At 43.9% G+C, this 144179-nt stretch overlaps 6 protein-coding genes across 10 annotated transcripts; 1 reads left to right on the top strand and 5 right to left on the bottom strand.

Annotated features, from left to right (window-relative positions):
- Nucleotides 1-44317: 44317 nt before the first annotated feature.
- LOC120065202 (selenocysteine-specific elongation factor-like) lies at nt 44318-65239 on the bottom strand. Its single transcript, XM_039015996.1, has 7 exons — nt 64520-65239; nt 63068-63275; nt 61302-61398; nt 60788-60952; nt 58199-58870; nt 55556-55712; nt 44318-44723 (listed from the first exon to the last, which is right to left on the bottom strand). The coding sequence occupies exons 1-7, from the start codon at nt 64821-64823 to the stop codon at nt 44542-44544; spliced, it is 1785 nt and encodes a 594-aa protein (XP_038871924.1). The 5' UTR covers nt 64824-65239; the 3' UTR covers nt 44318-44541.
- Nucleotides 65240-65655: 416 nt separating this feature from the next.
- Nucleotides 65656-78067, top strand: ruvbl1 (RuvB-like AAA ATPase 1). Its single transcript, XM_039015147.1, has 11 exons — nt 65656-65796; nt 66095-66181; nt 66344-66476; nt 70471-70622; nt 70706-70795; nt 71604-71753; nt 71914-71977; nt 72189-72387; nt 72590-72692; nt 72908-72999; nt 77598-78067. The coding sequence occupies exons 1-11, from the start codon at nt 65656-65658 to the stop codon at nt 77755-77757; spliced, it is 1371 nt and encodes a 456-aa protein (XP_038871075.1). The 3' UTR covers nt 77758-78067.
- A 574-nt stretch (nt 78068-78641) lies between these two features.
- mustn1a (musculoskeletal, embryonic nuclear protein 1a) lies at nt 78642-80716 on the bottom strand. The gene is made up of 3 exons (XM_039015146.1): nt 80462-80716; nt 80162-80291; nt 78642-78860 (listed from the first exon to the last, which is right to left on the bottom strand). The coding sequence occupies exons 1-3, from the start codon at nt 80468-80470 to the stop codon at nt 78763-78765; spliced, it is 237 nt and encodes a 78-aa protein (XP_038871074.1). The 5' UTR covers nt 80471-80716; the 3' UTR covers nt 78642-78762.
- Nucleotides 80717-86360: 5644 nt separating this feature from the next.
- LOC120065199 (scm-like with four MBT domains protein 1) lies at nt 86361-106427 on the bottom strand. Of its 5 annotated transcripts, none has more exons than XM_039015990.1 (21): nt 106301-106427; nt 105113-105208; nt 104938-105029; nt 104567-104810; nt 104311-104399; nt 103906-104149; nt 103596-103690; nt 103414-103515; nt 103099-103258; nt 102925-103007; nt 102480-102606; nt 97248-97361; nt 97091-97133; nt 96881-96945; nt 96651-96793; nt 96365-96474; nt 89330-89505; nt 87710-87885; nt 87235-87468; nt 86967-87095; nt 86361-86882 (listed from the first exon to the last, which is right to left on the bottom strand). In XM_039015990.1, exons 2-21 carry the CDS (start codon nt 105135-105137, stop codon nt 86742-86744), a joined length of 2592 nt encoding a protein of 863 aa, XP_038871918.1. In that variant the 5' UTR covers nt 105138-105208; nt 106301-106427; the 3' UTR covers nt 86361-86741. The 5 variants fall into 5 exon arrangements, with proteins under 5 accessions (XP_038871918.1, XP_038871921.1, XP_038871920.1 ...); XM_039015993.1 differs by having other exon boundaries at nt 96651-96790; XM_039015992.1 differs by having other exon boundaries at nt 106338-106411.
- Nucleotides 106428-107788: 1361 nt separating this feature from the next.
- Nucleotides 107789-116575, bottom strand: rft1 (RFT1 homolog). Its single transcript, XM_039015989.1, has 10 exons — nt 116293-116575; nt 112472-112557; nt 111902-112018; nt 111488-111779; nt 110991-111125; nt 110536-110796; nt 110252-110396; nt 109972-110077; nt 109538-109787; nt 107789-108551 (listed from the first exon to the last, which is right to left on the bottom strand). Exons 1-10 carry the CDS (start codon nt 116353-116355, stop codon nt 108387-108389), a joined length of 1620 nt encoding a protein of 539 aa, XP_038871917.1. The 5' UTR covers nt 116356-116575; the 3' UTR covers nt 107789-108386.
- Nucleotides 116576-116930: 355 nt separating this feature from the next.
- Nucleotides 116931-140540, bottom strand: LOC120065197 (protein kinase C delta type-like). Its single transcript, XM_039015988.1, has 18 exons — nt 140413-140540; nt 132161-132296; nt 131682-131881; nt 131509-131578; nt 128259-128418; nt 127708-127739; nt 127421-127506; nt 126587-126716; nt 126404-126504; nt 125553-125652; nt 125234-125364; nt 124843-125016; nt 123490-123581; nt 121077-121139; nt 120654-120792; nt 119573-119761; nt 119325-119453; nt 116931-119060 (listed from the first exon to the last, which is right to left on the bottom strand). Exons 2-18 carry the CDS (start codon nt 132273-132275, stop codon nt 118902-118904), a joined length of 2070 nt encoding a protein of 689 aa, XP_038871916.1. The 5' UTR covers nt 132276-132296; nt 140413-140540; the 3' UTR covers nt 116931-118901.
- Nucleotides 140541-144179: the final 3639 nt, after the last annotated feature.

The following is a 144179-nucleotide window of genomic DNA, read 5'->3' as shown; positions in this document are numbered from 1 at the left end:
GTGTGGTTTTATTCCCCCCCCCCCCCCCGCAAGTTTTCTGACCCCCCCCCTCCCAAAAAATATATAAATACATATATAAAAGATTATAGTAATAATTACATTACATTTCATTGTTGAACATGACAGACTATAAAATCACCAGGAAATCAGCTCCAATTGATTGTAATTTTTTTTATTTGTTCCCAAATATTCCCATGCATAGTAGAGAGACGTGATTGTATACAACTGTAAGCAAGGTTGGAAATTATTATGTTCTAGTCAAATATTATATCTGTTTGGGATTCTTGCGATCAATTTGCGGTCCACAATTGATCTGTAATTATGTTCTGGCCCCCCGACCAGCCGCTCAAGAAAAAAATGGTCCTTTTGCTGAAACTAGTTGATGATCGAGCTACAATGTCTGGTGATTTTCATCCTTGTCTTCTAATCACACTGATAACACCTGGCTAAGCAGGTATGTGGACTCTCCAGCGCCAATACATGACATCAGTTGATCAATTAGGTGCAAGTGGGGAGGAAAACCAGCAGAATTGTGCATCTCGAGAACAGGGCTTCATGACCTGATATTCAGTATACTGTAGGCCTATATCAGAATGTCATAGCTAGACTCATTCAGAACCAGAGAGTGTTACTTCAGCAAAGCACAGCAGCAGCTGTCTCCCAGTGTCTCCCAGTGTCCTCCATCCATAGGGGTTGACTGTAATTACTTTGTGACCACTCAGTTCAACCTGTCACAGCTACGGTCACATGACTAGGACTCCATACTTGTCGCTCATCGAGACGCTAAGCTGGAAGATCTGAGAGGCTGAATCAATCTTCCATTCCGGCTCTATTGATCTTCTCTCCTCTGTCTACCCGTTACACTTTCTCTTCTCTCAGTTTTCTGGCCTGCTTTCTGCAGTAATGGATACTGAAGACATCAGGCACGTTTAACATTAATGCTGTGGGCTTATTTGTTAAAATACCCTCCCCTCCCCTTATACAGACAGAAATACACACACACACACACACACACAGACACACACACACACACACACACACACACACACACACACACACACACACACACACACACACACACACACACACACACACACACACACACACACACACACACACACACACACATTGAACAAAGGTCTCTCTAAATTGAAAGGGGTTTGGCTAAACGTCAAAGAGGAGCTGCCTCTCTTGTTGTTGCAGTAGCCATGAAATGATTAGCCTCAGCTAATGGCTCTTATCTCCGCAGCAAGACTTATCATGGATGTTCAAAGCCCTGCTCCTCCAGGTGGGTCTTATTTTAGGGGTTATTACAGCTCACTCTGCCCAGAGTAATGAGCTCGATCTGGGCTGAACGAGAACGACAAGGGGGCCAAGAGGAATGGAAGTACAAACCAACATATTAGAGAGCAATTCCACTGGGCACAGACATCATTTCAATGTCTAGTTTTGATTTACATTTGGTAAAATTAACAAAAACATTTCCCCATGTCATTGGTTGAAAGTTAGGTTAAAAAATATATGAAATTCTCTTATGTTGATGATTTTTTGCAAATCCAATAATTTCTACATTGATTCAAGGTCCTCACATAGTTTTAAAAAAATGAAATGATGTGGAAACATCGTCGATTCAACCAGTTTTATGTCTTTGTACATGCCGATGTGGCCAGTGTGTGTGTATGTGTGTGTATGCACATATGTATGTGTGTGTGTCGGTATGTGTGTGGTGTGTGTACACGCAACATGCATGTATATATAATGTACTAATCTCTCTTGCCTGCAGTGTTTTTATAAACTCAGTAAGATTGACCAAACAGAAAGAAGATTAATTTACTCAACATGTTCTAATGAATGAAATTGCACTCTGCTGTACTGTGGTGATTCATTCATATGTATACAAAGGGAACAGGAAAGAACACCCTATGGGAGAGAACCAGTCACGCTACAGCAACGGAACACGACAACGGAACTTGGAACAAAGGCTCCGGCCAGAGCATTCCAAACGGTCTAAACCACAACTCACAAAGAAAAAGAGAACGAGAAAATACATTAGAAAGAGAGGTGAACGTCAGAGAAAAACAGAGCAAGAGAATAAAACAGAAAAATACTGGGAGAGAGAGAGAAACTGAAATACACAAAGGAAAGAGAGAAATGGGATGAGATGGAGACAGAAAGAGAGAAATGGGATGAGATGGAGATAGAAAGAGAGAAATGGGATGAGATGGAGACAGAAAGAGAGAAATGGGATGAGATGGAGACAGAAAGAGAGAAATGGGATGAGATGGAAACAGAAAGAGAGGGAGACAAAGAGCACAAAGACACAAAAAGAGGGCGAGAGATCTGTTTCCTATTCCGAGGCCTCTTGCTCAGAGCTAACGGCACGCGCCCCTCCTTCATCCCTTCATCCTGATTGGAACAGGAAGACATGAGCCGAATCCAGGGGCCAGCAGGCGCCACCCGCCGCAACTCTCAACCAATCACGGGCCAGGACAGCCTGGGGGGCCACAGGGGCCAGAGAACACAGAGGGCCCATCTGAGTAATCTAACTTCACTCTGCATTAGAATACTGAAATACTCTAACGTGGGTTAAACTGTTCATGCACAGGGCAAGCATTGATGCAGCAGGGCTTTAATCAACCAACACACATCCAGGGTTGGATAGATTACTTTCTAAATGTAATCCTTTACAGTTACAAGTTACCTGTCAGAAACATAACTTTTGCATAACTTAATCTCAGTAACGTAATCAGATCGCTTTCTGATACTTTTGGATTACTTTCCCCTTAAAACTTCTTGACGCACGGATCCCTTTAGCGGGATCATTTTCATAAACAACCACTGAATTGCAGAGCGCCAAATTCAAAAAATATTTATATTCATGAAATCACAAGTTTAATATAGCAAAACACAACTTAGCTTGTTGTTAATCCACCTGTCGTGTCAGATTTTGAAAATATGCTTTACAGTGAAAGCAATCCAAGCGTTTGTGTGAGTTTATCGATCACTAGACAAAACATTAAGAACACCTAGCAGCAATGTAGATTGGTCACGAAAGCCAGAAAAGCAATAAAATTAATCGCTTACCTTTGATGATCTTCGGATGTTTGCACTCACGAGACTCCCAGTTACACAATAAATGTTCCTTTTGGTCGATAAAGATCATTTTTATATAAAAAAAACTCAATTTGTTTGGCGCGTTATGTTCAGTATTCCACAGCCTTAGGCAGGTCATCAAGGCTTGACGAAATTTCCAAATAGTATCCGTAAAGTTCGTAGAAACATGTCAAACGATTTAAATAATCAATCCTCAGGTTGTTTTTAACATCAATAATCGATAAAATTTCAACCGGACTGTAAACTATTCAATACAGAAGAGAAATAAAATGTCGAGCAACCAGTGTCGCGCGCATGAACTAATGGAAGGACATCTGTCTATCCACTGACGCGTTTTGATAAATCTCGCTCATTTTTCAGAATAAAAGCTTGAAACTATGTCTAAAGACTGTTCACACCCTGAGGGAGCCATTGGAAAAGGAATCTGGTTGATATCCCTTTAAATGGACGAAAGGCAGGCAATGGAACAGTGATTTTTCAAAATAAGAGTCACGTCCGGGTTGGATTTCCTCAGGTTTTCGCCTGCAAAATCAGTTCTGTTATACTCACAGACAATATTTTGACAGTTTTGGAAACTTTAGAGTGTCTTCTATCCTACTCTGTCAATTATATGCATATTCTAGCATCTGGACCTGAGAAATAGGCAGCTTACATTGGAAACGTTATTTTTCCAAACATAAAAATTCTGCCCCCTAGCTTCAAGAGGCATTCGAAGAAGACAAAAAAGATCCATCAAATGCATTTGATGTGTCATCATAGCGGTCTGTGGCTAGACTCGCTCAGGTAGAACAAACTTAAACATGTGCATTTTTTTCAATGCTGAATGGAATGTCATTGAGAAACAGAGAGGTGTCATACAGTGGAGGCTCCTCAGAGGAAGGGGAGCATTTCATAAAAATAAAAATTGTGAAACATTAAAAAAGTTATCCTTTTTAGATAAAACTATACTAAAACTATACTAAATATATTCACGTCACCAAATAATTGATTAAAACACACTGTTTAGCAATGAAGGTCTACAGTAGCCTCAGCAGCACTCTGTAGGGTAGCACCATGGTGTAGCTGGAGGACAGCTAGTTTCCGTCCTCCTCTGGGTACACTGACTTCAATACAAAACCTAAGTGGCTCATGGTTTTCACCCCCTTCCATAGACTTACACAGTAATTATGACAACTCCCGGAGGACGTCCTCCAACCTATCAAAGCTCTTGCAGCATGAACTGACATGCTGTCCACCCAATCAAAGGGTGAGAGAATGAATGTTTAAATATCGAACAAAAATATAAACGCAACTTGCAACAATTTCAACGATTTTACTGAGTTACAGTTTATATAAGAAAATCAGTCAATTAAAATAAATAAATTAGGCCCTAATCTATGGTTTTCACATTACTGGGCAGGGGCGCAGCCATGGGTGGGCCTGGGAGGGAATAGGCCCACCCACTTGGGAGCCAGGCCCACCCACTGAGGAGCCAGGCCCAGCCAATCAGAATGAGTTTTCCCCCACAAAAGGGCATTATTACAGACAGAAATACTCCTCAGTTTCATCAGCTGTCTGGGTAGATGGTCTCAGACGATTCCGCAGGTGAAGAAGCCGGATGTGGAGGTCCTGGGCTGGTGTGGTTACACGTGGTCTGCGGTTGTGAGGCTGGTTGGACAAACTGCCAAATTCTCTAAAACGACGTTGGACACGGCTTATGGTAGAGAAATTAACATTAAATTATCTGACAACAGCTTTGGTGGACATTCCTGCAGTCAGCATGCCAATTGCATGCTCCCTCAAAACTTGAGACATCTGTGACATTGTGCTGTGTGACAAAACTGCTCATTTTAGAGTGTCATTTTATTGTCCCCAGCAGAAGGTGCACCTGTGTAATGATCATGCTGTTTAATCAGCTTCTTGATATGCCACACCTGACAGGTGGATGGATTATCTTGGCAAACGAGAAATCCTCACTAACTGGGATGTAAACAAATTTGTGCACAATGTTTGAGAGAAATAAGCTTTTCGGGGATCTTTTATTTCAGCTCATGAAACATGGGACCAACTCTTTACATGTTGAGCTTATATTTTTGTTCAGTACAGTACTGAAAGCGTGAGCTACAGCTAGCTAGCACTGCAATGCATAAGTCGTTTACTCAACGAGAGAGAAAGACAATAGTAGAACAGTTTTGAACAAATTAATTTCTTCAAAAATGAAGAAGTGAGACAGAGATTGATATTTCATTGTATTTTTTTTTCAATTTAATTTTCACTTACTTAGCTAGTGAATGCTAGTAAATCTAGATAGTTTAGCCTACTCAAACAGAAAGGGATGCTATGTTAGCTAGCTGAATATGGCTATCCAACACTGGAACTCTTCCAAGTCAAAGGCTGGAGGAAAATTTAGATCAGAAAGACCAGAGAGTATTAACATAAAGAATAAAAACAAGGTGGGATAGGAGGAGGAGGAGGAGGAGGAGGAGAGGAGGAGGAGGAAGAGGAGAAGTGGGAGCAAGTAAAGACAGAGGGGGTGGGGGGGTGGTCTGGTCTGGTCTGGCACCAGAATCCTATTGGCAGTGGGACAGACCCAGAGATGAGAGGAACAGGAAAGAGAAGCCGTGTTCGTGTTTGCAAACAGTTTCGCTTTATTAGGATGAATAGGAAAGAAAGGATTAGCAGGGGAAGAAAATGAACGAATGAACCAAAATGTGTATTCCATAAGTCAAAACTACATCCAGATGAGAGCGGGCCGGCTAACCTCTTCCAGATGAAGCAGTCTGAATGTCTATTCCTCCTCCCAGTTCACTTAGGCCTTAAATCAACTGCACCTTCCATTCAATAAACACAGATTATGGATATTAATACACATTGAGAAGGAGATGGATAGTCTGACACTGGAGTCTGTCAATGGATGTCCTCCTCACATGAAAATGCTGAAATGTTAAGCGAATTAATAAGGAGACATATATTATAGTGAAAATGGATGAGTGGGTTGGGGATGAACTGGGCACCATAAGCTTGGCTGCTGGCACAGTAATCACAGTGCTATTCAGGTTTATCAATTTAACATTAGTCATACTCAAGTACACCAACCAAAAGTCACTGGCTACAATATCGAACATGCACATTAGACATTATACTGAGCTGAGTGTCTTCACTGAGCTGAGGACCTGCAGTACTCTGCTCTGGTCTTGTCTAATGTCCTCACAGCCCAGCAGTAGCACAGTGTTGTGTTGGTGGATGTTTGTTGTCAGGAGGATAGTTGATGTTTTGGTGTGGGGGAGCTCATCTGTATCTGCGTGTGTCCTGGCTCTTCATCACCACTCATTTCCATGGCAATCCTTCACATCGCCGTCTCCACGACGTCTGGCTCATCTGTTACTTCAAAGGCCCTGGCAGACGCCTCAGACCTGTTCCCAGCGATAAGGCAACACCTCAACCGTAACTTCAAACACCTCCTTTAGCTCTCACCACTATCCTTTCGCCCCATCTCCTCAACACTGGAGCGGGTGGTGCAGGGGAGAGGGTGTGGAACGCCTGTCCTCAGTCCCACTAGACAAAGCTGTCAAAAGCCACAATCAAGAGCAAGGAGGTGGAAAAGAACATTAATATTGGGCTGGGATATGGCTGGGCTAATGCTGGAACATGGGTAAGAAGTTACACCCACATCTTGTTTTTGGTGGCGAGTTGCGGGAGGGGGCACTCACTGTCTGGGCCTGTTTTAAACACATACTGTCTGGGCCTGTTTTAAACACATACTTTCTGGGCCTGTTTTACCCACATACTGTCTGGGCCTGCTTTACTGTCTGGGCCTGCTTTACCCACATACTGTCTGGGCCTGCTTTACTGTCTGGGCCTGCTTTACCCACATACTGTCTGGGCCTGCTTTACTGTCTGGGCCTGCTTTACCCACATACTGTCTGGGCCTGCTTTACTGTCTGGGCCTGCTTTACCCACATACTGTCTGGGCCTGCTTTACTGTCTGGTCCTGCTTTACCCACATACTGTCTGGGCCTGCTTTACCCACATACTGTCTGGGCCTGTTTTAAACACATACTGTCTGGGCCTGTTTTACCCACATACTGTCTGGGCCTGCTTTACTGTCTGGGCCTGCTTTACCCACATACTGTCTGGGCCTGATTTACCCACTTATTGTCTGGGCCTGCTATACTGTCTGGGCCTGTTTTACCCACATACTGTCTGGGCCTGCTTTACTGTCTGGGCCTGCTTTACCCACATACTGTCTGGGCCTGCTTTACTGTCTGGGCCTGCTTTACCCACATACTGTCTGGGCCTGCTTTACCCACTTATTGTCTGGGCCTGCTATACCGTCTGGGCCTGCTTTACCCACTTACTGTCTGGGCCGGCTTTACTGCCTGGGCCTGCTTTACCCACATACTGTCTGGGCCTGCTTTACCCACTTATTGTCTGGGCCTGCTATACTGTCTGGGCCTGCTTTACCCACTTATTGTCTGGGCCTGCTATACTGTCTGGGCCTGCTTTACCCACTTACTGTTTGGGCCTGCTTTACTGCCTGGGCCTGCTTTACCCACATACTGTCTGGGCCTGCTTTACCCACTTATTGTCTGGGCCTGCTATACTGTCTGGGCCTGCTTTACCCACTTATTGTCTGGGCCTGCTATACCGTCTGGGCCTGCTTTACCCACTTACTGTCTGGGCCGGCTTTACTGCCTGGGCCTGCTTTACCCACATACTGTCTGGGCCTGCTTTACCCACTTATTGTCTGGGCCTGCTATACTGTCTGGGCCTGCTTTACCCACTTATTGTCTGGGCCTGCTATACTGTCTGGGCCTGCTTTACCCACTTACTGTTTGGGCCTGCTTTACTGCCTGGGCCTGCTTTACCCACATACTGTCTGGGCCTGCTTTACCCACTTATTGTCTGGGCCTGCTATACTGTCTGGGACTGCTTTACCCACTTACTGTCTGGGCCTGCTTTACTGCCTGGGCCTGCTTTACCCACATACTGTCTGGGCCTGCTTTACCCACTTATTGTCTGGGCCTGCTATACTGTCTGGGCCTGCTTTACCCACTTATTGTCTGGGCCTGCTATACTGTCTGGGCCTGCTTTACCCACTTATTGTCTGGGCCTGCTATACTGTCTGGGCCTGCTTTACCCACATACTGTCTGGGCCTGCTTTACTGCCTGGGCCTGCTTTACCCACATACTCTGGGCCTGCTTTACTGTCTGGGCCTGCTTTACCCACATACTGTCTGGGCCTGCTTTACTGTCTGGGCCTGTTTTACCCACATACTGTCTGGGCCTGCTTTACCCACTTACTGTCTGGGCATGCTTTACTGCCTGGGCCTGCTTTACCCACTTACTGCCTGGGCCTGCTTTACCCACTTACTGCCTGGGCCTGCTTTACCCACTTACTGTCTGGGCCTGCTTTGCCCACTTACTGTCTGGGCCTGCTTTACTGTCTGGGCCTGCTTTACCCACATACTGTCTGGGCCTGCTTTACTGTCTGTGTCTGCTATACCCACTTACTGTCTGGGCCTGCTTTACTGTCTGGGCCTGCTTTACCCGCTTACTGTCTGGGCCTGCTTTACTGTCTGGGCCTGCTTTACAGTCTGGGTCTGCTTTATCCTGAATCCCCTGCATGTAATGTTTCTAAGAAGGAGAGTGGATGGAGACCAATGGTTCTGTGTCTCCTCTATAAAGAGATTGAACATGTCCAAGACAGGCTGCCGTGGGGGCTGTCCTGTCCATCCACCAAATCATTCAAAACTTCAGTCAGCCACCCCCCCCCCCCTTCCTCCATCACCACCACAGAAAAGGAAAAAGGAAAGAAAGAAATCTTCAATTCTAATGGTTCATTTCCATGGGACACTACCCTGAAGCTCTGAGCCTGACTGTAGTGGAGTACCCCTCTACCCTACTCCCCTGTTCCCTCTCCCTCAAGCTCCCCGTTCGTCCATCTTCCCCCACTCTCCCCCCTTCGGTACAGAATGGGAATCTGAGTTGCGAGTGTGACTAATCTGATTTCCTCATTGAATTTCCCTTCCCGAAGAACGAACACACAGTTGGATCTGGCGGTATAGTATATGTAAAGGTGAGGCTGGATGGGATGGGATCAATTTCACAATATTGATATTAGTCCGTATCAATATATACCATAAAAAAAAACACCACCCCCTATGTGGTCAAACACACAAAAGGAGGAGGAACAGGAGGAAGATGGGATGTGTTTCTCCTACATCATCACTCACTGTCTTTTGCTCAATGTCTCCCTCTTTAAACCTCTTCCCTCCTCCTCGCAGTTGTCTCCACCATCCCTCGCTCCCTCTGTGTGCCTACATGCGATAAAGCTGTGCACACACACCTGATTAAGATGCAGAGATGAAGTGAGGGAAGGAAAAAAGAAAAGAGGGATAGAGAAAGGAAAAACAGAGAGCGAGAAAAAGGACTTCTCAGCAAAGTAAACACTAAGTGAATGAACCTATCAGAATATTGACACAAGCAGGCACGTTTATAAAACAGATTAGGAGAGAGGAGAGAGTCAGGGGAAAGAGGAGAGAGTCAAGGGGAGAGGAGAGAGTCAGGGGAAAGAGGAGAGAGTCAAGGGGAGAGGAGAGAGTCAGGGGGAGAGGAGAGGGTCAGGGGGAGAGGAGAGGGTCAGGGGGAGAGGAGAGAGTCAGGGGGAGAGGAGAGAGACAGGGGGAGAGGAGAGGGTCAAGGGGAGAGGAGAGAGTCAGGGGAAAGAGGAGAGAGTCAAGGGGAGAGGAGAGAGTCAGGGAAGAGGGAGAGGTCGGGGAGAGGAGAGAGTCAGGGGAGAGGAGAGAGTCAAGGAGAGGAGAAGTCAGGGAAAGAGGAGAGAGTCAAGGGGAAGGAAGAGTCAGGGAGAAAGGGAGAGAGTCAGGGGAGAGGAGAGAGTCAGGAAAGAGGAGAGAGTCAAGGGAGAGGAGAGAGTCAGGGAAGGAGAGGGTCAGGGGAGAGGAGAGAGTCAGGGGGAGAGGAGAGAGACAGGGGGAGAGGAGAGAGTCAGGGGGAGAGAGAGTCAAGGGGAGAGAGAGAGTCAGGGGAGAGGAGAGAGTCAGGGGGAGAGAGAGAGACAGGGAAAGAGAGAGAGTCAGGGGGAGAGGAGAGGGTCAAGGGGAGAGGAGAGAGTCAGGAAAGAGAGAGAGTCGGGGGAAGGAGAGGGTCAGGGGGGAGAGGAAGAAGTCAGGGGGAGAGGAGAGAGTCAGGGGGAGAGAGAGAGTCAGGGGAAAAGGAGAGGTCAGGGGAGGGAGAGAGTCGGGAAAGAGGAGAGAGTCAGGGGGAGAGGAGAGGGTCAGGGGGAGAGGAGAGAGTCAGGGGGAGAGGAGAGAGACAGGGGGAGAGGAGAGAGTCAGGGGAAAGAGGAGAGAGTCAAGGGGAGAGGAGAGAGTCAGGGGGAGAGGAGAGGGTCAGGGGGAGAGGAGAGAGTCAGGGGGAGAGGAGAGAGACAGGGGGAGAGGAGAGAGTCAGGGGGAAAGAAAGTGGAAGGAGAGAGTCTGGGGATAGAGGAGAGTGTTAGGGGAGAGGAGAGTGTTTGGGGAGAGGAAGTGTTAGGGGAGAGAGGAGAGAGTCAGGGGGAGAGAGAGTGTCAGGGGGGAGAGGAGATTGTTAGGGGAGAGGAGAGTGTTAGGGGAGAGGAGAGAGTCAGGGGGAGAGGAGAGTGTCAGGGGGGAGGAGAGAGTCAGGGGAGAGGAGAGAGTCAGGGGGGAAGAGAGAGTCAGGGGGAGAGGAGAGTGTTAGGGGGGAGGAGAGAGTCAGGGGGAGAGGAGAGAGTCAGGGGGAGAGGAGAGAGTCAGGGGGAGAGGAGAGAGTTAGGGGGAGAGGAGACAGTCAGGGGGGAGAGGAGAGTGTTAGGGGGAGAGGAGACAGTCAGGGGGAGAGAGAGTGTCAGGGGAAGAGAGAGTCAGGGGGAGAGGAGAGAGTCAGGGGGGAGAGGAGAGTGTTAGGGGGAGAGGAGAGTGTTAGGGGGAGAGGAGAGTGTTAGGGGGAGAGGAGAGAGTCAGGGGGAGAGGAGAGTGTTAGGGGGAGAGGAGAGAGTCAGGGGGAAGGAGAGTGTCAGGGGGAGGAGAGAGGTCCCGGGGAGAGGAGAGAGAGTCAGGGAAGAGGAGAGTGTCAGGGGGGAGAGGAGAGAGTCAGGGGAGAGAAGAGAGTCGGGGGACGAGGAGAGAGTCAGGGGGAGAGGAGAGAGTCAGGGGAAAGAAAGTGGAAGAGAGAGTCGGGGAGAGAGGAGAGTGTTAGGGGGGAGGTGAGTGTTTGGGGGAGAGAGAGTGTTAGGGGGAAGGAGAGAGTCAGGGGGAGAGGAGAGTGTCAGGGGGGAGGAGGAGTCAGGGGAGAGAGAGAGTCAGGGGGGAGGAGAGAGTCAGGGGAGGAGAGTGTTAGGGGGAGGAGAGAGTCAGGGGAGAGGAGAGAGTCAGGGAGAGAGAGAGTCAGGGGAAGAAGAGGTAGGGGAGAGGAGACAGTCAGGGGGGAGAGGAGATTGTTAGGGGGAGAGGAGACAGTCGGGGGAGAGAGAACAGTCAGGGGAGAGGAGAGAGTCAGGGGGAGAGAGAAGAGTCAGGGGGGAGAGGAGAGTTTAGGGGGAAGGAGAGTGTTAGGGGGAGAGGAGAGTGTTAGGGGAGAGGAGAGAGTCAGGGGAGGGAGAGTGTTAGGGGAGAGGAGAGAGTCAGGGGGAGAGGAGAGTGTCAGGGGGAGAGGAGAGAGTCCCGGGGAGAGGAGAGAGAGTCAGGGAAGAGGAGAGTGTCAGGGGGGAGAGGAGAGAGTCAGGGGAGAAAGAGAGTCAGGGGACGGGAGAGAGTCAGGGGAGAGGAAGAGTCAGGGGAAAGAAAGTGGAAGGAGAGAGTCTGGGGAGAGAGGAAGTGTTAGGGAGAGAGGAGAGTGTTTGGGGAGAGGAGAGTGTTAGGGGAGAGGAGAAGTCAGGGGGGAGGAAGAGTGTCAGGGGGGAGAGGAGATTGTTAGGGGGAGAGGAGAGTGTTGGGGAGAGGAGAGTGTTAGGGGGAGAGGAGAGAGTCAGGGGGAGAGGAGAGTGTCAGGGGAGGAGAGAGTCAGGGGAGGAGAGAGTCAGGGGGGGAGGAGAGAGCAGGGGGAGAGGAGGTGTTAGGGGGAGAAGATTCAGGGGGAGGAGAGAGTCAGGGGGAGAGGAGAGAGTCAGGGGAGAGGAGAGAGTTAGGGGGAGAGAGACAGTCAGGGGGGAGAGGAGATTGTTAGGGGAGGGAGACAGTCGGGGGAGAGGAGACAGTCAGGGGAGGGAGAGAGAGGGGGAGGAGAGAAGTCAGGGGAGAGGAGAGTGTCAGGGGGGAGAGGAGATTGTTAGGGGGAGAGGAGAGTGTTAGGGGGAGAGGAGAGTGTTAGGGGGAGAGGAGAGAGTCAGGGGGAGAGGAGAGTGTCAGGGGGGAGAGAGAGGGGGGAAGGGAGAGAGTCGGGGGGAGAAGAGTCAGGGGGAGAGGAGAGTTTAGGGGGAGGAGAGAGTCAGGGGGAGAGAGAGAGTCAGGGGGAGAGAGAGGTCAGGGGGAGAGGAGAGAGTTAGGGGGAGAGAGACAGTCAGGGGGAGAGGAGATTGTTAGGGGGAAGGAGACAGTCAGGGGGAGAGAGAATTCAGGGGAGAGGAGAGAGTCGGGGGAGAGGAGAGAGTCAGGGGGGAGAGGAGAGTGTTAGGGGAGAGGAGAGTGTTAGGGGAGAGGAGTGGTAGGGGGAGAGGAGAGAGTCAGGGGGAGAGGAGAGTGTTAGGGGGAGAGGAGAGAGTCAGGGGAGAGGAGAGTGTCAGGGGGAGAGGAGAGAGTCCCGGGGAGAGGAGAGAGAGTCAGGGGAAGAGGAGAGTGTCAGGGGGGAGAGGAGAGAGTCAGGGGGAGAGAAGAGAGTCAGGGGGACGAGGAGAGAGTCAGGGGGAGAGGAGAGAGTCAGGGGGAAAGAAAGTGGAAGGAGAGAGTCTGGGGAGAGAGGAGAGTGTTAGGGGGAGAGGAGAGTGTTTGGGGGAGAGGAGAGTGTTAGGGGGAGAGGAGAGTCAGGGGGAGAGGGTGTCAGGGGAGAGGAGATTGTTAGGGGGAGAGAGAGTGTTGGGGGGAGAGAAGTGTTAGGGGGAGAGGAGAGAGTCAGGGGGGAGAGGAGAGTGTCAGGGGAGAGGAGAGTCAGGGGGAGAGGAGAGAGTCAGGGGGGGAGGAGAGAGTCAGGGGAGAGGAGAGTGTTAGGGGGGAGGAGAGATTCAGGGGGAGAGAGAAGCAGGGGAAGGAGAGAGTCAGGGGGAGGAGAGAGTTAGGGGAGAGGAGACAGTCAGGGGGGAGGAGATTGTTAGGGGAGAGGAGACAGTCAGGGGGGAGAGAGACAGTCAGGGGAGAGTTGAGAATCAGGGGAGAGGAGAGAGTCAGGGGGGAGAGGAGAGTGTTAGGGGAGAGGAGAGTGTTAGGGGGAGAGGAGTGTTAGGGGGAGAGGAGAGAGTCAGGGGGAGAGGAGAGTGTTAGGGGAGAGGAGAGGTCGGGGGGAGAGGAGAGTGTCAGGGGAGAGGAGAGATCCCGGGGAGAGAGAGAGAGTCAGGGAAGAGGAGAGTGTCAGGGGGAGAGGAGAGAGTCAGGGGAGAGAAGAGAGTCAGGGGGATGAGGAGAGAGTCAGGGAGAGGAGAGAGTCAGGGGGAAAGAAAGTGGAAGGAGAGAGTCTGGGGAGAGAGGAGAGTGTTAGGGGGAGAGGAGAGTGTTTGGGGGAGAGAGTGTTAGGGAGAGGAGAGAGTCAGGGGGAGAGGAGAGTGTCAGGGGGGAGAGGAGATTGTTAGGGGGAGGAGAGTGTTAGGGGGAGAGGAGAGTGTTAGGGGGAGAGGAGAGAGTCAGGGGGAGAGGAGAGTGTCAGGGGGGAGGAGAGAGTCAGGGGGAGAGGAGAGAGTCAGGGGGGGAGGAGAGAGTCAGGGAGAGGAAGTGTTAGGGGGGAGGAGAGAGTCAGGGAAAGAGGAGAGAGTCAGGGGGAGAGGAGAGAGTCAGGGGAGAGGAGAGAGTTAGGGGAGAGGGAGACAGTCAGGGGAGAGAGAGTGTCAGGGGAGAGGGAGAGTCAGGGGGAGAGGAGAGTGTTAGGGAGAGAGGAGAGTGTTAGGGGGAGAGGAGAGAGTCAGGGGGAGAGGAGAGTGTTAGGGGGAGAGGAGAGAGTCAGGGGGAGAGGAGAGTGTCAGGGGGAGAGGAGAGTCCCGGGGAGAGGAGAGAGAGTCAGGGGAAGAGGAGAGTGTCAGGGGGGAGAGGAGAGAGTCAGGGGGAGAGGAGAGAGCTAGGGGGAGAGGAGACAGTCAGGGGGGAGAGGAGATTGTTAGAGGGAGAGGAGACAGTCAGGGGGGAGAGGAGAGTGTCAGGGGAGAGGAGAGAGTCAGGGGGAGAGGAGAGAGTCAGGGGGAGAGGAGAGAGTCAGGGGGAGAGGAAAGAGGGAAAGAGAGGAGAAACAGAGAGAAGCAAGGAGAAGAAGAGTTTACACTAAGTGAAAGAGCAGTGCCAGTAGACCCTCATATTACAGGAAGAGCAATGAGCTGAGGTGTGTGTGTGTGTGTGTGTGTGTGTGTGTGTGTGTGTGTGTGTGTGGTGTGTGTTGTGTGTGTGTGTGTGTTGTGTGTGTGTGTGTGTGTGTGTGTGTGGTGTGTGTGTGTGTGTGTGTGTGTGTGTGTGTGTGTGTGTGTGTGTGTGTGTTCTGTGCACTCCCTGTGTGTCTATGGAGAGAACAGTCAGCGACCCCAACGTCAATCAAACAGCATTCTAATTAAAAGTTGCTGTGAAAGGTAGATGACTGTTGCTCGGGAGGAAAATCATTATCAGTCCCCCATTTTCATATGAATGAGCTTTTTAATTAAACTGAACAGCTAATGAGAGGCTGTATCAAAGCGATGGAGTGTTTTACCAGACAAAGGGCTGTGTATAGGAAATAAAAAACATTAGAGAAGATGATGACACATAGCGTGGACAGAGAGAAAGGTAAAGGGAGAGAGAGTTAACTGCAAAGAGTGAAAAGTAAGAAGAGGTGTCGTCTTTCAACGTGTTATATTGTTTCTGTTCTCACAGAAGTTCAAAGAATCAGTGAAAGGACGAAACAAAGACTAGATAGAATTAGAGACTGCTGTACGTAAAGAGAGAGAAGTAGGGAGAGATAGAGGGAGAGAGGGGGAGAAAGAGGGAGAGAGATAGAGGGAGAGAGGGGGAGAGAGAGAGGTAGAGAGAGGTAGAGGGAGAGAGAGATGTTTGTAATAGAGTTTGCAGACAGAACATTTCAATAGCAGGCAGGGATATGTCAGAGAACAAAAACAGAGAACTTTCATCAGTTCTGCATCTGTGTGTACTGGAAGGTGGGCTCGTAACAGTCTGCCTCTCTGCCTCTCTGCTCATTTCTCCAATTGGAGGTTAATTAACACTAGAATTAAAAAGCCAAATGATTCCAAATCAAAGGAAGTAAACAGTCTTTCAGCCACAAAGCAGCTTCAGGGGATTCTGCATACTACAGACATAAATAAAAGCAACACAATACAATTATAGACATTTGAAACACGCTGTTGAACTATGTATTTCAGTCATTTCAACGCTGTTGAACTATGTATTTCAGTCATTTCAACGCTGTTGAACTATGTATTTCAGTCATTTCAACGCTGTCGAACTATGTATTTCAGTCATTTCAACGCTGTTGAACTATGTATTTCAGTCATTTCAACGCTGTTGAACTATGTATTTCAGTCATTTCAACGCTGTTGAACTATGTATTTCAGTCATTTCAACACTGTCGAACTATGTATTTCAGTCATTTCAACGCTGTTGAACTATGTATTTCAGTCATTTCAACGCTGTTGAACAATGTATTTCAGTCATTTCAATGCTGTTGAACTATGTATTTCAGTCATTTCAATGCTGTTGAACTATGTATTTCAGTCATTTCAATGCTGTCGAACTATGTATTTCAGTCATTTCAACGCTGTTGAACTATGTATTTCAGTCATTTCAACTGTGAACATGTATTTCAGTCATTTCAATGCTGTTGAACTATGTATTTGAGTCATTTCAATGCTGTCGAACTATGTATTTCAGTCATTTCAACACTGTTGAACTATGTATTTCAGTCATTTCAATGCTGTTGAACTATGTATTTCAGTCATTTCAATGCTGTTGAACTATGTATTTCAGTCATTTCAATGCTGTCGAACTATGTATTTCAGTCATTTCAACACTGTTGAACTATGTATTTCAGTCATTTCAACGCTGTCGAACTATGTATTTCAGTCATTTCAACGCTGTCGAACTATGTATTTCAGTCATTTCAACGCTGTTGAACTATGTATTTCAGTCATTTCAACGCTGTTGAACTACTGTATTTCAGTCATTTCAATGCTGTTGAACTATGCATTTCAGTCATTTCAACGCTGTTGAACAATGTATTTCAGTCATTTCAATGCTTTGAACTATGTATTTCAGTCATTTCAACGCTGTTGAACTATGTATTTCAGTCATTTCAATGCTGTTGAACTATGTATTTCAGTCATTTCAACGCTGTTGAACTATGTATTTCAGTCATTTCAATGCTGTTGAACTATGCATTTCAGTCTTTCAACTTTAGAACTATGTATTGCAGTCAATTTTCATGCTGTTGAACTATGTATTTCAGTCTTTCAATGCTGTTGAACTATGTATTATATCAGTCATTTCAATGCTGTTGAACTATGTAGTTCAGTCTTTCAACGCTGTGAACTATGTATTTCAGCATATTCAACGCTGTTGAACTATGTATTTCAGTCATTTCAACGCTGTTGAACAATGTATTTCAGTCATTTCAACGCTGTTGAACTATGTATTTCAGTCATTTCAATGCTGTTGAACTATGTATTTCAGTCATTTCAACGCTGTTGTACAATGTATTTCAGTCATTTCAACGCTGTTGAACTACTGTATTTCAGTCATTTCAATGCTGTTGAACTATGCATTTCAGTCATTTCAACGCTGTTGAACAATGTATTTCAGTCATTTCAATGCTGTTGAACTATGTATTTCAGTCATTTCAAACGCTGTTGAACTATGTATTTCAGTAATTTCAATGCTGTTGAACTATGTATTTCAGTCATTTCAACGCTGTTGAACTATGTATTTCAGTCATTTCAATGCTGTTGAACTATTGAACTATGTATTTCAGTCATTTCAATGCTGTTGAACTATGTATTTCAGTCATTTCAACGCTGTTGAACTATGTATTTCAGTCATTTCAACGCTGTTGAACTATGTATTTCAGTCATTTCAATGCTGTTGAACTATGCATTTCAGTCATTTCAACGCTGTTGAACAATGTATTTCAGTCATTTCAATGCTGTTGAACTATGTATTTCAGTCATTTCAACGCTGTTGAACTATGTATTTCAGTCATTTCAACGCTGTTGAACAATGTATTTCAGTCATTTCAATGCTGTCGAACTATGTATTTCAGTCATTTCAATGCTGTTGAACTATGTATTTCAGTCATTTCAACGCTGTTGAACAATGTATTTCAGTCATTTCAATGCTGTCGAACTATGTATTTCAGTCATTTCAACACTGTTGAACTATGTATTTCAGTCATTTCAATGCTGTTGAACTATGTATTTCAGTCATTTCAATGCTGTGGAACTATGTATTTCAGTCATTTCAACACTGTTGAACTATGTATTTCAGTCATTTCAACGCTGTTGAACTATGTATTTCAGTCATTTCAACGCTGTTGAACTATGTATTTCAGTCATTTCAACGCTGTTGAACTATGTATTTCAGTCATTTCAACGCTGTCGAACTATGTATTTCAGTCATTTCAACGCTGTTGAACTATGTATTTCAGTCATTTCAACGCTGTTGAACTATGTATTTCAGTCATTTCAATGCTGTTGAACTATGTATTTCAGTCATTTCAATGCTGTTGAACTATGTATTTCAGTCATTTCAACGCTGTTGAACTATGTATTTCAGTCATTTCAATGCTGTTGAACTATGTATTTCAGTCATTTCAACGCTGTTGAACTATGTATTTCAGTCATTTCAATGCTGTTGAACTATGTATTTCAGTCATTTCAATGCTGTCGAACTATGTATTTCAGTCATTTCAACACTGTTGAACTATGTATTTCAGTCATTTCAATGCTGTTGAACTATGTATTTCAGTCATTTCAATGCTGTCGAACTATGTATTTCAGTCATTTCAATGCTGTCGAACTATGTATTTCAGTCATTTCAACGCTGTCGAACTATGTATTTCAGTCATTTCAACGCTGTCGAACTATGTATTTCAGTCATTTCAACGCTGTTGAACTATGTATTTCAGTCATTTCAACGCTGTTGAACTACTGTATTTCAGTCATTTCAATGCTTTGAACTATGTATTCCAGTCATTTCAACGCTGTTGAACTATGTATTTCAGTCATTTCAATGCTGTTGAACTATGTATTTCAGTCATTTCAACGCTGTTGAACTATGTATTTCAGTCTTTTCAACGCTGTTGAACAATGTATTTCAGTCATTTCAATGCTGTCGAACTATGTATTTCAGTCATTTCAACACTGTTGAACTATGTATTTCAGTCATTTCAATGCTGTTGAACTATGTATTTCAGTCATTTCAATGCTGTGGAACTATGTATTTCAGTCATTTCAATGCTGTGGAACTATGTATTTCAGTCATTTCAATGCTGTCGAACTATGTATTTCAGTCATTTCAACACTGTTGAACTATGTATTTCAGTCATTTCAACGCTGTCGAACTATGTATTTCAGTCATTTCAACGCTGTCAAACTATGTATTTCAGTCATTTCAACGCTGTCGAACTATGTATTTCAGTCATTTCAACGCTGTTGAACTATGTATTTCAGTCATTTCAACGCTGTTGAACTACTGTATTTCAGTCATTTCAATGCTGTTGAACTATGCATTTCAGTCATTTCAACGCTGTTGAACAATGTATTTCAGTCATTTCAATGCTTTGAACTATGTATTTCAGTCATTTCAACGCTGTTGAACTATGTATTTCAGTCATTTCAATGCTGTTGAACTATGCATTTCAGTCATTTCAACGCTGTTGAACTATGTATTTCAGTCATTTCAATGCTGTTGAACTATGTATTTCAGTCATTTCAATGCTGTTGAACTATGTATTTCAGTCATTTCAACGCTGTTGAACTATGTATTTCAGTCATTTCAATGCTGTTGAACTATGCATTTCAGTCATTTCAATGCTGTTGAACAATGTATTTCAGTCATTTCAATGCTGTTGAACTATGTATTTCAGTCATTTCAACGCTGTTGAACAATGTATTTCAGTCATTTCAACGCTGTTGAACAATGTATTTCAGTCATTTCAATGCTGTCGAACTATGTATTTCAGTCATTTCAATGCTGTTGAACTATGTATTTCAGTCATTTCAACGCTGTTGAACAATGTATTTCAGTCATTTCAATGCTGTTGAACTATGTATTTCAGTCATTTCAATGCTGTCGAACTATGTATTTCAGTCATTTCAACACTGTTGAACTATGTATTTCAGTCATTTCAATGCTGTTGAACTATGTATTTCAGTCATTTCAATGCTGTGGAACTATGTATTTCAGTCATTTCAATGCTGTCGAACTATGTATTTCAGTCATTTCAACACTGTTGAACTATGTATTTCAGTCATTTCAACGCTGTCGAACTATGTATTTCCGTCATTTCAACGCTGTCGAACTATGTATTTCAGTCATTTCAACGCTGTTGAACTATGTATTTCAGTCATTTCAACGCTGTTGAACTACTGTATTTCAGTCATTTCAATGCTGTTGAACTATGCATTTCAGTCATTTCAACGCTGTTGAACAATGTATTTCAGTCATTTCAATGCTTTGAACTATGTATTTCAGTCATTTCAACGCTGTTCAACTATGTATTTCAGTCATTTCAATGCTGTTGAACTATGTATTTCAGTCATTTCAATGCTGTTGAACTATGTATTTCAGTCATTTCAATGCTGTTGAACTATGCATTTCAGTCATTTCAACGCTGTTGAACAATGTATTTCAGTCATTTCAATGCTGTTGAACTATGTATTTCAGTCATTTCAATGCTGTTGAACTATGTATTTCAGTCATTTCAACACTGTTGAACTATGTATTTCAGTCATATCAACGCTGTTGAACTATGTATTTCAGTCATTTCAACGCTGTTGAACTATGTATTTCAGTCATTTCAACGCTGTTGAACTATGTATTTCAGTCATTTCAACGCTGTTGAACTACTGTATTTCAGTCATTTCAATGCTGTTGAACTATGCATTTCAGTCATTTCAACGCTGTTGAACAATGTATTTCAGTCATTTCAATGCTGTTGAACTATGTATTTCAGTCATTTCAACGCTGTTGAACTATGTATTTCAGTCATTTCAATGCTGTTGAACTATGTATTTCAGTCATTTCAACGCTGTTGAACTATGTATTTCAGTCATTTCAACGCTGTTGAACTATGTATTTCAGTCATTTCAATGCTGTTGAACTATGTATTTCAGTCATTTCAACGCTGTTGAACTATGTATTTCAGTCATTTCAACGCTGTTGAACTATGTATTTCAGTCATTTCAATGCTGTTGAACTATGTATTTCAGTCATTTCAACGCTGTTGAACAATGTATTTCAGTCATTTCAATGCTGTTGAACAATGTATTTCAGTCATTTCAATGCTTTGAACTATGTATTTCAGTCATTTCAACGCTGTTGAACTATGTATTTCAGTCATTTCAATGCTGTTGAACTATGTATTTCAGTCATTTCAACGCTGTTGAACTATGTATTTCAGTCATTTCAACGCTGTTGAACAATGTATTTCAGTCATTTCAATGCTGTTGAACTATGTATTTCAGTCATTTCAACGCTGTTGAACAATGTATTTCAGTCATTTCAATGCTGTTGAACTATGTATTTCAGTCATTTCAACGCTGTTGAACTATGTATTTCAGTCATTTCAACGCTGTTGAACTATGTATTTCAGTCATTTCAACGCTGTTGAACTATGTATTTCAGTCATTTCAATGCTGTTGAACTATGTATTTCAGTCATTTCAACGCTGTTGAACAATGTATTTCAGTCATTTCAATGCTGTTGAACTATGTATTTCAGTCATTTCAACGCTGTTGAACTATGTATTTCAGTCATTTCAACGCTGTTGAACTATGTATTTCAGTCATTTCAACGCTGTTGAACAATGTATTTCAGTCATTTCAACGCTGTTGAACAATGTATTTCAGTCAAGATGTGATCCTACAAAGACAAACACACAGACATGACGCAGACACTCAAAACGACACACAAAGGAAATATCATCAACACAAGATGTGTCTGATGAACCCAGTATGTAACAACTAAACACAGATGCATGATTATATTATATATAACAACATTTAGGTCAATATACAATACAGCACATTGACAAAATGCTTTATGTAGTAAAGTATTTAGAAAGAATAAGCACATTCACACACACCAAATAACTATCTGGACAATCTGCATTGCATTGCACTAACTCTTTTGACTCATCACATACGCTGCTGCTACTGTTTATTATCCATCTGTTGCCTTGTCACTTTATACCTACCTATATTTACATATCTACCTCAGTTACCTCATACCCCTGCACATCCACTCGGTACTGATACACTGTGTAAATAGCCAAGTTATCATTACGCATTGTCTATTTATTCCTTGTGTTATTATCTTTCTATTATTTGTATATTTTCTTTCTCTCTGCATTGTTGGGAAGGGCCCGTAAGTAAGCATTTCACTGTTAGTCTGCACCTGTTGTTTACGAAGCATGTGACAAATACAATTCGATTTTGATTCGACACCCACACACAAATAAACTTTCAGAAATAAACATCACATGCACACAGGAACGGTCATGGGCTGTGAACGCGACTCCTTTGACAGCGATCTGCAGACTGACTGTGCTGCCTGCCGGCTATAGTAGCGGGCACAGTGCAGGGCATAACAGCCACAGAATCTCCATTCTGCATGTGCCACTTCAAAGGCAAGGGAACTCAGTCTACTGCAGCCAGTGGGCAAGCAATGTAGGGGTTTGGGGGGGGGGGGTGGAACAACAACGCTATTTTGGCTCCCGGAGTGCCAGGGAAGCAGGACGGAAGGGGAGGTAGAAAGAGGGGGGTGGAGAGGGATAAGTATTGGGAGGAGATTGATATAGTTGATTTGGGGCAGTGCCGTCTGCGAGTCAACTCTCCCAATCTATGAAACCAGAGGGAGACGAGAGGATCTAATTACAGGGAAAATACAACTGTCTGTCGGGGTAAAACAGCGGAGAGACAAATCAAATTAGAGAGGATTAGTAAGAGACAAACTTAAGTTACTTCTGTGAGAGAGTTGAGCTTGGCTGACACGGGGAGGCGGAGGAGGAGGAGGGGGAGGAGAGGAAACTTGGGAGAGGGGATAGAGAGATGGATACAGACAGAGAGCGAGATGGGTGAGAAAAGGTTTGGCTAGCGCTGCATAGTGGATCTGGGTATAAATAATGGGGCCAATGTGTGACATTGGCATCAAAATGTCAAAATGGTTTAAAACAAAAATACAAAGGGTTTTCATTCAGTTCCACATGTGTACTTAGAGGAATAAAAGTGAATATATGCAAATTTACCCATAACTCCACCTATAGTACAACAACATAGATCTAGGACTATACATCCGTTAAGCGGGGTTCATACAGACATTAGCACGTCAAATTCAAGGACTTTCAATTACTTTTTAAAGGACTTAATTCTAATTTTCAAGGACCTCAATGTTTACAATTTAATAATTTATATAATTGTATATATAGAGCCCCCGCCCACCAAAAAAGCATGCAAAAAGTGTCAAAAGTAGGCCATTGCCACTTGAAGAATAATGCATTTGTTTTTGGCCTTGCCAATGGATGGATATTTAATTATTATTACATTCTAAAATATGTGAGAATGACAAAATGGGTTGGATGCATGCATGGCGATTTTTCTGTAGCCTATGTGGCTGATGCAGGCACACAATAAATCCATGTGAATAGCCAGCCCAGCCTCACATTCAATTCGCGCATATATGTACAAAATGTATTTCAGCAGATTTCGTGCGTTTTTGTGCATTTTTGGGGTGGTTCAATTCGTTTGAAAATACACGAATTTCTGTGCTACTTAATTCGTGCGAAAATACACGAATTTCTGTGCTACTTAATTCGTGCGAAAAGACACGAATTTAACCAGTAGGCGACACACAAGCCGTTGCAACAACCATAGACGCGATCGCCTGTATTTATTTATTTTACGTTATGAATATATAGATATTTTGTCTTTTTTTAACCATTTAACCATAAGAGGTTATATATATTGTCTTTATTTAATCCCTATTAAAACATTGTGGTTTTATGCCTATATGTACTGTTTTCGATTTTTTCTGAACAGACTTTTCAGGATAGAATGAATGTAAGCAATGCATGATGGTTAATGGTGTTTTATTCGGTTGTAGTTCCATGTATTTCTTAAAAAATAAACGTGTAAACCATTTTTATTGAACAGAATGTAACTGAAAATACAATGGCAGCCTTGCCATTGTCCATCAATAACAAAACATTTTTTTTTCGTATAACATTTGGGGAAACGTATGCAGTCATTGTAGTCTTACATTTTGTTGGCCAACCAAAATTACCAAAACGTTAACCCGTAATAAGGCTAGGGTGGCTGAGTGTAAATACATGGCTCTGAGTGTAAGCACCTTTTCACTAGAAACGTTCTTGTGTTCAAATTACCGTCAGTGCGAAATAGCTAGAAAGCTTTCGTATTTCCACTTGGCTGCACCTACGGTTACGATAACGATAAATCAAGTGCAATACCTGCGTCGACCTGTGTCGAGCAGCAAAACACCGGAAAGCTTCTAGCCTACCGGAAAGTTACAAGAAGAACAAGAATAGTTACCTCATCCGGTCATGTGACACTCTGGATGCCCCCTAAAAGCAATTTCAACCGTTTTGAAAAATGACGCCTGGTAACCCCAAAAAAATACCAGGTGCATGAAAAGTTTGGACTTAGAATATTTTTTGAAAACCTCCATAAATCACTCAGGCCATTGACTCGAGAAGAAAAAACATAAAATATTTTCCAGAAGAAAAAACAGAATATTTTTTGAAAACCTCCATAAATCACTCAGGCCAGCACCCATTGATTTGGGGCGGTAGTATAGCGCTCCCAGAGCGGGTATGGAAGTCTGGATCCCCCCTAAAAGCATTTAAGGCTCTGTGTGTCTTTAAGCACCATACTTTTTCACTCCATCCTTGCTGTGTGTGTGTGTGTGTGTGTGTGTGTGTGTGTGTGTGTGTGTGTGTGTGTGTGTGTGTGTGTGTGTGTGTGTGTGTGTGTGTGTGTGTGTGTGTGTGTGTGTGTGTGTGTGTGTGTGTGTGTGTGTCTGTGTGTGTGTGTGAGAGAGCTTTTCTTTGACATCTGTTTAGCGAAATTACTGATTTACAGTTCATGAGGGTTGACCGATTCACACATTTAAAGTTTTGGAAAGATCTGACTTTTTTAAACCTTCGAAACAGCACCTATGACCCCATTTTAAGGCACTTCCGGTTGGCACAGGAAGCTATAAGTAAATACATATCCTGATCGGGGTATGCTTTTACAGAATCCTGAGTTTTAAGTCTATACGTTAAGAACTGACTGATTTACACAGGGTTGAATGCACTATATATCACAAACTGCTGGTTGGGTATGGCAAAACACTTTTAGGGTGATTTTATCACTTCCGGTTGCTCCAGGAAGCTTAGAATCAACACAGGTAGACCTCATAGTGGCTTGATGGATTGTCATTGAAGACAGGTTCATAAGACATTCATAACCCACATAGGCTTCAGGTTGAATTTAGGGGTGCAGGCAATGTGTTCCTATGGGGTGAGATGTCATTGTAAACTGTTTGATGTAAACACCTTCTTTTAACTGTTAAGGGTTAATGCCACACGGTCAATGTTAGGCTTGCACAGAGACCTTAGGAACGTTCCTGAGGTCAAATTGTGCTTCTAAACCTTAACAGTTCTCTCTCTGTCTCCCAAAAGCAAAAGACTTGAAATGTAGGTCAAGGGTCATCTTCTTATCACTGTCGCTGCGCTCAGACCGAGCAAGCTACGGTCAAGCGGGGCATCTCGTTGAACTCGGCACGGCTATGGTGATGTCATTTTTAGTGGTGATTTCAGAATGCTATTTTGGTGGTTTTTCACTGTTGAAACATATTGCAAATGCACAAAAGTCAACTAGCAAGTCAGTGTCCATCAGCTAATTAGATATTTTCAGACACCAAACTGATACCATCTGACTCCAAACTCACTTTTTCCAACTCGTTTAGAAGCCAACTATCACATATTTCAGAGCAGGCCCAAAATTCACAGCGCCTTCCATTTAAACCATAATAAAACAAATAATACGTAGTTATGTTCTAGCTGCGGGTCCAGTTTTCACATTATGTTTAGCCCTATGTGAGGCGACCTCGAATCCCAAGTTTCGGCTCGATAGGTCATTCGGTGCCCGAGCAAAACCTTAATTGGTGCTGAAATTCCACTTTTTTCCATGCCTTGCTACGGGGTCCTTGAATGAGCTATCGGACAGAAATGTCGGGGTCCGTCTCTATGGGCCGAGCCGGTTTCAATGCACCTAGTCTTGCAACTCTGGGACTTTTCTAAATGTCACCATTTTGTAATGCTCAAAATGAATTGAAGTCAATGCAAATGCACCAAGGCTTTTTATCGGTCCGAGAACCTTCTAGAGCCACATAACTCACCGTGCTTAATCGACCTGAGCTCTAGAACAGGTTTGTAAAGTTTCAGAACTCTAGGTCTGACGGTTCTTTAAAAGTTCAAACAAAAGTAACTATTGCAGGCACTGTCTGCCTCTAAGCCCCTCAGTGTGTCACTCCATCCTTTCTGTGTGGGTGTGTAAATTTTTCCTTGAAATCTGATGGGATGAATGACTGATTTACAGTTCATGAGGGTTGCCTATTCACATATATTAAGTTTTGGAAAGATTTGACTTTTTTAACCCTTCGAAACAGCCCTTTTGACACCAATTATGGCACTTCCGGTTGGCACAGGAAGCTGAAAGTAAACACATATCCTCATTGGAGTGGGCTTTTACAGAATCCTGAGTTTTAAGTCTATACGTTAAGAACTCACTGATTTACATAGGGTTGAATGCACTATTTCTCTCAAACTGCAGGTTGGGTATGGCAAACACTTTTAGGGTGATTTAACCACTTCCGGTTGCTCCAGGAAGCTTCGACACAGGTAGACCTCATAGTGGCCTGATGGATTGTCATCGAAGACAGGTTCATAAGGCATTATTAACCCACATAGGCTTCAGGTTGAATTTAGGGGAGCAGGCAATGTATTCCTATGGGGAGACATGTCATTGTAAACTGTTTGATGTAAACACCTTCTTTTAACTATTAAGGGTTAATGCCACACGGTCAATGTTAGGCTTGCACAGATCGGGAGGACCTTAGGAACGTTCCTGAGGTCAAATTGTGCTTCTAACCTTAACGGTTCTCTCTCTGTCTCCCAAAAGCAAAAAACTATGAAATTGAGGTCAAAGGGTCATTTGGGTCCTTCTTCTTGTCCCTGTCGCTGCACTCAGACCGAGCTAGCTACGGTCAAGCGGGGCATCTCGTTGAACTCGGCACGGCCTGGAGATAATGGCAATGCCATTGCAGGCTTTGTGTGTCTTTAAGCACCGTACTTTTTCACTCCATCCTTTTATCCCCTTTTCTTCGTGGTATCCAATCGCTAGTAATTACTATCTTGTCTCATCGCTACAACTCCTGTATGGGCTCAGGAGAGACGAAGGTCGAAAGCCACGCGTCCTCCGAAGCACAACCCAACCAAGCCGCACTGCTTCTTAACACAGCGCGCCTCCAACCCGGAAGCCAGCCGCACCAATGTGTCGGAGGAAACACCGTGCACATGGCCCCCTTGGCTAGCGCGCACTGCCCCCGGCCCGCCACAGGAGTCGCTGGAGCGCGATGAGACAAGGATATCCCTACCGGCCAAACCCTCCCTAACCCGGACGACGCTAGGCCAACGGACCTCCAGGTCGCGGCCGGCTGCGGCAGAGCCTGGGTGCGAACCCAGAGACTCTGGTGGCGCAGCTAGCACTGCGATGCAGTGGCAGAGCTTCGAGACCCACTTAAAAATGTTCGTCTGAACACACTGCAACTGGATCTGTAACTTTTTTTTTTTTTTTACTCCTTTTTGTGAACATGACCAATTTGTCAATGTACGATTTCTCTTAAATTACGATAGATAAATGGCTGGTTCTTTTTTTCCTGACACCGTATGCTTATGTACTTTGACGTGAAGCGGTCAAATTAGCACCCTACTTTACGTTTTTGACCTTTAATCCCAGAAAAATGGCCATAACTCAAAAAGCGTTGAGGCCTCGACGCCATCTTGTTCGGGGCCAACTGTCCATTACGTCTTCGAAATATTTTCCGTTTAGGAGAAAAGGCCACATGCATTTGCAATGTGCTTGTGCATTTGCAATATTATTTATTTTCCCTCTGGTGGGAATTTCCTAGACTGCGGAAAAATGACCAAAATGTGTTATTTTTATAAAACGGAAACCGAACGTCCGAGAGATTTAGTTTGATGACTTCCTGAAAGATCTCTCCCCCGCGCACGGCCCGACGCCGTCCACGAATTTTAGAAACGTTGCAGGACGTCTAGTAAGGGACCTTACATTTGCAATGTGGCGTTTCTCACTAACCATATGGCGAGTGCTAAAATGTTCCCTTAAGGTATGGAAAGGCCTTGGAAAGGCCATAAGTGTAAGCCAACATAATTCATTATTTTACATTAACATGTAATACATGCATTATGAAGAAAATGGTGTAATTTAGGCTCCACGAAATATGAAATGGGTTATGAAGAAAATCGTGTATGGTTGCCTACATGACAAAAAGGCGTTCTGATTACAAGTGCACCAGTATCCAAAGTATTAAGCGAAATCAAGCACAGAAAACAGCATTGGCATTAATAAAACAATATTTCCCACGAATTAAGTCGCAGGTAAATGTGCGTCTTTTCTCAAAAATTCTGTTCAGCAAGTCTAAAACAGTACATATAGGCATATAACGACACATTTTAAAACATGGTTAAACAAAGACAACATTTCTGTATATTCATGACGTTGAATTAGCCATTAAGAAGAACAAAAATGAAATACAAATTATCGCGTCTACATGGTTGTTGCAACGGCTTGTGTGTCACCTACTGGTTAAATTTGTGTCTTTTCGCACGAATTAAGTAGCACAGAAATTCGTGTATTTTCAAACGAATTGAACCACCCCAAAACACCCCAAAAATGCACAAAAACGCACGAAATCTGCTGAAATACATTTTGTACATATATGCGCGAATTGAATGTGAGACTGTGTTGCAATAGCCAACTCAATCTCAACATTAGAATCTCACCATCGCTGTTTTTAAAATGAGCAAGTGAACAAAAACTAGGTTCCTTTCATAATGGAAGGATTTGTATGGAAAGCCAAGTTGAAGCCAACATTAGATGTTTTCCTCCTCTTAATAACCCCACGTGGTTTTACCGCAACAGAGTAGTGCAACACCCTTCAATTGAAGCGCGGGAAACAAACGAAAGTGGCAACATCTCTCACAAAAACGGATCAAAAATGTAATCACAGATCATTTTAAGGGAGCAGAAGAACCTACAATAATTACAAGGACTTTTCAAGCACCAAATTGAGTTAACGTCTGATTTTCAAGGTAGGCCTATTCCAGTAGCCTATTTGAATTTCTGCGCTCCAAATTCAGTTGGCTACTTCAAGCAACTTGTATTGTTTATAGTTGCAGGTGTATCATGTAAAAAATATATTTGTCATGCTATTTCATTACCCGATCATATTGTGAATAAGCCCACTAGGCTGTCAATTGTTGTCATTATATAAATAATAATTCATAGGAATAGAGTTGTGTGTTGCGCAATAGTCTATCCTACACAATTGCGCACAATATACTTGGTGTCCAATCCCAGGTACAAAAACATGAAAACATGAACGCATTACCTTGATGCTTTCTCTGTTAAATATAACGACACCCTGCTGTAAATCAAGCAGACAACAACAGATGATCAACATCAATTCGCTAGGGACATTAGATCCAACTTGGATCCAGGCACAACTGTCTTCACCAGAACAACGAATGAGACACCAAAATATTCTGGACATTCCTCACGAACACCTTTCAGCACTTGGGCTGCTGTTGCCTCACATGTACATAGCTGTTCGTCACTTGACTGTATTGCTTAATATACAGTATGATATGACAACTTACACTGCCATAAATGCAAGGATAGAAAAGTAATGTTTTATGTCACACGATTTTGGACAAATCCGTCAAGACACCAACCATGATAAAGGATTAAACATTTAATGTTATTGAATATAGCTACGCTCACCCCTTATATCTTAATGTAATGACAGATTATTATCATTGACTCATCCACGGCCATCATTGTAAATAAGAATGTGTTCTTAACTGACTTGCCTAGTTAAATAAAGGTTCAACAAATAAAAAAGTTAGTTTTTTTGTTTGTTTTTAAACAAGTTGTTTCTCATTTCTATTATCCTTTGCTTTTCCCATCTTTCTTCAATCCTTTACTACCCCACCCCCCCTCTCTCTGTTTCTCTCATTCCCATCCCCTCACCAGTCAGAGCACAATCTGATTGGCAGCGAGCCGCTGTTTTCATAAACACAGGTTTGGAGGGCCAGCATACATAAACAGCTCTCCAGTCTGCCATGTCAAGTCCCCTCTAAACTTCCGTCACTCACTCTGCCTGCCGCTCTAAAAGCCCCATCAGGCCCTTTCCCCCCATCCCCCATTCCTTCCAAGCCCCCCTGAACCTCTGCGTCTGTATGGATCTGCCTGACAGAACTAGACGGGTCGCAGATGGTCGGACCTGCCGAGACACCCTCCACCCCCCCTAGGGCCACCAGAACCCTGGCTGGTCTGAGCCTGTCAGGCCAGGATTAACTCTGTATACAGTCTGCTGCTATTACAGTCCATACAGCACAACCTCTAGGCCACAATAAATATCATCTACAGTCCTGATCTGATAACCTTACTGTACAGTATCAACAAAGACTCTTGCACTATGATACAGTACTGTATCTGGAACACTGTTTATACAACATGTACATACACATAACACGCTATCATAGAAATAGCATCTCAGTTGATGGTTTAGAGATGCATGCAACAAAATACAAAACACTGTTGACTGTTCAGATACTATATATGGTGCTACTCTTTTCAGTACAGCATTTTCACTGCAGGAAAATATCAACAATATCTCTCTTTCCACAGACAGACAGTCAGACAGGTCAACTTTGACATGTGACAAAGGAAAGATTAAAACAATCAAAATGAAAGGACTAAGTAAACCTAAAACACCCTCCAGGGTGGCGGCAGGTCAAGAGTACAGATAAACAGCGACTCTCCACGGACCATCCATGATCTACGTCTTTAAATAAGAAGCACATCTAGTATAATAATAATAGCATGGAGCAGATATCTAAAAATACGCTCATTCTTAGAAAAAGGTCAAATGAAAACAGAGCGCGGTTTGTGGAGTAGGGGAGAGTGACCCCTAGACGACACTGACAAGCTCTGTGACATCACGTGCGGGTCACAGTGTGCAGCCTACTCCTCTAGGTCATCCAGTGAGGAAGGGGAATTTTCACACAACCTTTCACATCCCATTCTAAGCAGAAGTCTTGCTCCAACTTCACAGCCTTTTGACTACCCCCACCCCCACCCCTCAACCTCAGACCCCCACCCACATCTTGTAGCCTCATCTCCCTCCCCATCACCCACCCAGCTAAACACAGAATACCTTAGGGGCATACATAACACAGCCAGCAAAAGCCCCTCTGTACGCCACCTAACCCCTGACCCAAACCAGTTTCAACATGGTCAAATAACCTCCACACAGAGTTAATGATGATGATAATGATGATGATGATGTTGGGTTAGACGTTCATTCACTGAGAGAGAGAGAGAGAGAGAGAGAGAGAGAGAGAGAGAGAGAGAGAGAGAGAGAGAGAGAGAGAGAGAGAGAGAGAGAGAGAGGGAGAGAGAGAAAGATAGCGAGAGAGAGAGAGAAAGATAGCGAGAGAGAGAGAGAGAGAGAGAGAGAGAGAGAGAGAGAGAGAGAGAGAGAGAGAGAGAGAGAGAGAGAAAGATAGCGAGAGAGAGATAACACAAACTTCTGCCTAATGTTATATTCTGAACATTCAATCTGTGACAATGACGGTCCAGAGCCATGATGTCACCGTGCTGTCACGATGTCCCACTGGCCCCCGATCAAAGGTGACATTGACTGAGCAGCATGGTGGGGTTGCCAAATTGGGTCACACAATGCCCCCTAACCCCTCCCTGTGGCCTGGTCACCACCCACACAGAGAATTCAGGATTTAACTATGACACAACACTGGTGTGCAGTCAATATGGCATGGGCATAATTAGGAACAGGAATGTGAAGAGTTAAATGGTTTTGTGCTTAAAGACATTTCAATATCAGCATGAGCTGCAGAGCGAAACAGGGCATTCAATTATTGTTGTCTCCCTGACAACCCGTGGTAGGGAGGGAAAGAAATAAATACTTTAATCATAATTGTGAAATCTAAAATGTTTATGGAATCTCATCAGCTTGTGTCTGAAAGTTCCCCTTTACCTAATGTTAGAACACTCTTCACACGCGCTCCACTATTGCCCTTATTACACACAGTAATCAAACACCAGGGGCGCAACTTTGGTTATAGATGTGGGGGGGACAAATATATATATATTTTATTTATCCAGTCGGATAAACACTCCAAACAGCCTACCCGACCGCTCATAGGCGTCCACATGGTCCTAAAGCACACTGTTGACTCGTTTTGGATCACATTCCAATGATAAAACTGGGGGGGACAAAAATGCAATTTCAGAATGTTGGGGGGACATGTCCCCCCCGTCCCCAGTGAAAGTTGCGCCCCTGGTAAACACACAGCTGTGTTCTCTCATGCCTACGCTCCCTTAACTTACACTAGAACACTCTCTCTGGCCCAAACGTCCCAGTGACTCTATGATGGAGAGAGGTATGGGTGAAGCAGGCATGGGGTGTTAAAAGTGAGGGAAGAAGAAGACAAGCAGAAGAAAGAGACTGACAGAAAGCTACCCTCGATCTCCCCAAACCGTCCTGACATCCCCAGTCTGCATGACTCCACCCCGCTGTCAAAGAGGCCCCAATCTCTGGCTCACAGCTGCATACAGAAGGGGTGGTGGTGGTGGCAGTGTACATGCAGCCCATCATAAAGCACACAGGGCCAGGCCGTCTGGTCGGTGTGGTCTAGGATGGACAGGATGACACAGTGACGGCGATACAGTGGGGCTGCCTGGCATTTCTCAAGGTGCCACTGCCGTCGCTGACCCCTGACCTCAGTGGCTAGGTTCAGATGAGCTCTGTTCAGTCGCCATGATTGGCGGTTATTCTTTAGCCGTCAGTTTCTCCCCCTTTCCCACACACACTCTCTTAAGGTGACGTTGAGAGCTGGGGGCTGACAGGGCCGGTAAACACAAAGACAGCAGTCACACAACTGGACCTTTGGGTAAGAGAGGTTAGTGTGTGTGTGTGTGTGTGTGTGTGTGTGTGTGTGTGTGTGTGTGTGTGTGTGTGTGTGGGGGGGAGGGTGTGTGTGTGTGTGTGTGTGTGTGTGTGTGCCTGCTGGCGAGCGTCAAGGATATGGAAACAGTATATCAATACATTGCTTTACTGGGGTGCCAGCACTAATTTGCATGAATGTTTTTCTCTGTGTGAGTAATGAGACAGGAATAGATATGCAAACAAGCCGGCGGTGATGGGAGAACAATGGTGGCCTTGAAGGGTCATTTGCTTTTCTTTCATAAGGGTGTTCTGCTTTTTGCCTTGCACCAATTTTACTGAAGGATCAGCTAATGGGTTTCTTTTGTATGTAAATAAAACAGAAATGTGGCATTGCTAACTGAACTTCTGAGAGACTCATGTTTTCATGCATATGCTATCTTCACAGCTGATTGGAGCAGTGTACGACCCAATATTACTGAACTCAATAGCACATGATACGATATCTTTTCCTGTTGCTATTTGCATCTAATGCTGATACTAAACCACATCAACACAAATCAGGAACATAAGGAAGGTGATAAAGATGGCTACCGTGGATCAGTGTAGGTTTAGGTCTAGAGAGGGAACTGTCGAGCTGTAAGAAACCCAATGGACTGTGAAGATGCCTTTCCCTTTAAATGGCTCATATGAACTTATCTTAGTTATAATACAATACTGAAAGCTCTTGCCGAGTCCCTCCGCCTGTCATTCTTCCCATTTAACTTGGACCAGAACCTAAACCCCAAACCCCTCTCTTCTTCACCCGCATTTAAGGCACAACTCTGAGATCCAGGCTTTATTAAAACCATACTCTGTTCTGATGTTCCTAAGAAAGCTCATCCACTTAACATAGTTTCCATATTCATGTACACATTTAGTCAAAAGAACTTATACTTCTACTCTGTTCTGCTGAGACATAGTAAGATTGTGGGGCATTAGGCCTGTTATTTTTTTAAACCCTTCCATGACCGTTATTTAAATGTATTCCATGTATACTGTTGTACTGTAGCCTACGCACTTAGATCCATCCATCCTTTGGTCAACTATGCAGTATAGGTTGACGAACATACAACAGCGAAGGGAGAGATGGAGATTCTGATTTTCCTAAGCTTTAAAGACATGCTTTGGAACTTTGGTGACTAGTAAGTATTTTTTTAAACTTCCCACTTTGGGCTGGACCTGTCAATGTGCAATTCATACATGCATAATCTATGTGCAGAATTACTGTCTTACCTCAATTAGCCATGAAATCCCTAGTTTTCCAGAAGCTGCCATTTTCTCTACATTTTTCCCGCGTGGGCCAGCCCCCTAGCAAATCGAGTTCAAGCCAATGAGCTTCAGCCCCTCGCCATTTCAGTGACAGATAGGAAAATGCACACACAGCAGAGAGAAAGCAATGACATGGTGCACATATCTGAACATATGTGACGTAGCATGCAATTTCAGGGACCACTTTTGGCTTGTGAGCGCTATTTTCAGAACTACTGGCTAAAAGTATAGAAAAGTACTGGAGAATCTCTAAGCAAAAAGTGATGAAGAAACTGTCTGCACATGTACATTTACGTTCACATCCATCGACGTTGAGGATGGCCCAAGCAGTAGAGGGATAGAACGAGAGAACACAGCAGCTAAAAGGGAAAGAGAAAGGGTGATGGAGGGATGAGAGATAGGAGAGACAGGAAATTGAGAGGTAGAGAGAGAAAAGAGACAGTGTAGTATAAATTAAAGAATGCCCATTTTAATCATAGTTAATTACATTTGTGCAAGAGGGAAAGGCAAGAGGGAGAGGGACAGGGGCTAGAGGGTGATTCTATCTGAACACATTAATTATTTGATCACTCGTGCTCATCAACACAATGCAGGGTTTTTCTTTTCAATAGAATCAGTGACAATATTTCCGTCTTCATATCATCGATAACATAAAAATTGGCATTGCTCTTTTATGACAAAGGTTAGATTATATTGTAAAGCAGGAAGGATGACTTCATGTGAATACAGAGCTGTGACAACAGTACTATGAGACAGGATTGTGTACTATAGGTCTGCCATCGCACTTGACAACAAATGGGAACATTCCCCCCGTCTATCTTCTGAGCAAACTATGATCCAAAGACGCAGCCAGTGACTGGGAAGAATCCGCACATGATCCAAACCAATCATGGAGTAAAAAGACTGACACCACAACTACAAAAGTAAACTAAAGAGAGAGGACGAGAGAGAGAGTGAGGAAGAGTTAGGAGAAACAGAGAGAGGACATCAGTAGCCTAACCACATGCCCACTGGTTAAACAGCTGTTAATTAACCACTCTCGTTCATCAGTTAAACGCATGCTAATTACTCTTTTTAATCTTCTGCCTCTGCCTCGCACCACTTTCTCCTTCTCCCTCTTTTCTCTTACTTTCCTGTGTCAATTCCCCTCTCTTCATCTCCATTTCTTGTATTACTCTATAGCCTCTCTCTCTGTCTGTGTCCTTCTCCGTTCCTCTCTTCTGTTTGTAAATGTGGGTGCTCAGCTGTTGACCCCTGGCCCTGTCGTGACCCTGAGGTCATGGACAGAAATGATACTAGGGTCACTGTAGACCTAAATTGAAACACGTCATTGATTGTCTGTTATCTCCGTGTGGAGGAGAGAAGACCTGGTGAGACCTCCCCATGAAATTGATTGTCTCAGTCACTGGATTCATTGTGGTTAAATACAGTGTGAGCATAGATTTACACATACAAGTAATCTAATAATATCACTTTGTGTAGTGGGTGTCTGTGTGCTGGCCTGAGAGTAAAGGTTTGATCGCTCTGTTTGTCTGGTGTCTGTCTCTTCTCCTCCTACTTGTCTGTATGTCTGTCTGTTTGTCTGTCTGTAGTATTAGAAGAGGGGTGTCTGAGCTGGGACGAGAATGCACCCCTAGTCCCAGTCACATCGCCTTCTTGTCTGCCTCCTCCTGCCACAATCAGCCATGGCTCTAAAACCGGATTAGACCCCCCTTAACCCTCCTCACCTAAGCCTAGATTGGGCTCCAGCGATGCTCCCAGCACACACACACACATACACACACCAACAGGATTAGCATGCATGTTATAATACACACACTGAAGAAAGCAGTGAGCACACACTGGCTTGTCTGTCTTAATGAACCGCGAGGAGATCTTTATCATGGAGGGAGAGAAGAATGAAGAGACGGATTGAAGAGAGAGGATCACTTCTCCATATTCTGTTCCATCATGCCCCAACAAACACTGCTCAAATTGAAAAGTCATAGTCAATCGATTAATAATATAATAACTCTTGGCTAAACTGTTTACAATCTGTAGAAACTATCAGAATAGAAAGGTTCAGAACTTTTGTGAAACATCACAGCGCAGTTGAAAAATATATGGCAAAATTAAAACTGGATGGTGTTCAGAGAAAGATGGGATGGGTTCAGGTTAGCTGAACGATGGGACTAAAAACAAACAAAAGATAACTAATGTTAAATATACTGTGTCTGTAAAATGTATGTAGTATATATAAGCTGGAAGTAGAAGCATAAGTGTTGTTGTCCATTATTTTACTCCAATAGGGGAGGAGTGGAAGGTTTAAATAAACAAGGAATATATATATATATATATATATATATATATATATATATATATATATATATATATACACACACACAGTACCAGTCAAAAGTGTGCAAAGCTGTCATCAAGGCAAAGGGTGGTTACTTTGAAGAATCTCAAATATAAAATATATCTTGATTTGTTTAACACTTATTTGGTTACTACATGATTCCATATGTGTTATTTCATAGTTATGATGTCTTCACTATTATTCTACAATGTAGAAAATAGTAAAAATAAAGAAAAACCCTGGAATGAGTAGGTGTGTCTAAACGTTTGACTGGTACTGTATATATATATAAAAATATATGGGGGATTAGAAAGGATGCAGACAGTTACATTTATAGAGGCCTAAATCTATCTGCAATATTAAAGCTGATCTGCCTCTTAAACAAAAAAACACAGTTCTGTACAGTTTGGTCTTGCTTTGCAAAAAAACAGAAAACATACACATAAAACATAGTTTAGGTGGTGGGAATAATGAAGATCTATATATTATGGGTTATAGATTATACAGAGAAAACCCCTGTTCATTATAGATGATACGTCTGCAGGACTACAGAAAAGAGCTAATGGGATGGATGATGGAGACCAATGACAGAATGCTTTATTACTCTTGCAACACAGTTATTCTCCATCTAGTTAGTGTGCTCATATCCAAGGCTTGTATCTGAAGTAACACCCAGTCACATTTGTCACATCACTTCACAAATAAAGACCAACACAATAAGGCAATATATATTGGTGGGAATTGTTTTAGCAAAAATATATTTATATTTCCTCATTCCCCAAATCCTCCTTGAGCCGCTCCATCTGAGGAAATGACAATGACACATGATCTGCACGTTATTGGGTACGTACACATACATTAGCTGGCACATGCACAGCTGGGTACACACACACACACACACACACACACACACACACACACACACACACACACACACACACACACACACACACACACACACACACACACACACACACACACACACACACACACGAAATATACACAGCTGTGCAAATAATGTGTATATGAACATACGCATCCCTGTTCTGTTGTTTCTGGTAAAGCCTTTCTGTTAACGCCACAACACAGAGAACAATATGATACAATCTGTGTGAGAGGAGGGACGTTTCACACAAACATAAGTAAGGTGCTACTGAGGAAAACCAGACAGAATGAGAGCGTGGGAAAATAGGAAGGCACAACGTGACAAGGGGATGAAAAAGTGACAGACCGGCAGAAACAGGCCGAAATAAAAAGCAGGATGGAGAGATGGAGAGACATGATGGAGCAGGGGAGAAATTTGAGAAAGAGAGGAATAAGGAGAGGAACAGGGAGAGGGTTTTTCCCCCTCCGTCTGCTTTTCTATAAGAGGAACTGGAGGAGATAAGACTAAAAGGACTGTCAGTCTGAGGAACAATCCTAGTAGTGTCCCCTTCTCCTCCCTCTCCCTCACTTTCACTCTCCTATTTCCACTGATTCCTGCTCAGATATAGGAACAGTCCACAGAGACGCTTTGCTGACATCACACACTACATGCTCAATACCCCACTGGCTTACCAGTCCTGGCTTACCAAATCATGTACAGTACATTTATTAAGTATTGAGACCCCTTCACTTTCTCCACATTTTGTTACGTTACAGCCTTATTCTAAAAATGGATTAAATTGTTTTTCCCCCTCATCAATATACACACCCAATACCCCATAATGACAAAACAAAAACAGTTTTTTATAAATCTTTTGCAAATGTATTAAAAATAAACGGAAATGCCTTGGTGGTTCCAAACTTCTAACATTTAAGAATGATGGAGGCCACTGTGTTCTTGGGGACCTTCAATGCTGCAGAAATGTTTTGGTACACAAGCCTGTCTCGGAGCTCTACGGACAATTCCTTCGACCTCATGGCTTGGTTCTTCCTCTGACATGCACTGTCAACTGTGGAACCTTATATAGACAGGTGTGTGCCTTTCCAAATAATTTCCAATCAATTGAATTTACCACAGGTGGACTCTAGTCAAGTTTTAGAAACATCTCAAGGATGATGAATGAAAACAGGATGCACCTGAGCTCAATTTCGAGTCTCATAGCAAAGAGTCTGCATACTTAAGTAAATAAGGTATCTGTTTTTTATTTAGAATACATTTGCAAAAATGTCTAAAAACCTGTTTTCACTTAGTCATTATGGAGTATTGTTTATTTAATCCATTTTAGAATATTCCTACGGTGAAGCATGGTGGTGGCAGCATCATGCTGTGGGGATGTTTTTCAGCGGCAGGGACTGAGAGACTAGTCAGAATCGAGGGAAAGATGAAAAGAGCAAAGTAGAATGAGATCCTTGATAAAAACCTGCTCCAAAGCGCTCAGGACCTCAGACTGGAGCGAAGGTTCACCTTCCAACAGGCCAACGACCCTAAGCACACAGTCAAGACAACGCAGGAGTGGCTTTGGGACAAGTCTCTGAATGTCCTTGAGGAACCCAGCAGGAGCCCAGACTTGAACCCGATCGAACATTCCTGGAGAGTTGAAAATAACTGTGTAGCAACGCTCCCCATCCAACCTGACAGAGCTTGAGAGGATCTGCAGAGAAGAATGGGAGAAACTCCCCAAATACAGGTGTGCCAAGCTTGTAGCGTCATACCCAAGAAGGCTCAAGGCTGTAATCGCTGCCAAAGGTGCTTCAACAAAGTACTGAGTAAAGGGTTTGAGTACTGTATGTAAATGTGATATCAGTTGATTTTATATATTTTTTAAATAATCTAAAAACCTGTTTGTGCTTTATCATTATGGGGTTTTGTGTGTATATTGTATATTGATGAGGGGGGAAAACAATTTAATACATTTTAGAATATGTCTGTAATGTAACAAAATGTGGAAAAAGTCAAGGGGTCTGAATACTTCCCAAATGCACTGTAGCAGGGGGTGTAAAGCCATAACAAAAGTTTTTCAGCAGCAGACTATGATTGATAATGTCAAAAGCCACACTGAAGTCTAACAAAACAGCCCCCACAATCTTTTTATGATCAATTTCTCTCAGCCAATCATCAGTCATTTGTGTAAGTGCTGTGCTTGATGAATGTCCTTCCCTATAAGCATGTTGAAATTCTGTCGCCAATTTGTTTATTGTAAAATAGCATTGTATCTGGTCAAATATTTTTTGCTCCAAAGGTTTACTAAGTTGTTGGTAACAGGCTGATAAGTCAGCTACTTGAGCCAGTAAAGGGGGCTTTACTATTGTTTGGTAGAGGAATTATTTTTACTTCCCTCCAGGCCTAAGGGCACACACTTTCTAGTAGGCTTAAATTGAAGCTATGGCAAATAGGAGTGGCAATGTCGTCCGCTATTATACTCAGTCATTTTCCATCCAAGTTGTCAGACCTTGGTGGCTTATCATGGTGATAGAGAACAATAATTCTTTCACCTCTTCCACATTTACTTTACAGAATTGAAAATTACAATTGTCTTTCATCATTTGATCAGTTATACTTGAATTTGTAGTGTCAGCGTTTGTTGCTGGCATGTCATGCCTAAATTTGCTAATCTTACAAATGAAAAAAATCATGAAAATAATTGTCAATTACAGTGGGTTTAGTGATGAAATGTTCATTTAGGTGCTCCAGAGCTTTTTACTATCATTCTTTATATAATGTATATCTTTGTTTCATAATATAGTTTCTTATTATTATTGTTCACTTTAGTCACATGATTTCTCAATTTACAGTACGTTTGCCAATCGGTTGTGCAGCCAGACTTATTTGCCATTCTAACATGTATTGACTCAGGGGATTGAATACTTATTAAAATATATTAGTGTTTTATTTTCCATTAATAAAAATATTTCGCTGGCCATGGCAGGACACTGACATTTCTGTCTTGCAGGAAATCACGCACCGAACGAGCAGTATGGCTGATGGCATTGTCATGCTGGAGGGTCATGTCAGGATGAGTCCGCAGGAAGGGTACCACATGAGGGAGGAGAATGTCTTCCCTGAAACGCACAGCGTTGAGATTGCCTGCAATGACAACAAGCTCAGTCCGATGATGCTGTGACACATCGCCCCAGCCCATGACGGACCCTCCACCTCCAAATCGATCCCGATCCAAAGTACAAGCCTCGGTGTAATGCTCATTCCTTCGACGATAAACGCAAATCCGACCATCACCCCTGGTGAGACAAAACCGCAACTCGTCAGTGAAGAGCACTTTTTGCCAGTCCTGTCTGGTCCAGCGACGGTGGGTTTGTGCCATTAGGCGACGTTGTTGCCAGTGATGTCTGGTGAGGACTTGCCTTACAACAGGCCTACAAGCCCTCAGTCCTGCCTCTCTCAGCCTATTGCGGACAGTCTGAGCACTGATGGAGGGATTGTGCGTTCCTGGTGTAACTGGGGCAGTTGTTGTTGCCATCCTGTACCTGTCCCGCAGGTGTGATGTTCGGATGTACCGATCCTGTGCAGGTGTTGTTACATGTGGTCTGTCACTGCGAGGACGATCAGCTGTCCGTCCTGTCTCCCTGTAGCGCTGTCTTAGACGTCTCACAGCACGGACATTGCAATTTATTGCCCTGGCCACATCTGCAGTCATCATGCCTCCTTGCAGCATGCCTAAGGCACATTCACGCAGATGAGCAGGGACCCTGGGCATCTTTCTTTTGGTGTTTTTCAGAGTCAGTAGAAAGGCCTCTTTAATGTCCTAAGTTTTCCTAACTGTGACCTTAACTGCCTACCGTCTGTAAGCTGTTAGTGTCTTAACGACCGTTCTACAGGTGGATGTTGATTAATTGTTTATGGTTCATTGAACAAGCATGGTAAACAGTATTTAAACCCTTTACAGTGAAGATCTGTGAAGTTGTTTGGATTTTTACGAATTATCTTTGAAAGACAGACATTTCTTTTTTTGCTGAGTTTATATCATTATTTAAATCGAAACTCAAGAGTAACTTCTCCCATTACAACTGTCAATCAGGCACAAATGCAGGTCTGCTGCAACCCATCCAGAAATGTAAATGTCATTAAAAGGGAAAAATGAAATTTGAAATCACATGAAAGGAGTTAACGGGTCCATACCCAGAGAGAGGTGACCTAGCACCCCAACATGAGGGTGAGATCAGAGAACAGAGCGGAGAGTTGGTGATGGGTTACGTTTGTAAAACAGATGATTGCTGTGGTAACACTAGCTAATGTGGTCATGCCTATTAAGGCAGAGAGAAAAAAGGGGAAATAGATATGGGAAGAAAGAGCGCAAGAGCGAGAGACAGTCAGGATATTCAATTCAATTGCGTTTAAGGCTTAACTGAAATAACAACAGACACAAAATGCAATATGAAAGTTTATTCAAATAGTTTGGGGAGTGGCCTCGTCTCAGAGGGAAGATTCCCGGAGCTAAATGCTTTGATAGCACGTAGCCCTATTCGGAGCAGATGGCATCGAAACCCCCCCACTGGGAGAAAGGATTTCCAATGACGGGCCTCAGCTGGTAGGGGTGGGGAGGTGGAGCGTTGTCTGTAACTTTTGCTGTAACACAGTAAGTAAGAGAACATGGGTACGTTTGACATAAATACATCCCAAGATGCCCATTGGTTGAGAGAAAGTTGAAAATTGCAAGAGCCATAAAGTTGAAGTCGGAAGTTGACATACACTTAGGTTGGAGTCATTAAAACTCGTTGTTCAACCACTCCACAAATTTCTTGTTAACAACCTATAGTTTTGGCAAGTCGGTTAGGACATCTGCTTTGTGCATGACGCAAGTAATTTTTCCAACAATTGTTTTCAGACAGATTATTTCACTTATAAGACACAATTCCAGTGGGTCAGAAGTTTACATACACTAAGTTGACTGTGCCTTTAAACAGCTTGGAAAATTTCCTAAAATTATGTCATGGCTTTAGAAGCTTCTGATAAATGATGTCAATTAGAGATGTACCTGTGGATGTACTTCAAGGCCTACATTCAAACTCAGTGCCTCTTCGCTTGACATCATGGGAAAATCAAAAGAAATCAGCCAAGACCTTAGGAAAAAAATTGTAGATATCCACAAATCTGGATCATCCTTGGGAGCAATTCCCAAGTGCCTGAAGGTACCACGTTCATCTGTACCAACAATAGTACGCAAGTATAAACACCATGGGACCACGCAGCCGTCATACCGCTCAGGAAGGAGACGCGTTCTGTCTCCTAGAGATGAACGTACTTTGGTGCGAAAAGTGCAAATCAATCCCAGAACAACAGCAAAGGACCTTGTGAAAATGCTGGAGGAAACAGGTACAAAAGTATCAATATCCACAGTGAAACGAGTCCTATATCGACATAACCTAAATGGCCGCTCAGCAAGGAAGAAGCCACTGCTCCAAAAACGCCATAAAAAAGCAAGACTACAGTTTGCAACTGCACATGGGGACAAAGATCATACTTTTTGGAGAAATGTCCTCTGGTCTGATGAAACAAAAATAGAACTGTTTGGCCATAATGACCATTGTTATGTTTGGTGGAAAAAGGGGGAAGCTTGCAAGCCGAAGAACACCATCCCAACCGTGAAGCACGGGGGTGGCAGCATCATGTTGTGGGGCTGCTTTGCTGCAGGAGGGACTGATGCACTTCACAAAAAAGATAGCACCATGAGGGAGGAAAATTATGTGGATATATTGAAGCAACATCTCAAGACATCAGTCAGGAAGTTAAAGCTTGGTCGCAAATGTTCTTCCAAATGGACAATGACCCCAGGCATACTTCCAAAGTTGTGGCAAAATGGCTGAAGGACAACAAAGTCAAGGTATTAGAGTAGCCATCACAAAGCACTGACATCAATCCTATACAAAATATGTGGGCAGAACTGAAAAAGCGTGTGCGAACAAGGATGCCTACAAACCTGACTCAGTTACACCAGCTCTGTCAGGAGGAATGGGCCAAAATTCACCCAACTTATTGTGGGAAACTTGTGGAAGTCTTCCCCAAATGTGTGACCCAAGTTAAACAATTTAAAGGCAATGCTACCAAATACTAATTGAGTGTATGTAAACTTCTGACCCACTGGGAATGTGATGAAATAAATAAATCACTCTCTACTATTATTCTGACATTTCACATTCTTAAAATAAAGTGGTGATCCTACCTGACCTAATACAGGGAATTTTTACTAGGATTAAATTTCAGGAATTGTGAAAAACTGAATTTAAATGTATTTGGCTAAGGTGTATGTAAACTTCCGACTTCAACTGTAGGTAAAACAGCAAGTGTGAAGGGGCATTATTGTGCTTACAGGCTATAAGATAGGTGAGATTCTGCACGTGGGCTAATAGAAAAGAGGAGAGACATGACGCCCGTAGAATAGGAAAAGATGTGAATTATATTATGCTTACTGTATGAAGTTAAAGAGAGCTAACTATTAAGACCTGCTTTACTGACTGAACCATTGTAAACTACATGACATTTGTCACATCATACATGAGCAACTATCAGGTCAGCCAACAAAACAACGAGGGGGTGGCGTCTGCGATAACTGGGGAGTAACATGAGACAAAAAACCTAGGCTGTCACTACTGTCACTGGGAAAATGTGGTTGAAACAAAGAAGCACATATATATTTCCTGCTTTTCACTCAGGCTTCTCAGCAGACCACAATGATGGGAATTCAGGTGAGATCTTTAGGTCCTTAGTCTATGTGGAAGAGAAGATGGAAGCATCTGTTCCCCAGATACAGAGGCCAGGCTGCTTTACTCTCTCTCCTTTATCCATCATCACTGAAACATGGCCTTATCCAGTGGTATAGCGGAGGGTAAACGCACACAAACGACGCTTACGCACCTTTTTTGTTTACATTTGTATTTATTTTTTAAATTGAACCTTTAACTAGGCAAGTCAGTTAAGAACAAATTCTTATTTACAATGACAACCTACCCTGGCCAAATTCTGACGACACTGGGCCAATTGTGAGCTGCCCTATGGGACTCCCAATCACGTCCGGATGTGATACAGCCTGTAATCGAACCAGGGACTGTAGTGACACTTCTTGCACTGAGATGCAGTGCCTTAGACCGCTGCGATGATCGCAGAAAAATGCATTGAAAATATAGTGAGCAATACTTTCCCCATGAACAGAGATCAGCTTTTACGCACCATTTTTTTTTTTACACTACATCACAGGTCTCATCCTATAGCTGCTGCAGAAGTTAGATCTGAACCAACTTCTTGTGGGGGTCAAAGACGTATCTCTTGAATCGGAGGTTGATGCAGATTGGCTGAGAGTCTGTCTTGGCATCATCCTCTTTGGCTGGTTCCCTCTTAGCCCCACCCTTAACTCTCTTCTTGGCAGAGGAGGAGAGGAGCTGCTTAGTCTCTAGACTGAGACCCTCTGAAGAGAAGAAAGAAGGAATAGGGAAGAGAGGGAGAGATAAAGAAAGAGATAATTCATATTAGCATTAGAATTGCTGTTAGTTTATACAAGTCATATTTCCCCCCTTTAAAAAAAGTATTCACATATCGTTTGTTTATTGGATAGGACAGAGAAATTAAATATGTATACATTACCAGTCAAAAGTTTGGACGTCTACTCATTCCAGGGTTTTTATTTATTTACTATTTTCTGCATTGTAGAATAATAGTGAAGACATCAAAACTATGAAATAACACATATGGAATCATGTAGTAACCAAAAACGTGTTAAACAAATCATAATATATGTTTGATTTTAGATTCTTCAAATTAGCCACCCTTTGCCTTGATGACATCTTTACACACACTTGGAATTCTCTCAACCAGCTTCACCTGGAATGCTTTTCCAACAGTCTCGAAGGAGTTCCCACATATGCTGAGCAATTATTGATTGCTTTTCCACTCTACGGTCCAATTTATCCCAAACCATATCAATTGGGTTGAGGTCAGGTCATTTGATGCAGCACTCCATCACTCTCCTTCTTGGTCAAATAGCCCTCACACAGCCTGGAGGTGTGTTGGGTCATTGTCCTGTTGAAAAACAAATGATAGTTCCACTAGCCGCAAACCAGATGGGATGGCGTATCACTGCAGAATTCTATGGTAGCCATGCTGGTTAAGTGTGCCTTGAATTCTAAATAAAATCACAGACAGCGTCACCAGCAAAGCACCCCCACACCATCATACCTCCTCCTCCATGCCTCACGGTGGGTACCACACATGCGGAGATCATCCGTTCACCTACTCTGCGTCTCATAAAGACATGCCGGTTAGAACCAAAAATCACAAAGTTGGACTCATCAGACCAAAGGACCGGTCTAATGTCCATTGCTCGTGTTTCTTGGCCCAAGCAAGTCTCTTCTTATTGGTGTCCTTTAGTAATGGTTTATTTGCAGCAATTCGACCATGAAGGCCTGATTCACACAGTCTCCTCTGAACAGTTGATGTTGAGATGCGTCTGTTACTTGAACTCTGTGAAGCATTTATTTGGGCTGCAATTTCTGAGGCTGGTAACTAATGAACTTATCCTCTGCAGCAGAGGTAACTCTGGGTCTTCCTTTCCTGTGGCGGTTCTCATGAAAGCGAGTTTCATCATAGCGCTTAATGGTTTTGCGACTGCACTTGAAGAAACTTTCAAAGTTCTTGAAATTTTCCATATTGACTGACCTTCATGTCTTAAAGTAATGATGGTCTGTCGTTTCTCTTTGCTTATTTGAGCTGTTCTTTCCATAATATGGACTTAGGGATATCTTCTGTATATTCCCCCACCTTGTCACACCACAACTGATTGTCTCAAACGCATTAAGGAAAGAAATTCCACAAATGGACTTTTAAGAAGGCACACCCGTTAAATTTAAATGCATTCCAGGTGACTACCTCATGAAGCTGGTTGTGAAAATGCCAAGAGTGGGCAAAGCTGTCATCAAGGCAAAGGGTGGCTACTTTGAAAAGTCTGAAATATGTTGTTTTGTTTAACACTTTTTTGGTTACTACATGTGTTACTACATGCGCTATTTCATAGTTGAGATGTCTTCAACATTAGTCTACAATGTAGAAAATAGTAAAAATAAAGAAAAACCCTGGAATGAGGTAGTATGTAGGTAGTATGTACCTGAATGTATAGTAAAAGTGACTATGCATATACATTTTATTCACTGCTTAAGCACACTCCGCCAACCCTGATGTCCTAGCCGTGTCTGAAACCTGGCATAGGAAGGCCACCAAAAATTCTGGAATTTCCATCCCCAACTACAACATTTTCCGTCAAGATAGAACTGCCAAAGGGGGCGCAGTTGCAATCTACTGCAGAGATAGCCTGCAGAGTTCTGTCATACCATCCAGTTCTGTGCCAAACAATTCGAGCTTCTACTTTTAAAAATCCACCTTTCCAGAAATAAGTCTCACTGTTGCCGCTTGTTATAGACCCCCCTCAGCCCCCAGCTGTGCCCTGGACACCATATGTGAATTGATTGCTCCCCATCCATCTTCAGAGTTCATACTGTTAGGTGACCTAAACTGGGATATGCTTAGCACCCCGGCCGTCCTACAATCTAAACTAGATGCCCTCAATCTCACACAAATTATCAAGGAACCTACCAGGTACAACCCTAAATCAGTAAACATGGGCACCCTCATAGATATCATCCTGACTAACTTGCTCTCTAAATGCACCTCTGCTGTCTTCAACCAGGATCTCAGCGATCACTGCCTCATTGCCTGCGTCCGTCAAGACCACCCCTCATCACTGTCAAAAGCTCCCTAAAATGCTTCAGAGAGCAGGCCTTTCTAATCGACCTGGCCCGGGTATCCGGAAGGATATTGACCTCATCCTGTCAGTAGAGAATGCCTGGTTGTTCTTTAAAAGTGCTTTCCTCACCATCTTAAATAAGCATGCCCCATTCAAAAAATGTAGAACTAAGAACAGATATAGCCCTTGGTTCACTCCAGACTTGACTGCCCTTGACGAGCACAAAAACATCCTGTGGCGTACTGCATTAGCATCGAATAGCCCCCGCGATATGCAACTTTTCAGGGAAGTCAGGAACCAATATACACAGTCAGTTAGGAAAGCTAAGGCTTTTCAAACAGAAATTTGCATCCTGTAGCACTAATTCCCAAAAGTTTTGGGACACCGTAAAGTCCCTTTAGAATAAGACCACATCCTCTCAGCTGCCCAGCTGCCCACAGGCTAGGAAATACTGTCACCACCGATAAATCTACGATAATCGAGAATTTCAAGAAGCATTTCTCCCCTACCCCGGCCAACAGCTCTGCACCCCCCGCAGCAACTTACCAAAGCCACCTCCCCTTCTCCTTCACCCAAATCCAGATACCTGATGTTCTGAAAGAGCTGCAAAATCTGGATCCCTACAAATCAGCTGGGCTAGACAATCTGGACCCTCTCTTCTAAAATTATCCGCCAAAATTGTTGCAACCCCTATTACTAGCCTGTTCAACCTCTCTTTCGTATCGTCTGAGATCCCCAAAGATTGGAAAGCTGCCGCGGTCATCCTTCTCTTCAAAGGGGGAGACACTCTAGACCCAAACTGTTACATACCTATATCTATCCTACCCTGCCTTTCTTAAGTCTTCGAAAGCCAAGTGAACAAACAGATTACCGACCATTTAGAATCCCACCGTACCTTCTCCACTATGCAATCTGGTTTCCGAGCTGGTCATGGGTGCACCTGAGCCACTCTCAAGGTCCTAAACGATTTCATAACCGCAATAGATAAAAGACAGTACAGTGCAGCCGTTTTCGTCGACCTGGCTAAGGCTTTTGACTCTGTCAATCACCACATTCTTATCGGCAGGCTCAATAGCCTTGGTTTCTCAAATGACTGCCTCACCTGGTTCACCAACTACTTCTCAGATAGAGTTTAGTGTGTCAAATCGAAGGGCCTGTTGTCCGGACATCGGGCCTACTCTTTTCTCTGTATATATCAATGATATCGCTCTTGCTGCTGGTGATTCTCTGATCCACCTCTACGCAGACGACACCATTCTGTATACATTTGGCACTTCCTTGGACACTGTGTTAACAAACCCCCAAACGAGCCTCAATGCCATACAAAACTCTTTCCGTGGCCTCCAACTGCTCTTAAATTCTAGTAAATCTAAATGCATGCTCTTCAACCGAATGCTGCCCGCACCGCCTAGCATCACTACTCTGGACGGTTCTGACTTAGAATATGTGGACAACTACAAATACCTAGGTGTCTGGTTAGACTGTAAACTCTCCTTCCAGACTCACATTAAGCATCTCCAATCCAAAATTAAATCTAGAATTGGCTTCCTATTACGCCACAAAGCCTCCTTCACTCATGCTGCCAAACATACCCTCGTAAAACTGACTATCCTAATGATCCTTGACTTCAGCGATGTAATTTACAAAATAGCCTTCAATACTCTGCCATCCGTTTTGTCACCAAAGCCCCATAAACTACCCACCACTGCGACTTGTATGCTCTCGTTGGCTGGCCCTCGCTACATATTCGGCGCCAAACCCACTGGCTCCAGGTCATCTATCAGTCTTTGCTAGGTAAAGCTCGGCCTTATCTCAGCTCACTGGTCTCCATAGAAACACCCACCCGTAGCACGTGCTCCAGCAGGTATATTTCACTGGTCATCCTCAAAACCAACACCTCCTTTGGCCGCCTTTCCTTCCAGTTCTCTGCTGCCAATGACTGGAACGAAATGCAAAAATTACTGAAGCTGGAGACTTATATCTCCCTCACTAACTTTAAGCATCAGCTGTCAGAGCAGCTTACTGATCACTGTACCTGTACACAGCCCATCTGTAAATATTACACCCAACTACCTCATCCCCATATTGTTATTTATTTTTTGCACCCCAGTATCTCTACTTGCACATCATCATCTGCATGTCCATCACTCCAGTGTTAATGCTAAATTGTAATTATTTTGCCACTATGGCCTATTTATTGCCTTACCTCCCTAACCTTACTATATTTGCACACGCTGTACACAGATTTTTCTATTGTGTTTTTGACTGTACATTTGTTTATCCTATGTGTAACTCTGTGTTGTTGTTTTTGTCGCACTGCTTTGCTTTATCTTGGCCAGGTCGCAGTTGTAAATGAGAACTTTTTCTCAACTGGACTACCTGGTAAAATAAAAGGTGAAATACAAATATATAAAAAAAATAAACATCTGTGGCATTGTGTTGTGTGCACATTTTAGGGTGGCCTTATGGTCCCCAGCACAAGGTGCACCTGTGTAATGATTATGCCTTTTAACCTGTTGAGGACAGAGGGCGCTGTTTTCACTTTGGGGGAAAATCGTGCCCAATTTAAACGGCCTCGTACTCAATTCTTGCTCGTACAATATGCATATTATTATTACTATTGGATAGAAAACACTCTCTAGTTTCTAAAACCTCTCACTCTCTAGTAAAACAAAACTCCTTTTGCAGCAAACTTCCTGACAGGAAGTGGAAAATCTGAAATCGATGCACTATTCTAGGGCCTGCCTATTAAAGTCCTTGATATTTATTAGTTTAGATGCACTTCATACGTCTTCCACTAGATGTCGACAAGCAGTGAGAGAAGAAATTGAGTGTGTAACTTGATCTGGGCTCGAATAATAGCTCTTGGCATGACGTGTCACCAGTTTCCTGTTTTCTGGAGAGCGCGAGAAGGGACCTGGATTTGCCTTCTGATAAGCTGTCGTTATGGACGACTAATATCTCCGGCTTTGATTTTATTTGATACATGTGACAATATCATCGTAAAGTATGTTTTTTCAATATAGTTTAATCAGATTATTGAAATTTTTTCGGGAGTTTTGCCGTGTTCCGTTCTCTGAGTTTGTTGACGATGGAGAGATTCGCGCCACTTGGCAAGTGTGCTTGCTAAATCGAGAGGGAAAAAGGCCGTTCTAAAACCAAACAACGATTGTTCCCGACAAAGGACCCCTTGTACAACATTCTGATGGAAGATCAGCAAAAGTAGGACCCATTTTATGATGTTATTTCATATATCTGTCGAACATGTGAACTAGTCGTTTGCGCCCAGAGTTTGGGCACTCTCTCGCTATACCTAAGCTGGGTGTCGTAATGAAGTTATTTTTAGAATTCTAACACGGCGATTGCATTAAGAACTAGTGTATCTATCATTTCCTATACAACATGTATTTTTTAGTTATGTTTATGAATAGTTATTTGGTCAGAACATGTGTGTCAGAAAAAGTGTCAGAAAAATATCCGGACGTTGTGGGAAAAAGATGCTACGTTAGCACAATGTATAACCACTGATTTCAGCTCTAAATATGCACATTTTCGAACAAAACATAAGTGTATGTATAACCTGATGTTATAGGACTGTCATCTGATGAAGCTTATCAAGGTTAGTCAAAAATTATATATCTTTTGCTGGTTTATTCGCTATCGCTAACGTGCCTATTGCTATCGCTAACGTGCCTTGATGAATGAATGCGGTAGTGTGGTAGGCTATTGTAGTAAGCTAATATAATGCTATATTGTGTTTTCGCTGTAAAACACTTAAAAAATCGGAAATATTGGCTGGATTCACAAGATGTTTGTCTTTAATTTGCTGTACACCATCGATTTTTCAGAAATGTTTTATGATGAGTATTTAGGTATTTGACGTTGGTGTCTGTAATTACTCTGGCTGCTTCGGTCCTATTTGTGACGGTAGCTGTGATGGTAGCTGCAATGTAAAACTGATTTATACCTGAAATATGCACATTTTTCGAACAAAACATAGATTTATTGTTAACATCTGATGAAGTTGTTTCTTGGTTAGTTTGGTTGGTTCTTGGTTAGTTAGGTTGGCTTTGTGCATGCTACCTGTGCTGTGAAAAATGTCTGTCCTTTTTTGTATTTGGTGGTGAGCTAACATAAATATATGTGGTGTTTTCGCTGTAAAACATTTTAAAAATCGGACATGTTGGCTGGATTCACAAGATGTGTATCTTTCATTTGCCTTATTGGACTTGTTAATGTGTGAAAGTTAAATATTTCTAAAAAATATCTTTTGAATTTCGCGCTCTGCCTTTTCAGTGGAATGTGGGAGGAGTTCCGCTAGCGGAACGCCAGAGCCAGACAGGTTAACTTCTTATGGCTGCAAGGGGCAGTATTGAGTAGCCTGATAAAATGTGTCCATTTCAAACGGCCTCGTACTCAATTCTTGCTCGTACAATATGCATATTATTATTACTATTGGATAGAAAACACTCTAGTTTCTAAAACCGTTTGAATTATTTCTCTGAGTGAAACAGAACTCATTCTGCAGGACTTTTCCTGACCCGGAAGTTCAAAGTCTGAAATCGATGCTCTCTTCCTCTTCCTGCCTATAAATGGGCACAAGAGCTATTAGTATACATGCACGTCATACACCTTCCTCTGGGTGTCAAGAAGGCTGTGAGAGAAGAAATGAGGTGATTATCTCGATCTGGGATGGAATAAATCCTCTTGGAATGACGTGTACCCAATTTCCGGTACTCTGAAGAACGCGATTTGGACAGTGGGGTTGCCTTTTGTTTTGCTGACGTTATAGGCGACTATTATTTCCGGCTTTGATTTTATTTGATACATGTCACCATATCATCGTAAAGTATGTTTTTTCAATATAGTTTCATCAGATTATTGAAATTTTTTCGGGAGTTTTGCCGTGTTCCGTTCTCTGAGTTTGTTTACATGGAGAGATCCGTGCAACCCGGCTAGCGCGCTTGCTAAATGGAGAGAGAAAGTTGCCATTCTGAATCCAAACAACGACTCATCTGGACAAAGGACACCTTGTTCAACATTCTGATGAAAGATCAGCAAAAGTAAGACCCATTTTATGATGTTGTTTCATATATCTGTCGTAGTCGCCGGCGCCCAAGTGTTTCTGGCTATTGTGCTAAGCTAATATAACGCTACATTTTGTTTTCGCTGTAAAACACTTAATAAATCGGAAATATTGTCTGGCATCACAAGATGCCTGTCTTTCATTTGCTGTACACTATGTATTTTTCAGAAATGTTTTATGATGAGTAATTAGGTATTTGACGTTGGTGTCTGTAAATATTATGGCTGCTTTCGGTGCAATTTCTGAATGTAGCTGCAATGTAAACTATGATTTATACCTGAAATATGCACATTTTTCGAAAAAAACATATGCTATACAATAAATATGTTATCAGACTGTCATCTGATGAGGTTGTTTCTTGGTTAGTGGCTATTTATATCTTTATTTGGCCGAATTTGTGATAGCTACTGATGGAGTCAAAAACTGATGGAGTAATAAAAGTGGAGTCTTTTGCTAACGTGGTTAGCTAATAGATTTACATATTTTGTCTTCCCTGTAAAACATTTTAAAAATCGGACATGTTGGCTGGATTCACGAGATGTGTACCTTTCATATGCTGTATTGGACTTGTTAATGTGTGAAAGTTAAATATTTAAAATAAAATAATTTCGCGCCCTGCACTTGAAGTGGCTGTTGTCATAAGTGTACCGACGTCGGGCTTGCACGCCAAACAGGTTAATCAGTTTCTTGATAATCCAGCCACCTGACAGGTGTGGCATATCTTGGAAAATGAGAAATTCTCACCAACAGGGATGTAAACAAATTTGTGCACAAAAATGACATAAATAAGCTTGATGTGCGTACAGAATATTTCTGGAATCTTTTATTTCAGCTCATGACACATGGGACCAACACTTTACATGTTGCGTTTATATTTTTGTTCAGTGTAGGAAGGTGTTCCTAATATTTGGTATACTCTGTGTATGTGATCTGGAGGCAGCAGCTTAGACCGCTAGACCACACAAGTCACTTTTAAAAACCTCCACACCACTAGTCCCATTCTTACTGCTCTATAGTGGTGACTCAGGGTCAACAGTACATCTGCTATTTACACTGACGATGACAGAGATAGGAGATGAGAGACAGAACAGATAGATAGTGATCCTCTCTCTGCTCTACTTAAAGAGTGACAATGCTGGAGCCACTGTGGTCTGCTGAACCTGAACTGGATCGCCAACCTCAGCCTCCTGATCCTGCTGCTGATAGAGTGAGACAAAGGTCACAGTCCTGCCTCACGGTCCTATTCCATGGTCATGTTTCATCTGACATTTACGGTCCAGATTGGGCATCCAATCACACATGCAACCTTGTCCCACCAGTCATTGTCTGCTTAACTTATTAAGCAGTTGTGGTCTTGTCTCACGGTTCCCGTTTCACGCTCAAGGTTGTGAAAGAACCTTGACTCTGTCTCTCTGTCAGGGTTCTGTGTGGCGGTTCTGTTCTGGCTGACATTTATTGTGGTGTCTGACAGTCCTCAGGCGACTGGGCGCGTGCTGTGGATTCCTCTGGGGCATCTCTTCCTGTGTGTGTGTGTGTGTGTGTGTGTGTGCGCGTTTGACATGTTTGTTTGCTTGTTGTTCCACTCACGTAAAGGTGAGAAATGTTCCCTGAGCAAACCTTTGCACTGGCTGACCTCATCTACCCACATCACATGGTGCCACAGAGGAGGTTGTTATGGTTATGCCAGTGAGAGGGTTGTTATGGTTACAGGCCAGGCAGAATGAATCTCTGATCTACAGAACTCACTTAGCCTTAGCTCCCACCTCTCACACAAATGAATCAGTGTGATGTCATTTCAAATAAAATCCAGTTCATCAATGCTTGAACTTTATTTTTTGTTGTAAATGTGGTCAGCACACACACACACCCCTTATTCAGCATAATTACAAAAAATACTCAATTATCCTCCTAAAGCTGTCACCACAAACGTATAACAAGTTGTTTTTTTGCATTAAACAACATAATGAAAATGTATTTCATCCTTTTAATTACAGGCTGACATATCACATAGACAAAGTAGAGGTCCGATGTATGTATGAACTCACGTAAGTCGCTCTGAATAAGACCGTCTGCTAAATGACTCAAACGTAAAATGTAACCTGAATACCCGAGAGGGTCTGGATTCATAAATCTAACTTTTCCCTCGTGTCCAGGTCGGGTCCTGTTTGATTGTCATTGGATCTATGCAACTACAGCTGATAGACCCGAGTGGACCCATAAGCCTATAGCCAACATATGAAGACCTATTTGTTAACCAGAAGATCAACTTGGTTGATAAACATATTTTTATCATCACTCGATCCAATCGGGTACAGGCCGGGTCTAGGTCTGTTTGTCATCAGACCTGATGTTCTCGGGTCCGTTCAGGTCCCCATTTTTTAAAATATTTTTTTATAATTATTATAATTTTTTAAAATTTAAATCGGGTCCGATTGTCCTCGGGTCCAACCTTTTGGAGCTGAGAAGACCTATACTTTAAAGTCTAAATGACAGCTATCCCCCTCCTCTGCTCCTTTCCCTCAATCTGTCCATCTCTCTCTCCTCCTCTAGAATAGCTGTCTAGTGCCAGGCTGCTGGCCCTAAGGGGCTTGTAGGGGATGAGTTTGGGGTCAGGGCGGGTTGCGGGAGGGAATTGGACAGTAGTGTGTGTGAAGGAGGGGGGTTGTGAGGGGTCTGGGGGGCATTCAAAGACTCACTCAAATCTAACTAGCCCTCTTTTCCTTTCTCTCCCTCACTTTCTCCATTTTGAATCATATGCCCTGAAGGGGCAAAAAACAATGAGCGAAAGGGAGCACACACAAGCACACCCAGAGTAGCGAGAGGTCAGAGGTCAGAAGAACACACAGCAGAGGGCAAACTATGAGAGTGAATGAGCAATGAGCATGCTGAATGTCTTAAGTGACTAGCCAAGTATGTCAGTGTATATATAAGAGCATGTTTGTGAGTGTGTACGCCAGTGTGAGTGAGTTAAGAGGAAGTAGGTACGGTTCTCTTTCTAAATGTTTTAGTGTTCTCTTCCCGCCGGGCCCAGTGTGGAGCCTATCTGTGGGTCGGAGGTGAGTGGAGCGACAGAAGGTAAAATAAACAGGGTGCAGACTTCCCCCGGAACCAGAGCTACCCCCAGAGGATCCTGGAGAGGGATTCCCAGCACACCACATCCTGATCCTGACAACAAACGGACCACGGACAACCACGGGAAGTAGAAGAAGGAAAGACACAGCATAATGAACGGCGGCCGTGTGCAGTACTGCTGAGTGTCAACGAAGGGTGGTGGCATTTCAACATGTACAAACGGCAGGAAATTCATATAAAATGGCTGATATCTGTTGGTCAGATGTGATCATACGCTGCTTTAAACCGATCAGCAGCGAGGTCTGTTTTATCATTAACACATTCATACAGGCCCATCCCTACGTACCTGGCACCCGGATCTTAAACTTCCCGCTCTGTCCGAAGCCGCCCTCGATGACCCCCGCCTCGCCGGTCGACAGCGTGACCTTCAACCCCACAAACAACTGCAGGTTGGTCTCCTTCTTGAAGAGATTTCGGCCAATCACAGTGTAGTCGTCTGTCACCTGACCAGAAGAAGGAGGAGACTTGAGAGAGGCACCAATGACAGATAAAACAAAATAGAATTATTGTAATGCAATACGCCTAAATAACATTATCATTAAATGAGCAGCTTCCTGTAACAAATACAAGCAAATATCATACAAATAGCATTATTAACTAACGTTCCAGCATATCCCTTAATGATTTGAGGCAGACAGTATAAGAGGTCAGTGTGTGTTTGTTTTTCATGTTCCTCTCTCTGATCTAACACACACTGCTGCATGATCTCCTGTGTTGCCATGCTGCCACTCTGTCGCCATATTGAGTGGTGGGGGGGGGGGTGGCTGGGGGGGGGTGGCTGACCCCAGCATGACACTGTTTTGTCCCCTGTCCCAACCCAACGCTGCTATGAGCCACATTCCCATAGGACTGCCGTCTGTCTGTCCTCTCATTCCTCTTCACATTTTTTCTTCTGTTTTGTATCTGTCCATCACAGAGACGCACTCACCCGTCACTGATCCGATAAAGGGAGGGCACCGCTCTTTCCCTCGCTACTTCTCCCCCTTTGTCACTTCCATCCCTCGCTCACTCTGACGTTCGGTTCTGACTGATGCGTCACCGCTGATAAGCTACAGTTGGTTAAAATTATACTTGTATTTTAAATGTATGTTCTGTCCTTGAGCTGTTCCTGTCTATTTTTGTTCTGTATTAGGTCATGTTCTATGTGGACCCCAGGAAGAGTAACTGCTGCATTTGGAACTGATAACGGGGATCCTAATAAAATAACCCAGTAACTAAGGGATGACAAAGTCATATCTCAAACTCAGATATTTGTCCTGTTAGAAAAACAAAAAACAAATAGGACTTCCTCATTCTGGGAGGGGAACCCACGTCACAAGACCTGAGTCTGACCTCACAGGGAGAGGATCAACCTCAGGGTCAACGACCTATGTGTAACAGCCTAACAGCAATAAAACTTGTCCACACACTTGACCTCTGACCTGTGAGTGATCCTGAGAGAGGGTGCGTACTGTGTACACACAGACACGCTGCTGGCTGCAGACAACACTGAAACAGACAGACAGGCAGGAGCAACGAGGCAGATAAGACTCTTATGAGTCAAAAGGGGAAGATAAACTGAGGAACAACAGAAGAGTCAGAGAAGATGTGTTGAATTAAATGACAAAATAAGTAATTGAAGATATTACAATAGCGAGATCGAACCAGGGAGAAAGACGGTAAAGGTGAGAGATCGAGAAGCATAATGGATTGAGGACTCAAAGAGAGATGAGCGTGAGAGAGCAGGGGCCAGAGTGAGGGCCTGGGGGAATGCAGAGAGCCATGGTGGATATATTCCTGTGCCACTCAGGTCCAAACAGCACCAGTCTGGCTGTCTGGCTGTTGCCGCTGGCGTCAGGGGGACACACGCCTGTGTCACAGCCCAGCACACGCAAAGGCCCTGCATTCTTCTCCACGCCGCATCGCCGGGACTCTGTGTGTGTGTGTGTGTGTGTGTGTGTGTGTGTGTGTGTGTGTGTCCACAATGCGAGCTCAGTCCCTGAAAATCTCTCCAGTGCCACCAGCAATGAGAAACATCCAAACAAGGACCAGAAGACAGGAAGGAGAGGGGGAGGGGGGCAGAGGAACAAGGACCAAAAGACAGGAAGGAGAGGGGGAGGGGGGCAGAGGAACAAGGACCAAATGACAGGAAGGAGAGGGGGAGGGGGGCAGAGGAACAAGGACCAGAAAACAGGAAGGAGAGGGGGAGGGGGAGGGGGGCAGAGGAACAAGGACCAAAAGACAGGAAGGAGAGGGGGAGGGGGGCAGAGGAACAAGGACCAAATGACAGGAAGGAGAGGGGGAGGGGGGCAGAGGAACAAGGACCAAAAGACAGGAAGGAGAGGGGGAGGGGGGCAGAGGAACAAGGACCAAAAGACAGGAAGGAGAGGGGGAGGGGGGCAGAGGAACAAGGACCAGAAGACAGGAAGGAAAGGGGGAGGGGGGCAGAGGAACAAGGACCAGAAGACAGGAAGGAGAGGGGGAGGGGGGCAGAGAAACAAGGACCAGAAGACAGGAAGGTGAGGGGGAGGGGAGCAGAGGAACAAGGACCAGAAGACAGGAAGGAGAGGGGGGGGAGCAGAGGAACAATGACCAGAAGACAGGGAGGGGAGGGGGGCGGGGGAGCAGAGGAACAATGACCAGAAGACAGGGAGGGGGAGGGGGGCGGGGGAGCAGAGGAACAATGACCAGAAGACAGGGAGGGGGATGGGGGGCAGAGGAACAAGGACCAGAAGACAGGAAGGGGAGGGGGAGGGGAGCAGAGGAACAAGGACCAGAAGACAGGGAGGGGGGCAGAGGACCAAGGACAGAGAGCCAAGCACGAAGACTGATGGGAGGGGTGTGTGTGTGTGTGTGTGTGTGTGTGTGTGTGTGTGTGTGTGTGTGTGTGCAGACTAGTAGGGGAGTGAGGAGGTGGAAGATGTGTCTGTGTGGCAGGGGGTCCACTCACCCTCTCCACCTGTCCCTCCTTGTGTTTGGTCTTGTAGATACGTAGTCTGGGTAGTGTAGTCTCAGAGTAGCTCTTCTCCTCAAAACCCTCCAGCAGACGCCCCTGGAACGCCAGTCGGCACGCGTTGGCGTGAATGTCTGTGTCCAGCTTGGAGCCAATCACCAGGCAGAGAGTGGGACATGTAACCGGACGCTCAAACTCCAGCAGCGCCCACTGCTCCGGGTCTTGTCCCGCCCCGCCGGCCTCCCGTTGGCCAATCACATACTCATCCTGGTGGAAGTACTCCCGGTCAAAAGAGAAGGGTGTGTCCAGGGGTCTAAGGTCTGGCTCAGAGGCGTGGGGGTCTGAGGTGGGTAGCTGGGGTTCCGTGGTGGAGGTCTGGTGGGTCTCTCCAGGGGGCAGACCGAAGAAGGTGACCCTGGCCATGACAGTCTCATGTCCCACGGTGATGTGGAACTTGGCGCGGGTGGCCAGGGAACCCTTGAAGTAGCCAATCTTTCTGACAGAGATGAGGGCTGCGTGGAGGGTGTGTAGGGAACCAGGGGTACACACCACCCCCCGTTCTAGGAGTTTAGGGTCAAACTGGGTCACACACACGCCCACCCGGTCACCCTGCATGGCCCCGGCCACCGGCCGCCGGAACATCTGAACTGACTTCACTTTCTTGGTCACCTAGGGGTTAAAAGACAAACACAGAGAGACTATCAAACGCTAACTCATCAGCTCTATTGATTGTTTGTGAAGGTTAGGTATACAATTGACAGATTATGAAGTATGAACATGTTCAGTATTACACTGAACAAAAATATAAAATGCAACCATTTCAATGATTTTACTGAGTTACAGTTCATATAAGGAATTCAGTCAATTGAAATAAATTCATTAGGCCCTAATCTATGGATTTCACATGACTGGGAATACAGATATGCATCTGTTCATCACAGCTACCTAAAAAAGGTAGGGGCGTGGATCAGAAAACCAGTCAGTATCTGGTGTCACGACCATTTGCCTCACAGTGTGACATCTCCTTAGCATATAGTCTTCAATGGCTGTGCAAAGTTGATGGATATTGGCGGGAACTGGGACACATACACGTTGATCCAGAGCATCCCAAACATGCTCAATGAGTGACATGTCTGGTGAGTATGCAGGCCATGTAAGAACTGGAACATTTTCAGCTTCCAGGAATTGTGTACTGATCCTTGCAACATGGGGCCGTGCATTATCATGCTGAAACATGAGGTGATGGCGGCGGATGAATGTCATGACAATGGGCCTCAGGATCTCGTCACGGTATCTCTGTGCATTCAAATGGCCATCGATAAAATGCAATTGAGTTCGTTGCCCATACCCCCACCATGGGGCTCTCAGTTCACAAAGCTGACATCAGCAAACTGCTCGCCCACACGCTGCCATCTTCCCAGTACAGTGGAGCTTCCCTGAGATGGATTCTGACAGTTTGTGTAGAAATGATTTGGTTGTGCAAACCCACAGTTTCCCCAGCTATCCGGGTGGCTGATCTCAGATCTTCCCACAGGTGAAGAAGCCGGATGTGGAGGTCCTGGGCTGGCGTGGTTACACATGGTAGGCTTATGGTAGAGAAATTAACATTACATTTTCTGCCAACAGCTCTGGTGGCCATTCCTGCAGTCAGCATGCCAATTGCATGCTCCCTGAAAACTTGCATTGTGTTGTGTGACAAGACTGCACATTTTAGTGTCCTTTTATTGTCCCAACACAAGGTGCACCTGTGTAATTATCATGCTGTTTAATCAGCTTCTTGATATGCCACACCTATTTTGGCAAAGGAGAAATTCTCACTATCAGAGAATGAGAGAAATAAGCCTTCTGTGCGTATGGAATATTTCTGGGATCTTTTATTTCAGCTCATGACACATGGGACTAACACTTTACATGTTGCTTATATTTTTTGTTCAGTGTATAACAGAATAATCTTTGAGTGTTGTTTTTATGTTGTGAGTGGGTGAGTATGGTCGGTGTGGCCTAACCACAATTTTTCTCTGACACTGAATGCTGAGACTACCTGCTGGTTTATCCAGGGTTCTGCCGCCACCCGGTGGAGGATGTTATGATGACACCAGTTGACAGTAGGTTCAAGATAATAAACTGGGCTGGCCTACAAGTGTGAGTGACTGCATCTGGTCTAAATTAGCCAGCTCCTGTACTGACAATACCCCCCCCCCCCCAGTCTCCCCAAAAACACAGACACATCCTCCACCCCCATCCCTCCCTCTCTCCTCTTGCAGTCAACTTCTGAACTTCCCAAAAATCTCTGTAGCTTTTATCTTCTACTCCAGCCATTCAGGTCATCTGAATCAGGGCTCTTCTACTACATCAATGATTCTCAACCTTTCTGGAAGCAGGGACTACCATCATGCTATAGTCTCTTTATAGGACCACATCAACTAAAATTATAACAAATTAAATTGGCTAATGCACTCTAATGTTCTGCAATGTCACAAAGAACGGTTTCTGGTCTATAGACATGGGGGATTGAGGTTGAGAACCACTGATCAAGACTTCTTTTAGTGGTCATGTACATCAGTGTTCTGTGGTAAGTGACCATACCTTGAGCGCAGGGATCTCCACAGTGTCGTTGACAGCCAGCGCCCCCTGTAGGATGGTTCCAGTCATGACTGTGCCCTGACCACGGATGGAGAAGCAGTGGTCCACAGCCATCAGCAGAGCTCCCCCCGGATCTCTGTGAGGGAGGTACGTCTGGCTCTTCAACAACTAGGACAACACACACACACACCAAAGTCAAAACTGCTCTCATAACATTGTAACGTCCTTGTAGGCATGAGTGTGATTCAGAGTCACACACAGAGAGCCATATAGTAGTGTTGAGTGTGTATCCTGTGGTTTCATCAACACTTCCTGACAGTGTCTCTTGTGATTTAATTATAGGGCAGAACCCCTGACCTGACAGTGTCTGTCATACCTCTTTGTTCTGTAAGAGTGACCTTTAACTGAATCATACTGTATGTATCATTGAAGCCTTCTACATATCAGTTAGAATATTAAGCCAAACTGCTAATAGCGCAGGCACTTCCTGGGGCACCAGTGTGTCCAGGGTCTTTACCTCTATTAACTCAGGCACTCCATGGGGCTCGTCTGTTTCTGGGGCCTCAGGACCACCAGGCTTTGCTGACAAGGCAATCACAGGACAGTCTTTAAATCTATCCAACAGGGGATAAAACGAGAGTTAGAATTATTGTGTGTGTGTCATAGACATTAAAACCAGAAGACAGTGATAGCATTGATGTCATCCATGTATTCCTATGCAAAACTTGCGATGGCGCATGAAGCTGGTAGTATTTGAATTTGAAGCATGCCATTATTGCTGAATGAGGCTGAATGGCACCCCAAAAAATAGCTAAGGATCATAGTGAAAGTGGCAATAAGTAGCAAAGGATCATGGTCGATGTTGTCGTTTTCATCCTGCCTTAATGTCTATGGAGCCTCCTAATAGCCTGCCGGCCATGATTGGTCTGTGTCAGCACCTGATCCTGTGTGACGACAAATGTAGTAGTCAGAATGTATCACTACTTAGTTCAATATCTTGATTTGTTGCAAACTTTTAAATAATTCACAGTGGGGATCGAACTTGATCATAATAAACACATTTTAGAGCACAAAACAGTCGTCTAAACCAAATGTGTTTGGCAATACTGGCGATCGTAATTTACAGGCTTTCTAGGTCAGACCTGGGCCCATATCCACAAAGCATCCCAGAAACATTCTTAGAATCCTGTTAAAACCTGTTCAAAGACCAAAAAAATCCCAACTCAGCAGGTTTTAGGATGATGTTAAGACAGTGCCCAGACAAAATCAACCCCATAAAAGTTTATCTCAGCTGGTAATCACAACAGTTGAGGTACCACAAAGGAAAGATAGTGATGAAGCTCATTGACATGTTGCAAATTGGGGAATAACCAATCCTGATGAGGCGTCGCCAGCTGTGAACTCTATAGCACATGTTTATTCAGACAACCACAATGAATGTGAATGTTCAAATATTTCAATGGTAAAACGTTTCATATCATTTCCGACTGACACGATCACTTTGCCTACTCTTAATGATTGCTTAATATGTTGGCATGCATAAACTTTTTTTAACCAAATCTGATGGTTGTTAAAAGCAGAATTTTGACAATACCATTATATCAACACACTCGTCACTCCTGTTTAACATATCTACATCGATTTGGCACAGTAGGCATCAATGTCACTTGCTGATAATGTTGCATTCAATGTTTGAAAGGTCTATCATTTTCATCAAACAATCAAAGTTAACATAAGCCCTAGATTCCTTCAATTTCCCAACTTATAGACATGCCCAATTAGACATATTTATTAGCCTAGTGGTTCTACGTATTTAGGCATATCATGTGTAATAGGCCTCATGTGAAATCATTGTCAAAGACAAGAGCATGAATGTCTACATTATTTATAGATTTATCATATAGAAATATCAAAACATTCTTTCAACAACTCCAAAGCAGTTGCATGTGGTGCAGGAACCACTGACTCGCTGCATTTTTCTATTATCAAGACACCTGCTGGTAACTATTAAGCGGTTAGGACAGCTTGAGGCGTCCTAAATAATCTGTCGACTTGGTATCTCTTATGACTAAAGCCCTTCCTGCATAGCTTTCATTTTTACCCATAAGAGTAGGAGTAAAATGTCTCTATTCTCAGCACTTAGGACAAATGTTTTCCTCTGAAATGCATTGTGGATACAGGCCCAGCGCTTTGGCACCGTTAGGTTGCTAAATAGTAGCCGACCAGCAGAACTGGTGACTTCACGCTCCAGAAAGGACACTGGGGGCCTGGTGTGTGTGTTACCTGGTGTTCTCCAGTGTCTTGTGCAGTCTCTTGGTCATCTTGTCGATGGCGGTCTGTCTCTTGTTGGGCGGCAGCAGGTCAGTCTTGTTGAGAATGACCACCATGCGGGGGCAGGTCAGCTCTCCTATCAGCAGACACTCTGCTGTCTGGGTCTGGATCCCCTTCACCACGTCTACCACCAGCATCATCAAGTCTATGATTTGAGCCCCTGAAACACACACACTCACTATTAGACTTTTATGTATGCTATATGGCTTGTCTATAATAAACACCCCAGTCCAAAACTACTGCAGTGAAATGATTGTGACCACTCAGCACTGCATGGTTACAGCTTACCTACACAGGGCCCAAATGACCAGTCATAAGTTGAGCAACAAATGGAGAAACAGCAACAGACAACCAAGAATAATAACAAAGAGAGGGAGAGAAGAGGGAGGGTACAAAGGGTAAAGATGTAGAGAAGGGAGAAAGGCTAGATGGCTGAAATTTGAGCCCAAGCTCACTTGGTTGTCTTTCCTCTCCCTCTTTTCTTTCTTTCACTTTGGCAGTCTTTCTTTCCTCTGCCTCTCTTTGGCTTTCTTTCTTTCCTGTGCTCTCCCCATTGGGGACAGGAGAGGAAGTTTGTTACATACCCTGATCCCCACACCTTCCTTCCGCCCTAATCCACAGCATGTGCCATCCACAGGGAAACACTGGCTTTATATAGCCAACTACCAGCCATATACACTGACTCAGGCCACACTCCCACTGTGTGTGTGCTCTCCTTATCCTGCTTTCCTTCAGTTTCAATCTTCTCCCACCAATGCATACCCTCACCTCTCAGCCCTGTCAAAGCAGTCTCCACTTACAGCATACATAGTAAATTCCTTACCAAGAAATAATAAAACAAAAATAATAAAATGAGGATAAAGCCAAAAAACACTCCTCAGGAGTGAGGAGAGAGAGAGAAAGGGAGATCGTAGCAAGAAAGAGAGGGGGAATGACTAAGCAGGGTTTAGCTGGGGCGTAAGGGTAAGGAAGTCTCTCTTGTCTTCCTAGAAACTTCTACCCATTCCTCCTCTCTCTCTTCCTTGCCAAGCCACATGCTAGTGGAGGGGCCAGTCAACCAGTGTGTAACCATGTAATGGCTGCATTAAATGGTTGAGTCAAGAAATAATGTATTTTTGTATCAGGTGTATGTGTACTCTTTATTCTGCAGTCCCAGTATGTTCCCATTTGCCATTATTGAAGCTGGCTGTCAAACTCATGGCTAGAGTACCAGGAGCTGTCAGACAGCTGACTGGACAGTTGAAATATGTCACTACATGTCATGTACAGTCATTTAGTGTGAGTGATGGGATCTCCACCGTTACGCAGGTGTCAAAACCTGAACATTTGCTGTTTTACTACTATGGTTAGGGTATCGATTTCTCTCTGCAGTAATATGATATTCTCCTCATTCACTTCTCTCACCCCCAATAATGGTGCGAATGAGGGACGCGTGTCCAGGACAGTCCACCAGCGTGAACTGCAGGTTGTCGTAGCCGTGGCCCCCGGGGTCCTCCCGCAGCTGCTCGGGGAGGTCCACGTTGAAGGAGGAGAAGCCGAGATCCAGTGTGATGCCTCTCTCTCGGGACTGGGGGTTCTTGTCAAAGGCAGCCGTGGACGCTGTGCTGCTGAGCGCCCTGGCAAGCGACGTTTTCCCGCTGTCGACATGCCCAAGTACCCCCACATTAAAATTGAGGGTCTTCGGGTGGTTGTTGCTCGAGTCTGCCATGACTGGTAGCTAGCTAGCTATCTGCTCCTGTCGCAACCGCAGCAGCTAGCGTTAGCGTTACTGGCTGGGCCTTGAACTCTAGTTACGTTCAGTAAGTTAATGACACAAAACGATTGACAACATTTACAACAAACTAATATTCATTCAATAAACTAATTCATTGAACTCCTTACGTTACAATGAATTCATATGTTTGATGAAATATAGGTAGCTAAACACAAACGTAGCTGTCGCGCTACACAAAACTTTTCTTTCAACTTTTCTTCCTGCGTATCAGTAAAAACAGTCCTCTGAAAATTATGCCAGTGTGAGTAACGTTTTATTCCCTCTCACAAGTAAAGGCTACAAAATCATGATGTGTGAAGAAAATATCCGTCTAGAATTCAAAACGAATTACATTTATTAAGCAAACTTTTTGATAAGAGAGTGTAGGCGATGGAATACAATCACAAAGCCAGGAATTAATCTCAAATTATGTACTAGTTTCCGTAAAGTCAAAGTGACGTGAACACAAGCGGAAATAAAAGCCAAAAGGAGGCGTGGTGGTTTTTGTATGAGTGAGATTGACAGTGCTTCTATCCAATCGCTTTATTACAGAAGAGCGTAATTGTCCAATAGTGTACCTCTTAGAGCTAAAAAATGAACTTTCGGGTGGTATTTCCTTCAACTTCCTTGGTAACCCACATGGAAACAGTTCGTATCATACCTCACTGAAACAGATCGCATCTGTTTGTTTTGTTTTACCGCGCCAATTCTAAAGGTGAAAAAATAACGATCAGGAAGGGGGCATTTTTGTTTGCATTTGTTGCTTTCTTATAAGACGTTCACAGCCATGAAGATCGAGGAAGTCAAAAGCACCACGAAAACCCAGCGCATCGCGTCTCATAGCCATGTGAAAGGACTCGGGCTAGACGATGCCGGGAACGCAAAGCAAAATGCGTCAGGTCTTGTTGGACAGGAGACCGCAAGAGAGGTATTAGCAAACGAGATGCCAAGCTAACTAGTTAACGTTATATCAAAAGTAGGTTACGTTTAGTTATTTAGCTAGCCACTGTATTTCAGAAATTTATTTTATTTCACCTTTATTTAACCAGGTAGTCAAGTTGAGAACACGTACAGAACAAATCACGTTACTTCGTATTGCATTTTTCTTAGATGTATTATTTATTATTCTATTCCTCATTTTCAATTAAACAACTACCAACTGGGCTTGGCAAAGCCAAGTGTATTTTTTTTAATGGATGTTCTGTACCTTTGTTTTCTGTCAACAGGCTTGTGGTATCATTGTGGAACTGATCCGCTCAAAGAAGATGTCAGGAAGGGCAGTTTTACTTGCTGGACCTCCCGGTACAGGAAAGGTAGACAAGATGTTACTGCAGTACTTCAATGATACCCCAAAGTCTTAATTGTGAAATGTCTGATATGCTTACTGTGTCTCCTGGCCTCCACAGTAATAGAAAGAATACAACTTGAGAGACTTTGACCAACCCTACTTTGCACCATCTCATTCCCCCCTGCAGACCGCCCTGGCGTTGGCTATGGCACAGGAGCTCGGCAACAAGGTGCCCTTCTGCCCCATGGTGGGCAGTGAGGTCTACTCTTCTGAGATCAAGAAAACAGAGGTGCTGATGGAGAACTTCAGGAGGGCCATAGGTGAGGGGCCACACACAAACACAGGGCCACTGGGAATGGATCACACGCTAGTGCTGAGCGAGTTGTGCTTTTTTTCAGTTCGAATATGTAAAAAATTATCCCAGTTTTTGATTTCAGTTTCACATTTTTGGGGGGACTTTAAAGCTGCAGTATGTAACTTTTTGGGTGACCGGACTAAATTCACATAGAAATGTGAGTTATAGTCCTATCTTTCTCATTGAAAGCAAGTCTAAGAAGCGGTAGATCTGTTCAATATGCGCTATTTCTATGCTTCCCGTTCGTAATTGTTTAGTTTTTGTGTCTTTTTTAATTTCGGTTTTGTACACCAGCTGAAAATACAAAATTGTTGGTTATTGAAAATATAAACTCAGCCGAAAAAGAAACATCCTCTCACTGTCAACTGCATTTATTTTCAGCAAACTTAACGTGTAATTATTTGTATGAACATAACAAGATTCAACAACTGAGACATGAACTGAACAAGTTCCACAGACATGTGACTGACAGAAATGGAATAATGTGTCCCTGAACAAAGGGGGGGTCAAAATCAAAAGTAACAGTCAGTATCTGGTGTGGCCACCAGCTGCATTAAGTACTGCAGTGCATCTCCTCATGGACTGCACCAGATTTGCCAGTTCTTGCTGTGAGATGTTACCCCACTTTTCCACCAAGGCCCCTGCACGTTCCCGGATATTTCTGGGGGGAATGGCCCTAGCCCTCACCCTCCGATCCAACAGGTCCCAGACGTGCTCTATGGGATTGAGATCCGGGCTGTTCGCTGGCAGAACACTGACATTCCTGTCTTGCAGGAAATCACGCACAGAACGAGCAGTATGGCTGGTGGCATTGTCATGCTGGAGGGTCATGTCAGGATGAGTCTGCAGGAATTGTACCACATGAGGGAGGGGATGTCTTCCCTGTAACGCACAGCGTTGAGATTGAGCTTGTTGTCATTGCAGGCAGTCTCAGTCTACACACCGCCCCAGATCATGACGGACCCTCCACCTCCAAATCGATCCCGCTCCACCCACCAGTACAGGCCTCGGTGTAACGCTCATTCCTTCGACGATAAACGCGAATCTGACCATCACCCCAGTGAGACAAAACCGCAACTCGTCAGTGAAGAGCACTTTTTTCCAGTCCTGTCCGGTCCAGCGACGGTGGGTTTGTGCCATAAGGCGACGTTGTTGCCTGTGATGTCTGGTGAGGACCTGCCTTACAACAGGCCTACAAGCCCTCAGTCCAGCCTCTCTCAGCCTATTGCGGACAGTCTGAGCACTGATGGAGGGATTGTGCGTTCCTGGTGTAACTGGGGCAGTTGTTGTTGCCGTCCTGTACCTGTCCCGCAGGTGTGATGTTCGGCTGTACCGATCCTGTGCTGGTGTTATTACACGTGGTCTGCCACTGCGAGGACGATCAGATGTCCATCCTGTCTCCCTGTAGCGCTGTCTTAGGCGTCTCACAGTACGGACATTGCAATTTATTGCCCTGGCCACATGTGCAGTCCTCATGCCTCCTTGCAGCATGCCTAAGGCACGTTCACGCAGATGAGCAGGGACCCTGGGCATCTTTCTTTTGGTGTTTTTCAGAGTCAGTAGAAAGGCCTCTTTAGTGTCCTGAGTTTTCATGACTGACTTTTTAATTGCCTACCATCTGTCAGCTGTTAGTGTCTTAACGACCGTTACACAGGTGCATGTTCATGAGTTGTTTATGGAACATTTAACATGCATGGGAACAGTGTTTAAACCCTTTACAATGAAGATCTGTGAAGTTGTTTGGATTTTTACGAATTATCTTTGAAAGATAGGGTCCTGAAAAAGAGACGTTTCTTTTTTTGCTGAGTTTATTTCACAGCGGTTTAGATGGTACAATGATTCTCTAAACATTGCTTGTTTTCTCACATAAAGGCGGACTGTTATAATTTTAGCAACCAGGAAACGGCAGAGCGATTTCTGCATATTGCACCTTTAAATGCATTATGTGGGTTGAATGCTGTAACAACACAGAATAAAACAATTACTAAAAGTCGCATGACTGCCCATTACTGCTTATCACTAATTAACTGTCATTTATTCACATTACTTTACTTTAATAAAATATTTCAATTGTTATTACATTTGTTTTATTTGATGGCTTTATTATTTCATTCCAAGTCATCATCTCATCTCTATAGAGCTGCTGCTTAAAGCTGTCTGACAAAATCACTATTTTAGTAGTTCTTCAAAGTAAATAAGGCATACTTTATGACTGCTGAATACCAACTATCAATGACTTTGATCATGTATTTTGAGGCAGAGATATCTCAAAGCAACTGCTCTCTATCCCTCTCGATTATGCATTCTTCTCTCTTTTACGTAGCAGGCGTAAAAGAAACACAGACCGGACAAGTAGACGCGCAATGGATTATGGTGATTGTAGTTAATTACCACGTTTTAATGTGTAAAACTGTACTGAACAAAATATAAACTCAACATACAACAATTTCAAGATTTTACCCAGTTACATTTCATATAAGGAAATCAGTGAACTGGAATAAATTAATTAGGCCCTAATCTATGGATTTCACATGACTGGGCAGGCCCACCCACTGGGGAACCAGGCCCAACCAATGAGAATGAGTTTTTCCCCACAAAGGGTTTATTACAAACAGAAATACTCTTCAGTTTCATCAGCTGTCCAGATGAAATCTCGCAGGTGAAGAAGCCGGATGTGGAGGTCCTGGGCTGGCGTGGTTATACGTAGTCCGGTTGGACGTACTGCCAAATTCTCTAAAACGACGTTGGAGGTGGTTTATGATAGAGAAATGAACATTAAATTCCCTGGCAACAGCTCTGATGGACATTCCTGCAGACAGCATGTCAATTGCACTCTCCCTCAACTTGAGACGTCTGTGGCATTGTGTTCTGTGACAAAACTGCACATTTTAGTTGTATTTTTTTTTTTTTAATCCCCAGCACAAGGTGCACCTGTGTAATGACCAGGCTGTTTAATCAGCTTCTTGATATGCCACACCTGTCAGGTGGATGGATTACTTTGGCAAAGGAGAAATGCTCACTGACAGGGATGTAAACCAATTTGTGCACAACATTTGAGAAAAATAAGCTTTTTGTGCATATGGAACATTTCTGGGATCTTTAATTTCAGCTCATGACACATGGGGCCAACACTTTACATATTGCTTATATTTTTGTTCAGTATATGTAGAATATTGGCCCGTTGGAAATTACAACTCCCTACTACATCGCACAGTTTGGTCATGATCTGATTTGTCTGCACAAAAAGCACACAGAAAAGAAAAAAAATGGAATTAAAATAATTGAACTGACGTCGGTCGAGTAGTTGTTTTAAAAAACAAACAAACATTTGGTTAATCGCTCAGCACTAACACACGCTCATAAGCTTGGGCCAATTGGAGACCAGATAAAGCTGTACCCTTCATTCACCTGCTGCACCACCATCAGAATAGACTCCAGGTGTTCTCCTCCTGCTGGACAGAAGCAGGACTAGGGGAGGGTATCAGTGTGGCTGACACTGGGGAGGATGGCCTTGGAGATGGATTGGGGAAAGGGGTTTGTTGGAGTGTTGACATTACCTGTCACAGAGAAGGAAATGGAGTGTGGGTTGAGAGCAGAGTGGTGGTCAGCACCCTCACCCCACAGAACACACAAGTTTTACGATGGAGGAAAATGGCGGGGTACATTCTGAGCCTGTCGACACCCCCCTGATAAGAGCCCTCTGACAGATGGTCTCTCCCTCAGAAGTGTTCCCCCCCCCCCTCCTGCCACTCACACACCGGGAGGCTGTATGCAGGAGGAACAAGGGCTACAGTGTGATCACATTACAAAGAGAGGACCATGCACTGTACACACACTGTCTCACATTCTCCAATAAATGATCCACCAGGTAGACCAAAGGATGTGGCGTTTTTATTGATTCAAGAGAGGTTTTACAGAGTCTTCATTCAGTGTGTGTGACTCTGTCCTCCCTCCTCCAGGGTTGCGTATTAAGGAGACCAAGGAGGTGTATGAGGGAGAGGTTACAGAGCTGACCCCCTGTGAGACAGAGAACCCCATGGGTGGTTATGGGAAGACCATCAGCCACGTCATCATCGGACTGAAGACTGGCAAGGGCACCAAGCAGCTCAAGGTCAGGCACGAGTCAGAGGCTAGACCAGTCCATATAGAAGTTGCCCATGTGTCTCACTGTCTGTCTCTGTGTTGTTTTTGTAGCTGGATCCCAGTATTTATGAGAGCCTGCAGAAGGAGCGTGTGGAAGCGGGAGACGTGATCTACATTGAAGCAAACAGTGGCGCCGTCAAGGTATCAGTACACTTCCACTTATTACAGTACACTTCTATACAAACACTCGCTTTGGAAAGGCTCCCATACACAAATTACACATTTGCAATGGCTCAAACATTTAATTCCAGAGTAATTGTAAACGGAGTAAGTAGATAAACTAACAAACAAGTACACAAACTAAGAATACCCCCCAAATAAAACAACACTAAAAGAATAGTGCGCTCTCCTCCTGGGTTTTATTCTCCCTATCTCTCCTCCTGGGTTTTATTCTCCCTATCTCTCCTCCTGGGTTTTATTCTCCCTATCTCTCCTCCTGGGCCAGTTCTTCATGCCGGCTCTGTTTCATCTCTCTACTGTAGGCATTCCTTCAGCTCTTCATCGCCCCTGGGTTCTATTCTCCCTATCTCTCTATCTCTCCTCCGCTTCCTCTGTTCTGGTGGACGACCTCATGGCATAGTTTGACGCTTGTGTTGACGGCTTCTTTAATCGGTGCAGGTGGGCCGAGGGTGTAGGTGGGACGGGGGGGACAGGTGGGCTGGGGGCCTTACATTTTTTGCTGTTGACAGCCTCCCTGACTCTTTCATCCCCCCGCCTCTTTCATGCCTTCCTTGAGATGGCATGGAGTCCAGTCATACACCTGCTCTCACTCCTCCCATCCCTTCTTTTTGTTCCTCTATGAAGTGATTGGCCTAGTTTCAGCCACCTGACCACCTCTGATGGGATTGGCCTAGTTTCAGCCACCTGACCACCTCTGATGGGATTGGGTTAATATTTGATGCCTGTGTTCTGTGTTGAACGATTCCTTCCATGTGTGGGGTGTGCTCAGAGACAAGGTCGGTGTGACACATTTGCCACAGAGTTTGACTTGGAGGCTGAGGAGTATGTGCCGCTGCCTAAGGGGGACGTCCACAAGAAGAAAGAGATTATCCAAGACGTCACGCTACACGACCTGGATATTGCCAACGCTAGACCACAGGTACACACACACACAGTCTCCCCTAGACCCTGATTCAAGTGAATATGAGACTGCACTGCAGATATACACTTAAAAAATAACTATTGATTGAAAAAGAATTATGCACAAACAAAGACACACTTGATCTTTGGTTGTTAAAGTGAGGTTCCTGTCCTCTCAGGGAGGTCAAGATATCCTGTCTATGATGGGACAGCTGATGAAGCCCAAGAAAACAGAGATCACAGGTAAGACCTGAAGCACGTAACCTAACTTTTTAAAACCCACAACCCTAGTTCTATCCTTGTAGTAATAGCAGCTTGTACTTTCAAAACCCCAACCCCTCCCCCAATAAGCATCATTCAAAAGAACCCCACCCTTTCTTCTCTGTCCTTGCCTTTTGATTGGCTCCCTTGCTTGATCCCTGGCTCTTCATTGACTCTTTATGCTGTACATTAGACAAGCTGCGAGCTGAGATCAACAAGGTGGTAAACCGCTACATTGACCAGGGTGTGGCTGAGCTGGTCCCCGGGGTGCTGTTTGTGGACGAGGTGCACATGCTGGACATCGAGTGTTTCACCTACCTGCACCGAGCTCTGGAGAGCACCATCGCACCCATCGTAGTATTCGCCTCCAACAGGGGCAACTGCCTCATCAGGTGGGTCGGTGTGTGCTAATGTGCATGCATGTGATTTCCTCTCCCAGTCAGTTTGAATGTGAGTTACTCTGACAGTTTGTTTTGGAAGTTATACAAATAAATAAAGTTGCACACTCTAATTATGCTCCCAAACATGTAAGTCTTATAGCAGCCTATTACCCTGTTTACTAACCTTTCTGTTGTGTGGTTGGCTGGTTATCAGGGGGACAGAGGACATCAGCTCTCCCCATGGCATTCCCCTGGACCTGCTGGACAGAGTCTTGATCATCCGCACCATGCTCTACACACCGCAGGAGATGAAGCAGGTGTGTGTGTGTGTGTGTGTGTGTGTGTGTGTGTGTGTGTGTGTGTGTGTGTGTGTGTGTGTGTGTGTGTGTGTGTGTGTGTGTGTGTGTGTGTGTTATCATGTCTGAGATGGCATTCCTACATATGAAGTGTGTGTGTGAGTGATGGTATGTTAATATATGAAGTATGTGGTCACTGTGGAGTGATGCTGACGGCGTGTGTGTGTTCTCTGTAGATCATTAAGATTCGTGCTCAGACTGAGGGGATCAACATCAGTGAGGAGGCCCTCAGTCACCTGGGAGAGATCGGAACCAAGACCACACTCCGGTAACACTCACCAGTCGGTTACTCTGTGCATGTGTGCTCACTCCACTGTCTCTAGTGCAGGGGTCTCCAACAGGTCGATCACAAGCTATGAGTAGCTCGCAGGCCAGCTATGAGTAGCTCGCAGGCCAGCTATGAGTAGCTCGCAGGCCAGCTATGAGTAGCTCGCAGGCCAGCTATGAGTAGCTCGCAGGCCAGCTATGAGTAGCTCGCAGGCCAGCTATGAGTAGCTCGCAGGCCAGCTATGAGTAGCTCGCAGGCCAGCTATGAGTAGCTCGCAGGCCAGCTATGAGTAGCTCGCCTAATAATTTACTTTCAGAATTGTTTAAAGAAATAGTCGTGTGTGATCCTTTCAGCACCGTTTTGATTGGGACAGCGCCATCGCGCGGATTTGCGACTAGCGTGGTGTACTCTTGTAAATCACTCAATGTCAGATTTTTGTTTTCATTGAATCTCAGTTTGGATATTTGGTAACAATTAGGCTGGGAAAATGTTAGCTATGTTGAGATGAGTCCTAATGATTATCTTTATTATATATAGTTTGCTCACATATTAGCTGATCAAAACATTTTGCTAGCATGTTATGTAGCTTAAAAGAAAATTCCATCCCAAAACTTGCCCAGCCAGAGATCAATTAACCAAATGTACAGATGGAGATTAATTGAAACAAAATTGCATTGGTTGATAATCAGACTTGTCACAGGCAGTTGGTCGGGAGAAGGACGGGCTACTACATGAGTGAAGATCAAAGTCCACTTGTTAAAGGAAAACTCCACCCAAAAACCATATTTTGGTGTTTGTTTCATTAGTCTATTGTTGGCATAGTCACAAACTGTTTTGCTTGTCAGCAATCAAGTTTTCAAGATAGGTAACGCTCAAAATACAGAAATCATCCCTGTATGGAGATGATTCTTTTTAAAGTTACATACAGTATCTTGAAAACGAATGTAAAAGAATGGAATTAAGAAATATAGAAATGTTAGAACGAGCAATGTCAGAGTCCGGCGTATAAATATATGTGATGGAATGTGTACTATATATTCTATCCATCCTGTCTATATCTGAAGAATACATAGAATAGTATATGTACAGCAATAGTTGAATAGGATGGACTTGACTAGAATACAGTATATACAGTGCATTCGGAAAGTATTCAGACCCCTTGACTTTTCCCATATTTTGTTACGTTACAGCCTTATTCTAAAATGAATTAAATTATTTTCCCCCCCCATCAGTCTACACACAATACCCCATAATGACAAAGAAAAAACTGATTTTTAGACATGTTTGCAAATATATAAAATTTTTAAAACAGATACCCTATTTACATAAGTATTCAGACCGTTTGCTATGAAACTCGAAATTGAGCTCAGGTGCATCCTGTTTCCATTGACCATCCTTGAGATGTTTCTACAACTTGATTGGAGTCCACCTGTGGTAAATTAAATTGATTGGACATGATTTGGAAAGAAACACACCTGTCTATAAAAGGTCCCACAGTTGACAGTGTATGTCAGAGCAAAAACCAAGCCATGAGGTCGAAGGAATTGTCCGTAGAGCTCCGAGACAGGCTTGTGTACCAAAACATTTCTGCAGCATTGAAGGTCCCCAAGAACACAGTGGCCTCCATCATTCTTAAATGGAAGGTGTTTGGAACCACCAATACTCTTCCTAGAGCTGGCTGCCCGGACAAACTGAGCAATCGGGGGAGAAGGCCCTTGGTCAGGGAGGTGACCAAGAACCCGGTGGTCGCTCTTACAGATCTCCAGAGTTCCCCTGTGGCGATGGGAGAACCTTCCAAAAGGACAACGATCTCTGCAGCACTCCACCAGTCAATCCTTTATGGTAGAGTGGCCAGCCACTCCTCAGTAAAAGGCACATGACCGCTTGGAGTTTGCCAAAAGGCACCTAAGGACTCTGACCATGAGAAACCAGATTCTCTGGTCTGATGAAACTAAGGCTGAACTCTTTGGCTGGAATGCCAATGGTCACATCTGGAAGAAACCTGGCACCATCCCTACGGTGAAGCATGGTGGTGGCAGCATCATGCTGTGGGGATGTTTTTCAGCGGCAGGGACTGGGAGACTAGTCAAGATCGATGGAAAGATGAACGGAGCAAAGTACAGAGAGATCCTTGAGCGCTCAGGACCTCAGACTGGGGCGAAGGTTCGCCTTCCAACAGGACAACGACCCTAAGCAGACAGCCAAGACAATGCAGGAGTGGCTTTGTGACAAGTCTCTGAATGTCCTTGAGTGGCCCAGCCAGAGCCCGGACAAGAACCCAATCGAACATCTCTAGAGAGACCTGAAAATAGCTGTGCAGCGAGGCTCCCCATCCAACCTGACAGAGCTTGAGAGGATCTGCAGAGAAGAATGGGAGAAATTCCCCAAATACAGGTGTGCCAAGCTTGTAGTTTCATACTCAAGGCTGTAATCACTGCCGAAGGTGCTTCAACAAAGTACTGAGTAAAGGGTTTGAATACTTATGTAAATGTGATATCGGTTTATTTATTTTTTATAAATTTGCAAAAATTACTACAAACCTGTTTTTGCTTAGTCATTGTGGAGTAGTGTGTGTAGATTGAGCAGAGGGAAGCGATTTAATACATTTTAGAATAAGGTTGTAACGTAAATATATTTGGAATAAGTCAAGGGGTCTGAATACTTTCCGAATGCACTGTACATATGAAATGGCTAAAACAGTATGTAAACATTAGACGTGGAACACTGGTCACTTTAATATGTGCATAGGACAGCAGCCTCTAAAGTGCAGGGTTGAGTAACCGGGTGGTAGCCGGCTAGTGACTAAAGTTCAGGACGGTACTGGGCGGAGGCCCGGCTTGTGGTGACTATTTAACAGTCTGACGGCCTTGAGATGGAAGCTGTTTTCCAGTCTTTCTGTGTCAGCTTTGATGCACCTGTCCTGACCTCGCCTTCTGCATGATAGAGGGGTGAACAGGCCGTGGCTCGGGTGGTTGATGTCCTTGATGATCATTTTGGCCTTCCTGTGAGAGCGCGTCCTGTTTTCTGTCTAAACGTAACATAGCCTACTTCAATATAGTCATTCATTCATTCATGCCATTACACAGCATCCGAGTCATTCATGCCGTTAAATGCAATCAAGCATTTTACCATTATGTATAAGACCAGCACGGGTGGTCGGCCTCTACCGCAAACTGTCCAGTATCAGACACCTCAAGCTCTTGGCTTCTATCAAATCAAATCCACATTGACATTATCCCTAGTTAGTCACAATTGGCTTAAAAAAAACAAACGTAACACTGTCAATTAATTTCCAGCAATATTGCCCCTGTATGTGTGTCATAGGAGGTTGGTGGCACCTTCATTTGGGAGGACGGGCCCATGGTAATGGCTGGAGCAGAATAGTTGGAATGGTATCAAATACATGGTTTCTATGTTTTGATGCCATTCCATTTGCTCTGTTCCAGACATTATTATGAGACGCCCTCCCCTCCACAGCTTCCACTGATGTGTGTGTGTTTGTCTGTCATTCACTTCGTGTAGCCAGTTAGCTACTTCTGGGTAGACAGAAATACTTTCCCCAAAACCTTCTCATTTAAATGTTAAGTGCAAGGTAGGCTTTCCTGGCAGAATTACACTGAGTATACCAAACATTAGGAACACCTTCCTATTATTGAGTTGCACCCCCCTTTGCCCTCAGAACAGCCTCAATTCGTCAGGGCATGGACTCTACAAGGTGTCCAAAGCGTTCCACAGGGATGCTGGCCCATGTTGACTCCAATGCTTCCCGCAGTTGTCAAGTTGGCTGGATGTCCTTTGGGTGGTTGACCATTCTTGATACACACGGGAAACTGTTGAGTGTGAAAAACCCATCAGAGTTGCAGTTCTTGACACAAACCGATGTGCCTGTCACCTACTACCATACCCCGTTCAAAGGCACTTACATTTTTTTGTCTTGCCCATTCACCCTCTGAATGGCACACATACACAATCCATGTCTCAATGCTTAAAAATGTTCTTTAACCTGTCTCCTCCCCTTCATCTACACTGATTGAAGTGGATTTAACAAGTGACATCAATAAGGGATCATAGCTTTCACCTGGATTCACCTGGTCAGTCTGTCATGTTTTGTATACTCAGTGTATATCATGATTATTTGTATCAATCGGGTGGGCTTTTGTTTTGCAAGCTGTGTCATGGCATATGCAGCAGCAAAAACATCACTAGACCAGCAAATTCTTCTCTTGCAAAATGCACAATTAAAGGGGTATTAATACTCAAATCTGAATTTGTTCTTTTTTTTTTCAGCACGCAAAAATGATACTCATGTGATTTAAGCATTGACATGGACTCCAAACATCCAATTTCATTGTTTCTCTATGAATAGTTGTGATTTTGAGTGAAAATCCCCCCAAAAATCCCCAAACCAGGAAAAATAACACAGAGAAAATGGAATTTGGGAAAATACAAAGTGCCTATTTGAATGCTAGGGGAAAAATTGAGTAGCTCTTGACATATTTCATATTTCTAAAGTAGCTCTCATGCTAGAAAAGGTTGGAGAGACCCATGCTCTGTGTGTGTGTGTGCGTATTGACTCACCGACCCCTCTCCTCTGTCAGGTATGCGGCGCAGCTGCTGACCCCAGCCAGTCTGTTAGGCAGAGTCCAGGGGAAGGAGGGAGTAGAGAGGGAGCAGGTGGAGGAGATCAACGAACTCTTCTACGATGCCAAGTCCTCCGCTAAGATCCTCCAGGACCAGCAGCACAAGTACATGAAATAAAGAACTATCCTCCACTCCCTCCACCCTTCTCTACATCCCTCCATCCTCACTTTCTACCACAAGGCTAGCATCAAATGTTTGTAAACCCTGACAGTCTCTTTTTCTCTCCTCGTTCTCCTTCATGTAAAGTTCATCCTGCTCTTTCTTGTTTCTCTCATTCTAGCCTTCCTCTCATCCTTTTGTTCAGAGCCCCCCTCAAGCTGCCCCATCTGTGCCTCATCCACTGTAGTAGTTTGTTACGTTCAGATAAATACATTGTTTTAAAGGTTCTTTGCATGTTAATAAAATTCGATTTTTTCAATAAAAAGGAACTTGATATTTGTCATTGTTGCTTTCAGACTTTCAGATACACTAGCTAGAGTTAACTGATACAGGACTGGGAATGGCAAAGAGATGCTCCTTAGCATAATGAGAACATCCACTTCTAAATGAACAGTGCCAATATGTATTTTGGGGATTTTTTAGTGATATCCAATTGGTAGTTAGTCTTGTCCCATCGCTGCAACTCCCATACGGACTCGGGAGAGGCGACGGTCGAGAGCCATGCGTCCTCTGAAACCGAAGTCAGCGTGTGTGCGCCCGGCCGCCACAAGAACTCAAGAGCGCGATGGGACAAGGACATCCTAGCCAGCCAAACCCTGCCCTAACCCGGACAACGCTGGGCCAATTGTGTGTCGCCTCATGGGTCTCCCGGTCGTGACAGCCTGGATCGAACCCAGATCTGTAGTGACGCCTCTAGCACTGCGATGCAGTGCCTTAGACTGCTGCGCCACTCGGGAGGCCCAACTCAAATATATTCACACACAACCAATACAGCCTACTCAACTGACATCCAGTTAATGCCCACTTAAACTCCTTTCTTAACAATCAGACTCCTGACAGAATGAGGGTTCAAGCTTTTTATTAAAGTGGAGAAATACTTGACCATAAGGCCCATTCAGTCACACAAGTGTGGTTTTAAATATAGGCCAGGCTGGAGTATAAGAAGTGGCTTTACTGCCTCTGCTACTTCTTGATTTGTCGAGCCTGGGACTTGTTGAAGGCAGTCTCTCTCCCTGAACGCACTCCACTGAACACAGAAGGGGCGACTTTACCCGCACGCTCTGTGAACACAACACAGATCCATCCATCACTCTGAAGTCAAGTAGCTACAGTCGAAGAGCTATGTAATACAATAGATATGGATAAACATCCATAGTTCATGCAGCAGGGAGATGGGCAGTGTGTTTGACAGTCCTCAACTGCGCTGTATATGGAGTGGAAACTTCATCACAGTAAGTAACGCCCCCTCTACTCACTAACTCCCTCTCTTGTTCAATAACACTGGCTTTGTTTAGAAAGGCAGCCCAATTCTGATCTTTTTTCTCTCACTAATTGGTCTTTTGACAGATTAGATCTGATGTGAAAAGATCTGTGATTGGTCAAAAGAACAGTTAGTGGAAAAAATATCAGAATTGGGCTGCCTGTCTAAACGCAGCCCAGGTATGTATGTACATATATGTACACATATATGTAAACTTATTTCCAATATTAAAGGGGCAATCAGCAGTTGCTACATCCATTATTGGACTTAATTAATATGTACCCATTGATTCCTCGAAGAATATAACTTAGAAATGCCTCAAGCTTAATTCAACTGTCATATCCCATAATAACCCGTAATAAGTTTTTTTATTATTTGTAAACAAATAAATGCAAACAAACACTATATAGCCTCAACACGATTCAATCTATAATTTCGATATGTATAGCCAGTCCGTGTGTAACAGTATAACTTTAAACCGTCCCCTCGCCCCGACACGGGCGCGAACCAGGGACCCTCTGCACACATCAACAACAGTCACCCACGAAGCATCGTTACCCATCGCTCCACAAAAGCCGCGGCCCTTGCAGAGCAAGGGGCAACACTACATCTAGGTTTCAGAGCAAGTGACGTAACTGATTGAAACGCTACTAGCGCGTACCCAGTAACTAGCTAGCCATTTCACATCCGTTACACGTGCATCCATAGCTCTGTATATGAATTGAGATTTGTTACATTTCTCCAGCCCCATCCCTCAACCTTTTTACGGAAACGGGTGGGGAGTATATTTTGTTATAGTTTCAACTGTTGATTGCCGCTTTAAATCCGCAACAAAAATGACAAACAGATTTCAGAGGTTTTTAAATATGTACTCCTAGCCCATAGACTTACCCCCTAACCCAGGATTTCCCAAACTCCGTCCAAAGGGTGCACATTTTGGTTTTTGCCCTAGCACTACACAACTGATGAAAATAATCAGCTAATCTTCATTCTTTGATCATTTTAATCAGTTGTGTTAGGGCAAAAACAAAAATTGCACCGAGTTTGGGAAACGTTTCCCTAACCCCATTGTCACGCCAATAAAAGCGGCACTCTGCTCACCGCACTCATCCATCACTTCTATGGTCTTGCCCTTCAGCTTTCCTTTAGCGCTCAGCTTATCCTTCGCTCCGATCAGATCCTCCTCGCTCACCTCAGGACGCTTCAGCTGTCCCTCCTCCCCCTCTTCAGGCTGGAGAAGAAGAGAGGGAAGAAATGGAATGCCGAAGAAAGACAGCTGAAGAAAAGTTCCCATGTAGAGTTCTCCAGTAGGTTTACTAAGCAGGAACTTTCTAGGCAAGTTTCAGTGAGATCATGTCATAACTCTACATGTCCCTCCCTAGTCCAGCACTGTAGTCTTACCTGAGACATGGTGACTGACTGTGAAGTAGTGGATGATCCTCCTGGATACTGTTGTGGTCAGAATGACTGCTGCGCTCTCTTTCTCCCTCTCTGCAGTGCAGGCCAACACACACACTGTAACTCTCCAGTGAGCTATAACTCTGTCTGCAGGCCCAGTAGATGACTCAGTGGGTCAGTGGACTCCTCCCTTCTTTCTTCTCTCTCATGTTCTCTGGGTCTGTTTGTTCTCAGGGTGGTGTATCATTAGGGAGTGAATGACGTGATCTGCTCTACAGTTGGAACAATCTTGCCTTCTTTTAAAGCAACTCCTCAAGGACGAATAAAAGATCACAAATCAAAGTCTAAAACTCAACTCCTCCTCCACTATGACAACATTCTGTCATGGCCTTCCTCCTTTTCTCCTGTCACTAGGCCAAAATTGAAATGAGATCAAGACTTCTTTCTGTCCTCAACAATAACAACCTAAGGAACCAATCTAACCCTTACACTCATCAATGGATAGAAGAAACCCTACAGTCAAACAGAGCAACACTTTACCATGCATGTCCATATCTCAATGATTCAATGGACAAACAAATAACATGGGCAGAGAAACAACTTACATGGCAACAGACGTATGTGTCATTCCCTCCCCTTCCTTCCTCTGTTCTGTCATTATGTCATTATTCTGTTCCTCTTCAGAAAAAAAAGGGGGGGGGGCTGACATGTAAAACCTAGTAGGATCTTTAATTAACATTGTGAATCATGGAGAGAACAGCTGGAGCTACAGAAGGCTGTTTCCACCTTACATCTCCCTCTAGTCATTTGAGAGCCAATACAATATACTCATGTTATCATTCTCAGTGCTGCTAGGCAATGGTTTTCAAAGGTGGACCCTAGCTTCACTAAATATGAATGAGATCATTCAATGGAGATAGCTTCCTGGGATTAAACAAATGACACAACACAGGAAATATAAGAAAATCAGTTTATAATTTTATGAGTTTCAAAAGCAATAACTTTTAAAAATGATCATTCTGTAAACATATTCACATTGGAAACATTCACAAACCAATAATAACCATTTACATTTTTGATTGTTTCATGAGAAACCCCTTTAGTTTACATTAACGACCAACACTTATTTTCAACATGAGGAACAGGGATGTAAAATCAAGTGTAATCGATATAGTGAACGAGAATGACAGCCCTGAATGAAAAACCAAGCTGATGTGGAATGTGAAAACGGACACATAAATAACAGGGAATGTCTCAAACATGGCACATTTTGTTTTTCAACAAAACCAACCTGAACCATATACAGAACTAACAAAAAGGTAATATTACATTTAACAAAACTTCTTCAGCTTTGCCTTCAGTACCGTTCGTTTTTTAGATATAGCATTAGTGTATCATATTATCCTCAAAAACATTACATAAATAAAAACAATAAAGACATGTTTTAGCCTACTCAAAGCCATCTACAGAATGCTTCCGAGCATAGTTTATATTTAATCTTTAGAAATACCTGTAAAAACATACGTTTATACTTTGATCAAGCTGCAATATACAAGAGGTAAAATGAGGACAGACAGGTCCTCAACAATCTATAAAAATATTTGTATGAACCGAGATGTCAATAATTGTCAGGACCATCTTATAACGCTGTCGTACTCCCCATGACCACAGAACGAGTGACTTACTATACTACACACAACTAAAGTGACAATCATCATAGTCATCATAAAGACAAAAGGTTAAGAACAGCCTAACCCCTTGAGAATCTAATAGGATGCATTTAAAATGCAATGAATCACAATCCAATGGCCGATTTCACAGAGATTAAGACTAGTCCTGGACTAAGAACAACTTTCAATGGAGAATCTTCATTGGACATGCTTTTTAGTCTAGGACTAGGCTTAATCTGTGTGTTGGAAACCGGACCCAAACGTCTGAGCTGCTATTTATATTCAAGAAGTCAGTCAAATTGATAACATAGCCCTGTAGACCAATGTAAAAACCTAGCTGTGATAGTGCAAATGTCTCCCCACAATAGGTGCCGTTTGTTATTCACATTATTCATATTTTTACTGTTTCACAATGAGGGGTGAACTAGTACCTAAACAGGAATCCAGATGTATTTTGTTGACATACTTTACCTTGGGTGTTCATTATACCCTGAATAGCTCAGTCATGGATGGATAAAAAAGAATTCCATCATGACTCCATACAATTATCTTGTGCTTTTCAATTCCCCTCCACTATGTATCTGATCGTACACAAACAAATGGTAAACAAACACATACAGTGCCTTCAGAAAGTATTCACACCACTCCTTGACTTTTTCAACATTTTGTGGTTCTGTAAGGCTCAGTTGGTAGAGCATGGTACTTGCACCGCCAGGGTTGTGGGTTCGTAAAATGTATGCATGACTAAGTCTGCTAAATGTCACATTATTATGCTTGTGTTACAGCCTAAAATGAAAATGGATTAAATTTAGATGTGTCACTGGCCTACACACAATACCACATAATGTCAGAGTGGAATTGTTTGAATAAAAAAATATATATATGTAAAATTCTATGCTGAAATGTCTCGAGCCATTAAGTATTCAACCCCTTTGTTATGGCAAGCCTCAATAAGTTCAGGAGTACACATTTACTTAACAAGTCACATAATAAGTTGCATTGACTCACACTGTGTGCAATTAAGTGTTTAACATCATATTTGAAAGATTACCTCATCTCTGTACCCCACACATACAATTATCTGTAAGGTCCCTCAGTTGAGCAGTGAATTTTAAACATATTCAACCAGGGAGGTTTTCCAATGCCTCACAAAGAAGGACACCTATTGGTAGATGAAAAAAAAAAAAAACAGCAGACATTGAATATCCCTTTGAGCATGGTGAAGTTATTAATTACACTTTGGATGGTGTATCAATACACCCAGTCACTACAAAGAAACAGGTGTGCTTCCTAACTCAATTGCCGAAGAGGAAGGAAATCGCTCAGGGATTTCACCATGGGCCAATGGTGACTTTAAAACAGTTACAGAGTTTAATGGGAGGATGGATAAACAACATTGTATTTACTCCACAATACTAACCTAAATGACAGTGTGAAACGAAGAAAGCCTGTACAGAAAAAATAAACTCCAAAACATGCACCCTGTCTGCAATATGGCACTAAAGTAAAACTGCAAAAAATTGACAAAGAAATTAACTTTATGTTCTGAATACAAAGCGTTATTGTCACGATCGTCTTCGGGTGAAAGAGAGGACCAAGGCGCAGCGTGATATAAATACATTATGTATTTATTTAAGAAAGAGGAATAACACTAAAACAAACTAAACAAAACAACAAACAGACGACCGTGAAGCTATACAAACAAATAAGTGCAGACACGGGCAACTTACACATAGACAATCACCCACAACCTACCTAATGACTATGGCTGCCTAAATATGGCTCCCAATCAGAGACAACGATAGACAGCTGTCTCTAATTGAGAACCAATCTAGGCAACAATAGACTTACATAAACACCTACACTGAACACAACCCCATGAACTCTACAAACACCCCCTAGACAATACAAACACCATAGACGAGACAAAAACACACAAACATCCCCCATGTCACACCCTGACCTAACTAAAATAATCAAAGAAAACAAAGATAACTAAGGCCAGGGCGTGACAGTTATGCTTGGGTCAAATCCAACACAACACATCACTGAGTACCACTCTTCATATTTTCAAGCATAGTGGTGGCTGCATCATGTTATAGGTATGTTTGTCATTGGCAAGGACTAGGATGTATTTTTAGGGATACAAATAAATGGAATCGAGCTAAGCACAGGCAAAAACCTAGAGGAAAACCTGGATTAGTCTGCTATCCAACAGACACTGGGAGACAAATTCACCTTTCAGCAGGACAATAACCTAAAACACAAGGCCATATACAGTTGAAGTCGGAAGTTTACATACACTTCGGTCGGAGTCATAAAAACTCATTTCAACCACTCCACAAATTTATTTTGGCTAGTCGGTTAGGACATCTGCTTTGTGCATGACAAGTAATTTTTCCAACAATTGTTTACAGACAGATTATTTCACTTATAATTCACTGTATCACAATTCCAGTGGGTCAGAAGTTTACATACACTAAGTTGACTGTGCCTTTAAACAGCTTGGAAAATTCCAGAAAATGATGTCATGGCTTTAGAAACTTCTGATAGGCTAATTGACATAATTTGAGTCAATTGGAGGTGTACCTGTGGATGTATTTCAAGGCCTACCTTCAAACTCAGTGCCTCTTTGCTTGACATCATGGGAAAATCAAAAGAAATCAGCCAAGACCTCAGAAAAAACATTGTAGACCTCCACAAGTCTGGTTCCTCATTGGGAGCAATTTCCAAACGCCTGAAGGTACCACGTTCACCTGTACAAACAATAGTACGCAAATATAAACACCATGGGACCACGCAGCCGTCATATCGCTCAGGAAGGAGACGTGTTCTGTCTCCTAGAGTTGAACGTACTGCGGTGCGAAAAGTGCAAATCAATCCCAGAACAACAGCAAAGGACCTTGTGAAGATGCTGGAGGAAACGGGTACAAAAGTATCTATATCCACAGTAAAATGAGTCCTATATCGACATAACCTAAAAGGCCGCTCAGCAAGGAAGAAGCCACTGCTCCAAAACTGCCATAAAAAAAGCCAGACTACAGTTTGCAACTGCACATGGGGACAAAGATCGTACTTTTTGGAGAAATGTCCTCTGGTCTGATGAAACAAAAATAGAACTGTTTGGCCATAATGACCATCGTTATGTTTGGAGGAAAAAGGGGGAGGCTTGCAAGCCGAAGAACACCATCCCAACCGTGAAGCACGGGGGTGGCAGCATCATGTTGTGGGGGTGCTTTGCTGCAGGAGGGACTGGTGCACTTCACAAACTAGATGGCATTATGAGGGAGGAAAATTATGTGAATATATTGAAGCAACATCTCAAGACATCAGTCAGGAAGTTAAAGCTTGGTTGCAATTGGATTTTCCAAATGGACAATGACTCCAAGCATAGTTGTGGCAAAATGGCTTAACGACAACAAAGTCAAGGTATTGGCGTGGCCATCACAAAGCCCTGACCTCAATCTCATAGAACATTTGTGGGCAGAACTGAAAAAGCGTGTGTGAGCAAGGAGGCCTACAAACCTGACTCAGTTACACCAGCTCTGTCAGGAGGAATAGGCCAAAATTCACCCAACTTATTGTGGGAAGCTTGTGGAAGACTACCCGAAACGTTTGACCCAAGTTAAACAATTTAAAGGCAATGCTACCAAATACTAATTGAGTGTATGTAAACTTCTGACCCACTGGGAATGTGATGAAAGAAATAAAAGCTGAAATAAATCATTCTCTCTACTATTATTCTGACATTTCACATTCTTAAAATAAAGTGGTGATCCTAACTGACCTAAGACAGGGAATTGTTACTAGGATTAAATGTCAGGAATTGTGAAAAACTGAGTTTAAATGTATTTGGCTAAGGTGTATGGAAACTTCTGACTTCAACTGTATACACTGGAGTTGCTTACCAAGATGACATTAAATGTTCTTGAGTGGCATAGTTACAGTTTTGACTTAAATGAGCCTGAAAACCTATGGCAAGATTTGAAAATGGCTGTCTAGCAATGATCAACAACCAACTTGACAGAGCTCAAATATTTTTTTATTTTTTTTACAAATACTGAACAATACAGGTGTGGAAAACTCTTAGAGACTTACCCAGAAATACTCACAGCTGTAATCGCTGCCAAAGGTGATTCTAACATTGACTAAGGGGTGAAAATACTTATGTAAATTAGATATAAAAACTTGTTTTCACTTTGTCATTATGGGCTATTGTGTGTAAATGGGTGAGAAAATAAATCAATTTAATCCGTTATGAATTCAGCCTGTAACAACAAAATGTATAATAAGTCAAGGGGTGTGAATACTTTCTGAAGGCACTGTAAACATGAAATCCCTGAAAGATACAGAATCCAGTCACATTCCAGGGTGAACAGCTGAGGCTATAAGCTGTGTCCATCCTGGAGCAGCACATACTGTACATTACAACAACGCTGGATGTGATATGGCTTAGTAATGAGCTTGAGACCAAACACACACACACACACACACACACACACACACACACACACACACACACACACACACACACACACACACACACACACACACACACACACACACACACACACACACACACACACACACACACACACACACACACACACTCCTCAGCTGGCAAAGTGCTGGTAAAAGGTCAGTTTGACCCTCTCTATAAGGTGGCACAGTTTGATGGCAGGGCCCAGCTTCAGCCCCATACACTCCTGTACTGTGGGCAGGCTCAGCAACAGCAGGGCCTGGCCATCTATCTCCTGTCAACACGCACAACAACATGGCTCAGAAAATTAGCACACTGTGCGTGTGTGTATTTTTCCTGGTGTGTGCGTCACTCCTACCTGGTCCCTGAATATGCGTGCCAGCGGGGCACAGTCAGTAGTTCTGATGAATCGGGTCACATCAGTGATGCTCCAGCCCAGTGGACTGCTGTCCAGATGCAGCTTCTCCTGCACCTCCACCCGCCCACTCTGAGACAGAACACACACAAAGGGGATGTTACACATATATAGTTCCAGGATCAGTGTGTGTGTGTGTGTGTGTGTGTGTGTGTGTGTGTGTGTGTGTGTGTGTGTGTATTTGTGTGCATAATTATGTAACCAGCACTACCTTAGGTAAGGTGGGCCCGCTCTCATCGTCTGAGTAGGAGGGTGAGCGGGCGGGTTTCCTGCGCTGGCGACGGGGTCTGTTCCGGGGGCGAGGTTCTGTAGGGGTGGGACAGGGGGAGGGAGAGGGGGGCTGGGACTTCCTCTCTGATACCTCATAGTCATCCTGCGGCTCTGAGCCTGAGTCCTCCTCACTCAGAGAGTAGTCCTCATCCAGGTCCTCCTCTTCTCCACTAGCCTGGGGTGGAAGAAATGTGGACAGTTATGATTAGTTTGATTACTGGCTCCTTCCATATAAAAGTTCCCCGTAACATCAGATCTAGAATCAGATTTCTCTGCAACCTACCCCAGATCCTAACCTTAACCGTTAGATAACATCTGACCCAGGACCAATGGTTAGGGGCAACTCTTCTGGCTTCTCTGTGATGACTAAGTTAATGGCAGTTGAAGGAAATGAATGATGTAAGAATGTGCAGTACCAGTGGGGAGCCAGCAGGGGTGCTGTCTACAGAGGTAGACAGGTGTTTCTTCTTGTGGACAAATAGGGGCTTTCTCTTCTTCCTCCTGCTCCCCTGCTTGGTGCTGCTCTCCAGGTTGTTGTAACCGCCAAGGGGAAGGCTGATTCGCTTGGTCTTCTGCTTACCATAGTAATGAGCTATAGAGCACATAGACATACACCAAGGAAACTATTTAGTAACCAAAAAAAGTGTTAAATATAAAATATATTTTGATTTGTTTAAGATTCTTCAAAGTAGCCACCCTTTGCCTTGACAGCTTTTCACACTCTTGGCATTCTCTCAAACAGATTCATGAGGTAGTCACCTGGAATGCATTTCAATTAATCGGTGTGCCTTGTTAAAAGTTAATATGTTGAGTTTCTTTCCTCTTTAATCAGTTTGAGCCAATTAGTTGTGTTGTGACGAGGTAGGGGTGGTATACAGAAGATATCCCTATTTGGTCCATATTATGGCAAGAACAGCTCAAATAAGCAAAGAGAAACGACAGTCCATCATTACTTTAAGACATGAAGGTCAGTCAATACGGAAAATTTCAAGAACTTTAAAAGTTTTAAAAGCAGTCGCAAAAATCATCAAGCACTATGATGAAACTCGCTCTCATGAGGACCGCCAGAGGAAAGGAAGACGCAGAGTTACCTCTGCTGCAGAGGATAAGTTCATTAGAGTTAACTGCACCTCAGAAATTGCAGCCCAAATAAATGCTTCACAGAGTTCAAGTAACAGACACATCTCAACATCAACTGTTCACAGGAGACTATGTGAATCAGGCCTTCATGGTCAAACTGCTGCAAAGAAACCACTACTAGAGGACACCAACAATAAGAATAGACTTGCTTGGGCCAAGAAACACAAGCAATGGACATTAGACCAGTGGAAATCTGTCCTTTGGTCTGATGAGTCCACATTTTACATTTCTGGTTGAAACCGCTGTGTCTTTGTGAGACGCAGAATAGGTGAACAGATGATCTCTGCATGTGTGGTTCTTACCGTGAAGCATGGAGGAGGAGGTGTGATGGTGCTTTGCTGGTGACACTGTCGCTGATTTATTTAGAATTCAAGGCACACTTAACTAGCATGGCTACCACAGCATTCTGCAGTGATACACCATCCCACCTGGTTTGTGCTTAGTGTGACAATAACCCAACACACCTCCAGGCTGTGTAAGGGCTATTTGACCAAGAAGGAGAGTGATGGAGTGCTGCATCAGATGACCTGGTTTGGGAAGAGTTGGACCGCAGAGTGAAGGAAAAGCAGCCAACAAGTGCTCAGCATATGTGGGAACTCCTTCAAGACTGTTGGAAAAGCATTCCAGTTGAAGCTGGTTGACAGAATGCCAAGAGTGTCCAAAGCTGTCATCAATGCAAAGGGTGGCTACTTTGAAGAACCTAAAAAATATATTTGGATTTGTTTAACACTTTCTTTGGTTACTACATGATTCCATATGTGTTAGTTCATAGCTTTGATGTCTTCACTATTATTCTACAATGTCGAAAATAGTAAAAATAAAGAAAAACCCTAGGTGTGTCCAAACTTTTGACTGGTACTGTATGTATGCGTGTGTGCGTGTTTGGTATCACGTACTGTATTTGGTCTTGGTGAGAAGGGAGCAGTTCTCCGAGCAGTGTTCCAGCACCATGTGAGGTGCGATCAGGTTGGGGCAGCACTCCAGCCTCACACACGTCTTCCTGCAGAACTCAGCCACCTGATCAGCTGTACGGGCAATCCCCACAGTGGCCCGGTAACTCTTCCCTTTGTACCTTCACACCACAACATGGTCCAGAGCAGAATCTGATCCATTACTGTCTGTCAGACACCAATGTGGTAGGGAGCATCTCTTCCAGTATGATGTTTATGCAGCAGAGAGAGTGTATATCCTGTGTCACTCGACTACTACCATACAGTGGTTTGCGAAAGTATTCACCCCCCTTGGTATTTTTCTTATTTTGTTGCCTTACAACCTGGAATTAAAATAGATTTTTTGGGGGTTTGTATCATTTGATATAAACAACATGCCTACCACTTTGAAGATGCAAAATATTTTGTGAAACAAACAAGAAATAAGACAAAAAAACTGAAAACTTGAGCGTGCATAATTGCCACCTTTTGCAGCAATTACAGCTGCAAGTCTCTTGGGGTATGTCTCTATAAGCTTGGCACATCTAGCCACTGGGATTTTTGCCCATTCTTCAAGGCAAAACTGCTCCAGCTCCTTCAAGTTGGATGGGTTCCGCTGGTGTACAGCAATCTTCAAGTCATACCACAGATTCTCAATTGGATTGACTAGGCCATTCCAAGACATTTAAATGTGTCCCCTTAAACCACTTGAGTGTTGCTTTAGCAGTATGCTTAGGGTCATTGTCCTGCTGGAAGGTGAACCTCTGTCCCAGTCTCAAATCTCTGGCAGACTGAAAACAGGTTTCCCTCAAGAATTTCCCTGTATTTAGCGCCAGCCATCATTCCTTCAATTCTGACCAGTTTCGCCGTCCCTGCCGATGAAAAACATCCCCACAGCATGATGCTGCCACCACCATGCTTCACTGTGGGGATGGTTTTCTCGGGGTGATGTTAGGTGTTGTGTTTGCGCCAGACATAGCATTTTCATTGATGGCCAAAAAGCTTAATTTTTGTTTCATCTGCCCAGAGTACCTTCTTCCATATGTTTGGGGAGTCTCCCACATGCCTTTTGGCAAACACCAAATGTGTTTGCGTATTTTTTTCTTTAAGCAATGGCTTTTTTCTGGACACTCTTCCGTAAAGCCCAGCTCTGTGGAGTGTACGGCTTAAAGTGGTCCTATGGACAGATACTCCAATCTATGCTGTGAGCTTTGCAGCTCCTTCAGGGTTATCTTTGGTCTCTTTGTTGCCTCTCTGATTAATGCCCTCCTTGCCTGGTCCATGAGTTTTAGTGGGCGGCCCTCTCTTGGCAGGTTTGTTGTGGTGCCATATTGTTTCAATTCTTTTTATAATGGATTTAATGGTGCTCCGTGGGATGTTCAAAGTTTTGGGTATTTTTTTATAACCCAACCCTGATCTGTACTTCTCCACAACTTTGTCCCTGACCTGTTTGGAGAGCTCCTTGGTCTTTATGGTGCCGCTTGCTTGGTGGTGCCCCTTGCTTAGTGGTGTTGCAGACTCTCGGGCCTTTCAGAACAGGTGTATATAATCTGAGATCATGTGACAGATCATGTGACACTTAGATTGCACACAGGTGGACTTTATTTAACCAATTATGTGACTTCTAAAGGTAATTGGTTACAACAGATCTTATTTAGGGGCTTCATAGCAAAGGGGGTGAATACATATGCATGCACCACTTTTCCGTAAAACATTTTTTTTTTTTAAACAAGTTATTATTTATTTTTTCACTTCACCAATTTGGACTATTTTGTGTATGTCCATTACATGTAATCCAAATAAAAATCAATTTAAATGACAGGTTGTAATGCAACAAAATAGGAAAAACGCCAAGGGGGATGAATACTTTGCCATGCACTGTATATAGTGGCATTATGGTGCATACATAGTGACCTAGAACAGACCAAATCTACAGCATACAGAAATAAATTGTGTATGGTTTCTCATTTTATCACAATACTGTACAATAAATAGTATAATCTAAACAGTAATTATACAACGAGTAGGTCTAATCCTGAATGCTGACTGGTTAAAAGCACATTCCAGCAGGTGTCTATTCCACAAGTTACCACCGGCTAAATCTTTTGACGTTAAAATACCTATTTACTCTGTTCCATCTGACTGCGCAATCCACTGTCTCATCAGCCCAGCCAGGCAATTTATAATTTTGATCTCCACTATAAAAAGCATCTAGACATTATCTCACATTTCTTTTAGACTAACATTTAGTTTTCAACAGCGTAGATTTGTACAAACCTTGCTGTTTGTCTATCCGACATTTGCAACATTGTTTCAATATTCATATTCGATCTCCAGCAGTCCCATAGTAATGAACGTGTCGGGACGAGACAGACAGGCAGGCAGCGTTTCTCAGCCAGTTGAATTCATGAATCAGCTGGCATCATTTTTGTGGATATATACAAAGAAATGTCAGTTGAAAAAAGGTAAAACAAAACTAACTGCTGCTAGTTTGCAGTCTTTCCAGCTTCAATTTGAAGAAATTGTGTGAGCTGTGTTGTTGGCTAGGTCCTCTTAACAACAGTGTCCTGACGAGTGAGCACATTTTCAATGCCAGGCGAAATCAGCCTCATTAACTCATTGTTATGGATGTATCCAAATAAATGTCACTAGAAAACAGCTTAAACAAATGCAAATGCAGCTACTTTGCTGTTATTCTTGCTGTACTTTTTGACGTGACCTAGCCGTAGTTGGCTAGCTAGCAAGGAAGGGATAAGAAAGTTGCCAGCCAGTATGGCAATGGAACATTTAGAACGAACGACTGGGTCGCATCTCTGGCAACCGAACCGATAGAACGAACGACCAGTCGGCTTGGGTAGCAACCCTAGATTTGCCTTGGGACTAGATCTTGTGGAAGGATGAAATAGTATGAATAAATTCATCAAAATAATGTTTTTAATTAAAATATGTCAATCTTTATTTGAATATGTTAGTAACCCGTTATCCTCTCCTGTCCTGTGATCCAGGTGTTGACTCTGCTGATCAGCTCGGCCTACAAGCCCAGCCATGTGCTGAGGACCCAGAGCTTAGGGGGTACAACCAGGGAGAGACTCTGAAGGCCAAGTCAGTCTACCCACCACACTATAACACCATAATAACGCTAATTAAGTGATAATGCCCTCGATGCCGGTGTTTGTAGGATTTATTGGGACGGTTTGCCAAACACCGGCTTCTCGGACGTTATCACTTAATTGTATTACTGTATTATTACTTTGGTGGGGAATGGCAAGATGGCGCCAACAGATATGGCAGCTCTGCTTCTAGGTCCTAAGCAACTTTGCAGTATTTTGTTTTTTTGTGTGTTATTTTTTTACATTATTAGCCCCCCCCCCCCCAAAAAAATGTGTTATTACATACAGCCCGGAAATAACTTTTAGTTATCAGGGCGGAGGTAATTCACCAGTATTACGACCATGAATACGACTTTCCCGAATTGGATCCTTTGTTCGTACCCCCCAAGGCAATTTAACTTATTCCAGAGGCTGCTCCAAAACACCACCGGCGTAGAAAACGTATTTGGAGTGGACTTCTTGTCCGACTCAGAAGGCATGCACACCATCCACCGCTTCCGAATATATTACTCGGTAATGTTCAGTCTCTGGATAATAAAGTAGACAAGCTAGGGGCGAGGATCTGCTTCCAGAGAGACATCAGGGATTGTAACATACTGTTTCACGGAAACATGGCTCCGTCCATACAGCCAGCTGGGTTCTCAGTATAACGAGCAGACAGGAATAAAGAATTCTCCGGGAAGAAGAACGTTGGGGGTGTATGTTTCATGATTAACTACTCATGGTGTGATTGTGATAACAAAGCAACTTAAGTCCTTTTGTTCACCCGACCTAGAATACCTCACAATCAAATGCAGACTGCATTACCTCAAAAGAGAATTCTCTTCGGTTATAGTCAGAGGCGTGTATATTCCCCCTCAAGCCGATACAACGACGGCCCTCAAAGAACTACACTGGACTTTATGCAAACTGTAAAACACATATCCTGAGGACGCATTTATTGTAGCTGTGGATTTTAACAAATCAAATTTGAGGACAAAGCTACCGAAGTTCTACCAACACATTGACTGTAGTGTTCGCTCTGGAAAAACATTGGACCACTATTACTCAACTTTTTGAAATGCCTACAAGGCCCTCCCCTGCCTTCCCTTTAGCAAATCCGATCACAACTCCATTTTGCTCCTCCCTTCCTATAGGAAGAAACTCAAATAGGAAGTACCCGTGCTAAGGTCTATTCAACGCTGGTCTGACCAATCCGAATCCATGCTTCAAGATTTTTTTGATCACGCGGACTTGGATATGTTCCGGGTAGACTCTGAGAACATCTAAAAATACACAAATACACGGATACGGTGACTGAGTTCATCAGGAAGTGTATAGGATATGTTGTACCCACTGTGACTATTAAAACCTACGCAAACCAGAAACCGTGGATAGATGGCAGCATTCAAGAAAAACTGAAAGAGCGAACCACCGCATTTAACCATGGCAAGGTGACTGGGAATATGGCCGAATACAAACAGTGTAGTTATTCCCTTCGTAAAGCAAACAAACAGGCAAAACGTCAGTACAGAGACAAAGTGGAGTCGCAATTCAACGGCTCAGAACAGAGACGTATGTTGCAGGGTCTACAGACAATCACGGACTACAAAGGCAAAACCAGCCACATCGCGGACACCGACGTATTGCTTCCGGACAAGCTAAACAACTTCTTCGCCCGCTTTGAGGATAACACAGTGCCACCAATGCGGCCCGCCACCAAGGACTGTGGGCTCTCCTTCGCCTCGGCCAACGTGAGTAAGACATTTAACCGTGTTAACCCTCGCAAGGCTGCCGGCTCAGACGGCAACACTAGCCGCGTCTTCAGAGCATGCGCAGACCAGCAGGTTGGAGTGTTTACGGACATATTCAATCTCTCCCTATCTCAGTCTGCTGTCCCCACTTGCTTCAAGATGACCACCATTGTTCCTGTACCCAAGAAAGCAAAGGTAACTAAATGACTATCGCCCGTAGCACTCACGTCTGTCATCATGAAGTGCTAGTAAAGGATCATATCACCTCTACCTCACATGACACCCTAGACCCACTTCGATTTGCTTACAGCCCCAATAGATCCACAGATGATGCAATCTCCATCGCATTGCACACTGCCCTATGCCATCTGGACAAGAGGAATACCGATATAAGAATGCTTTTCATTGACTATAGCTCAGCATTCATACCATAGTATCCTCCAAGCTCATCACTAAGCTCGGGGCCCTGGGTCTGAACCCCGCCCTATGCAACTGAGTCCTGGACTTCCTGATGGGCCGCCCACAGGTGATGAAGGTAGGAAACAACAACTCCACTTCGATGATCCTCAACACAGGGGCCCCACAAGGGTGCGTGCTCAGACCCCTCCTGTACTCCCTGTTCACACATGACTGCGTGGCCAGAAACAAAGAACTTTATTCTGAAACTCGTCAGTCTATTCTTGTTCTGAGAAATGAAGGCTATTCCATGCGAGAAATTGCCAAGAAACTGAAGATCTCGTACAACGCTGTGTACTACTCCCTTCACAGAACAGGGCAAACTGTCTCTAACCAGAATAGAAAGAAGAGTGGGAGTCCCCGTTGCACAACTGAGCAAGAGGACAAGTACATTAGAGTGTTTAGTTTGAGAAACAGGCACCTCACAAGTTCTCAAAACTGGCAGCTTCATTAAATAGTACCCACAAAACACCAGTCTCAACGTCAACAGTGAAGAGGCGACTCCGGAATGTTGGACTTCTAGGCAGAGTTCCTCTATCCAGTGTCTGTGTTCTTTTGCACATCTTAATCTTTTATTTTTATTGGCCAGTCTGAGATATGGCTTTTTCTTTGCAACTCTGCCTAGAATGCCAGCATCTCAGAGTCGCCTCTTCACTATTGACGTTGAGACTGGTGTTTTGCAGGTACTATTTAATGAAGCTGCCAGTTGAGGACTTGTGAGGTGCCTGTTTCTCAAACTAGACACTCTAATGTACTTGTCCTCTTGCTCAGTTGTGCACCAGGGCCTCCCACTCCTCTTTCTATTCTGGTTAGAGCCAGTTTGCGCTAATCAGAACCAGCACAACAGTTTTCAGCTGTGCTAACATAATTGCAAAAGGGTTTTCTAATGATCAATTAGCCTTTTAAAATGATAAACTTGGATTAGCTAACACAACGTGCCATTGGAACACAGGAGTGATGGTTGCTGATAATGGGCCTCTGTACGCCTATGTAGATATATATATATATTTTTTAAATCAGCCGTTTCCAGCTACAATAGTCATTTACAACATTAACAATGTCTACACTGTATTTCTGATCAATTTGATGTTATTTTAATGAACAACAAATGTGCTTTTCTTTCAAAAACAAGGACATTTCTAAGTGACCCCGAACTTTTGAATGGTAGTCTACATAGACTTGGAATCCCTGGCCACTTTAATAATGGAACACTAGTCACTTTAATGATGGAACACTAGTCACTTTAATAATGGAACACTAGTCACTTTAATAATGTTTAAATAATGTCTACATACTCCTTTACTCATCTCATATGTATATTCTGTATTCTATTATACTGTATTTTATTTAACGCCACTCCAATCTCATATTTATATATTTCTTAATTCCATTATTTTACTTTTAGATTTGTGTGTATTGTTGTGAATTGTTAGATACTACTGCACTGTCTGAGCCAGGAACACAAGCATTTCACTACACCAGCAATAACATCTGCTAAATGTGTATGTGACCAATACAATTTGATTTGATTTGTTGTTATGGTGTATACTCTAATGTCCACTGACTTAGCCTAAGTCATTGTTCTGCATATAGTTAATGATCCCTATGAAGCAGTGCGAGTGTATCTCATCCACATCATCATATAAAGTGAGTGTTATTAACGTAGCATTATTATGGTGTTATAGTGTGGTGGGTAGACTGACTTGGCCTTCAGAGTCTCTCCCTGGCCGTGCCCCCTGAGCTCTGGGTCCTGCTGCAGCTCCCTCAGCACCTGGCTGGGCTTGTAGGCCGAGCTGATCAGCAGAGTCAACACCTGGACCACAGGACAGGATACAGGGAGGTTAGAAAGCCATAGAAGATGACATAGTAGGATACTCCACAGAATGAAATAGAATATGTATCTATATGGGGATAACAATTAGTTGTCATCTACAGTTGTGCCTGTGTAAGATAGAGGAGCTGGTAGAGGTGTGCTGCTCTCTCATTCACCTCTTTCAGCACCAGGACACAGTTGCCAGGGCCAATGCTCTGGGGCAGCTCAGCGATACGGCCCTTGTTCAGGTAGGGGCCAGAGAAACAGCGGTGGTTGAAATAGATCTTTGGGCAGCTGTACTTCCCGTTACCCTGAGCTGCTGACATAGACAGTCACACACACATGTAAGATTTTCTCATACGCATTATTTTTCCACAAATGATTTTTCACAAGGAATTACACTCACCGTTCTCCGATTGGTTCAGATCCTGCTGCCTCGCTGCATCAGGGGCCGTGGCTTTAAGTGGAGATCTGCAATCGGATCAAACCAAAATAAACATACAGTTAAAAATAAAATAACATACGTTACAAAGTTGGGTAACAGTAGAGGTAAATTTAGCTTTTTTAAATTTCTAATCCCTCGCTCTCTGTAATAATCAAGATCTTCAAAGCTCACTGCTTCTCTTGTTGCACCACGGCCACACGGCTCTTCCTCTGAGCTGCAACAGAACAGGAACAAAAGTCAACATCTACACATGCCAGTAACCTTCAGATAAAACACTGATATAGACCAATCACCAAAATGGTCAGGAGGTTCTTGTTTGGAGCCTGACCTCTAGGTTTGTAGGGGTGTTGGAGGGGATAGCCATTACTCTCACACCAGCTGACTGGAAAGATGTCCAGGGAGTCCACATGAGTGATGATGTCAGGGAGAGGCTGCTTCAACCCTGAGAAGAACACACAAAGCAGAGGGGAGTTTATGAGTGGCTGAACATGTGGTTGAATAGAATATGTAAAGAACCAGTAAAACAGATTTGGACACACCTACTCATTCAAGGGTTTTTCTTAATTTTTTACTATTTTCTATACTGTAGAATAATAGTGAAGACATCAAAACTACGAAATAACACATGGAATCATGTAGTAACCAAAAAAGTGTTAAACAAATCAATTTTATATTTTAGATTCTTCAAAGTAGCCACCCGTTGCCTCGATGACAGCTTTTCACACTCTTGGGATTCTCTCAACCAGCTTCATGAGGTAGTCACCTGGAATGCATTTAAATTAACAGGTGTGCCTTGTTAAAAGTTAATTTGTGGAATTTCTTTCCTTCTTAACTTTTTAGGGATAGGGGGCAGCATTTTCACTTTGGATGAACTGCGTGCCCATAGTGAACTGCCTCCTACTCTGTCCCAGATGCTAATATATGCATATTATTATTACTATTGGATAGAAAATACTCGGAAGTTTGTAAAACTGTTTGAATTATGTCTGTGAGTATAACAGAACTCATATGGCAGGCAAACTTCCAAACAGGAAGTCTGAGGCTGGTGTTTTTTCTACTCGTCCCCTATTCAAATCCCAGGAAGATATGGATTTGTTTGCACTTCCTACGCCTTCCACTAGATGTCAACAGTCGGTAGAACGTTGAATGAAGTGTATACTGGGATGTGGGGCCGGATGGGAGGTGTTTCAGTCAGTGGTCTGGCAGATTGCCAGTTCCTGGTCACGCGCATTTCTCATGATATCGCCTTGCGTTCCATAACTTTTACAGACATGAAGGAATGCTCTGGTTGGAACGTTATTGGATATATATGATAACAACATCCTGAAGATTGAATCTCTACTAAGTTGTATTTTATTTTAGTTATTTTTTTTTATCCCATTTTCTCCCCAATTTTCGTGGTATCCAATCGCTAGTAATTACTATCTTGTCTCATCGCTACAACTCCCGTACGGGCTCGGGAGAGACGAAGGTCGAAAGCCATGCGTCCTCCGAAGCACAACCCAACCAAGCCGCACTGCTTCTTAACACAGCGCGCCTCCAACCCGGAAGCCAGCCGCACCAATGTGTCGGAGGAAACACCGTGTACCTGGCCCCCTTGGTTAGCGCGCACTGCGCCCGGCCCGCCACAGGAGTCGCTGGAGCGCGATGAGACAAGGATATCCCTACCGGCCAAACCCTCCCTAACCCGGACGACGCTATGCCAATTGTGCGTCGCCCCACGGACCTCCCGGTCGCGGCCGGCTGCGACAGAGCCTGGGCGCGAACCCAGAGACTCTGGTGGCGCAGCTAGCACTGCGATGCAGTGCCCTAGACCACTGCGCCACCCGGGAGGCGCCGAATCTCTACTAAGTTTGACCAGTTTATTCGAATTGTAATATAACTTTTTGAAGTTTTCGTCCGACGTTATGCGTCACTTGCACGAGCGTTTGGATATGTGTACTAAACGCGCTAGCAAAAGCAGCTATTTGGACATAAATAATTGACATTATCGAACAAAACAACAATTTATTGTCGAACTAGGATTCCTGGGAATGCATTCTGATGAAGATATTCAAAGGTAAGGGAATATTTATGATGTAATTTCGTATTTCTGTTGACTCCAACATGGCGGAGAAATGTTATTTATATTTGAGCGCCGTCTCAGATTATTGCATGGTGTGCTTTCTCCGTAATTTAAAAAAAAAATCTGACACAGCGGTTGCATTAAGAACAAGTGTATCTTTAATTATATGTAAAACATGTATCTTTCATCAAAGTGTATGATGAGTATTTCTGTTATTTGACGTGGCCCTCTGCAATTTCTCCGGATATTTTGGAGGCATTTCTGAACATGGCGCCAATGTAAACTAAGATTTTTGGATATAAATATGCACATTATCGAACAAAAAATACATGTATTGTGTAAGATGATGTCCTATGAGTGTCATCTGATGAAGATCATCAAAGGTTAGTGATTAATTTTATCTTTATTTCTGTTTTTGTGACTCCTATCTTTGGCTGGGAAAATGGCTGTGTGTTTTTTGAACTTGGTGGTGATCTAACATAATCATATGTTGTGTTTTCGCTGTAAAGCATTATTTTTTTTAAATCGGACACGATGGGTAGATTAACAAGATGTTTATCTTTCATTTCCTGTATTGGACTTGTTAATGTGTGAAAGTTACATATTTAAAAAAAATATTTTTGAATTTCCCGCGCTGCCTTTTCAGCGGAATGTTGTGGGGGGGTTCCGCTAGCGGAACGTGTGTCCTAGAAAGGTTAATGCATTTGAGCCAATCAGTTGTGTTGTAGGGGTGGTATACAGAAGATAGCCCTATTTGGTAAAATACCAAGTCCATATTATGGCAAGAACAGCTCAAATAAGCAAAGAGAAACGACAGACCATCATTACTTTAAGACATGAAGGTCAGTCAATACGGAAAATTTTCTTCAAGTGCAGTCGCAAAAACCAAGAAGCGCTATGATGAAACTGACTCTTATGAGGACCGCCACAGGAAAGGAAGACACAAGAGTTACCTCTGCTGCAGAGCATAAGTTCATTAGAGTTAACTGCACCTCAGAAATTGCAGCCCAAATAAATGCTTCAGAGTTCAAGTCACAGACACATCTCAACATCAACTGTTCACAGGAGACTGTGTGAATCAGGCCTTCATGGTCAAACTGCTGCAAAGAAACCACTACTAGAGGACACCAATAATAAGAATAGACTTGCTTGGGCCAAGAAACAAAAGCAATGGACATTAGACCAGTGGAAATCTGTCCTTTGGTCTGATGAGTCCGAATTTTAGATTTTTGGTTGCAACCACCGTGTCTTTGTGAGACGCAGAGTAGGTGAACAGATGATCTCCGCATGTGCGGTTTCCACCATGAAGCATGGAGGAGATGTGATGGTGCTTTGCTGGTGATACTGTCTGTGATTTATTTAGAATTCAAGGCACACTTAACCAGCATGGCTACCACAGAATTCTGCAGCAATACGCCTTCCCATCTTGTTTGAGCTTAGTGGGACTGTCATTTGTTTTTCAACAGGATAATGATCCAAAACACACCTCCAGGCTGTGTAACGGCTATTTTATCAAGAAGGAGAGTGATGGAGTGCTGCATCAGATGACCTGGCCTCCACAATCACCTGACCTCAACCCAATTGAGATTGTTTGGGATTAGTTGGACTGCAGAGTGAAGGAAAAGCAGCCAACAAGTGCTCAGCATATGTGGGAACTCCTTCAAGACTGTTGGAAAAGCATTCCTCAGGAAGCTGGTTGAGAGAATGCCAATAGTGTGCAAAGCTGTCATCAAGGCAAAGGGTGGCTACTTTGAAGAATCCAAAATATAAACTCAGCATAAAAGGAAACGGCCCTTTTTCAGGACCCTGTATTTCAAAGATAATTCGTAAAAATGTAAATAACTTCATAGATCATCATTGTAAAGGGTTTAAACACTGTTTCCAGAGCTTGTTCAATGAACCATAAACAATTAATGAACATGCACCTGTGGAACGGTCGTTAAGACACTAACAGCTTACAGACGGTAGGCAATTAAGGGCACAGTTATGAAAACTTAGGACATTAAAGAGGCCTTTCTACTGACTCTGAAAAACACCAAAAGAAAGATGCCCAGGGTCCCATGCTGCAAGGAGACATGAGGACTGCAGATGTGGCCAGGGCAATAAATTGCAATGTGCGTACTGTGAGAAGCCTAAGACAGCGCTACAGGGAGACAGGACGGACAGCTGATTGTCCTCGCAGTGGCAGACCACGTGTAACAACACCGGCACAGGATCGGTACATCTGAGCATCACACCTGCAGGACAGGTACAGGATGGCAACAACAACTGCCCGAATTACACCAGGAACGCACAATCCCTCCATCAGTGCTCAGTGCTCAGACTGTCCGCAATAGGCTGAGAGAGGCTGGACTGAGGGCTTGTAGGCCTGTTGTAAGGCAGGTCCTCACCAGACATCCCCTGCAACAACGTCGCCTATGGGCACAAACCCACCGTCGCTGGACCAGACAGGACTGGCAAAAAGTGCTCTTCACTGACGAGTCGCGGTTTTGTCTCACCAAGAGTGATGGCCGGATTCGCGTTTATCATCGAAGGAATGAGCGTTACGCCGAGGCCTGTACTCTGAGACGGGATCGATTTGGAGGCGGAGGGTCCGTCATGGTCTGGGGCGGTGTGTCACCGCACCATCGGACTGAGCTTGTTGTCATTGCAGGCAATCTCAACGCTGTGCGTTACAGGGAAGACATCCTCCTCCCTCATGTGGTACCCTTCCTGCAGGCTCATCCTGACATGACCCTCCAGCATGACAATGCCACCAGCAATACTGCTCGTTCTGTGCGTGATTTCCTGCAAGACAAGAATGTCAGTGTTCTGCCATGGCCAGCGAACAGCCCGGATCTCAATCCCACTGAGCACGTCTGGGACCTGTTGGATCGGAGGGTGAGGGCTAGGGCCATTCTCTCCAGAAATGTCTGGGAACTTGCAGGTGCCTTGGTGAAAGAGTGAGGTAACATCTCACAGCAAGAACTGGCAAATCTGGTGCAGTCCATGAGGAGACGCACTGCAGTACTTAATGCAGCTGGTGGCCACATCAGATACTGACTGTTACTTTTGATTTTGACCCACCCCCCTTTGTTCAGGGACACATTATTCCATTTCTGATAGTCACATGTCTATGGAACTTGCTCAGTTTATGTCTCAATTGTTGAATCTTGTTATGTTCATACAAATATTTACACATGTTAAGTTTGCTGAAAATAAACACAGTTGACAGTGAGAGGACGTTTCTTTTTTTGCTGAGTTTATTTTGATTTGTTTAACACTTTTCTGGTTACTACATGATTCCATATGTGTTATTTAAAAAATAAAGGAAAATAAAGGAAAACCCTTGAATGAGTAGGTGTGTCCAAACTTCTGACTGGTACTGTATATATAATAAGACTGAGTATTCAGGTAGGTGAAATTGACACCCAACAACATTATTGTCCCTCCCCCAAAACCTTACATCCCTCCAACCCAGCCCTTTTCTCTCTCCTCCAGCTGTTCTGTTCTCACCTTCCAGATGCAACCAGATGTGCTGACCTCTGACCCTGGTTACGGTTGCCACGTGAACTTGCTCAGGAGAGACAGGATTCACCGCCTCCAGCCTCATGGACTCAACAAAGTCATGATCACTCTGCCCCTGGGGAGAAAACACCTGTCATCATATCAGTTGGAGTGGTGTGTGTTTTTGGTTTTACTATCCTTGTAGGGACCAGAAGTCCTCACAAGGATAGTAAAACAAGGAAAATTCGTACAGGTGGGGACATTTCACTGGTCCCGACAAGGAAAAAGGCTATTTTAGGCTCAGGGTTAGTTTTACAGTTAGGGTTAGAATTAGGGGTTAGGTTTTGGGTTAGGATAAGGGTTAGGGGGAAATAGGATTTAGAATGAGAATCAACTCTTTGGTCCCAAAAAGGATAGTAAAACAAACATGTGTGTGTGGTTGTGTGTGTCTCACCACGGGGAAACAGCTCTCTGGCGCTCCTTCCGCTCCACACTGTTTCAGATAATCCACCCAGTCAAAGTTCTGGCCCTGGTAACCTACACACCCACATACCCAGGGACACAGTAAACTCTGTGATCCATTTCACTGGACCAGTAGAATGCCTGAGGTGAGTGTATTCTGCCCTACCTGGAGGGGGACTGAGGGGTACCCCATTTTTAAGGCTCCATTGGGCAGGGAAGATTCCGCTGCTCCCATAGTGACAGAGTAAGGATAAGCCAGGCCCCGCCCCTTCACTGTCTCCCTGCAGGCTGTCCATCTGCACCCTGAAGTACTGGTCGCTCAGCACCTGGGGAACACAATGATGACATCACTGCTACAGCCACATACAACTAGGGGAAACCTACCACATGATAATTGTGTCATTGGTAAACACTTATCATGAGAAGACGGATGCTGTGTGGATGAGGTGAGGGTGTTACTATGGTGACATGTGAGCGTTACCTTGGTGACAGTAGCTGGGCTGGTGTTGAAGGGGGCAGCGGGGTCCACTGCCTCTAACTTCATCCCCTCAGAGAAGCAGTGAGGAGAGAGGACTGGCCTGTCCTACAAACACACACACAGGAGATATGCCAGAGGGAGAGGGACACAGAAAGAGGATGGGGAGAGAGAGAGAGAGAGAATACCTTAAAGAAGTCTTCATTGATGGCCTCTTCTTTAGGCTGTCTAATGTTCTTTCTCACCTCCTCCCACTCTGTCTCGCTGCGCAAACCACGAAGCACTGCAACACAGCACAGTGACATTATCACTAACTTTCACTAATACTTAAACACACACACAACAGTGGTCACCAAGCAACCAGCCCAGCATTAACACATCTTATTCAACAAGATCTTGATGATTCATTGATTGAGGTGTATTTGTGTTTACCCTAGTTTTCCAAAACCAGGGTTGGTCAACAGCGCCACAAGGTGCAAAGGCAGTTCTGTTTCTTACCAGCAGGTGGGGTGAGAGAGAAGCTGTTCTCCTCAGCCCAGCCAGGTGGGTTTAAGAGGGGGTCCAGGTAGAATACCCAGCGCCTGGTCTGTGACTGGGTGAGCCCCTCCGTCCCAGTGTAGCGCAGACACAGCCGGCCCCCTACGTTGTCCTCCACCTGGGCCCCCCAGGCCACCCCCGGGTCTACACTGTCCTGCAGCTCCACACACCACCCCAGGGGGAACAGGTCTCCCCCTGTCTGGGCCTGGACACAGACAGAGAAGTTTATTTTTATTTTTTATGGACATTTATTGATACTAAACAATCAAGCTGTTCTGAAATGATTAGTAATGTTGAATAGGTCCCAACTATAGTTATGGTCCTAGTGTCCCCACCCTCCCCGCTCCTCCCTCCCCCCAGACTCACCCCCTCCAGTAGGTGTGCTGGTGCACTCCCTCCCTGAGCCAGAGCCTCCTCTAGGACAGCATCCCAGTCAGCATGTTTCTCACGGACACCTGGACACACATCATATTTATGCATTTTGTACATCTATATCCTGTTCATTCCTGTATGAAAAGTTTTAACAGAGTTTTCCAATGCATTTATTTGAGCACAGGGCCAAACCGGTCTACAGCAACACAAATGTCTATTTCCATCAAACCCTATGTCACCCCCTACTCACCCTCAGGCGGTCTCATTGGTTGCCTGTGCTGTCTGCTCCAGCCCAGAGGGTGGAGGTCAGAGTTCATGATGTCACACCAGAAGTCTGCTCGTCGGTCGTCGTGGTAACCCTCGTAGCGCAGCAGCAGCAGTTGGCCACAGGTGGTGATGATGGTTGCCACCCAGTAGGGTTGGTCAGGCTCCGAACGCACACACACCTCCAAACTCATCCCTGGAGCCAGCCCTGTCTGCAGGCTACGGTCTACCTGAGAGGGAGGGAAGGGTGTGTATGTAGATATACAATAAATATGGCCATGACCACAAAAAACTCTGGGCCCTAAATATAAGTACCATATCTGCAAATGGGCCCTGATGCAGTGTGATAAGACATACATGTTTGAAGGCGTGATGTGGAACCGCCAATACTCCATTCTCCTCTAGATATTCATCCCAGTTGAAGTCAGACTCCAGTTCAGAGCCGCCTTCTGAAAGACACACACAAACTTATTTACAAAGACAGAAATATCATCTGAATACACCTCTGCCATTCAACCATTGTAAGACTCACCAGATTCCTGTGTCTCGGGGTTCATGATGCCCCTACTGTGTTCCCAACACCACCCAGGAGACTGTATTAGCAATAGCTAAAACCACTTTGATCCAACTGAAAAAGATACAAAAGACAGGATGTTAATAAATAAACACCTCTGTAGAAGTACATCTGTTTAGGGCCTGGTACTCAGTGGCCTTTAGATCTCACATACTACACACTTATACAGTCCAAGTCCACCATCTCCCTCTTTCTCCATCTCATATTATACACCCATTCCCCCCTCCCCCCGAACTCAAGCTGAAAAACCCCTTCCTGTCAAAGCAGTAATATCAAACGATCATGGGATGTGATCGCAATGCGTGTGGAGTCTGCACTTTTGAGGTTATAAATTGCACACTAGCAGCCTCTGCCTCGCGACAGGTGTTCCCGCCAGTAGCTGAAAGAGATATTCCTATCTCAGAAAAGGTGTTGGTTGACCATGACAAACTCAGCACAAAAATGCTAATGCCAGCCTACACATAATATCTTCATATTTGGTTGCGAAAAGGGCTGTAAGAAAGTCAATATAGTATTGGTCACATACAAGGATTGCATTGGTCACATATAGCCAGCCATAGACTACAGTGAAACAGTGTAATAGGCTGTACTGTGTAATAACTACAATGTTAAAATGTTTACGATGTTACTACATCAGGCCGCTTGCAATGACACATCGCAAGCTAAACAAACATCAGATAAAACACTAATCTAGAAAAAGCTAGTCTGACTTTTCAAGGATAGTTTATGTCAGCATCAGCAATATTGCAATCTACTGTTGACACAATCTTCCAGGCAAATGCGTAATGCGCCACCCCAACTTTCAATGTTATATTGTGTTCAAGTAAAATTTTATTGACTACATTGAAATGAGAAAAGGAGAATAACAAAAGCTGGCTTGCCTATGACGGGTTTACAATGTTGATCGTGGATATTAAAGTCAGTGAGAGGAAATTGATCGGGCGCGCGAAGCTGGTGCACCGTTTCCACTGACCACGAGCAAGTTAACAACTGAAATGTCAAGTATGGGTATGGCGCTGCCTACTCAGTCGAGCACAATACAGCTTATTTGACACCAGGAAAAAACACACGGGAGCCACCAAGGCAGCTGAGAATAGTAAATAATAAATAATAGGTAAGTATTTCGTCCACGTACGTGAATCTCACCTTTTCCTAGTTCTTCCAAGTAAATTTAAAACGTTACCCCCGTCTTTCTCCTGTCCTCTGCCTCGTTCCAATATGGCACGAACCTCAACTGCGCATGCTCGATCATTCACTTTCTCAACCTGGTGCTGTCAAGAGGCGTCCCGCACTGATGGACTTGTTAATGTATTTGAGCGATTAAAGGGAAAATATTGACATACTCTGCCCAAGGCATTGTGTTCTCTTTGTTTAAATTACAAATGCATATCTAAATCAATTCAACTTATATCCTGCCACAAACAACGACGCGCGGACCGAACAAGGATAAAGCATAAGAAAACAAGTATACACAGCCAGTCGTCGTGAGCCATGCAATAAAGCACTAGTTAATACAAAAAATGAAATTCAATACAGACCTATCTCGAGATAATTTTTCTGCATCAATTTTCTATCCTAAATGCAACTTTTCGTTTGTATCCCCCCTCCCCATGTTCTTTTAAATCAAAGTCTAATTTTGTAGGCCAAAGACCAGGTTGGACTTTTTTGATTCCATAGCCTTTTTTACTCTCGCAGGGTGGGGACTCGTGCAGTAGGTCTGACTGCTCCGTTTCCATGGCAACAACATCACGAGAAGCACAAAAGGATGGATGTGGGGTGGCGGGAAACTCGACGCAATTACTGCCATTGAATTTCAATGATTGATTGATACTAGACAATATTCGCTGCCATGCAGAGTAAATTAGCAATGTTTTTTTTATACAATGATATGGGACAAATTTCCCTAATACACTGTATCTAATCTGTAGTAGGCTACAAATAACAATTAGTCAAAATCCACCTGTTTTTATTTATCAAAACCTAATTTGGTTACAAAATAGCCTACCTCTCAAGCTGTTTACATAAAAAAAACTCAACAATGTGCAGGTGAAACAGTGTTTTCAGTGCTTGCTCATACTGTACACACAAAAAGAGCTCTATTTTCATGTCATCCAATAAATGTAACCGCCTGGAGTTTGCTAAACGCATTTGGACTGGAACCAGTGCTATGGTCAGATGAGATGAAAATAGAGTTCTTTGGCCACGCACACCAGTGGTGGGTTTGGTGGCAAAAGACAGATGCCTATGCAGATAAGAACCCCATATTTACTGTAAAATATGGTGGTGGATCATTGATGTTATGGGGCTATTTTGCTTCCACTGGTCCTGGGGCCCCAACGGCATCATGAACTTTACCCAGTACCAGGACAATTTAGCCAAAACCCTGGTTGCGTCTGCCAGGAGGCTGAAACTTGGCTACAAGTTGATTTTCCTGCAAGACAATAACCCCAAGCACACATTAAAATCCACCTTTCTTTTGTTAATTGACCACAAAATATCAACATTTTGAAATGACCATCTCAGTCTCCAGACTTGAATCCCATTGAAAGCCTGTGGTTTGAATTGAAGAGGGCAGTCCATAACAGCAGAGGAAGGATATCAAGGATCTGGAAAGATTCTGTATGGAGGAATGGTCTAAGATCCCTCCCAATGTATTCTCCAATCTCATAAAACATTTTAGGAAAAGGCTCAGTGCCATTATCCTCGCAAGGGGTGCTGGAGTATTGACCACTATCTTTTTGAGAAAAAGCAAACATTACTTGTTTAACAAAATCTCTTTCTCTGAGCAATTGTATTAGTATATAATAATATAATTTCCCCGAAATTTGATCATACAATATAGCTCAGTATTTGTTTTTATTTATTTTATACAGTATTTTTTTCTTTATCAATGTTGCCAATATTTTTACTCCTGACACACACACACACACACACACACACACACACACACACACACACACACACACACACACACACACACACACACACACACACACACACACACACACACACACACACACACACACACACACATATATTTCTGGCCAGTGAGCTGCTCATTCCAACTTCACCCTCAGTCCATGACAGGGTCAACAGGGTCACTTATGATTGCAGCTGTTTCCACATTCCCCTCCAAGTCACTGTGTTCAGATCTATCTATCCTTCTGCCATTCGGTTTATCCTGTCTCTCTCTCTCATTATAGCTGGCAGGTTACTCCTCTGCTGGGCAGGTTTAGGTGTGTTTCTTCCCATAGCGAGGTAAGAGCTGAGTCCGAACAAACTGAACAAGTTTTGTCTCTGTGAGAAGGACAGTGACAAGTACACCCAGTAGACACCCGGCCCCCACGGCGATGTGAACCAGCCTTAGTAACCATCCTCCGTCACAACAGAACACACCCTGAAACAGCAGAGTACAGACAGATGGGAAATCGGATTTGAATTTTAAAAAATATATATTTAAAAAAAAAAGTTTTTTAATTTTACCCCCTTTTCGTGGTATCCAATTGCTAGTAATTACTATCTTGTCTCATCGCTACAACTCCCGTACGGGCTCGGGAGAGACGAAGGACGAAAGCCATGCGTCCTCCGAAACACAACCCAACCAAGCCGCACTGCTTCTTAACACAGCGCGCCTCCAACCCGGAAGCCAGCCGCACCAATGTGTCGGAGGAAACACCGTGCACCCGGCTCCCTTGGTTAGCGCGCACTGCGCCCGGCCCGCCACAGGAGTCGCTGGAGCGCGATGAGACAAGGATATCCCTACCGGCCAAACCCTCCCTAACCCGGACGACGCTAGGCCAATTGTGCGTCGCCCCACGGACCTCCCAGGCGGCGGGCTGTAGCAGAGCCTGGGCGCGAACCCAGAGTCTCTGGTGGCGCAGCTGGCGCTGCGATGCAGTGCCCTAGACCACTGCGCCACCCGGGAGGCCCAGAAATCGGATTTTATGGTAAATAAATACATAGACAGATAAGACAATCTGTCTCACTATTATCTCTGATTATTTGAGAAGAATAAATATATAGTTTGTATACTAACTCCCATTTCTATGATTGTAAGGTAGAAACAATAACTGTTTCATTAAATGTCAGAGACAGACTTAAGTGTGATTGGCTGATATGTGATTGGATGGTGTATACAGTATGTGGGGTGTATCAGAGGAGGCTGGTTGGAGGAGCTATAGGAGGATGGGCTCATTGTAATGGCTGGAATGTAATTAATGGAACGGTGTCAAACACATCAAACATATGGAAACCACATGTTTGACTCAGCTCCATTTATTCCATTACAGCCATTACAATGAGCCCATCTTCGTATAGCTCCTCCCACCAGCCTCCTCTGGCGTGTCCAGTAAAGCAGTGAGGAGAACAGTTATAGTGTGGTACCTCAGAGAGAGCAGTGAGAACTGCACTGAGAGCCAGAGCCAGCAGCAGAAGAGGGGAGGGCCTCAGGCCACGCAGAGGCGTCCACTGGCTGGACAGGAAGTAGCGGTGGATGTAGAACAGGCTGTGAAGGATACGCAGGCCCATGTTCAGACAGTTAGCCAGGATGAAGCCAATGCCCCCTGCCCACCACGTCAGCATGTAAGACAGGAGCAGGAAGGAGATAGACAGAGCCAACATCACCAGGTTATACCTGGGGACAGACGAGAGGGCAACGTAAGCAACATGATACACACTGTGTGTGTGTGTGTGTGTGTGTGTGTGTGTGTGTGTGTGTGTGTGTGTGTGTGTGTGTGTGTGTGTGTGTGTGTGTGTGTGTGTGTGTGTGTGTGTGTGTGTGTGTGTGTGTGTGTGTGTGTGTGTTTGCCTTCTCTCACCTGTCAACCTCTTCCTTGCTCATGGCAGCAAAGACAAAGCACTCAGTAATTCCATTAATGGCCAGTAGGAGCACATAGGAGCTATAGCATCGCAACAGACTGGGCCCTTCAATATAACACAAATATCATTACACACAACCACTCACATAAAACCAGTAGCTTGAGGAATTAGATTATTCCAATCATTGCTGAATAAGTTCCTTTATCTCTATAACTCCAGTGATTCAGTTGACTATGGTGGTTGACTCAATTAATCGATTCATTTGGTTAGTTGACTCACCTGCACCACTGCTCAGTAGAGATCCCCCATAGATGTCCAGAGCCAGGTGAGAGTAGGCGTAACCAAACACTGTGATGATCAGACCAATCACAAGCACCAGCTTCAGCAGACACTCCAGAACTTCAGCTGCTATGGCAACCTCCTCCTGCAGACCAATCAGCAAGCGGCATCAATGCATCTGCATGAGCTATGATGTGTGTGTCAGACAACTTTATTTATCATTGGCCACTGACAAATGGTGAAATGAGTGACAGGTATTTGATTGGCTGACTCTGCCCTCTGACCTGTTTCTGCTGCCTGACGTCCCGCCCCCTCTCCAGGACTTTGGCAAAGAAGACGTAGAAGCTCTCCTCGATGGGCAGGAAGATGAAACGGGCAACCATTGAGCCCAGGTTGTTGACGATGTCGTACACGCCCTGCTCCCCGAAGCTCAGCACATTGAGGAAGGTCATGACATAACGCTCGCCCTCTGTCAGGATCTGCTTCAGAAAGGACTGCTTGAAGAAGCTCCACGTCAGCCTGGCCAACGTCCAGTCAATCACAGGCTACAGACACACACACAACGGGATGACAGCACACACAGTTGTGACCTGACATAGTATATGAATGAATGAACCAAACAATCAATTTATCATTGATTTGTCAGTTAATACAACCAATTGCTTTCGTATACTGTATACTAGCTCAGTGAGGAGTGTATGTGGTGAGTGACGGTTAGTGCTGTTGTGGTGAATGTTACCTCTCCTTCAACTCTGGAGGGCAGCAGGTCTGCCACACGCTGCAGGGGGAAGTACTTCCTGTTGGCCTCCCCAGAGCCCAGGAAACGCAGGAAGTAGACAAAGTAGCACAGCACCAGGAACCCTGTGTACACCAGCTATGAAGGACAGGCCAGTATAAGTTAGCTAAGTAGACACTCGTCCACAGTGATTTATGAGGGTTGCATGCAATACCATCTCCACCTATATAGATTCATATTTACTAACACAACCTTACTCCATGACCACTTCATCTTTTTGACAATACCTTCTATGCACACAACCCTCTAACCATACTCCCTTGTAACCAGTGTTGTAGTGGTAAAAAAAAAAAAAAAGTGGGTAAACGCTGATTGCGGTGAATTAAGCAATGTTGCCTATACTTTCAATGCATTTTTATGCAAAAGGTGGGTAAACGCTTGCGCTAAATAGACAAACATAAGATCATTTGTATAAGGGATGGAGCTGTGTATGTATGTACCTGAGCAGCAGAGAATATGTAGAGCCCCCACTGAGGAGCAGAGACCACCAGCACCACTGTCAGAACACACTTAGCCACCATGGCCAGGCTCTCAGCAACCACCTTCAGCCTGACAAACATATGGGCCTGAGCCAGGACCCAGAGAGGCTCAGCCAGCAGCTCCTGGAGTGCGGCCAGGGCAAAGAGCCCCACAGCGGGGCCGTAGTGGGGGATGGTCAGGGGATCCGGAACCTCCAGGAGCCACAGCCACACACACACCAGGAGAGATGCCCATAGTACACCCAGCGGCATCCTGGGAGGATGACACACACACAATCATTTGTTATGCAGATAGTGCCGATGAAAGACCCAACTGTGTATGTTCTGACCAGAGCCAACACTGTGGAGCAGCAGCTCCCCTATAGTCCCACTCACGTCAGCCATAGCAGGTTGATGACTTGTCTCCAGTTGTGATCTGTTCCGCCACTCAAACAGGCTCTCCTGAAGGCCTCTCTGGACAAGAAGACCAGCGTGGAGTACAGCAATGTCAACCTGCGCACACAAACACACATGCACGTGCACGCACACACACACACACACACACGTGCACATACAGTATGTAGTGGTGTTAGTTTTTGTTTAACTGCAGGTTTGGACAGCTCATATTGCAGCAGGTGTAATGTTATACAAGAAGGCAATTCCACAGTAACAGACTGATGCTGAGACACTTTCCACTTTAAAATGTACGTCAAACCGAAACCAATGATTGCAAAGTTAAACAAACCACACAACTCCCTAAACTTCACTTCTGCACTGTTCTTCAAGTAAATGTTTTTGTAAAATATTCTGTGGAAATTGCTCAAAGTCATCCTTGTGCATAGAGTTGTACGGTTTGTTTAACTTTGCTATCATTGTTTTTTGTTTGGCATACATTTTAAAGTGAAAAATCTGAATCCCAGCATCACTCTGTTACCATGGAATTGCCACAGAGTAAAACAATCTTACCTGACGTTGACTACGCCAATCAACTCTTTGGACACAAAGCGCAGCGTGAATGCGTTCAGCAAAAAGGTGAGCACACGAAACATGACCTAAAAATAACCAGGAACATATTCAGTAGGCACATAGATAGATATGCAATGGACATGATTATGTCACGTGGAATAGAGATTGCTCTGTAACTTAGATGTCTTTCTGCCACTTGAATATTTTATGCCTTAGGACAACAAACACACACTTGCTTATGGTAGCCCATCATATCCGATGACGACTTCCACTTCTGAGTTAACGGTGAATTCTTTGGTGACTGTAGAATCCAATCCGAGATCCACAAACTGTATTGCAGGTGGGGCCTATGCAGTCTATTGTTGGCGGGGCAGGCATGGTTGAATGTCTCCTGAGCTGTTTTTGCTGTCTCTTTGTGCTCCTCTCCTCCTCCCACCTCTGTACACGATCTTGCAGAACTGCCACCAGGTGGAACGGTTGGCTGCAGCATCCTCTAGGTCTGTGGGTTTGATGTTGCATTTCTTCAGCAACGTTTTCAGCTGGTCCTTGTAGAACTTAATCTGCCCCCTGCAGACCACCGGCCAGGATGTTCCGTGGCAAGCGCTCCTGAAACATTCTAATGACATGCCCAAGCGAGCGCAGTTGGCGTTGGATGACCATGGCCTCCATACTCTTACAGTTGGTGTTGGGCAACCATGGCCTCCATACTCTTACAGTTGGTGTTGGGCGACCATGGCCTCCATACTCTTGCAGTTGGTGTTGGGCAACCATGGCCTCCATACTCTTGCAGTTGGTGTTGGGCAACCATGGCCTCCATACTCTTGCAGTTGGTGTTGGGCAACCATGGCCTCCATACTCTTGCAGTTGGTGTTGGGCAACCATGGCCTCCATACTCTTGCAGTTGGTGTTGGGCAACCATGGCTTCCATACTCTTGCAGTTGGTGTTGGGCGACCATGGCCTCCATACTCTTGCAGTTGGTGTTGGACGACCATGGCCTCCATACTCTTGCAGTTGGTGTTGGGCGACCATGGCCTCCATACTCTTGCAGTTGGTGTTGGGTGACCATGGCCTCCATACTCTTGCAGTTGGTGTTGGGTGACCATGGCCTCCATACTCTTGCAGTTGGTGTTGGGTGACCATGGCCTCCATACTCTTGCAGTTGGTCTTGGGTGACCATGGCCTCCATACTCTTGCCGTTGGTCTTAGTATATCTGTATGGGCCACACGGTTGCACCAGATGATTCCCAGGATGCACTGCAGGCATCGTATGTGGAATCGCTTGAGCTGCTTGTTGTGGCGACTGTAAATGACCCAGGCTTCACAGCTGTAAAGAAGTGTGGTGATGCAGACGGCTTAATAGATGGCGACTTTGATGTGGAGGTGGAGATCCCTGTTTTGGAAGACCCTGCACCTGAGTTTCCCGAAGGCATCTGATGCTTGCTTGATCCTATTTTGAATTTTGAGGTCGATGCTGCAGTCCTCCGAAAGGATGCTGCCCAGGTATTTGAAGGACGGGACTATTGCCAGTGATTTGTGTTCAATGGTGCAGACAGGCATGGTGGGTGGAGAGCTGGATCTCCATTGGCAGACTACCTCAGTCTTGGTGGTGTTGATAGACAGTCCCATCCTACTATAGACCCTCACAGCCGCTACAAGGACGGACTGAAGGTCTTCCAGAGTGTGGACCACAAGAGCACAGTCATCAGCACACTGCAGCTCAAGAAACCGCTCCATTAAAACCTTGGTGGTTGCTTGGAGCCTCCTGATGTTGAATAGGTTTCCATCCAGCCTGAAGTCCACCGCAACCCGCTGCTGTCCTCAAGCTCCTTGTGGAGAAGCTGGGTGACACATAGGAGGAAGATGTTAAAGAGTACCGGTGCCAGCACACACCCATGCCTCAAATCAAAGCGCACTGACTCCTGCCCTCCTATGGCCACCCGAGCCATCATCCCATCATGGAACTGGCAAAGGATGTTGATAAATATGTCTGGACAGAATGCCCCATAGTAGTTCCCTGCTCACAGTGTCGAAGGCCTTGGAGAGGTTGACAAAGGCCATGAAAAGGTCCTAATGTTGTTCACGGCACTTCTCCTGGAGTTGCTATGCCGTGAATATCATGTCGACCGTACTCCTGTTCTTTCTGAAGCCACATTGTGACTCTGGCAGCAGTTCCTCTGTGATGTTGTTTGCCAGCCTGTGTAGCATCACCTTGGCCAGGACCTTGCCGGCAACAGCCAGAAGGGATATCCCCCGGCTGTTGCCGCAGATGGACTTGACACCCTTGTTCTTATAGATGGTGACAATGTTTGCATCCCGCCACTGTTGGGGGACGATCTCACGGTCCCAAACCTCAGTGATGTACTGGTGGAGCATTCTGGTGCAGAAGTAACCTCCCTTCTTAAGTAGCTCTGCCGGGATGCTGTCAGTGCCAGGAGTCTTGTTGTTCTTGAGGGAACGGATAGCTGATAACACCTCTTGGAAGGTCTGTAGGAGAATGCTGATTGAGTAGTGCATCAAAGTGGTCAGACCACTTCATCAGGATCTAGTTTTAGTCCTTCAAGAGAGTCAGACCATCAGCTGTTTTCATGGGAGTGACGGAGCGACTTCTAGGGCCATAGATGGAGTGACTTCTAGGGCCGACTTCTAGGGCCCGGCTCCCGAGTGGCGCAGAGGTCGAAGTCACTGCATCTCAGCGTTAGAGGCGTCACTACAGACCCTGGTTCGATTCCAGGCTGTATCACAACCGGCCGTGAGAGTCCTATAGGGTGGCGCACAATTGACCCAGCGTCGTCTGGGTTAGGGTTTGGCCGTCATTGTAAATAAGAATTTTTTCTTAACTGACTTGCCTAGTTAAATAAAAAATAAAATGTTGATTGGTAGAAATGTGAAATTCCTGTGACTTATCGTCCACCATTTGTTCTGCAGAGCACGCAAGGTTGTTTGCACTTCCTTGAGCGATGCACGCCATTGCTTGTAAAGGGTAGTAGATGTGGGGCTGTTGAGAGTAGCCCTGTGCGCATATTGTCCAGTAAGGTTGTGATGGTGTCAGAGTTCTCATAGAACCAGTCCTGATGTTTCCTACCTTTGTAGCCAATGGAGTGGGCTGCTGCCTGATAGAGCACTGAGCTAATAGATGCCCACTTCTGGTCCTCTGCGCTCAGAAGAGGCTCAGTCTCCCTCAGCCTTTCAGCGAGAGAGCGACAGATGTACATTTCACCTCAATTATGTTGACTAACAGATACCCCCCTCGCTATTGTTATTTTACTGCTGCTCTTTAATTATTTGTTACTTTTATTTCACTTATTTTTCATCTTAAAACTGCATTGTTGGTTAAGGGCATGTAAGTAAGCATTTCACTGTAAGGTCTACACCTGATGTATTCAGCGCATGAGACAAATACAATTTGTAGCATAACGCATCTTGGCTAGGGGGATACGGAGAGACATGAGTCTTTCACTTATGCAGACAGGTGTTTCGGTGAGGCTGGGTAGAAGGCTGTTCTTAATTGCCAGTCACACACCATGCTGATGTTGTCCACCCGGAGGGTAACCTTTCAAGAGGATGTAATCTTCTCCCTTCTCTTTCAGGGAATCTGGTCCCACTCAGGGCACACACTAATCGCATCAACAACTGCTACAAAATCTAGGCATTCAGAAAAAAATGCTACATAAAAGGATATTTCACTACAACTAACTTAAAAGTATGTCCTCCACATGCTACTCTGAGGGGGTGGATATAAGGTATTTTAGCAAGGACACTATTGTCATCAAGTGCAAAAAAGGAGTTTGGCATAGGTAATTATAATAGCTAGCTACTTTACCTGAAGCAAGACATTGTATGACGCGAGAGTGGAGGCATTCTTCAACATATCTTGGGAACTCATCGTACAGCTAGCTAGCTAGCCCTCTTCCTTTGAGGCTTCTGACAAAGCTTCTCCAGAAACTGCACCGTGAAAAGGAGCAGACTCACAGATACGGACAGTAAGTGCGTTATGAAGTATGAATCTGTACTAATTGTTGTGCCATTTGTCTTTTCTGGTGGATCGTATGACCAGACCTGACTACATACAGCTTTAGAGATTTCATGCTATCAACTTCCGTACACATGGAAAGTCACTACCACGTCACCAGAACGATTTGTGTACATTATGCAAGTGGCCCGCTAGGCGGCGTGGTCACCGCAGCGTTGAGTTTTGGATGCAGGAACTACTGTAAATAAGAAATGAAAGTCTCATGGGAATACTGCTATGTTACATTCAACATCGCATACCCCCCCCCAAAAAATGATTTTAGAATGGACATAACATTTACTTGTGCCAATTGTGTGCGTTTCTGTGTCTGTTCACAATTTGCAGAAAGCAAAGGCCATTTCTTCTTGAGTGCAGTGATAGTGTGGTTTATAAAACGTCACTCCCTGCTATCTAAAGTGCTTTATATGGCAGAATGACTGAAGACACTAGGAGTTGATGATTTTTTATTAAGATGTAAAAGATGGAGACAGTAAAAAAGCACATCCTTAGCACACCAATAATATACATTTTACAACAATATACATATAGATATATAGATCTATATACAGCATCTCAATAAGTTCAATTCAAATAAAGACATTCACGTAGCATCATACACAATAAGCACAATAATCATACACCAAATCTTTCCCTGTCCCATATGAGGCTACATGTAACGGCAGCAATACCTGTAGTTGCTCAGTCTGAACTTGGTCTTCTTAACACTACATGGCACACAGTCCAAATGACCACACAATAGAGGCAAAGGCTCCCCATGCAGTGACGAACTGGACATTTAGATTAAGTCAATCTTTCAAGAATATGTGACACATTTAGAGGTTGTTGTGATTGAGAGGTGGTTGGTGTTGGTATGAGGTCTTTAAACATTTCCTTTCACAGCCACAAACACGCACACACATACACACACATACACCTTCCAACCCTAATACAAGTCAGGACATTAAAATATAAGGCCGCCCGTGTACATCTGGACACCCTAGCATGCACACAAAACAGTAACACCTACAGTATATCTGTACAACATAGGCCCATTCCTGTATAAGTTTAAATCCTATAATTTCTCTAAGTACCAAAGACTGCTTGTGCTTCTATTGCAGTCACAAATACTAACATACAACAACTCACTCAAGTTGAGGGTTTGATCACATGAATCAGGACACCTTGACAAACTGACCCTGACCCTAGGATCGTTTCACGAAATGGGTGCCTTTTGTGTCCCTTTGATATTTTAAGTAGAAATGATGCACCAATATTGAATTTTAAAAGCCTGTAAATGAAGTGCACTATAATTTAAACCACATCGAGTATTCAATAAATCAATTTTTTTACATGAATAAAGGCCAAAATTCTGCATTTTGACATGTCCCTCCATCAACCCTGTGTCACTTCTTGGAACATTTCAACCCACTTAATCCCAAAATATCTCAAAATTTCACCATCATTGTAAAGGTCTAGTTATTGTGCTGCTATGACAGTCATTTCTGAAGATGATTATTTATATTCATGTGATTAGTGATGCATTCACGTCTGTCCCTCATTTTTAAGGCCAACCCTTATGCAAACAAATTGTCCCTTTTAAATAATGGACCATTCTCACCAATTTAAATGATTCACAGCAGTGGACATCAATTGGGTCTTCTGAACAGCATGGTGGAAAGGGAAGGAAGTCTTCTCTCTCTTTTTGGTCTATTTATAATTGTTTTATCATCTTTGACTGAGGTGGTCGATCTCAACACATTAACCCCGTTCGCTCAATTAATGTTAGGAATATTTTTATTTGATTAAACTTTCATTATGTGTGGAACATAAATATAGTTCCTAATTTCATGAGCACCATGTAGTCGGTCCCATGCTCTTCATCACATGAGGAGTAATGGATGATCTTCACCTAAAACCTTCACAATGTTATCGCCAACCCTGTTAGAGGCCCAACGGTAACTTTATCAGATTGATATTATATGGGAGTTATTTGTTCAAGGAATACTTAATCAATGAGAAAATGTTGGATTTATCTCAAACATGCTTTTAAATAATAGTTAGGCAGTTAGGTAACAGGGTTGACAATGTGGTACAAGTGAAGATAAAATGCTCTTTGTTCATAGGATTCTTATGTCTGAGATGGAAAAATGTGTTTATCCGTAGGAAACTGCTTGTGCTTCTATTACAGTCACAAATACTGAACATTGAACAGCTCACTCAAGTTGAGGGTTTGATCACATTGAATGCAATTGAATGCTGAAAGAAAATATATTTGTAAATTAATTTCTTAAAAGTTTGCATGTCCAAAAGGCAACCATTTCATGGAACGACCCATTAGTAATGTATCCCTGGCTTCCCCTATGACCCCAGTAATGTCACTGAGAACTAAGAGCATGGGGATTGGTTGACAGGCCCCTCCCTCACTTTTCCAGGAGAAGCTCCATCTCTGGGTTGATGAAGGAGAACCCGGCGAAAGCTGATTGGTCCATGGAATCCATGAAGTTCTTGTCACCATGGGAAAGGCAGGGTTTCTCACTGAGGAACTCTCGGTCGAAGTTGCTGCAGTCGTTGGGGGCTTTCTGTTATTGGCAGGAGAGATGTCAATCAGTAGGGAGGACAAGTGATACATGGAGACAATCGGTGATTAATCAAATTATGCCTAATTTCTACTGAACATTCAGTAGTTTAATTATTGTAGATCTTTGTTTAGATACATGAATGGCTGTCAGTGACAGCCTCTTCTCCCCTTTGAAACGACCCCAAATACTGTGTGTTATATTATGGTAGGCCTATATATTACAACTGTTTTATCATCACTATAAAACCTCATGTCTAGACCGTACCACTTTGGGTCTGAAGGGGGGTTCCACCTCCCTCCTCTCCAGGGCGGGCCAGCTGATGGTCTTGAAGAAGGGGTGGACACGAATGTTATCAACGATGCCTAGCCTGCGAGTCGAGTCTCTCTCAAACAGCTGCAGCGGCGGAGGAGAGAAACAGTGAGTAAGGGATAAAAACACACAAAGGAGGAGAGAAATAGACTCCGAGGCAGAATAGGACACTGTATGGGAGGAGGGAATGGGGGTGAGCAGACCTTCTCCATCAGGTCCTTGGCCTCCTTGGTGATCCAGCGAGGGTAGTGTGGCGTGTCCATGCGGATAGACTCAAAAAGCTCGTCCTCGTCATCACCATGGAAGGGTGACTGACCAATCAGCATCTCGTACAGCAGCACCCCGAATGACCACCAGTCCACGGAGAAGGAGTACTTCTGACCCAGCAGTATCTAAAAGTGACGTCATCAGATAGAAAGACACGGTCAGTGACATCATCATAGTGAGACACTCGTAAAGGTATAGTCGCAGTGATTGCTTCTCAAATAATACCCTATTCCCTATCGACGGGTTGGTTGATTAGCAACAAAACCGGAGGAGAGAAACAGTGAGCAAGGGATAAAAACACACAAAGGAGGAGAGAAACAGACTCAACTATGGAGCATAACAGACAGGGTTGGCTTAGATTGTTGAGAACATGTAAACTGTACTTAGTCTCCAATTTTTATTGAAAACATAAATACATTTGCACAATGAACACTTGTTGTCTCTCAAATACATCATTACAGTTGTTGGTTAGCTAGCTTCAAAATTGTTGCCATATTAGCATAAACTTGACATCAGTGAAAAAACCTCAAAACAGCCAGATATGATTCCCCACATGGCAGCTTCTTGTCATTGTTGCTAGCTATCTGGCCATCCAGAATCACAACAACACATGGACACAGACTTCTGCCCCATTGAAGCGGGCGCATCGTTTTTGTGATGTTGTCACCTAACCCATCTCTCAGAGTGCACTACTTTGGCTCTGGTCAAAAGTAGGGTACTAAATAGGGAATAGGGTGTCATGAGATGCAGCCATGTATACAGTACACTCTTAGAAAAAAAGGTGCTATCTAGAACCTAAAAGGGTTCTTCGGCTGTCCTCATAGGATAACCCTTTAAATAACCCTTTTTGGTTACAGGTAGAACCCTTTCGAGTTCCATGTAGAACCCTTTCCACAGTGGGTTCTACATGGAACCCAAATGGGTTCTACCTGGAACCAAAAAGGGTTATCCTATGTAGACAGCCAAAGAACCCTTTTGGAACCCTTTTTTCTGAGAGTGTATGTCTGTGTTCCATACCTCTGGAGCGATGTAGTCAGGAGTCCCACAGAAGGTTGTGGCTAGGCTCTCTCCAAACACGTTCTCCTTACACATGCCAAAGTCTGCTATCTTTACATGTCCGCTATGATCTAACATCACGTTGTCCAACTTCAGGTCTCTGAGGGCAGAAAGACAAAACAAGTGAGGGAGAGTTGGAGGGAAGACAGGGTGGGAAAAAATGTGTGGTGTAGAAAGGTTGAGAGGGTGACTAGAGTTGTGACAGTATAGAAAAGCACAGCTAATAATCACATACTCACTGTCCCACAACGTGATACTATCACTATATCAATCCTTGGTGGAAGGGCTCTGGCCATTTTCTTTTATCTGTATGGTAATGTGATTGAGTGAGTAAGAAGTTAGTGAGTGTACATTAGAGTGCTGATGATGGCATTTGCTATTTACCTGTAAATGATCCCTTTGGAGTGCAGAAACTGAAGGCCACAGATGATCTCAGCAGAGTAGAACCTGGAGGGAGAAAAGATAGATAAACATCACTACACAGTCTAGAGATCCAGCTGGCTGGCAGCAGAGTACTACTCTATCTACTTTCCTGTTGAGTTAGTCCCTGAACACTGCTGTCTGTCGCTGAGGACTCCAGTCCAGTGTGTAGCTAGCTGCATTATTGAAGAGGCCATTTGTATAGAGTGGTGCTCAGAGAGGAAAGCTGAACAATGGCCTCATACTGTAGGGTGAAACCTGAGAGGTGCTCCTGACCCAGTGGCCCCAGCCTAGCCACAGCTGAAGGATTAGCCTACAGTATCTCTGACCTCCTGCTTCTCTTTTCAACTCTGGCATGGGGAAACTGATTGGGCCTTGACATAGGTGGAGAGAGACTGTGTATGCTCTTGTCGCTGGTGATTGATTGGGATTGAGAGACTGAATGATTGACTTGAAGTAAGCTTTGTCCAGACAGGTTTCTCCTGACTCTCACTCAACACACAAGTAGATACCGTCACACGCATCAGCCGTCCTGGTATCAACCGGCTACACACACACCATCATATGGGTAGTTTGTTCAACGAACAGAGCGCTTTTGATATTTTAAGTAGAAATAGTGCACCAATATTGAATTTTAAAAGCCTGTTATATTAAATGATGTGCCCTTTAATATGAACCACATGGAAAATTCAATAAATCAGATTTTTTATATGAATAAAGACTTGTTAAAGTTCCAAAAATCAGCATTTTGACATGTCCCTCATCATGTTTTTCTGACTTATTGGAATATTTTAACCCACTTAACCCCCAAGTTTTCACCATCATGGTAAAGCCCTAGTTATTTTGTTGATTTGACAAAGTCATTTCTGAAGATTATTATTTATTTCATGTGATTACTGATTCATTTACCTCTGTACCTCATTTTAAGGTCAACCCTGTTACGTGAACCAAACTTTTAATTGCCCCTCAGTGTTGCACACAACAAGATTCCATTCCCCCTGTCACAAGGGGATTTCATGTTGAAAACATCTACTGTGTTAGGGTCAACCCTGTTACTTTATTTGGCACTTACTAAAGTATTTTTTTAATTTAACCTCTTTAGTTGGGAAAACATGTTTTTATGAAGAACATGTGGTCTTTATGACAGAATGTTAAAATTATTGAATTTCTTTACCAAATTACACTACCCAAAAGGCACTCTATTGGTGGAACGACCCATATACACTCACACACACACACATGCATGTAGACACACACATACACAGTGTAGTATTCTGGGGGAACCGCACAACAGTATGCCAAATTGTGAGGAGGCAACTCAGTAAGAAACAGTGTGTATTGGGTTTTACAGTGTTAAGTGTGTTTAGGGTGCGGCCCAGTGTCTCTGTGCCACTGCGTTAAGATGCTTAGGGTCAGTTAGTGGATACAGGTTTATTGTTCTGTGATAGTGGGACTCATTTGAAACTCAACAGTTCACCAAACTACCCAGGGAAACATATTACATAACCAGGAAACCAAACCCACGAGACTTTCCATTCTGCACTGCCAGCTTGTGTGCTGTGCAAACACACACACACACACACACACACACACACACACACACACACACACACACACACACACACACACACACACACACACACACACACACACACACACACACACACACACACACACACACACACACAAACACACCCATACACAATTAGTTAATGATTAATACAGTGAGAGCAGAGAGGTGAACATCTCTCTCCCTTTCTGAAACTGTCCTTGAGGACCGGGGAGCGTGCGTGAGGACAATAGGAGCAGATGCCAATGCTGGATCGGGTATAGCTGGCAACAGTGTAGAAGTGAATGTCTCCTGTCATCTCACCTGTCCTGAGCATAGAGGGGATAGAGGCACCTAACGACTGAAAAACTTTAACACCACTATAACTAAGCACCAGTTAGTTTAACATCCCATTTCAGATCCACACTCAGAAGGGCTCAACAGCCATGCGACTCTGTACCTTCTCTGTGTTTGACCTCACTCAAACTATCTGAATCTAGTCTTTCTCTTGTGGGACTTCTGCAAACACAAATACAGTCACACTGACAGAGAGAGACACACACACTCCTTTGCATGGTGAACAGCTACCCATGGACAGTGACCAACCCAAAATCCACCAATGCATAATTTCCCCGTATGTAGCAGGGAAACCCCATAACCCCATAACACTCAGCTACAGTCTCACACTGTGTAAACACCGTCTTTGCTTTATAGCTGTCTGGTTTCCATCAAAGTATTGGTGGTGAGTGTCTGTATGTCTCTATGAGTGAGTAATAGTGACATTAGGGGTGTGTGTTTATCTCTGTCTGTGTGACTGGGGAAACTCACGTTGCTCTGTAGAGGTCAAAGCGTCCCTTCTCCTGAATATGGAACATCAGGTCTCCTCCATTCAGATATTCCATGACAAAGAACAGGTGTTCCTGAGGACAACACGGTCAAGGTCAAGCATCATAACACATACTGTAAAGCTACCTAGCACAGTAGTAGTGTAATAAGCTATGATAGCGAGTTTGTGTTTACATCACTTCTTATTGGAGAAAGCTTTTGAAGATACTTATTGTTATTAGTAATGTTAATCAGAAAAAATGGTGTTGCTATATGTTGCTATAATAACCAGAATGACACACAAAAAGGGAGTGTGTGTAGGGCTACAGTCTGTACCTTGGACTGGAAGGTAGAGTAGAGGAGTGTGTGTAGGGCTACAGTCTGTACCTTGGACTGGAAGGTAGAGTAGAGGAGTGTGTGTAGGGCTACAGTCTGTACCTTGGACTGGAAGGTAGAGTAGAGGAGTGTGTGTAGGGCTACAGTCTGTACCTTGGACTGGAAGGTAGAGTAGAGGTGTGTGTGTAGGGCTACAGTCTGTACCTTGGACTGGAAGGTAGAGTAGAGGAGTGTGTGTAGGGCTACAGTCTGTACCTTGGACTGGAAGGTAGAGTAGAGGTGTGTGTGTAGGGCTACAGTCTGTACCTTGGACTGGAAGGTAGAGTAGAGGTGTGTGTGTAGGGCTACAGTCTGTACCTTGGACTGGAAGGTAGAGTAGAGGAGTGTGTGTAGGGCTACAGTCTGTACCTTGGACTGGAAGGTAGAGTAGAGGTGTGTGTGTAGGGCTACAGTCTGTACCTTGGACTGGAAGGTAGAGTAGAGGTGTGTGTGTAGGGCTACAGTCTGTACCTTGGACTGGAAGGTAGAGTAGAGGAGTGTGTGTAGGGCTACAGTCTGTACCTTGGACTGGAAGGTAGAGTAGAGGAGTGTGTGTAGGGCTACAGTCTGTACCTTGGACTGGAAGGTAGAGTAGAGGAGTGTGTGTAGGGCTACAGTCTGTACCTTGGACTGGAAGGTAGAGTAGAGGTGTGTGTGTAGGGCTACAGTCTGTACCTTGGACTGGAAGGTAGAGTAGAGGAGTGTGTGTAGTGCTACAGTCTGTACCTTGGACTGGAAGGTAGAGTAGAGGTGTGTGTGTAGGGCTACAGTCTGTACCTTGGACTGGAAGGTAGAGTGGAGGTGTGTGTGTAGGGCTACAGTCTGTACCTTGGACTGGAAGGTAGAGTAGAGGTCTGTGTGTAGGGCTACAGTCTGTACCTTGGACTGGAAGGTAGAGTAGAGGTGTGTGTGTAGGGCTACAGTCCGTACCTTGGACTGGAAGGTAGAGTAGAGGTGTGTGTGTAGGGCTACAGTCCGTACCTTGGACTGGAAGGTGGAGTAGAGGTGTGTGAGGAAGGGGTTGTCCCAGGCCAGGGCCAGGACTCTCTTCTCCACCATGGTACACTCCACATCATCATCCATCAGAACCACGTCTTTCTTCAGAGCCTTCACCGCAAACCACTCCCCCTGACCTTTCAACTCTGCCAGCAGGACCTGGGGAGAGAAGGGGGGGGGTGAAGAGAGGAGGGACAGAATAAAGGAAAGAAGAGAAGAAAATAAGAGAAAACAAAAGAAGAGAGGAGAGCCTGATTAAATATTATATTGGTGGTAATATTAAAGTCTGTTGTCCCTACTGCTTCATTGTATGTGAACTGTACTGTGGTGAGCTTTACTGCTCTGGAATCCTGAATGTCTGCTGTACCAGGCTTACCTTGCCAAAGCTGCCCTTGCCTAGGACCTTGTGAAAGACAAAGTTGTCTACGTTGATGAGTGTCAGGTGGGTGAGGCGAGATGGGGGATGCGGGCTGGAGCCCTTCCACAGCCTGCCATAAGGGTGGCCGTCTGGGGAAGACACAGCTTATAAGGTCCACAATTGTCACCACAATTGTCATCATAATCATCATTATTATAATTAACGTTATATATAAAAACATATTTTACTCCAAACCATTCACACAAACTTGATTTCAGTGAATTTAAAATAACACATCATCAAATATGTTCATAAAATCAAACACACACAGACTGACCATTGACATCCAGACCACTAGTGGAATTCCTATTGACTTCCTGATAGACTCCTATATCTGGGTCAGCTAGAGTTGGGTCCAAGCGCCGAGTGGAGGATTTCTGAAAGACATACAGGAAATATAGGGAGAGATAATACATATATAGAAGGGTGATGAGAGGGAGAAGCAAATAACACCTTCGTTGTCACCTTTGACAGATATCCATAAACAAAGATGCATTACACTGTATGGGGACAGGGCTGTAAAATACTGTTGTTGAACAGTTATACAGCATTTCACTTGACCCCATTGTTATACGGCCTACATAATGCTGACTTAAGAATGACATAGCAGCTTATTCAGTCAGACCATAGTCATAACATAATATATAAACATAGTGTCCAGGGGAAGGTAGTTAATTGCTATTGCCTAGACAGGGCCATGATAAGGAGCATTACGGTTGTTGGAAGCCTCACCACCACAAAAAGTCTTCCTGTCCATAAACATACCAGGGCTCAGTTTTTCAATGGTTATCTATCTGGATTTCACCCATCGGATAGGATAAAATGCATAGAAATAGAATGAATAGAACAGAGAAATCATTGACTTCAATTGGGACTCCCGTCCTATTAATTCTTTTTCTATGCATTTTATCCTATCCGATAGCCGAAATCCAGAACTTTTGAAAAACTGGGCCCAGGACAAGAAGCTCAGGTTCCCATAGCCATACAGATACAGTCGATCTGGGCCAGGTGTCACACACACATTCAGTAACATATGTCAATGCACACACACCCACACGTGCACTTGCAAGAACACACATCCACACACATGCCTGCATGCTTGCACATGCACACAATCAGCTCACTCACCTGGCTGACTTGTGTAAGTGCTTCAGCCAGTAGTTTCTGGTTGATTCCACAAAGGTTGGCCACTTTATCCTGACACTTATGATGCACATTCATGGCACAATCTACAAGAGCATAGAAGAGTTACAGTATACAGTTAAATACAATGACAATGCAGACGCAACACACACACACGCCGCTCCTTACCTTCACACTTGAGGCCCTGCCTGACCAGGCCCCACAGCAGACTGCCACAGTGGTCACAGAAGGTGGGACTCATGTAGTTGTGGTTCTTGAAGCGGTGTGGCATGTCTATCTTAAAGCGCTCCTTCTGGAACTGTGATGGACACACACAACTCATCAACACCCAGATCGGTAACGGGGGGCAAAACCCCCGCCTGGGAGGGTGCCTCATGGCCTACGCATCTCTCTCTCTCTCTCCTTCCTTCCTTCCTTCCTTGTTCTCTCCCTATCTTCTTTTGTTTTGCATGCCCTGGTGTTATTCTTCCTGAGCCTAGGTCCTGTCTGTAGTAGTTTCAGTGGGGTCCTGTAGACTGCCATAGACAGGCACACTTTCTCTTGGTCTCCTCTCCTGCTCTCTCTCTAGTCTAGAGAGGGCCTTATATACCCCTTTCTAACTCAGAACACACCCCTTCTCACCACCCCTCACTTATGAGTGAAGGGAGATTCCCTCATGTTTGAATGTAACCTCTAAGCTCAGTTACCTGTGCTCTTTGGCCCTTTCTATTGATGAATATTGATGGGGATGTGAGGGGACCTCATCCTTGGTCGAGGTTACCTCATCCTTGGTCGAGGTTACATGTCTGATTAATGCCTACTAGTTTGGACTCTGACCCTATGACACCTTGACAGCTAATGGCATCACAGCTATTGTTCACATTATTAATGGAGGAAAACCTCCTGACCAGTTGAATCAATGGAACGGAAAACTTATAGGGAGTAAACTCCACATTGGATTGACACAAATAAGTAAATTAATAAATAATCAAATTAATTAATTAACTAGTAGTCCCAACGTACCACAGTGTCCCGGCTGTTGGCTGCCGTGCCCGTACACCTGCCGATGATCTTGTCGATGCATTTCTTGTGAATAGCTGCATTGCATTCTGGGAGAGAAGAGATATGGAGAACATTGATGACAGGTGAGCACCATTCATACAGGCAGATATCGAAGTCACTGGTAGGGCTGTACAATCTGCTCTGCATTGAGGTAGTGTTTATAACTACAGTGTTTATAGGTGTGTATCTATGATGTTGTGTGTATGTGGTTGTATAGCAGTAGGTTGTCCACATTATTGTACACTTACGTCTGCACTTGTACCCTTGCTTGTTGAGCCCCCTGTAGAATACAAAGGTATAAGAGTGAGAGATTGTGGAGGGCCAGTGATGATGAATGGAGACAAAGTGAGAATGGACTATATAGATGACAGGTGAGCACCGTTTATACAGCAGCACACAGAGACTCATCCACCGTTTCCAGAGACACAACCTATTCTACCAGAACACAACAGTAGTAGTGGAAGCTGTGCTGATTTTGCGAATACATTGCTAAATGTTGATAAGTCTTGTGTGGGTATTTCCAGACAATGCAAGACTTCTGACCCGCTCCCGGAAACACAACCCCTAAAGTTAGATAGATAGGAGGAGATCATAGGCCATACTAAGACATTGCCTTATCTTATCCCTTCACTCAGTCTCTCAGTATAAAGTAGACCGACCAAGACTTAAATTGGATGAATGGAAGAGATAATAAAACTTGTAAATAGGGAATGACTTCTGTTAGCATGAAGCTAACAGAAACTAGAGCTAGGAGTAAAGAGCCATGAGGACAGGCGGCTGGACAAAATTAATAACTGACCAGACAAACTCTCTGCAGACGGAGCAGAAGGTGGGCTGTCTGAAGAAGGTGGCGATGAACTCGTGACATTTGACCTCGTGGATCTTGGCCTGTTTGATGGCTCCTCGTCTGCGGTTTATGGTGGGACCCCCTGCCTCCTCCTTTGTGGGAGGCTTGCCCTCTATAGGTGACAGGGAGAGAGTCAGGCTAACAGCAGAGCGTTATGGTTAAGAAACATCACTGTAGCATTAGGAACAGTAGTGACAACATTTGGAGTGCTTGGCCCACTGTTGGTTTGAGAAAACAGGCAAAACCTTATAGAGCCAGTAAGAGAACTATGTTTAAAAAACTAACAGACAGGTATTCATACACAAAACCTATACATGACTGCAAGAATGTGTGTGTGTGTGTGTGTGTGTGTGTGTGTGTGTGTGTGTGTGTGTGTGTGTGTGTGTGTGTGTGTGTGTGTGTGTGTGTGTGTGTGTGTGTGTGTGTGTGTGTGTGTGTGTGTGTGTGTGTGTACGTGTGTGTGTGTGTGTGTGTGTGTACGTGTGTGTGTGTGTGTGTGTGTGTGTGTGTGTGTGTGTGTGTGTGTGTGTACGTGTGTGTGTACGTGTGCTTGAGTGAGACAGATGAGAGCGGAATAGATCAAATCAAACGTATTTGTCACATACACATTGGTTAGCAGGTGTTTATGCAAGTGTAGCGAAATGCTTGTGCTTCTAGTTCCGACCATGCAGTAATATCTAACAAGTAATATAACGTAACAATTTCACAAGTGTAAAGGAATGAATACGAATATGTACATAAAAATATATAAATGAGTGATGGCCGAACGGCATAGGCAAGATGCAGTAGATGGTATAGAGTACAGTATATACATATGAGATGAGTAATGTAGGGTATGAAAACATTATATGAAGTGGCATTGTTTAAAGTGGCTAGTGATACATTACATCAAGATGGCAAGATGCAGTAGATGGTATAGCGTACAGAATATACATATGAGATGAGTAATGTAGGGTATGAGAACATTATATAAAGTGGCATTGTTTAAACTGGCTATTGATACATTTAATTATATCAAGATGGCAAGATGCAGTAGATGGTATAGCATACAGTATATACATATGAGATGAGTAATGTAGGGTAAGTAAACATTATATAATATAAAGTGGCTAGTGATAAATTGATTACATCAATTTTTCCATTATTAAAGTAGCTGGAGTTGAGTCAGTATGTTGGCAGCGGCCACTAAATGTTAGTGATGGCTGTTTAACAGTCTGATGGCCTTGAGATAGAAGCTGTTTTTCAGTCTCTCGGTCCCTGCTTTGATGCACCTGTACTGACCTCGCCTTCTGGATGATAGCGGGGTGAACAGGCAGTGGCTCGGGTGGTTGTTGTCCTTGATGATCTTTATGGCCTTCCTGTGACATCGGGTGGTGTAGGTGTCCTGGAGGGCAGGTAGTTTGCACCCGGTGATGCGTTGTGCAGACCTCACTACCCTCTGGAGAGCATTTCGGTTATGGGCGGAGCAGCTGCCGTACCAGGCGGTGATACAGCCCGACAGGATGCTCTCGATTGTGCATCTGTAAAAGTTTGCGAGTGTTTTTGGTGACAAGACGAATTTCTTCAGCCTCCTGAGGTTGAAGAGGCGCTGCTGCGCCTTCTTCACCACGCTGTCTGTGTGGGTGGACCATTTCAGTTTGTCCGTGATGTGTACGCCGAGGAACTTAAAACTCTCCACCCTCTCCACTACTGTCCCGTCAATGTAGATAGGGGGCTGCTCCCTCTGCTGTTTCCTTAAGTCCACGATCATCTCCTTTGTTTTGTTGACATTGAGTGAGAGGTTATTTTCCTGACACCACACCCCAAGGGCCCTCACCTCCTCCCTGTAGGCCGTCTCGTCGTTGTTGGTAATCAAGCTTACCACTGTAGTGTCGTCTGCCAACTTGATGATTGAGTTGGAGGCGTGCATGGCCACGCAGTCGTGGGTGAACAGGGAGTACAGGAGAGGGCTGAGAACGCACCCTTGTGGGGACCCAGTGTTGAGGATCAGCAGGGTGGAGATGTTGTTACCTACCCTCACCACCTGGGGGCAGCCCGTCAGGAAGTCTAGGACCCAGTTGCACAGAGTGGGGTCGAAGACCCAGGGTCTCGAGCTTGATGACGAGTTTGGAGGGTACTATGGTGTTACATGCTGAGCTGTAGTCGATGAACAGCATTCTTACATAGGTATTCCTCTTGTCCAGATGGGTTAGGGCAGTGTGCAGTGTGATGGCGATAGCGTCGTCTGTGGACCTATTGGGGCAGTAAGCAAATTGGAGTGGGTCTAGGGTGTCAGGTAGGGTGGAGGTGATATGGTCCTTGACTAGTCTCTCAAAGCACTTCATGATGACGGAAGTGAGTGCTACAGGGCGGTAGTCATTGAGCTCAGTTACCTTAGCTTTCTTGGGAACAGGAACAATGGTGGCCCTCTTGAAGCATGTGGGGACAGCATACTGGGATAAGGATTGATTGAATATGTCTGTAAACACACCAGCCAGCTGGTCTGCGCATGCTCTGAGGACTGGGCCGGCAGCCTTGCGAGGATTAACATGTTTAAATGTTTTACTCACCTCGGCTGCAGGGAAGGAGAGCCCGCAGGTTTTGGTAGCGGGCCGTGTCAATGGCACTGTATTGTCCTCAAAGCGAGCAAAAAAGTTGTTTAGTCTGTCTGGGAGCAAGGCATCGTGATCCGCGACGGGGCTGGTTTTTCTTTTGTAGTCCGTGATTGACTGTAGACCCTGCCACATACCTCTCGTGTCTGAGCCGTTGAATTGCGACTCCAGTACTCTTACCCTAAACCTAACCTTAACCCTAACCTTAACCCAAAGACCTAATCTTAACCCTAACCCTAAACATAACCCTTGCTCCTAACCCTAAAACTAATCCTAGCTCCTAACCCTTAACGTAATTCTAACCCTAACACTAATTCTAACCTTAACCCGAAACCTCCTAGAAATAGCATTTGACCTCGTGGGGACCAACAAAATGTCCCCAGTTGGTCAAATTTTAGTTTGTTTACTATTCTTGTGGGGACTTTTTCTCTGTTCCCTCTTGCTCCGTCTGTACTCCAAAAGTGAGCATTGAACAGATGAGAACCAAGGCAACAGACAGACAGCTTCAGAGTGACAAACATGACATATAAAATATAGATCAAAAACAGACCAGATAGGAGGGGAACAGAGGATGAGAAGAGTAGAGGTGGGCTTCATCTCCTGAGTCTCACCTGTATCAGTTGCTCCCTCCAAGAAGTACTGCACTGCCATCATCACCTTCCCTGAGGGCTGCAGGTCAACCTGAACACACACACACACACACATACACACAATCATCTGCAAGTTAGACACACAATTCATGCAGGACAGTAGTGAATCAGACTGTAGTCAAAGTCCCTCTTACCCAGAATTCAGTGTGGCCGTTGGCCTTTTTGCAGCGCTCGGCAAGGACAGACATGCCAACTGTGACCTCGGCCAATGGCTCCTCTGCAGTCTTCATCAGCAGCACCTGCAGGACACGCCCCTCGTAGATGTGGGCGTCGAAGCTGGCCTTCCAGGCTGGGAACATGGTGGGCTTCTTCTGAACCAGCGTCTTACCACGCTCTGGAGAGAAGGAGGGAGAGAGGGAAAGAGGGGGAAGGAGAGAGAGGTTAGATAGAGGTTAGAAAGAGAGATTAGATAGAGATTGATTTCTTTCATACTCCTGTCTAACAAGCTAAAAACCTGCATATCTGTACAAAACCGGTCCTCGTGTATGACTTTCATAGGACATACAGTATAAAGTATTTAATGACAGGGTTACAATGTGACTGTGTGGGACAATGGGACTAATATATTTCTACTATAACACACTAGTGACTATAGTAATAGTCAGATTCTCACCGGTGGTGAGGGCCTCCTTCATCTTGATGGCACAGAAGGGGGTATCAGAAGGGGCCAGGGGGGACAGAACACCCAGATCGTAAGAGTTGAAGGTGATCCGCAAGAAGGGTGCCATGGTGACGCGTCACTGGGCCACCTGTTCAAAGACATGGCCAAGCAGAATGTAACCACAGCAACATATTTCTAGAAACAGTCCATCACTCAGCCTTCTGTTCATACGCACATGACAGCCGTGATTCAGTTACAGATGTAGGATATTCATTTGAGCCAGTTTGCTACAGCAGGAAAATAATCCTGCAGCAACAGGAAATGTCAATTGTTTTGTGGATTATAATTACTGGACATTTTTTGTAGGGGTTGATACATTTTTAATTAGGGCAAATCAAGTCTGACATTTTTAAGTGGAAATTACAAACTTTAGAAGCCTTTTTAAACCTTGAATACACCACTTAAAAATGTTCCTGCAACAACGGGATGATCAAATTAAGATACGACATCTGAACATCACCTACGGTGATGAGAGCTATACATACACATACACACACCCTGCATCATCAGTCACATGCTACTAATATGGATATTTATTTCATTCATTGTTTGATCATTGTAAAAGTATAAGCAAAGACTAAAGTGTGATATGTATCCACTCAAGATGACAAGCAAAATGGATGAGGTAGAGGGAAATGAGGAGAGACAGAGAGAAAGGGAGAAGAGATTAGATATCAGTCTCATAATGGAGTCATATGACAGAAAGAGATTGTGTGTGTGTGTGTGTGTGTGTGTGTGTGTGTGTGTGTGTGTGTGTGTGTGTGTGTGTGTGTGTGTGTGTGTGTGTGTGTGTGTGTGTGTGTGTGTGTGTGTGTGTGTGTGTGTGTGTAACTAACACACACACATAACTATTATTGTGAGGACCAGAAGTCCTTTTTGACCAACTGGGGATATTTTGTTGGTTGCCACGAGGTCAGATGCTATTTCTAGGAGGTTTAGGGTTAAGGTTAGAATTAGTGTTAGGGTTAGAATTACGTTAAGGGTTAGGAGCTAGGGTTAGGGTTAGGTTTAGGGTTAGGGTTAGGGTTAAGGTTAGGGTTAGAGTAAGGGTATGAGTATGGGTTAGGGTTAGGGAAAATAGGATTTTGAATGGGACTGAATTGTGTGTCCCCACAAGGTTAGCTGTACAAGACTGATTCTCTCTGAGTGTAGCTCTGGGAGTGAAGGTATTTCCCTGCATTCCTGGGAGGGAGCAGGTCTCAATATGTCCAAAGTCCTGTGTTTCTATTCACCAGCTCTACACCACCACCTATGCACATCAACAATAAGTCAGGAGACAAGGAAATGGTGGCAAAAACAAGGAAAGAAAAAAAAGAAAACGTAAGAGGACAGAAAAGAGGCGGAAGAGAGACAGAGAGAGGAATGTCATGCAGTGTGTACTAAAGGAGGTGTCCATGTGTTCAAGCCTTGAGCTGTGCTGCTTTCAGGTGTTGATCAATAATAAACTCTGTGTGTGCGTGCCTGTGTTTGTGTGACTGCGTGCATGCCTGTGCGTGTGTTACCAGGGAATCACAGAGATTGATATTGATTACCTATCAGATCAGAGCCTGGGTTGACAAGGACAAGGGACTCTTTCTCTTCCTATGTTCAAGGTCCATTGTTAACTAACCTTGTCCACCAGTTAGTTCTCTCTCTGTACAGTATATGTGGTAGCAACTGAACCTAATAATAAAAATACTAATAATAACACATTATATTTATGTAGCGCTTTTTAAGGACCCAATGTCGCTGTGAGCTCATAATCCCTTCCTTTTCATCTCTCTCTCTCTCTCTTTTTTTATTGTTTTGTCCCATGCAGACATGCATTCACACATCTTCCCCTTATGACTCACAGACAGCTGACTGATAGCACCTCAGACAATGACATCACACACACTGGGCTCTATTTGAACAAACCTAACACAATGGTAAATCAACCACAGGCGGTAGCTTATATGTTCAGGGGTGTGTCAGAAATATTTGTGCTATTTTCACTATCACAATTATTGGCGCACTTGCTGGCGTTGGCTCGAAAGAGCTGGGTATTGATGAATAAACAAGTTGTGGGTGTGTCGAGGCTTGGCCCCTCACTGGCCAATCAGAGCGTGTTCAAAGGCAAAATATGTGGTTGCTTCAATTTGTGTATTTATAGTCTTTTATGTATTGCGTATAATCAACTCCAATTCCAATGTTAGTCCGCTATAGTTTGTTAAATGGCTTACAGAAAAAAAAGGTGAAAAAATGTAGACCTATATTTTCTAAATACGTTAAGTAATTGCTTGGTTTTAATGTGAAAATATATACATAGAATTAACACTGATATAGGGGCTCCTACTGTAAATTGCATTATGGCTGAGCATGGACATGCCAAACGTTGTCAATAAGCAAGATTAAATGAATGATTGATAAAGCCTAAGAAGAGAACGAATAATTGTAATCAAAACGAAACAACAACTTGTTTTAAATTGGCTATGCCACACTTACAGGCACCATAATTTCTTCCCATGGGCATATAATATTAAAACAACGCAGGCAATGGAGGGTTTACGTACATCCTTCTCACAGTTGCTGGACAAAAGATCCAATATAAATAGAAAGGGAGAATATCCACGCAGCGTTATACTGCTCCCAATAGGCCTATGTTTTATGAACATAATCGGAACCATTTTACAGATCAGATCGCATTCACACATCTCCAGAAGTTGCAAGCACGCCACGGACCTTGTCACCATAATACCAGGAAGGTGAATCATTCTAATAAGTTTAGTTGTAATAAAATGTAACGAAAAACAAGCCACCAGTTTTTTTAAACAACAATAAATACATGTAAAATGTAATGATAGCATAAAATCTCCATGATAAAAAAGACAGGCATTGCTGTTGAACCAGCCTTCGTTATAGTAGGCCTATGGGAGGGCTTGGGTTTTGAACATATGAAACGGAAAACAAGCTATTTTTACTGGTTACATATGACTTCTAAATACGAGGTTCGCCAGTATTCACCAAGGGTATCATCTCTCGTTTCATGATGGGCATGTAAACGTAGCCTACATCATGGAGGGGTTTTTACGCACGTCCAAAACGGGACCTGCATGGCTAAAATACTGTGGGCCTGCCTACAATGCATAAAAAGGGAATGTCAGCTCACTGTTTTACTCCTCTCAAACTTGATATTATAATAAAGCTTTGATGATTAAGATATATTTCCAAGCGGTTTCAGGAACCAAACCCTTTATCTGCAGTCTTGACTACTTTGTGATTGCATTGGGCAGACAAAAAAAGCCTTAATTGAGAGGAGGGGAGGCTATATTTGGTTCTTAATAAAATAAAATAAAATGGGAAAAAATATGAGTTTTTATATTTCTAAATACAGGCACAAAAAGCACATTGGGCTACCTTTGTTCCATGTGCATATGGGCATTGTGCGTCATGGCTGGATAGTCTGAGTTTCCGCTGTCAAAATGAATGCCTTAACCAAATGTGTTAGCGCTAAAACCAGCTTTTGGTTGGTCTTAAATATCCCTATCAGCACTGCCTGAAATCAGCACTTTGGGTCATGTTTTTAAGGACACGCCTAAAATATTTCCACCTCTCCCATCTGAGCGCAAGCGTGCTGGTGTTAGACAGGTAAATTGACGAACCTGGCGTTAGAGCTGGAAAATGCCAATGCACCAGTTTTACATGACGAAATTTTAACTAACGTGCGTTTGACACGAAAATACAGCCCACTCTCTGTCAGAGAGCTCTTTACACTGCGTGTATGGGATCTGTCAAACTATGGAAGGGATTCTTACAGTTTTTTAATCGCTTCGGTACAATTTTCACAAGTATTTGGTACATTTTCACAACTCTTAGTACAACTCAAAATAGATAATCAAAAAGGCAGTTGTTTCGCAACTCTAAGCACATTTTTAATTGACTAAGTACATCACACAAAATTATATAGTCACTTTTTCACCAAACCTATTTTTTTTAATATATATATATTTTATTTCACCTTTATTTAACCAGGTAGGCTAGTTGAGAACAAGTTCTCATTTACAACTGCGACCTGGCCAAGATAAAGCAAAGCAGTTCGACACAAACAACAACACGGAGTTACACATAAACAAACGTACAGTCAATAATACAATAGAAAAAAGTCTATAAACACCTAATCAGTGTTTCATCTAGAAATACATGTTTCACATTGCAATATATGTTCATATAAAGTAATTGCCTTTCACAATGCAATGCTCACATTACTTTTGACATGATTATCTTCTCTTTTGTTAAAATATATTTTACTACTACTTAATCTGACTGCTCTTAATTGATGATCACTTAAACATTTGGTAAACCTTTAGATTTGACATGTAAACTGGTTTGTCTACTACAGATTAGCAGATGTTACAGCAGGTGCAGCGAAATGCTTGTGTTTCTAGCCCTTACAATGCAGTTATACAATATCAATACAATACCAATACGCAAATAATCCAGAATGTCCAAAACAAGAAAGGGGGAGGTTCATACTGCTTTACTAAAATTGCGTTGGCCAATACAGTGCTGTAATACTGTAATATATGCCATTTATGTAGCAGACACTTTAATCCAAAGTGACAAGAGTCCACACATTTTGGTATGTGACCCCAGTGGAAGATGTTTGCTTGTCATCTCCATGAGCGCACCACCCTCCTTCAGGCCATGGATGAGGCATGCAATGATTTCAGTCCGACCTAATCAGGCTTGGATTCACCATGCCAAAAAGTTTTTTCCCAGGTGCATGAACAATGAGGATATTCACTGCGATTGCGATGGGAACCTATGGCCAAATGCTCAAGACAAGTTTTAGATCATAAGTAAAATGCTAAAATTGCAACAACGAAAAACACCACCAAGATGCCTCTAAAATGTTCTCTAAAATTCAGTCCGCCAGCCATGCCCATTGCCACGCCCCTTGTCACGCTCACCACCTAAATCCCTTTTTAATCCAGAAAAAAAGCCTGGTAGTATATGGATAAAGATGACCACCCTGTGATGGAGGATGCAGCACAATGCACAGTCCAGTATTTATAGTGGGACACAATGGAATAGGAAGTTAAATGATATCTTTACTCCATGTACCTGTACACACTTCCACACACACTTCCACACACACACACACAACATCATCATCAGATCAGTACAAGTTGGTTAACGGGTGGGTGTGCAGAAATCATGTCTTGTTCTTGCTTCATCTGTGCGCTGTTTGTCAAATGTGGATGTGGTTCACAAAATTCAGTTGGCATTATGATAAGACACAGTGGTGACTCATCAAATGCAATGCAACTTAAAAAGGGGCTTCTTTTAGCAAGTAAAGTTGCATATAAAAGTTTGACAGTAAATGTATAGAAACTACCTTTGTTTTCAACCTAGTTATTAGTGAACAACAAACATGCAGAAGTGGTCATGACATGTCCAGTAATTGGGAAATAAACTGAACAGTGTGGATAAGTGGAAGTCTTTAAAACTGCTTCTACATCAATGGCAATTCCTTGCATCATGCATGTCACAATGAACCCACAGAATGTCATGATCTTGAGAAACCCCAGAGGGCTTTGAAAGCAAGGTATTACAAATGAAAAATAATGGTTTCTCTCATTGTCTCATAACTGAGTAAGGTCTGGTTTTATGTATTTAAATGTGTTGACAGTCTGCTCACAATAAGACCCGTGCGTTTACAGTTGAGAATAATTTGAAGTAGGGAAGACCACGGTTGGTTGGCTCATGGATTGATTGTCACTGCTTATTTTTACTGTGTAATAATTTCAACATAAACATGTGTGTCCTCTATAGGAGAGGTCATCCATGTGGTCAATTCAGGACAGGATCACAAAACATGGAGGTGAGACGAATATTAGAATGTTTCATGGTTGAAATTAAACATTTGTATGCTTGTTATTTCTTTTATAAATAGTTGATGGAAGTATCCATAAAATATATTTATTGGAACGAGGAAAGGGATAGATTTATTTCAAGCCTATTTGTGAGTTCCTAGGTCAAGCAATGTGGTAACTAGCATCTTAATTAGCATTGGGGTGGTTGGCGATGGTTGTCAAATTGATGTTAGGGTTGCTTGTCACAATCTGACAACCACCCCCATTGTAACAATGTACCCAGTAAGCTAAATGACGTTGAAAAGATGCCTAGAATACTTATTTTCCAGATGTTGAAAAGACATCTGTTTCACAAGTTTGGACAGCACAGTACAGCACAGCGCAGTACAGTGCAAAACAGTTTAATTTGGTAGAGTACAGTCTACTCAGTAGAGCAAGGTAGAGTACAGTTTAGTTTAATTCAGTAAATTATAGTACACCACAGTACAGTTGAGTACAGTAGGATACAATACAGTACATTATACTGTAATTTACCCTACTGTGCTGTACTCTACTGTACTGTACTGAACTATACTCTACTTTACCTTACTGTACTGTATCCTACTGTGCTCTACTGTACTATACTATACTGTACTGAACTATACTCTACTTTACTGTACCCTACAGTACTCTACTGTACTGCACTGAGTACATTATACTCGTATTTACTTTACTGTACTGTACTGTACTATGCTCTACTGTATACTGTGCTGTCCAAACTTGTGAAACACAGGCATCTCTGATTGGTTCAGATTTGGTCCAGTCCGGACCTGCTTGTCAAAACTGTGAGTCATGTGACTCCGACTGAGAGTCAGCAACATTCTCACACACACACACACACACACACACACACACACACACACACACACACACACACACACACACACACACACACACACACACACACACACACACACACACACACACACGTTAACACACACCCATGCTCCTGTTTGAAAAAGCTTTCCTTGTTTCAACAAAAACAGCTTTACTTTTTTCACTTCATAAAAATTTCATTTTCATCCAAATATCTGATGGTTACTGTTTATTTTGTGTTGATATGTGTTGATATGACAATTTGAGTGGAGTAAGAACTACAATGTCAAAGAAAATATTAAACTATGTTGAAAATATTTTTACTTATTTATTTTTATTATGTTAGATAGAAATACTGTTAAAAAAATAAAGACTACTTTTTTCAAATAACGGCTTCAATTGTTTATTTTATTGTAAATTAGATCAATTGTTGCTGGGGAAAAAGGCAAACACTGCGACAATTGTCAAATACACCGGATAGGTGCAGTGAAATGTGTTATTTTATAGTGTCAGCCATAGTAGTATAGAGCAAATTAGGGTTAACTGACTTGCTCAAGGTCACTTCAACACATTTTTCACCTTGTTGGCTCGGGTGTACTTGGCTCTGCCCACCTCCTTACTTGTGCTGCCCACTATGATTCATTTGCTCCATTGGAAACGACAGGCTGTGGTCTATCTTGGGTTAGATATAAAAATCTTTGCCCATACTGTGTGACAACCAACCCTGGATGTGGCTGTTTGTCACAAGTGGTGTGTTTAATGGCTTGTAACTCTATGTTGGAGTAAGATATGAGGATACAAAGGTTCCCCATTTCAACCCAAGACCTTGGTATTTCTCTTAATATTGAAAATAGTCTCGTAAGATATAGCCTAATATAGGCTCCCGAGTGGGGCAGTGGTCTAAGGCACTGCATCTCAGTGCACGCGTCACTACAGGCCCTGGTTCGATTCTAGGCTGTATCACAACCGGCCGTGATTGGGAGTCCCATAGGGCGGCGCATAATTTGCCCAGCGTCGTCCGGGGTAGGCCGTCATTGTCAATAAGAATTGATCTTAACTGACTTGCCTAGTTAAATAAATGGTGTTGAGAAATACACAAATTAGTAAAAAGTATGAAAACCAACCACGGTTTCCCCCAGTATTCTACAATGCCAAGTTTCTATTGAATAATTCATTTGCCCCTTGCACATGAAATTGTACTGTACAATTTTTTTACCCGGAATGTAGCGGATGTCAGTGCACGCCAATATCAATATATAACATTACAGTTGACAACGTTTTCTTCATTTTCTGGGGTTACGGAAATACTAGCTACCTAGTATTCGCGCAAGTTTTCGTAAAGTTTCCAGTGCACTGTATGTAGCTTAATGTTTTCTTCAATAAAGGCTATTTAAATAATCAACCTAAAAAAAGGTATTAAACTACATTGCAAAACGTAACAACAGCGAAGTTACGAACGTATATGCGTCTTTCTCAATTGTTCAAATGACCGAAAGTATTTTCCCCTTGACTTACCTCGTCTTGCAAATGTACGGATTATTTATTGTTCTGTGACTTTTCTTTTTCTTGTCTTCCTTCCCGTTGCTCGTTCTGTGATTCCGTTGATCGAGGAAGTAGCCTTACTGCTCGCTTGCTCTGTAGACTGTGGCAATGTGACGTCGACCAGGTAGCTACATACACACTGCACTGTGGACGCAGCAGTCTTAGTTATTATGCACAAGTGTCCTCGTTTGGTTTCACAGATTCTTGGTCATCTCCTGTGTAACATTGAATTATCTTACTATTGTACACACATCATGAAACATTTATACCAATGGGTGATGATGATTGATTGCCCTCTTCAACCTTTGGTTTTACAATAGTGCAACTGCTTAGTCAAAACTGCCTCCACTCCCTCATTGAATTTCACTGTGACTTGTTGTAGTCTCCTAAACAGGCTAGAGTGTAGTATATGTGCAGTACTGTGAGTATGTCTGTCCTAAAACTCTCTATGTGGGAGAAGACTTGGGCTGAGTTTTACGTAAAGTCCTGATGTGTGTGGGTTTGGATCACACGGGTAGGCTGTGGGTGTAGTCTGGGTTTGGGCAGAACTCTGCGGGTGTGGAGGTGGTAGAGTTGGCTGCTGCTGCTAGCACTGTCCCTGAGGCTAAACTGGCACCAGAACTGTAAATTACTCAACATCATCCAATGTTTCGGCATCATGTGCAAATATATCCACCCCACACGCAGGCACACACATAGGCAAACACACATTCACAGACACACACACCATCACTACTAAAGAGCTCATCTCACAGTTAAGTTAAGTGCACATATACATTTGTCTATAGCCATATAGAGGCTTAATTATACATTAATTCAACTGTGTGTGTGTGTATGCGGGTGTATGCATGCATGTGTGTACGCCCTGCTGTAAGGTAAGACATCTGTGGGACAGGTAGGTACAGGTGTGTGTCACTGCTCTACTCCAGTCATGGTTACATAACAGGTAGATCCTGACTCATGACAGAACTGGGGAAGTCCTTATCCTGCAGGACGCCACTCTGCACACCTGTGGGTGTGGAACTCAGCTTCTGACTCGGCACTTTTGATTTAGTACTACTACCACACACACACACACACACACACACACACACACACACACACACACACACACACACACACACACACACACACACACACACACACACACACACACACACACACACACACACACACACACACACACACACACACACTGTTGCCCCAAAACTATCCCACCAACCACTGACAGTGTGGGGCCAGGACCCCAAAAACCTCTGGCTCCATCAATCCACTGCTTCCATCTCTGTAGGCGTATGATTCTGCAATATGGCCCTGTCTCTGTTTGCTCGCCTGCTGGGCTGCAGAACACTGAGGGGAGGTACATTTAGCATGTTTAGATTACATTGAGCACTGGTTTCCTGGTGGATCTGGCTCCACACAGCTGACTCTCCCAGCTCTGCACTGGCTCTAATGCTCTAATAGGTCACAGCTACAGTAGCAATAGGTCACAGCAGCCGGAGGAAGATAGTGCACGACTATGTCCAAAATGGGACCCAATAGAGCTCTGGTCCTGCACTATATATGGAATATGGTTCTCTTTGGGACACATACACGGTTAATGACAACATGCTCACCCAGAGGGTCCATGATGTACATGTTCCACTGATACTTTCTGACTCCTCTGCCTAGTGGTACTACTATCTATCTCTACTACTAAGTATCTACACTGAGTCTCTTTGGTAAGTTAATGAGAACCGCTCAGTGTAATGTGGTAATGTGATCATTGTTTGATTAAATTGAAAGGAAGCCCTGTCGTGCTGGTGAGCATAATGGGACTTTGCGTTGTTATGACAGCCCAGCCAAAGACCCCCAGCCAATAAGATACCTTTATCCTCCAGGGACAGTTAATGCCACCCACCACCACTACAGACAGACATAGCCCGAGTCCCAAATGGCACCCTATTCCCTATACAGGTATAGTGCATTACTTTTGAACAGAGCCCTATAGGCCCCGGTCAAAAATAGTGCACTAGGGAATAGGATGCCATTTGGGACACAACCATTGACACAGACACAGGCACCTACCCACTGAGCTGGAAAGGTCTAAGGCACTGCATCTCAGTGCTTGAGGTGTCACTACAGACACCCTGGTTCGAATCCAGGCTGTATCACAACCGGCCATGATTGGGAGTCCCATAGGGTGGTGCACAATTGGCCCAGTGTCGTCCGGGTTTGGCTGATGTAGGCCGTCATTGTAAATAAGAATTTGTTCTTAACTGACTTGCCTAGTTAAGTATACATTTAAAAAGTGCTGCTCGCATGTTTATGTTCCCCCTCTGCAGACTGACACTGATGACACAGAATATGGAAACCATGACACACTCTCCATGTATAGATAACACAGGGCTGGGGGGTTGAGGGACTTTATGTTTTGTTCAGGGAGGGAGAGCGGGAGGATTCTAAACCTGGACTGGTGGAGGGACGGAGGTATGGAGGAAGGGGGAAGAGGTGTAACAGTGACTTGTCAGTGTGAGCGGCATGTAGAGTCGCAAAAAATGGGAAATAACAGCTTGTCCCTCTCTTCTTCCACCCTCCTCTACCTCTCCCTTTCTCTTCTCCCCTCTCCTGTTCTCCTCTCTCTCTCTCCACTGCGTTGCGAGACAAGGTGCAGACCCAGAAATGTCAACCCAATGTCATGAGAAAGTATTTTGTTCTCTTTTTCCTCAATCTCTTTCTTTCCTCTCTTTCTCTGTCACATATCCATTTCTATGACTCTTTAAGTCTCTTTATGGGTTAAACCACCTCCTACATCCCTATTGATAATGCTTTCCGTTTTTGAACATAAAGCAGCAGAAAAACACTGTTTGTGGGTGATGCTTTACGCACAAGAAGATGAGGGTGTGTATGGCAATAACATTTTCAGAACTGAGAGCAAAACTAATACACACACCTTTTTCGCCTCTCTGGTGAGTGGGTCAGATAGCTTATCCTTGTCATTTTTTTACCTTCATTTAACTAGGCAAGTCAGTTAAGAACAAATTCTTATTTTCAATGACGGCCTAGGAACAGTAGGTTAACTGCCTTGTTCAGGGGCAGAACGACAAATCTTGCAACCTTTCGGTTACAAGTCCAACGCTCTAACCGCTAGGCTACCTGCCGCCTCTACACTCTAACCACTAGACTACCTGCCTCCCAATAAATGATGTGTGTCAGTGTGAATTTGGCCGTGGGAGTAAGGCAGCGTTCACACAATACAGCTCTCACTTTGTCATTCTCTACGGTCGGAAGGAATAGTTGAATAAGTTTACTTCATTATAGATATTTGAGAAGTCTTTAATAGTTTGATGTGCATTTGAGAGACAATAGCCTGAGAGACAATTAGAGCCCAGGGCAGCTGACCTTATTGAGCAGTTCTGTTCTTTGTGATTGATGAGCAGCATGCTTCGCTCTCTGTGCCTCATGCCTTTGGTGTGTGTTAGGGTTATGATACTGTTACAGTACCATCTCGCTAAAACAGCATATCCTCCCACCTTCGACCTCCATCCTAAAGCAAGGAGTGCACTCAACACAAGAACTAACAGGAAGAGAAGAACTGACCTCCCTCCTCTCTCTTTTTAGTTCTCACTTCTCCTTCTCACTACTTCTTACTTGTACAGACACCACCATTTTTCTAATATCTCACTCTATCTCCCTGTTTCATACTGTCCTGTCCCATCCTGCTCTGTTTCTAATCGCTCACTCTATCTCCCTGTTTCATA

Source organism: Salvelinus namaycush, chromosome 20 (genome assembly GCF_016432855.1).
Source record: "Salvelinus namaycush isolate Seneca chromosome 20, SaNama_1.0, whole genome shotgun sequence".
Classification (NCBI taxonomy): Eukaryota; Metazoa; Chordata; class Actinopteri; order Salmoniformes; family Salmonidae; genus Salvelinus; species Salvelinus namaycush.
The sequence above is the reverse complement of the archived record's forward strand: the minus strand, read 5'-3'. Positions and strand labels throughout refer to the sequence as shown.

Coding starts and splice junctions, on each gene's coding strand:
- rft1 (XM_039015989.1), bottom strand. CDS start 116,355: ATGAGTTCCCAAGATATGTTGAAGAATGCCTCCACTCTCGCGTCATAC. Junction 112,558..116,292: donor CATACAATGTCTTGCTTCAG/GTAAAGTAGCTA, acceptor GGTTATTTTTAG/GTCATGTTTCGTGTGCTCAC. Junction 110,078..110,251: donor TCTACTGAGCAGTGGTGCAG/GTGAGTCAACTA, acceptor GTTATATTGAAG/GGCCCAGTCTGTTGCGATGC.
- LOC120065197 (XM_039015988.1), bottom strand. CDS start 132,275: ATGGCACCCTTCTTGCGGATCACCTTCAACTCTTACGATCTGGGTGTT. Junction 125,653..126,403: donor CACTTACACAAGTCAGCCAG/GTGAGTGAGCTG, acceptor TATGTCTTTCAG/AAATCCTCCACTCGGCGCTT. Junction 121,140..123,489: donor TTTGACCTCTACAGAGCAAC/GTGAGTTTCCCC, acceptor TTCTCCCTCCAG/GTTCTACTCTGCTGAGATCA.
- ruvbl1 (XM_039015147.1), top strand. CDS start 65,656: ATGAAGATCGAGGAAGTCAAAAGCACCACGAAAACCCAGCGCATCGCG. Junction 71,754..71,913: donor TTGCCAACGCTAGACCACAG/GTACACACACAC, acceptor CTGTCCTCTCAG/GGAGGTCAAGATATCCTGTC. Junction 72,693..72,907: donor CACCGCAGGAGATGAAGCAG/GTGTGTGTGTGT, acceptor TGTTCTCTGTAG/ATCATTAAGATTCGTGCTCA.
- mustn1a (XM_039015146.1), bottom strand. Junction 78,861..80,161: donor AGAAGTGATGGATGAGTGCG/GTGAGCAGAGTG, acceptor TTGTGTTCACAG/AGCGTGCGGGTAAAGTCGCC.
- LOC120065199 (XM_039015990.1), bottom strand. CDS start 105,137: ATGAACCCCGAGACACAGGAATCTG. Junction 103,008..103,098: donor ACCCCTCAGTCCCCCTCCAG/GTAGGGCAGAAT, acceptor GTGGGTGTGTAG/GTTACCAGGGCCAGAACTTT. Junction 87,886..89,329: donor TCTCACCAAGACCAAATACA/GTACGTGATACC, acceptor TGTGCTCTATAG/CTCATTACTATGGTAAGCAG.
- LOC120065202 (XM_039015996.1), bottom strand. CDS start 64,823: ATGGCAGACTCGAGCAACAACCACCCGAAGACCCTCAATTTTAATGTG. Junction 63,276..64,519: donor CATTCGCACCATTATTGGGG/GTGAGAGAAGTG, acceptor TGTGTGTTTCAG/GGGCTCAAATCATAGACTTG. Junction 44,724..55,555: donor GTTTAAGATCCGGGTGCCAG/GTACGTAGGGAT, acceptor TCTTCTCTTCAG/AGGGTCTCAGTCTAGAGACT.